The following is a 144,179-nucleotide window of genomic DNA, read 5'->3' on the forward strand; positions in this document are numbered from 1 at the left end:
CTTTTGTAAACAGTGTGTGGGCCTTGTTCTTTATCAAAGCTTTTGTAAACAGCGTGTGGGCCTTCTTGTTCTTTATCAAAGCTTTTGTAAACAGTGTGGGGGCCTTCTTGTTCTTTATCAAAGCTTTTGTAAACAGCGTGGGGACCTTCTTGTTCTTTATCAAAGCTTTTGTAAAAAGTGTGTGGGCCTTCATGTCCTTTATCAAAGCTTTTGTAAAAAGTGTGTGGGCCTTCTTGTCCTTTATCAAAGCTTTTGTAAACAGTGTCGGAGCCTTCTTGTTCTTTATCAAAGCTTTTGTAAACAGTGTGTGGGCCTTGCTCTTTATCAAAGCTTTTGTAAACAGTGTGTGGGCCTTCTTGTTCTTTAATCGATTTGATAAAACAATCGTCAACACATTAATGATAAATGTCCAAAGACACTATGTTTACATGGGTATTGGGATCTACCCTCATTGATCTGTCAGTAAGCTATGTTTACATGGGTATTGGGATCTGACCTCATTGATTTGTCAGTAAGCTTAGTTTACATGGGTATTGGGATCTGACCTCATTTATCTGTCAGTAAGCTATGTTTACATGGGTATTGGGATCTGACCTCATTGATCTGTCAGTAAGCTATGTTTACATGGGTATTGGGATCTGACCTCATTGATTTGTCAGTAAGCTTAGTTTACATGGGTATTGGGATCTGACCTCATTTATCTGTCAGTAAGCTATGTTTACATGGGTATTGGGATCTGACCTCAATGATCTGTCAGTAAGCTATGTTTACATGGGTATTGGGATCTGACCTCATTGATCTGTCAGTAAGCTATGTTTACATGGGTATTGGGATCTAACCTCATTGATCTGTCAGTAAGCTATGTCTACATGGGTATTGGGATCTACCCTCGTTGATCTGTCAGTAAGCTATGTTTACATGGGTATTGGGATCTGACCTCATTGATCTGTCATTAAGCTATGTTTACATGGGATCTAACCTCATTGATCTGTCAGTAAGCTATGTTTACATGGGTATTGGGATCTAACCTCATTGATCTGTCACTAAGCTATGTCTACATGGGTATTGGGAACTTACCTCATTGATCTGTCAGTAAGCTATATTTACATTGGTATTGGGATCTGACCTCATTGATCTGTCAGTAAGCTATGTCTACAAGCCAAATGTGCTGAGATGGAGCAGCTGAACTCAGCCAACTGTGCTGCGATGGAGCAGCTTAACTCAGCCAATTGTGCTGAGATGGAGCAGCTGAACTCAGCCAACTGTGCTGAGATGGAGCAGCTGAACTCAGCCAACTGTGCTGAGATGGAGCAGCTGAACTCAGCCAACTGTGCTGAGATGGAGCAGCTGTGACTCAGCCAACTGTGCTGAGATGGAGCAGCTGAACTCAGCCGTTTTCAAGTTAAATTGTGTTGTGAGGGAGTAATTTCCTTCTTTGATCACTTTGAGGATGTGAGCTAGCCTAGCTTCTTCCTGAGATGTCATGTTGCCATCTTGCGTTTCCAAGGAGGCCATGGTCAGAGGTTCTTTCTTCGTCGTTTCTTGACCTGCTTCTTGGCCTCCCTTGCCTTGTTTTTGTCTCGTAGGCATATCACCACACTTGGCTACAGTGTAGTAATCAGTATGTTGTTTTTGTCTCATAGACATATCCCCACACTTGGCTACAGTGTAGTAATCAGTATGTTGTTTTTGTCACGTAGACATATCCCCTCACTTGGTTACAGTGTAGTAATCAGTATGTTGTTTTTGTCTGGTAGGCATATCACCACACTTGGCTACAGTGTAGTAATCAGTATGTTGTTGTTGTCTCGTAGACATATCCCCACACTTGGTAGTGTACTACAGTGTAGTAATCTGTATGGGTGAAGTTAAAGTTTTAGGATAAGTTTGTTAAAGATTTATCGGGAGCTCTCGGTCACGCTTCTTCCTTCGCTGCATGACAGCCAGAGAGGTGAGAGGTCACATGGTTTAGATGGTAAATATTTGTGTTCCCTTAGCGGTTCATCACGTAAGCAAAAGGGAATATGTTTGATCATCTATGTTTATTTATTTAATATCCACTGATAATGGTGTAATTTCTCACCCCTTTTGACTGTATGAGTTATTTTCCCCTCAGACACACACATTTGATATTATGGTCATTTGTGTCAAATGTACTTTTCCCCACTCATTCACCTGATCTCTTTACATTGCTTATGCATATTTGGAGGCCTGACTGCGTCCAGACTGTCAAAGGCCCATCCTGGTAGATCTGAACCTAATATAGCTTGGAATGATCGGATGACAGAAGTCACATTTAGGTGCCAGGTGTAAGTGAGGCCATAGATGCTCCATATCCATTACTTTGAGTGTTTTATATAATATAACTAAATGTGTTTCTGGGTTGCAGGGGCAGTCAAAAAAGGACATCAGCAGAGCTGTGGGAGACCACCGCAAGCCCCTGGTAGAGCCAGGGGTGTTTACCACTCCTTCAGCAGGCTTGAAAAGTGGGATTGATACTGTTTTTCATACTAAGAGGGACCAAGAGTCTGTTGATTGGTCAGTCATTGGGTTCATTTGTTTTACAATATGATCAAATCAAGCTTTATTTATACAGCATATTTCAGACATGGATGAAACAATGGTTTCACAGGAAAAATGAAAAAAAATGAAAATAAACAAATATTTAGTACACAAACATGAGGATAAAAAACAATAACTGAAAGACTAATGAGCATTCTAAAGATATGCCATTGATTAAAATATTAAGAATTGGATGAAATATCCAACCCAAAATATAAGCTTGTTTTACTACATTGTTTGTTGTTACGTTCCCCATCAAGAAAACCAGAAATGTCACTTAAATAGAAGAGGGAATTAACAAAGAGTCACTGACAACAGCCACAACTAAACAGGAGGGGTTTGAGGAGGGGTTCTGAAAGACACTATGGGGGTGTCCACTGAAAGTTGACTAGTAACAACAACTGGGACATAAAAGACACCCACCATGATCGACACTATATCTGCCCAAGAAGAGGCAAACAAAATGAACACCCACACCAAACTTAAAGACAGGAGGGAAAACAAAAAGGTGGAGCAACTAAAGCTGTTGACTCGCAACATCCATCAAGACAACTGGAGCACTGGGCCAGACACTCTTAAATAGAACCTGGACCAGCTCAGGTGAAACACCTTCCCACTAACGAGATGGACAAGCCAGCACAGGTGTAACACATACCTACTAACGAGGTGACACCAATCAGTGTACCGAAGACACATTTCAGTTGAATGCATTCAGTTGTACAACTGACTAGGTTTCCCCCCCCCAAAAAAAAAAATCAGAACTCTAGAACCTAAACAAAACTCATCTCCAATACGGAAAAATGTGCAATCAAAATAAATTGTGATCCATGGTAACGCACTGGCAAACACAAAACACAAATATTTTTGACTGCCCACCCTTGAGACAATCAGCAACCAAGTTGTCCTTACCACGGACATGTCTGATTTCAAGAGGGAAATCCTGCAATATCCTTAGTAACTTTACACCTCACTGCGGAGCTTCTCTCTCTTTTCAGGGTTCACTTGATAGGCAAGTTGTTGGATCGGGGCCCAGTCCATAATGTCATTCTCTAGTACATTTGGGCTGGCACATCTGAGAATAAACCCCAATATTCTAAAAGCAGGGCAACAAAGTCAATATAATTGCAACCAAAAATTGTCAGTTGGTTGCATAAATAATCACAATGACTAAATATTACATGAATTGTAAATATAAAATATCAACACCAAATGTACATCCCTTTTTTATATGTATTGGCAATAATTCACTTACACGTCCTGTTAAAATTAACAGCTCAAAAAACACACGGAATCTGGGAATAATGTGTACATCACTGGTTAGAAGACAATTTGTAGAAAACAGCTAGCTACATATCGATTCAAGTGGGTCACCAACACTGTAAGTGCAACACAACTACTTTTTTGTTAGTCACTTTTTGTTAGACCACATAAATAGTACTCTTTTCAATTCAGAGCCTGGATTTCCCCCTGAGGCTAATATCCTTATGCTGAAATCAATAGAACAGGGGACAAATATTTAGGGTTCTACATTATGACCACATTAAAATACTCCTACTACAACGTTAAAACATTCTAAATAGTGAGATTCTATTTCATTGATATCGTGAAACAACTCCTTCCTGTATGTATTTTCTGATGTTTGATCAGAGATCTTTTACTAGAGTATCTCTTGTCACATTGATCACAGCTATAAGGTTTCTCTCCTGTGTGTGTTCTCTGGTGTATAGTCAGACTGCTAGAAGTAACAAAACTCTTCCCACATTGATCACAGCTATAAGGTTTCTCTCCTGTGTGTGTTCTCTGGTGTGATATCAGGCTGAATGACTGACTAAAAGTCTTCCCACATTGTTTACAGTTATACGGTTTCTCTCCTGTGTGTGTTCTCTGATGTTTAGTCAGACTGCTAGATGTAACATATCTATTCCCACATTGATCACATCGATAAGGTTTCTCTCCTGTGTGTGTTCTCTGGTGTGATTCTAAACATCCTGAAGAAACAAAACTCTTTCCACAGTCAGAGCAGCTAAAAAGTTTCTCTCCTGTGTGTGTTCTCTGGTGTTTAGTTAGACTGCTACATGTAAGATATCTCTTCCCACATTGATCACAGCAATAAGGTTTCTCTCCTGTGTGGATTCTCTGATGAATTGTAATGCCTGCTGAGGAGGTGAATCTCTTCCCACAGTCAGAGCAGCAATGAGATTTTTTCCCTGTGGGTCTCTGCTGGTGTTTCTTGAGGAATTCTGATCTGGAGAGACTCTTCTCTGCCTCGTCAGCATCATGATGTTGTTGTTGAGGCTCCCCAGAGGATCCATGATAGCCATGTCTCTCTCCTGTGTGAACAGCAAAGTCAGACAGATGGTTAAAGGCCCACAACAGCAGAAATCCACTCTAAAAAGGTGATGCCAACAGCGTAGCCATGATGTTGTACAACAATTGACTGTAATTGTCTGTAATGAATGTCAAAATTATTTGACAATGGTCTTAAGACAGTCAAGTGAGAAAGTCCTATTTTGTCTTGTTTTCACATCAGTAGAAACATCAATGATTTTAGGCTAGAAGAAAGCTAAAGTCGTCGAAATCCTAAGTACTGTGTCAGACGACTTTTGGTCTCCAATATAGACCCCTGACCGTGTTTGCTAAAACTGCAGCACAACGGCACACAATTTGATTGCATTAACTCCTCCCTGATAATGAGGAAACCAATAGTTATGGATGTAATATATCTACCTGGAGCAAAAATGGTGAGCAAAGATTTTAGTTTTTCACAAAGTATTCTGAATATTACAGTGCAAGATCAGGAGTGCTACCCAAGGAAACTCGCTTAAGCTCTGTGTCTATTCACTAATTCACCACCATGGGGGAAAACTCAGGGGAGTTCTCATAGGCTGACAGCAAAAATAGCCTCCATTTACAGGTTGCTTATGAGTGCATTTCACATTACTTTTGGATTATAATTGTACGTCTTGTTTGAATGTCCTGTGTGTTATTGTTGCAAATCAACTGCTTTATACTTAAACATTTCAACCAGTACGGAGGGTTTGTACACTAATTGGCCCATAACTTCACCTAACAATAACATAGACCTACTGTAGCACCCATAACTTCACCTAACAATAAAATAGACCTACTTTAGGACCCATAACTTCACCTAATATAAACCTACTGTAGGATCTATAACTTCAGCTAACAACAACACAGACCTACTGTAACAATACATCACGTAGATGTATATAATGAACAGACTGGGTCTATACTGCTCCTACATGGTGTAACAATACAGTGCATTCGGAAAGTATTCAGACCCCTTCACTTTTTCCACATTTTTTTACATTACCGCCTTATTCTAAAATGGATTTTCAAAAACTCTATCTACAATACCCATAATGACAAACCAAAAAAACATTCTTAGATTTTTTTTGCTAATTTATTAAAATAAACAGAAAAATCATATTTACGTAAGTATTCAGACTCTTTACTACGTACTTTGTTGAAACACCTTTGGCAGAGATTACAGCCTCCAGCCTTCTTGGGTATGACACTACAAGCTTGGCACACCAGTATTTGGGGAGTTTCTCCAATTATTCTCTGCAGATCCTCTCAAGCACTGTTAGGCTGGATGGGGAGCTTTGCTACACAGCTATTTTCAGGTCTCTCCAGAGACGTTTGATCGAGTTCAAGTCCGGGCTCTGGCTGGACCACTCAAGGATATTCAGAGACTTGTCCCGAAGTCACTCCTGAGCTGTCTTGGCTGTGGGCTTTGGGTCATTGTCCTTTTGGTAGGTGAACCTTCGCCCCAGTCTGAGGTCCTGAGCTCTCTGTAGCAGGTTTTCATAAAGTATCTCTCTGCACTCTGTTCATCTTTCCCTCGATCCTGACTAGTCTCACAGTCCCTGCAGCTGAAAAACTTCTCCACAGCATGATGCTGCCGCCACCACCACACTTTACGCCAGGCTAGCCGCTTGGCAGTCAGGGCAGCCGATTGGCAGTCAGGCCAAAAAGTTCAATCTTGGTTTAATCAGACCACAGAATCTTGTTTCTCATGGTCTGAGAGTCCTTTAGGTGCCTTTTGTCAAACTCCAAGCAGGCTGTCATGTGCCTTTTACTGAGGAGTGGCCTCCGTCTGGCCACTCAACCATAAAGGCCTGATTGGTTGAGTGCTGCATGAGATGATTGTCCTTCTGGAAGGTTCTCCCATCTCCACAGAGAAACTCTGGAACTCTGTCAGTGAACATCGGGTCCTTCTCCCCTTACTGCTCAGTTTGGCCGGGCGGCCAGCTCTAGGAAGAGTCTTGGTGGTTCCAAACTTCTTCCATTTAAGAATGTGCTCTTGGGGACCTTCAATGCTGCAGATATTTTTTGGTACCCTTCCCCTATCTGTGCCTCAACACAATCCTGTCTCGGAGCTCTATGGACAATTTCTTCGACCTCATGTCTTGGAATTTGCTCTGACATGCATTGTCAACTGTGGCACCATATATGGACAGGTATAATCATAAACAATATGTTTTCATGTGGCATAAACAAAACCACAAATTCTCAGTCAAAAATATTAGTCAGAATACAGCCTTTCTATTTTCTCATGTAATTTCAGGTTCTCTGACTGGGAAAATGTCCTTCCACACAGAGAGAGAGCAGTGGTTGGACTTTTATCGTGTGTTTCCTCTTATGCTCCTTCCGGTTCCCTAGCTGAATAGAACTCATTCCACAGTGGGAACAGTGAGAAGTCTGGTCCCTCTCCTACCAAAGACAGAGTATTTAGTTAAATACTAAAAAGAGAACGGAATTAAACCTCCATAAAATAAAACTGTCTTCCTGTGAGGCTAGATTCCTCAAAAACCTGAAGTCAGTTTTCAGAACATACCATAATTTTCACAACTTGGTGGCCGCCCCTAATAATAATAATGTAGAACATTAAATCTAACCTTACTTTCATGTTTATAGGCTGAGCAGAGCTCTATAAAAGGGAACGGGGGATACCTAGTCAGTTGTACAACTGAATGCATTCAACTGAAATGTGTCTTCTGCATTTAACCCAACCACTCTGAATCAGAGAGGTGCGGGGGGCTGCCTTATTCGACACTTCAGTGCCCGGATTTTCTTCTGTGTGTATTCTCTCATGCCTTTTCAGGGTAGCTAACACGGTAAAACTCTTTCTACACTGGAAGCAGTGGTAAGGCTCTTCTCCTGTTTCTATTCTCTCATGCCTTTTCAGGTTAGCTAACAGGGTAAAACTCTTTCCACACTGGGAACATTGTAAAGGCTTTTCTCCTGTGTGTCCTCTCATGCAGTTTTAGGTTCCCTAACCAGCGAAAACTCTTTTCACAGTGGGAGCAGTGGTGTTATCTCGCTGGTTTGGGCGTCTCTGGGTCTGGTTCCCCTGAAGGACTCTTCCTGCTGTCATAGTGAGAGTCTGGTCTCTCTCCTGCCAAAGACAAACAGTATCTAGTTAAACAGAGACCTGAATGAAACCTCCACATGATAAAGCTGTCTTCCTATGAGGTTTAACCTAGAATAGATACCTCAATAAAAGAGCAGAACTAGTCATCACAGAGTGGCTGTAGTGCTTTGTAGGCTGGGTAAATCAATTTGAATTCAAAACATTTTGACAGCGTCCCTTTTGATTAAGAAAAAAAGCAAAGTTTTTGTTTTTTAAATAAAAGTGATTTTTTTCTAAAAACTCATTTTCGCTTTTTCATTATGGGGTATTATGTGTAGAATGAGTCTGATTTGTATTTATTGTAGAATAAGGCTGTAACGTAACAAAATGTGGAAAGACTTTAGTGACATAAATAAGGGGTTAAAGACATTTTGTTTTATATATCTCATAAAGGACAGACACTTCCGAACAAACTTCCTTTAGATTTTTGGGGGAAACAATGTTACTATGGTTACTGTTGTTCCATGTTGTGAATGTTATCCAATGTGTTACTATGGTTACTGTTGTTCCATGTTGTGAATGTTATCCAATGTGTTACTATGGGTTACAGCAGTACGGCCAAATCATGTTTTGACATGAATTAACTTTTTAATATTTTTTGTTGATACTTCAAGGGGTCTTACAATTCAAAATCAGAACGCAAAATCATCCTTGGTATAACCTTCTTAAAACAGTCCTACACTGGGGAAGCCCTTCATGTTGGAGGGTGTTTCTACAGTACTACACTGGGGAAGCCCTTCATGTTGGAGGGTGTTTCTACAGTACTACACTGGGGAAGCCCTTCATGTTGGAGGGTGTTTCTAGAGTACTATACTGGGGAAGCCCTTCATGTTGGAGGGTGTTTCTACAGCACTATACTGGGGAAGCCCTTCATGTTGGAGGGTGTTTTATCTTTTGACACTTCAGCAACTGGTTACAGTGTGTTAGTACAAGGCGTGGAGATGGGTTGCATGGAAGTTCCTTTATATAATGTGGAACTGGAATCTGATCTTATGTCTCATTCCGTTGTCGTTGGAGTGAGTCCTAGCCTACCGATGAAGGGGGTCTCATTCATATTGGGAAATGATTTGGCTGGAGGGAAGGTTGTGCCAAATCCTGTCGTTTGTAAGGAACCCAGAATTGAGGAACCTGATGGGTTATCAGAAAAGTATCCTACAGTGTTCTCAGCATGTGCCATTACACGTGCTCGGTCTAGGAAATTCACCGGGAGCAAGTCTAGTGTTGAGGATGTCAGCGATCCCACCATGGTCGATCTGTCAAACATTTATGGGTGATCCTGATTTCGGTAAACCTCCAGAGTTGACCTCTCCTTTGAAAACCCCAAAGGTGAGAGTTTGTAGAACCTCAATGAAGAGAGGATCCCTATAGTTGACACTTGGATGTCTAGGAAGCAGCTGATTGCTGAACAGAGAAGAGATGTTTCTAGGAAGCAGCTGATTGATGAACAAAGTAAAGATGTTTCACCCTCTCCTCTTTTTGCTGAGATACATCCAGAAGAGGAGTTTAATGAAGTTTCCATTGGTAATTTTGCCAGAAATTATGTTCTAATGAGGAAACGGCGTTCTAACGAGGAAACGGCGGTCTAACGACTAAATGGTGTTCTCGCTCCACTTCTGGACAAGACGATTGGCCCAATTTATCTAAAATTGTTGTTCCAGTTGCGCTTCAGCAAGAGATACTGAGGTTGGTTCACGATGGTAGTATGGCAGGCCATCTTGGGGTCAACAAGAAGGCTGAAACAGGATGTTGTGGCTCACTGTAAATCCTGTGGCGTTTGCCGAACCAAGCCGAACCAGTTGCACCTTTGCAGCCTATTCCTGCTTCTGACAAACCTTTCAGCAGGTTTCTGGTGGACTGTGTTGGTCCTTTGCCTAAAGCCAAGATTGGTAAGTATTTCAGTTAACTAGTGATAGACTATTTATATTTATTTGTAATGGGGAATTGATATAATAAACTCAATCTAAGGGAAATCAATACAAAGCCAGCGGAGGAAATGATGAAGAGAGACTCACCAATATCTTCACCACACAACCCTCCCCTTCTTCTTGACTCAACATTTTAAATTATACTCAAGAGACATTATCTTCACACATATTTGAGCTGCTTTTCACTGACAGCCACAACTCAATAATCAGTGAGGCATATTGCCACACGCATTGCCCAAATAGGCATAAGCCTACAAGCTTGTGATTTGAAACCAAACACAGGCATTTTTTTAAAGAAGCTAATGATCCCTGATTCCTCTGTGGCAACATCATGCTTTCTGGTCAATAATTGTATTGATTTCTGTGTAGACAGGAGTAATTTGGGACAATTTATTTACCTGTTGGAACCACCGCTATGCCAATTCTCTCCTGTTCTATTAGACCCACCACTGTGTCATTTCTCTCCTGTTCTATTAGACCCACCACTATGTCATTTCTCTCCTGTTCTATTGGACACACCACTATGTCATTTCTCTCCTATTCTATTGGACACACCGCTATGTCATTTCTCTCCTGTTCTATTGGACACACCACTATGTCATTTCTCTCCTGTTCTATTGGACACACCACTATGTCATTTTCTCTCCTGTTTTATTGGTTTTCATATCAACTTTATTCAATTGTCCAGAAGCCAAAATTCTTGTTGTTGTAGCTTTAGACTACCCCTCTTTCTAAGTTCCTAAAAGAGATTTTCATCTGTCAGATATGAACCTCTACCAGGTGGACTGTATAGAACGGTGTGTTCATCTCTGTCAGATATGAACCTCTATCAGGTGGACTGTATAGAATGGTGTGTTCTAATAAAACACTGTAGGAGCTAGTAGCTTAGCATCTCTCTCCATTGAATACAGGCGGTTGACTTCAACAACTCTCATAGAATATATATTTTTTAAATGATTACAATAATTATTAGTATCCACCAATCCAAAGAAAGGTGTGAGCTAGAGAACCAGCAGTGCCGCTTTGTGGACAACGACTCCCCTTGTTAGGGCGAAGAGACATCTTGTCAGTATATCCATAATCTTTGGTGTAGACAACTCAACTCTCGCATGGCACTATTGGGCAGCAACGTGTGTAGTAAAAAATCACTACGTGAAAACCACTACAAGCCATGCCCCCCAGTCTGCGGTCAGCAGATAACATATATATTTGAGAATAGTCTAAGTCAAACAAGGGGTAGCTTGCTCTCTACATAGTCTGATTCTAGACATAACAGTCATAATTCTAGGGCCCTCCGTTGAAGAGGTATTGACGAGCCAACTCCGAATATCCAAAGTTAAAAACTCATTTAAGGCGATACTTACTGGTGTTACTCAGATCTCTGATTTCCACCTCTTCATCTTTCAATGTGACAGTAATCTCTCCTTCCTTCTTCACTCCAAAAACTGCATCCTCCTCTTCTTTTACTGTGACATCCTCCTCCTCTTTCACTCTGAACGAGTCTTCCTCTTCTTCTTTCACGGTAACAGCCTCACCCTCTACTTCTTGTTTTACTGTGACATCCTCCTCTTCCTTCTCTTCTTTCACGATAATGTTCAGCCCCAGAGCTTCTTTCTCCGTCCAGCAGACCTCCTCTTCTTTAACAGGAGGGGAGTAGTTTAGAGAGCTCATGTTCGGGGATGTTAGCTAGCTAGCTATCATGAGCGACTAGGCTAGTGCTAACTTAACCAGCCAGCTACTATAGCTGACTAATAAAAACGTAATATTAAATAGGTTAACAAGTAAATAAGACAGACGCGTGTCTAAAACACAGAAGCTAATATACACCGAAAGCGTCTAAATAGCTTGAATCTTCCGGCTATGTTGGCTAGCAAGCTACCGAGGTGGTTGACGAGCTGTTTATGAAGAACCGTCCACTAGATTATACGTCACGCTAGCAGCATCGCCTGAAAGACTCATATCGCCGTCTGCTGACTGGAGTGGGAAACGCAGTCAACTGGATCGTATTTTATTTTCAGACAAAGATTATTTTAAATTGATGTAATTAAATAATACTATTATATTTAGACATACAAAATGTGTTGATTGATTAGTGCGAAGATTTTTTTTTTACTACAGCACATTTAAGACAGTTTCATTAAGTCATACTAAATCTAAATAAGTAGCTAGCTACTGGTGTAACAATACATCATGTGGAGGTACACTACCGTACAAATGTTTGGGGTGACATAGAAAATCTCCTTGTTTTTGAAAGAAAATCACTTTTATTTGTCCATTAAAATAACATCATATTGATCGGAAATACAGTGTTGGCATTGTTATTGTTGTAAATGACTATTGTAGCTGGAAACGGCAGATATTTTTCATGGAATATCTACATAGGTGCACAGGGGCCCATTATCAGCAACCATCACTGCTGTGTTCCAATGGCACGTTGTGTTAGCTAATCCAAGTGTATCATTTAAAAGGCTAATTGATCATTAAAAAACTATTTTGCAATTATGTTAGCACAGCTGAAAACTGTAGTGCTGATTGTAACAAAGTTTTTGTTAACAGTGTTTTTGCATAACAATCAGGCAGTAGAACAACAATAATCATCACCCTCTTATCCAATCTTCCCTCCCCTTAACATTGGGTTTGATTCAGACCCTGAGTGTGCCTGGTGGTCATTGGTTTTGATTCAGACCCTGCCAGTGTGCCAAGTGGACATTGGGTTTGATTCAGACCCTGCCAGTGTACCAGGTGGACATTGGGTTTGATTCAGACCCTGCCAGTGTGTCAGGTGGACATTAGGTTTGATTCAGACCCTGCCAGCATGGCCAGAAATGGTCAGTAACTTATAACTACAGAACCACCACAGACCTTTCATGCATGTCTAAAAACACCTAGGTATTAGATTTACTGCCATGGTCTAGTTTGTCATTGCATCAGACACCATTCACAATGCTGGTTGAGGTACGAGTAAAACATGACATATTATTTCCTAACCATTCACAATGCTGGCTGAGGTACGAGTAAAACATGACATATTATTTCCTAACCATTCACAATTCTGGCTGAGGTACGAGTAAAACATGACATATTATTTTCTAACCATTCACAATGCTGGCTGAGGTACGCGTAAAACATGAAATATTATTTCCTAATTGTAAAAAATGGCAAGGCTCTATCTCAGTGGAATTTTCCATTTTTGAGGAAAGCAGGTAGTGTTGTGAGTAACAGAACTGCCTGAGATGTGGGGGAAGGGAAGCAGCTCATTGATTGGCTGTAGTGACAAGGGTCCCTCCAAAAATGTATCACTATTCCAACTGACATGTCAAATTCTCCCCCAAATCTACCAAGCCTCCACAGACCCTGTCTTGTATTGACAAACAGAACAAATCATTTGACATTCAAATATGTCATTTTAAATAGCTCAATTCAATCCAGCTGGGCCTTTTAAAACACAGACTGTTGTTCCTGCTGTAGATGTTATGCCTTTGTACAGTTCAAGGATCAGTTCTCCTCCACAATGCATATACAATACCGGTTAATTGTTTGGACACACCTCCAAATTCAATGTTTTTTCTTTATTGTAACTAGTGTCTACATTGTAGAATAATAGTGGAGACATCAAAAGTATGAAATAACTCATATGGAATCATGTAGTAACCAAAAAAAGTGTTAAACAAATAAAAATATATTCTATATTTTAAATTCTCCAAGTTTCTCATTTTAAAAGGCTAATTGCTCATTGAAAATAATTTTGCAATTATGTTAGCACAGCTGAAAAATGTTGTTCTGATTAAAGAAGCAATACAACTGGCCTTCTTTAGACTAGTTGAGTATCTGGAGCATCAGCATTTGTTGTTTCGATTACAGGCTCAAAATGGCCAGAAACAAATAATTTTCTTCTGAAAATCATTTGGTCTATTCTATTTCTGAGAAATGAAGGCTATTCCATGTGAGAAATTGCCAAGAAACTGAAGATGCTGTGTACTACTCCCTTCACAGAAAAGCGCAAACTGGCCTAACCAGAATAGAAGGTGTTCCCAGTGCACAACTGAGCAAGAGGACAAGTACATTAGTATCTAATTTGAGAAACAGACCTCAACTGGCTTAAATAGTACCCGCAAAACACCAGTCTCAACGTCAACAGTGAAAAGGCGACTCCAGGATGTTGACCTTCTAGGCAGAGTTGCAAAGAAAAATCCATATCTCAGACCGTTTAAAAAGAAAGAAAAGATTAAAATGGGCAAAATAACACAGACATTGGGCAGAGGAAGATTGGAAAAAAGTTTTATGGACAGACAAATCTAAGTTTGAGGGGTTCGGATCACAAACAAGATCATTCGTGAGATCCAGAAAAAATGAAAAAATGCTGGATAGCTTGACGCCTTCTGTCAAGCATGGTGGCTGGTAATGTGATGGTCTGGGGGTGCTTTGGTGGTGGTAAAGTGGGAGATTATACAGGGTAAAAGGGATCCATTTTGCAACGCCATGCCATACGCTGTGGACGGTGCTTAATTGGAGCCAATTTCCTCCTACAACAGGACAGTGACCCAAAGCACAGCTCCAAACTATACAATAACTATTTAGGGAAGAAGCAGTCAGCTGGTATTATGTCTATAATGAAGTGTCACCGGATCTCAACCCTATTGAACTGTTGTGGGAGCAGCTTGACAGTATGATACGTAAGAAGTGCCCATCAAGCCAATCCAACTTGTGGGAGATGCTTCAGGAAGCATGGGGGGGAAATCTCTTCAGATTACCTCAACAAATTGACAACTAGAATGCCAAAGGTCTGCAAGGCTGTAATTGCTAAAGCAAAGTTTGAAGGACACAATTATTATTCCAATTATAAATAATTATTTATAACCTTGTCTACATCTTGTCTACATTATTATAAATAATAATGTGTAGTTATTTATGATATAAGGCGATTTGTAAATCAGTCAGCTGGCAGTCGCCTGCAGTGTCGAACAAGCCCAATACCACACCAATCAGGTTCGACGAAATGAATCTTCAGAAGTCATTGATGACGTGCTGCTGATAAAGTGATACAGGCATCAGCACACTGCTTTGAAATATACTGCTTAGTGTTTTGGAAGCATTCCTCGTAGATCCGGTATCAAACATAACATCCCTACCGAAAAGTTGACAAAACAAAAAGGAGAAAGCAGGTTGATTTTCTCTTTTGTTTTGAGCCCACGGCAGGAAGGCACCAGAGTCTACCGTGTTAACACAAGTTCCCTCTAGATAACACAACCACACAGTTCATGAAAAGCATTAGGTGTGGCTAACATTTGCAAGCTTGAGCTAGATACCGACCTAGCATACAAACTCGGCAGCACAGAGGAGATCCTCCACATGACGTTGAGAAACAGTGCATTGTGGGTAGTTTCGAAGATATCTGGAAATAAGTGAATAAATATGTAATGATGCAAAAACATAACTGTTTATACTTATAGGTAACCAGATCTTCAATACAACTAACTCACCATCTCTTTAACCACACTGTTTTGTTACACTGGTGAGTAAAAACTCATGCTTCCTACACTTTTTGTCTGAAAATTAAATATACGTTTTACTCAACTGCATTACCCACTCCAGTCAACAGATGGAGGTGTGGGACTTTAAGGCAATGCTGCTAGTGTGACGTATAATCTAGTGGACGGAAAGCTTCTTTCAACAGCAGCAACAGTTTTTCAGCCACCTTGACAGCTTGCTAGACAAAATAGCCGAGCCAATAAAGCTCTTTAGATGCTTTCAGGTTTATTAGCCACTGTGTTTTAAACACACTTCTGTCGTCTAGTTAGTTATCCGATTTAATTTCACATTTACGGTGTAGTTGTTATTGGTCAGCTAGCGGGCTGGTTAAGTTAGCATTAGCCTAGCTAACATCCCCGACCATGCGGTCACTAAGCTACTCTCCAGTTAAAGAAGATGAGGTCTGCTGAACGGAGGAAGAGGAGAATATCACAGTAAAACAAGAAGTAGAGGGTGAGGCCGTTACTGTGAAAGAAGAAAAAGACGCGTTCAGAGTGAAAGAGGAGAAGGATGCAGTTTGTGGAGTGAAAGAGGAGGAAGGGGAGATGACTGTTACATCGAAAAAGCAGGAGGAAGAAGAGGAGGAAACTGGATATCTGGGCCCGGTTTCCCAAACTCATCTTAAGGCATCCAATGGTTCTAACGGTGAACTTAGCAATAAGATGGTTTTGAGAAACCGTTCCCTGATTAAAAACTTGTTATGGCTGCAATCCCGTTAACGGGATAATTGTCATCAACAACCGCTGAATAGCATAGCGCTACATTAAATAAATATTACTAAAAATATTTATATTCATGAAATCACAAGTGCAATATAGGAAAACACATCTTAGCCTTTTGTTAATCCACCTGTCGTGTCAGATTTTGAAATTATGCTTTACAGCGAAAGCAATCCAAGCGTTTGTGTAAGTTTATCGATTGCTCGACAAAACATTAAATACACTTAGCATAAGAATTTTTCATTAATTCATTAATTCTAGGATGTGTTATTTTAGTGTTCCCTTTATTTTTTTGAGCAGTGTATTAGCAACTGAGACTGGGGAGCTGGCCGTTTACAATGGGCACCTTTTCATCCAAGCTACTCAATACTGCCCCTGCAGCCATAGGAAGTTATTAACACTAGTAAGTACTGTCTTAAAAACAGAGGCACAAACTCTGCAGTTGTTGAACTGATGTTTGGTGTTGAAGCAGAAATCTGCACTTGCTACATCCATATTGTGACTTTTAAATTATTTATTTATAGCCATTGATTCTTTAAGAATATAACAGATTTGTTATTGTTTGAACTGCAGATTGCTGGGTTGTGTTTTTTTTTTTAACAGAAACAAAATGGCTGCCCAGAGGTTTGATTTGGTAAACAGCTGAGGGATCGGGGAAGGAGAAATGTAACCACTCTCAAATTCATAGAGAAAGCTATTGTAGCAACCGTAACCCAACACCTAGCGACCTCGTCAAGAAGTTCAGAAATCTTGGCGTAACAGTTATAAGGTGTTGGCTTGACAGTTGTTGGACCCAGGTTTGAGTTCAGCTCAGGGCTACCCCCTGAATTCACTACACTATGAATACAAAGACTGGCCATCCATGAGGTCAAAATTATTGTTTTAAACAGATTTTGAGGCTATATAGTATATTCTATAATTGCCAGTGAAGATTTCCTGTGGGGGCAAATTATTAGAGCTGTTGATAAGTCATTGTATAATGCCATTACATTAAAGGCAAGACATACCTAGATTCAGTTACATTCATGAATTGGTTTGAAACCTTTGTTTTAAACCCTTCTCAAAGTTGGTGCCTTGACGGATTTGTAAAAAATGGTTTGTCATGAAACACCATTTTTTTATTTTATTTAAATGTAACCTTTATTTAACTAGGCAAGTCAGTTAAGAACAAATTCTTATTTACAATGACTGCCTACCCTGGACGACACTGGGCCAATTGTGAGCCGCCCTATGCGACTCCCAATCATGGCCGGTTGTGATACAGCCTGGACTTGAACCAGGGTGTCTGTATTGATGCCTCCAGCACTGAGATGCAGTGTCTGCTGCGCCACTCGGGAGCCCCAAAATCATGTTCTAGTGCTGTCCCCAACTAAAATACATATTGGTCAACCAAAAGTAATCTGTTCTTTCTACCAATCGCCCCATGTGTTTTTTAAAATCTTTATGTTCTGAACTTGTCTGATGCTTTTAGCACTCTGTTTGATTAAATAAATAAGACACACAAATGACTAGAGGGAGCCAGTCATCAACATAACCTTTTTGAATTAAAAATATATATTTTACTAGGCAAGTCAGTTAAGAACAAATTCATATTTTCAATGATGGCCTAGGAACAGTGGGTTAACTGCCTTGTTCAGGGGCAGAACAACAGATTTGTACCTTGTCAGCTCAGGGATTTGATCTTGCAACCTTTTGGTTACTAGTCCAACCCTCTAACCACTAGGCCACGCTGCCGCCCCAACCTAACCTGAAGATCCCTTCCACCTTTTCCATTTGGAGTGCCAATTTATCTGACAATTTCTACCAACCTGCGTGCCAGTTATGATTTTAATATGAACATTTTACTGGAACAGTTTAATTTAATTTATAATAGTATCTCAAAATTATTGTCTGTGATTAATCTACATTCTATCGAAATCAAAATGAAAATTGTACAACTCTAAAAGTAACTTTTATTGCCTTCGCCAATTATGTTTAAAAAAATAGCCTACATAAAGCCAACAAATAAAAACATTGCATTCTGCAGGTAGAGAATATCCTGATAAAAATAAATATTCTATAAATCACATTGGCTGCACATGGCCTGTCTACAACAAACTTGAAACGTATCAACTATCAACTGGGTCCTCTGAAACTTGCAACATTGTATAAAATATTCTAGGCCGTCAGTTTCCCATGCCAGTAAGTTCTGAACAGACACAGCTGTCGGCGATTTGTGCAAAGGATAAGAAGTCATCAGGTATTTTATGACATTTCCACTGGATCAGAGCATTACATTTTTTGCATTAATGCTGAGTGGTTATTGAAAGGGTGAGAGCTGGAAATGTTTTGCGAAAATACTTTGAGGAACTATTTTAATTTGCAATAGATTTTAATAAGACTTTGTTTACTTGTTGTTTGAGGTGAAGAACATTGTATTTGCAAAGCTCCACAACTCATTAGTGGTGGTGCGTTAAGACAAGCAGAAGTACTATCAGACATCCCCAAATTGGCACATTTATAGGCCTACATTTGCGCGCAGGCCAGGTAGACTAGTGTCGTGGTAATTTCCTGTATTACTAAGTGAAAGGAGAGTTTACAAACCACACACAAGTCAGAGTTATACTTTAAACTTCATATTTTAATAATATGAGGAGTGAGCCTCTAGGTCATATACTATGAAAGACAAGTTTCGACATCAGAGGGGACATACACTGGTTCCACACACTGCCATACTCCTCCCCCCAATGGGAAAAGTAGGGAGTGACTGGTGTACAGACAATTGGGACCCTTCACATGGTTTAACAGATACCCTCACATATGAAGACAATCCTGACCTCTCCCCTCTCTGGGCCCCCAGTGACTTTTCCCACATAAGCATATTTATGAAAGTAGATAAAACATCTTATTTATCAATGTTACCTAACTAATTCTGATTCTGCTACGACACTAGTCCTACTTTTATATACTTAATTAGGTAGACTCGTCCTACTTCTATATGCGTAATTAGGTGTGCGTCCTTACTCAACATTGACAGGAGTGTTTCAAACAAAAGACAATAAATTGACATCTGACGCATCTTGCGGGGTCAGGTCTGGATGGTCTGCCAGGGGCCGTTTCATTTAGTATCCGTTTGGGTCGGCATGGGGAATGATTGTATTTTCCCATAGTACCGAAGTTGACCCGACTGAAAGGGAGTGTAACTTTATGACTATTGTTGGATTCGGGCAAAACTTTGAACATTGAGATATTAAAGACATGATAGTTAAGACGCAGAGTATATAAAGGAGTGAGATCTGTAGAAAGACAGAGTCGCTGTGGAATGTGCTGGGTGGACGGGAGGAGATCACAGGATTGCTTTAGGGTAAGCGATGGACATATGTGGATTAGGCGAAAGAGGGGTTGAGGTCAGGTAAGATCCTCTGAAGGGAGTAATAAGGGTAAGGTATCTTGTTACCCTCTTCCTGTTGAACCAGAAGATGTATGGATTGGAGAGAAGGAGGAGTGTCCAAAGTGGGGTATATATACTTGTGATGGTGAGAATGTTTTTGTCTGAATTACAGCTGTAATGACCCTTTGGGAATTATTAAACTTGGTTGAGCTTCTCTAGTGTCCGTTAGTTATTTACTCTGAAAAATTTGAACCTAACACTATAATTAGTGTTCCCTGAAGGAGGGAAATGAGGTTCAACACCTGTTTGTCCCCACCCCTTCCTGGGTCGGTGAAGAGCGGCATTAAATTTAAGGAATAAATCCGAGCCTCACACTCATAACCTGTGGAAGGCAGGGCTTCCAGCGAGGCGTGAATTTAATAGTATGTTGTACCTAGTTTCTCTCCTTCAGGGAACAGTAGTTATAGTCATAATGTTACGCTTGTCATATGATGAATTTCAACTTAAATACGGGATCTTGCTATCGGACTGTTTTTTTATATTCTGAAATGCACTCAAACTACGTATCATTTTTTGGCTCCTTATGTTACGCTGGGAAAACAGTTTTCGTGGGCACAGAAATACTAAATAATTTCAGAGTTTGCTAAATCCAATGGTTTTTAACTGAGAGTCATCATGTAATCCAAGATGGCGTAGCAGTAAGACGTGTTTGTTGTTGTAAATGTTATGTTTTTTCGTCTTTTTTTGTATATATTGCAATATATTTAAATCTCTTTTTCCATTTTTAAATTACATATACCTTCCGGCAACCTGCCTCACCCAATGTGATATGGATCTGCTATTTTTTAGACCTTATAGCTAGAACTTCCATCAGAAGCTAGCCATCGGAAGCTAACCAGCTAATCACATACTAGCTATTTCGTCATTGTTAGCCACTGCTAGCGGCCTTTTCCTTTTTAGCTCAGACACCAGCCGCTTTTAGCCTGTATAATACCTGCTAGTCTGCACAGCGAGAGATCAACCCTGAGCATATCGGACTGTTTTTCTCCACTACATCACAGTATTCCTGCCGTAAGCTCTGGACCAATACACCGGATAATCGCAGCTAGCTAGCTGCTACCGGGGGGCCCAGCCTCGAAGCTAGCCTTGAGCCAGGCCCATCTCCCGGCCTGCTCAGTGGACCATATGATCACTAGGCTACACAGCTGATGCCTCCCAGACTCTTCACTAAGACGACTAGAAGCCACTACATCACCAGATTCCTGCCGTAAGTTCTGGACCTTTGCACCGGAGTGGCTATACTGGCTAATGCCCTTGTCCCGAAGCTAGCACTAGCTAGCACTAGTTAGCCTCGAGCCAGGTGCATCTACCGGCAAGCAAACAAAATTACTCCAGCTACAATACCTCTTTTGCCAATTGGCCTTTCTCAACACGGAGCCCCGCCGATCCATCCGACTGGTCTTCCGACGTAATTCCGTCCGATGTGCCCTCATCCGGCTTTTGAAAGACGTCGGTGACGCCCTTGTCTCGAAGCTAGCACCAGTTAGCCTCGAGCCAGGCGCATATCCCTGCTAGCATAGTAACGACTACCTAACGGCTTCCCTGTTTCATATATTCCTGTTCACTGGACCCTATGATCACTTGGCTACATAGCTGATGCCTGCTGGATTGTTCATTAATCACGGGTCTCCATTTTGTTTATTTTGTTTATCTGTCGGCCACAGCCTCGAACTCAGGCCCTGTGTGTAGTTAACTGACCCTCTCTGCCCATTCATCGCCATTTTACCTGTTGTTGTCTTAGCTGATTAACTGTTGTCTTACCCGTTGTTGTCTTATCTAGCTCTCCCAATCAACACCTGTGATTGCTTTATGCCTCGCTTTATGTCTCTCTCTAAAGTCAATATGCCTTGTAAACTGTTGTTTAGGGTAGTTATCATTGTTTTATTTTACTGAGGAGCCCCTAGTCCCACTCAACATGGCTCAGAGAGCTCTTTTGTCCCACCTCCCACACATGCGGTGACCTCACCTAGCATAACTAGTGCCTCCAGAGATGCAACCTCTCTTATCGTCACTCAATGCCTAGGTTTACCTCCACTGCACCCATACCCCTGTCTGTACATTATGCCTTGAATCTATCCTACCACGCCCAGAAATCTGCTCCTTTTATTCTCTGTTCCCAGCGCACTATTCGACCCGTTCTGATAGCCTTTAGCTGTAGCCTCATCCTACTCCTCTGTTCCTCGGGTGATGTAGAGGTTAACCCAGGCCCTGCGTGTCCCCAGGCACTCTCATTTGCTTACTTCTGTCATCGAAAAAGCCTTGGTTTAATGCATGTTAACATCAGAAGCTTCCTCCCTAAGTTTGCTTTACTCACTGATTTAGCACACTCTGACAACCTTAATGTCCTTGCTGTGTCTGAATCCTGGCTTAGGAAGGCAACCAAAAATTCTGAAATTTCCATCCCCAACTACAACAGTTTCCGTCAAGATGGAACTGTCAAAAAGAGAGGAGTTGCAATCTACTGCAGAGATGGCCTGCAGAGTTCTGTCATACTTTCCAGGTCCATGCCCAAACAGTTCGAGCTTCTAATTTTAAAAATGAATCTCTTCAGAAATAAGTCTCTCACTGTTGCTGACCCCCTCAGGTCCCAGCTGTGCCCTGGACACCATATGGACACCATATGTGAATTGAATTGATAGTTAGTTCTATTAGGTGACCTAAACTGGGATATGCTTAACACCCCAGCCGTCCTACAATGCAAGCTAAATGCTCCCAATCTCACACAAATTATCAAGGAACCCACCAGGTCCAACCCTAAATCCGTAAACATGGGCACCCTCATAGATATTATCCTGACCAACTTGCCCTCCAAATACACCTCTGCTGTTTTCAATCAGGGTCTCAGCGATCATTGCCTGCATCCGTTATGGGTCCGAGGTCAAACAATCACCCCTCATCACTGCCCTCGACCAGCACAAAAACATCCTGTGGCGTACTGCACTAGCATCGAATAGTTCCTGCGATATGAAACTTTTCAGAAAAGTCAGGAACCTATACACACAGTCAGTTAGGAAAGAAAAGGCTAGCTTATTCAAACAGAAATTTGCATCCTGTAACTCCAAAAAGTTTAGGGACACTGTAAAGTCCATGGAGAATAAGAACAGCTTGTCCCAGGAAACACTGTCACCACTGATAACTCCACGATAATCGAGAATTTCAACAAGCATTTCTCTACGGCTGGACATGCTATACTCCTGGCTACCCAAACCCCGGCCAACAGCTCCGCACCCACTGCAGCTACTTGCCCAAGCCTCCTCAGCTTCTCCTTCACCCAAATCCAGATAGCTGATGTTCTGAAAGCGCTGCAAAACCTGGACCCGTACAAATCAGCTGGGCTAGACAATCTGGACCCTCTCTTTCTAAAAATGATCTGCCTCCATTGTGGCAACCCCTATTACTAGTCTGTTCAACCTCTCTCTCGTATCGTCCGAGATTCCTCAACAGGTAATAAGAACAACCGATCAATCAACAACCGATCGCTGTCCGCACCTGCCCGACTAGCATCACTATTCTGGACGGTTCTGACTTAGAATATGTGGGCAACTACTATACCTAGGTGTCTGTTTAGACTGTAAACTCTCCTTCCAGACTAATATTTAGCATCTCCAATCCAAAATTAAATCTAGAACCAGCATCCTATTTCACAACAAAGCCTCCTTCATTCACGCTGCCAACATACTCTCGTAAAACTGACTTTCCTACCGATCCTTGACTTCGGCGATGTCATTTACAAAATAGCCTCCAACACTCTACTCAGCAAATTGGATGCAGTCTATCACACCATCTGTTTTGTCACTAAAGCCCCATATACCACCCACCACCGCGACCTGTATGCTCTAGTCGGCTGACTCTCGCTACATATTTGTCGCCAAACCCATTGGCTCCAGCTCATCTATAAGTCTGCTAGGTAAAGCTCCGCCCTTTACTCAGCTCACTGGTCACCATAACAACACCCACCCATAGCACGAGCTCCAGCAGGTATCACCCCCTAAGCCAACACCCCCTTTGGCCGCCTTTCCTTCCAGTTCTCTGCTGCCAATGACTGGAACGAATCGCTGAAGTTGGAGACTTATATCTCCCTCACTAACTTTAAGCATCAGCTATCTGAGCAGCTTACCGATTGTTGCAGCTGTACACAGCTCATCTATAAATAGCCCATCCAACTGCCTACCTCATCCCCATGTTTTTTACTTTTTTTGCTCTTTTGAACACCAGTATTTCTACTTGCATATCATCATCTGCACATCTATCTCTCCAGTGTTAATTTGCTAAATTGTAATTACTTTGCTACTATGGCCTATTTATTGCCTTACCTCCGTACTCCATTTGCACACACTATATAGATTTTTATATTGTGTTAATGACTGTTTGTTTGTTTATCCCACGTGTAACTGCTTTGCTTTATCTTGGCCAGGTCACAGTTGTAAATGAGAACTTGTTCTCAACTGGCCTACCTGGTTAAATAAGGTTGAAATAAAATTAAAAATAAATAAAAATATTGTAACTTTATTGACAACACCCAAATGGATTCTGTCATTAACGCGGTTCTTCAATAATTACACATCATTCTTAATACTGTAGCTGTTTTGTTAGTCACATGTTCAACTATCATCAGCTGATCCAGGAAATCAGTTTCTGAATGCCAGTCAAATGACAAACATCACGACATGCAACAACAACCAAAGTGCTTCTTCATTCATTACGCTGGTAAAGACAGTTATGCCGTGCTCCACGTTGGATCCAACATCCCTACTTTGGTCATAATGTTTAGAGAACTGTTTCTTGATGGATAGGCTATTGTACAACACACAGAGCTATTTTCCTATATTTGTTGTTAGGTGAAGTTATGGGCCAATTTGGCAAACCGTGTAGAAACCCTCATTGTCAGGCTGATGGAAAAGCTAGCCAAAGAGTATTTTACTGGTTGAAGTGTTTTTTAAGTACAAAGCGGTTGATTTGCGATGATGACACAAACATTATATTAAACAGGACGTTCAAATGAGCCTTACAATTATAATCCAAAGTAGTGTGAAATGTACTCATAAGCAACCTGGAAATAGAGGTTATTCCCCTGAGTTTCCCCCCGTTCACATTCAGAATACATTGTGAAAAACCTAAATCTTTGCTCAACATTTTTGCTCCAGGCAGATACAGTATATTACATCCATAACTATCGGTTTCCTCATTTGCGGGGAGGAGTTTCTACAACCAAATTGCATGTGCATCGCCCTCATGCCTCAATTTTAGCAAACACAGAATTGGGACTATATTGGAGACCAAAAGTCGTCTGGCACACTTCTTAGAGATAACACACACAGGAGAGAAATCATGTAGCTGTGATCCATGTGGAAGAGTTTTTATACATCTAGTTAACTTATTGTACACTAAAGAACACACACAGGAGAGACAACTTATAGCTGTAATCAATATTTGAAGAGTTTTGTTTCATCTGGCGGCCTGACAGCACACCAGAGAACACACACAGGAGAGAAATCTTATAGCTGTAATCAATGTAGGAAGAGATACTATATCTGATTAAACATCAGAAAATACATGGAGTTGTTTCATGATATCAATGAATTAATGTCACAATGTAGAATATTAACACATTGAGGTAGGAGTATTTTAATAATGTCACAATGTAGAAGCCTAAACATTTGCCCCCTTATTAATTGATTTCAGCAAAATATGGATATTAGCCTCACGGGAAAAATCCAGGCTCTGAATTGAAAGAGTACTATTTATGTGATTTAACAAAAAGTGACTAACAAGAAAATAGTTGTGTTACACTTACCACGTTGGTGACCCACTTGAATCAAAATGCAACACTTCAAAATGTAGCGATCTGTTTTCTACAAATTGTCCTCTAACCAGGGATGTACACATTATTCCCAGATTCCGTGTGGTTTTTGAGCTGTTAGTTTTAACAGGACGTGCAACCTCATCTCCCTCCACTCGCACAAATGTGTTGCTTTCCTTTGTTTAGCGACCCCTTAATTTAAATGCATCACTCCAAAATGTAGCTGACTGTCTTCTGCAGGTTGTCCTCTAAACAGTGAGGTGAAAGATATCTCCCATTTCCGTTTATTTTTTTAGTTGTGTTCGTTTCAACATCACATACAACCTGATTTCCTCCCTAATCGATATCAGTGATTTTTTGCTACTTGTCAAAACAACAGTGTTTCTGGTGCTTGTGCAGTTTATACGGTGCTTGTTTAATAAATACAAGTAATATGATTATTGTGGCAGATGTTTGTGAACATAGCAAATTTTATGTTTAGGTTTTCAATATTTCCCAAACTGTTTCTGCATATTGGTTATTGATTTGGACACGTTAAAACTGTGTTTTTACATTGGGGCTATTCCACCGAGCAAAATGTAATTGAAAAGAAGACTATGCCAACATCCAATATTTGTTCGGTTGTAGTGGAAAATATGTATTTCGGGTAATTTTTTTAATTACTTTAAAACAATGTAATTTCAATGCACTTTCAGTAGCCGAGTGGTTAGAGTGTTGGACTAGTAACCGAAAGGTTCCTGGATCGAGTCCCTGAGCTGACAAGGTAAAAATATGTTCTGCCCCTGAACAGGACACTTAACCCACTGATTCCAGGCAGTCATTGTCAATAAGAATTTGTTCTTACTAGTTAAATAAAAAGTGATTGAGTAAGCTAGTGAGTTTTCGCACTCTAAAGAAAAATTTGAAAGAAATACGTCTTCTAAATTGTTGACAGCCAGTAGACGCCATGTTTATATTCGTGAAGGTGAAGCATTGTAGTTGTTTATAATGTGAAATGGAAGTTGTTTTCTGTTGGTGGTGAGCAAACTCGTCCATCAAAAATATAGGATATATTTGTTGTCTTAAAGGGGAAGGTTTTACAGGCTTTGGTTTTTCCATTTATGTTTTCAGGTTGGACTTTAGCACGTATAGCTCGTTAGCACGTATAGCTCGTTAGCACGTATAGCTCGTTAGCACGTATAGCGCGTTAGCACGTATAGCTCGTTAGCACGTAGGATGCACTTATTGGTGTCACCTCGTTAGTCAGTATGTGTTACACCTGTGCTGGCTTGTCAATCTCATTAGTGGGAAGGTGTTTCACCTGACCTGGTCCAGGTTCTATTTAAGAGTGTCTGGTCCAGTGCTCCAGTTGTCTTGATAGATGTGGAGAGTCAACACCTTTAGTTGCTCCACCTTTTTGGTTTAAGATGTTTTCATTTCAGGTTGAAGCTTCTTTCTGAAGAGAGCTTTTTTTTTTGAAGAAAAATGAATATAAACAAGCAAACCTGGTCGGTTCCGGGGATTGGTATAGCAAATACCGTAAGATTTTCATGGACTGAAAAGGAGATGGAACCTTGGGGCAGGGAAACTTTTGGAAGGACCATATTGATGGGATGCCTCAGGATAGAGGTGAAGGAAGTACTCTGCCTTCAAGGCAACCCAAATGAAAAGGGTTTTGATGTGACGTTTCACAAGCAAGAGAAACATGATGATGTATTGAAGATGGCAAAGGAAGCGGAAAGAAAAGGACCCCTGTGCCATTATGCGGTGACCAGCCTGGCAAAGAACAACTTCAGGGTGGTCACCGTAAACATGTACAATCCGCACGTGAAGGATGAAGAAGTGAGGGCCTTTCTGGGGAGATACATGGACAATGTCTCCTCAGCGAGGTACCTCAGGGACTCCCTGGGTTTCTGGAACGGGAGGAGAGGGTTCAGGGAGTCCGCCGGAGGATGGAGGTAGCCATCCACACTCTTCGGGATGTTCTCCCTGGGGGCTGACAGGGGAACACTCTACTATGCACGTCAGCCCCCGTTCTGCAGGCGTTGTATGGCCTACGGCCATATCCTGGCCTCGTGCAGCGCCAAGAAATGTCGTTTTTGTGGGTCGGAAGAGCACGAGGCCAAGGAGTGTGACGAGCCCAAGGCTTGACACGGGTGTGGCTCAAGAGCACACCTGTGGCGTGATTGCCCGGCTCGTCACAGGTCATACGCATCTGCAGCTGGGGGGGGGCGGGGGATGGGTGGAGGAAAGAAAGGACACGTGTGGATTGCATGGATGGCACAGGGGAAAAGACGGCGCAGGAAGAAGATGGGAAGAAGGATGAGGTGGGAAGAAAGAGGCGAGGAGAAGAAAAGAATGGAACAGAAGGAGAGAAGAAAAAGGGGACGGAAGAAGGTGGAGGAGCTGAGAAGAGGGAGAAGGGGACAGTGGTACGAGAAGGAGTGGAAGAGGGAAGGGGGACAGTGACGGAGAAGGAGGGAGGAGTGGATGTGGGAGGGGAGGGGGTGGGAGGGGGGAGATGGGGGGGAAGGAGTGGGGGGACAGCCTGCCAGGCTTCCTCGAGGTCGAAATGAGGGATTTGGTGGAGGGGTTAGCGGGGATGGGACGTTGTGTCTCCCCGCTACCTCCTTCACCAAAGAAGAAAGGGATAAAGAGGGGGAGCTTGGCAGGAAGTGAGAGGGAGGGGGGTGTGGAGGGGGAGGGGGGGAGGGGAGGGTAATTTGTCCTCCCGGTTTGCCTCAGCCCCTTGCATTTTAGTGGATGACTCTAGTGAGGGGTCGGTGGGTTGTTTGCTAGAGGGATCCCAACTCCTGTTTGGGGAGATGGGGTCCCCTATATGCAGCCCCGAGGCAAACAGGGAGGGGGGGATGGTAGGTGGGGAGGGAGGACCCAACACACTGCCTGGATCATGGGTTGGGATGGAGGACGGGGGGGCGTCAGGAGAGGAGAGGACGTCCCCGCCGGTGGAGATGGACCAGGGGAGCATCGGGTGAGTCTCCTGGTTTTTCTTTGGGTTTTGGGGTTTTTATCTGTTGTAAATAATTAAATGAATATTTCTGTTTCTTTTTTTAGTCTAAATGTTAGGGGGTTAAGGGATAATGTTAAAAGGAGGGCGGTTTTTTGTTATTTAGAGGGTGTGGGGTTTGATTTCTGTTTTTTACAGGAGGCTCACCTGAGGGATGGTGGGGATGTGTGTAGATTTAAGAGGGAGTGGGATAAGGGGGAATCTTTTTGGGGCATAGGAGGGGTGCACTCAACAGGAGTAGGGATTTTGTGTGGGCATAGAGAGGTTAAAATAGAGAACACTTTTGTAATAATGCAGGGTAGAGTTTTGGGGATAGATGTTAAGTTTAGAGAAGCTAGATATAGGTTAATTGGGGTGTATGGGCCACAGGTGGCGGCAGACAGAAGGGAGATGGTGGACTGTCTGGCGCCCCTGTGTGTTACAAACAGGCACTTGGTGATAGGAGGAGACTTTAATATAGATTTAGGGGTAGGCGGTGATAGCAGTGCAGGTGCCATCTCTGGGCTAATGGCTTGCCATGGTCTAGTTGATGGTGGCCTGCACACTACTCCGGCAATGGTCGGTCCTACATGGCGCAACTCCAGGGGGGTTGCGCGGAGGCTCGACTACATTTTTGTATCCAGGTCTTTGGGTCAGTTGTCTGGGCGGCTGTTGCCTGTTTTCTTCACGGATCACGACGGGGTGTTCCTGCAGGTGGGGTCGCCAGTCTGCCTCTTCGGTAGGGGGTACTGGAAGTTAGATCGGGATATACTGGAGGAGCAGGCTTTCGTTGACGCATTTTTTTGTTTCTTTCGGAGGCTTGACGGCCTCCGGTCCATGTGCGAGGGGGTGTTAGAGTGGTGGGATTTAGTCAAGGGGAGGATAAGGGCTTTTATAATAGGATATTGTAGAAGGAAAAAAAGGGAGGAAAGGAGGGAGGTGGATCGTATCCAAAGGTTAATTGAACTCGAGTACGAGGCAGGCAACCTCGGCGGGTCGATTGACTGGGAGAGATTCGCAGCCCTAAAGGCGCAGCTCAGGGAGCTGCAGGAGCAGAAGGCTCGAGCTTTCCTGGAACGTGCGCATAGTGGCTTTCTAGAACATAATGAGACTTGTTCCGCTATGTTCTTTAAGTCGGTTAGGGCCAGACAGAGTAGGAAGGTAATGAAGGGAGTTAGGGAAGAAAATGGTAGTATAGTAAGTAAACCAGAGGAAATGGTCAGGGTGACAACTGATCATTTCCAAGGTTTATTTAAGGAAAGGGAAATAGATGTAGAGCAGGGAAACGTGTTTTTAGAACACTTGTCCCGGCGGTTGCCAGAGGACATTAGAGACGTGATGGAGGCCCAGATCTCACTAGAAGAGGTTGAGAGCGCTCTTAGGAGGATGGGAAAAGGGAAGGTGCCTGGGATGGATGGGCTGCCGGCTGAGTTTTACCTCAAGTTTTGGGGTATACTTGGACCAGTGGTTCTCGAAGTCTTGAAGGCCATCCTTGAGACGGGGGTCCCGGGGGGATCAATGGCTGTTGGTGTGCTGTCACTTCTTTATAAGAAGGTGGAAGCAACTGACCTTGGCAACTGGCGGCCATTGACCATGCTGTGCGTAGATTACAAGATTCTTGCAAAGGTTTTAGCAGACCGGTTGCGCACAGCCCTTCCCTACGTCGTCCACGAGGATCAGACGTGCGGGGTAGAGGGCCGCTCTATAAGATGGAACCTACAGTTGATCAGGGATTCCATTGCTTGGGTTGAAGATAGAGGGCTGCCTTTAATGGTAGCAGCGCTAGATCAGGCGAAAGCTTTTGATCGCGTGAATAGATCTTTTCTATTCAGGGTGTTAGGTAGATTAGGATTTGGGGAGAAGTTTATAGGATGGATCCGTACTTTATATGTCGGAGCGGGGTGTCGAGTTAGTGTAAATAGTCACTTAGGTGATGTTTTTGACCTCTCATCTGGGGTCAGGCAGGGATGCCCACTCTCGGCTCTCCTCTTCGTTCTGTACATGGAGCCTCTGGGGGCTGCCATTAGGGCAGACACAGGGGTGGAAGGCTTGTTGATCCCTGGAAGCGGTGGGCTGCGTGTTAAGATGACGCAGTACGCCGACGACACTTCCTTGCTGTTGTGCAAGGACTCGTGCCTGACAAGGTCCCTTGCCATCTTTGGGGATTTCACCCGAGCGTCGGGAGCAGTTCTGAACCATGCAAAGTCTTCCGTCAAGTTTTTCGGAAGATGGCGCGGTAGAACGGATGTGCCTGGGGGGTTATCTCTCTGTGAAGGGGCCCTGAGGATTCTCGGGGTTAATTTTGAGACCTCCGGCTCAGCGACGCTAAACTGGAACATGCGTATCGCAGTGGTACAGAGGAAGCTAGCAATGTGGAAGGCTAGGTATTTGTCTTTTATGGGCAAAGTCCTGGTCCTAAAGGTGGATGTGTTGCCGTCTCTTTTGTATGTGGCATACATCTATCCATTGCCGGCTTGTCTGAGGAGGCCTCTAGTGAGGCTTGTGTTTCAGTTTATGTGGAGTGGCAGGTGCGAGTGGGTCGCCAGGGCACGCATGATCTGTCCCATCGGGGAGGGAGGTAGGGGGGTACCACATTTCCCCCTCAAGCTGGACGCCATTTTTGTTTCTTTCTTGTTGACGGAGCTTGCTCGTCCGGTTATACACCCGTCCGGTTACCTCCTGCGGGTGTTCTTCTCGTATAAGGCGAGAAGCGTAATGGTGTGGTCTAACGCGGGTCCTCGGGTGGCTGCCTTGGCATTTTGGCCATGCGGCCAAGTGCACCCCGAGGTTGAAGTTGCCCGAGTAGGTTTAGACCACAGGCACCTGTACGAGGAGGTCAGGCAGGCAGGGAGTCCTGCGCCTGTAGCGGGCATCTCGTCAGTGGTCTGGGAGGGAGTGCAGGCGCGGGGCCTGGACAATAGGTTCAAGGACCTGAATTGGTTGGGCCTCCATAAGTGCTTGCCGGTACGTGCCATCTTGTACCGGTATAGTTTGGTGCAATCCCCCACCTGTCCAAGATCCTCTTGTGGCAGGGAGGAGACTTTGCGCCATGCCTTTTGGGACTGTGCCTTTGCCGGACTAGTCTGGGCTAGGGCACGGGTAATGCTAGGTGTGGTTAGGAGTGATTTTGTTTTGACATGGGCTAGGCTAGAGAGAGGCGTAGGGAGAGCAAAGGGAACGGATAGGGACAGGTTTCTGCTGTGGCTTCTCATGAGTCTCTTTAAAAAGGGACTGTGGGAAGCCAGGCAGAATTTAGTCAAGACAGGGAGAGATTGGGGGGTGGAAGGGATAGTGAGAAGGGTGGAAGGTGATTTGAGGGGGAAGATGAAGAGGGAGGAGAGGAAGTGGGGGAAGCATGCGGCACGGGAGAGGTGGAAAGGGGGTTTAGGGCTGGGAGTGTTAGAGTGAGTTTGGTAAGGGGATAGATTAGGGAAGGGGAGATAGGGAAAGGGTTAGGTATTGGTTAGGTATGACGGGGAGGGACGATGCTCCCCTGAGGTTTGTTTTTGTTTGATGTTTTTGTAAATACAATTAATTAAGAATGAATGAGAATTATGATTTTGTAATAGTATGAATGGTATTGATTGTAATACATTATTTTAACCACCTTTCTGGTTTACTTCCTGTCTTTAAGTTTGGTGTGGGTTTTTCTTTTGTTTTCCTCTTCTTGGGCAGATTTAGTGGGTCTCATGGTGGGTGTCCTTTAGGTCCCAGTTGTTGTTACTAGTCAATTTTCAGTGGACACCCTCATAGTGTCTTTCAGAACCCCTCCTAAAAAACAAGCTTATTATTTTGGGTTGGATTTTACATCCGATTAATATTTTAATCAATGGAATTTCCTTAGGGTGCTCATTAGTCTTTCAGTTGTTAGTCTTCTGTTTGTTGTGTACTAAATATTTGTTTATTACATTGTTTTTTATTTGTTGTTTTTTCTGTGAAGCCATTGTTTTAAATCCATGTCTGAAATGTGCTGAATAAATAAAGCTTGATTTTATTTCACCTTCATTTAACCAGGTAGGCCAGTTGACAACAAGTTCTAATTTACACCTGCGACCTGGCCAAGATAAAGCAAAGCAGTGCGACAAAAACAACAAATAGTTACACATGGGATAAAGAAAAGTACAGACAATAACACAACAGAAAAACCTATATACAGTGTGTACAAATGGAGTAAGGTGTCACGGCTGATTTCCTCCTCTTCGTCTGAACTAGATTCTCATATCTGTCCAGAGCTGCTAGAGTCTCCCGCCTGTCCAGAGCTGCTAGAGTCTCCAGCCTGTCCAGAGCTGCTAGAGTCTCCCGCCTGTCCAGAGCTGCTAGAGTCAGAGCCACCAGTCTGCAAGGAGCCGCCAGCGCCGCCAGTCAGACAGGATCCGCCAGAGCCGCCAGTCAGCCAGGATCCGCTAGCCAGCCAGGATCCGGCAGATCCGCCAGGATCCGCCAGAGTCGTCAGTCAGCCAGGATCTTCCAGAGCCGCCAGTCAGCCAGGATCTGCCAGAGCCGCCAGTCAACCAGGATCTGCCAGAGCCGCCAGTCAGCCAGGATCTTCCAGAGTCGTCAGCCAGGCCGGAGCTGCCCTTCAGTCCGGAGCTGCCCTTCAGTCCTGAGCTACCTCTCAGTCCTGAGCTGCCCCTCAGTCCTGAGCTGCCCCTCAGTCCTGAGCTGCCCCTCAGTCCGGAGCTGCCCCTCAGTCCGGAGCTGCCCCTCAGTCCGGAGCTGCCCCTCAGTCCGGAGCTGCCCCTCAGTCCGGAGTTGCCCCTCAGTCGGGAGCTGCCCCTCAGTCCCGAGCTGCCCTTCAGTTCCGAGCTGCCCCTCAGTTCGGAGTTGCCCCTGAGTCCCGAGCTGCCCCTCAGTCCAGTGGGGCCATTTAGTAGGGTAGCCAAGCCTAGGTTGACGGCGAGGGTCGCCGTTCCTACTAAGAGACTAAAGGGGACAAAGACTATGGTGTGGTTGGTCCACGTCCTGCGCCAAAGCCTCCACCATGGACAGACATCCACCAGACCCTCCCCTATAGGTTTAGGTGTGCGGCCGGGAGTCCACACCTTTGGGGGGGGGGGGGGGGGGGGGAGACGAAGAGGAGGAAATCAGCCGTGACAGTGTGAAAAGAGTTTCACCGGGTTAACTAACCTGAAAAAGCATGAGAGGATACACACAGGAGATAAGCCTTTCCAATGTTCCCAGTGTGAAAAGACTTACCATTTTAGTTAACCTGAAAAAACGTGAGAGAATACACACTGGAGAAAATCGCTGTTCCCACTGTGGAATGAGTTTTATTCAGTTATGGGATCTACAAGCTCATGAGAGGATACACACAGGAGAAAAGCCTTTCCAATGCTTCCAGTGTTGATTTTCCTTTACCTGGTTAAGGAGCCTGAAGGTGCATAAGAAGACACACACCGAAAAAGTCCTACCACTGCTCTCTCTCTGTATGGAAGGACATTTTCCGTCAGAACTTGAAACCACATGAGAGAATAGAAAGGCTGTATTATGACTTATATTTTTGACTGAGAATTTGTGTTTTTGTTTCGTGCCACATGAAATCATATTGTTTATGATTATACCTGTCTATAAAGGTCCCACAGTTGACAATGCACGTCAGAGCAAACGCCAAGGAATGAGGTCGAATAAATTGTCCATAGATTTATGAGATAGGATTGTGTCGAAGCACAGATCGGGGAATGGTACCAAAAAATGTCTGTAGCATTGAAGGTCCCCAAGAACACAGTGGTCACCATCATTCTTTAATGGAAGAAGTTTGGAACCACCAAGACTCTTCCCAGAGCTGGCCACCCGGCCAAACTGAGCAATCGGCGGAGAAGGGCATTGGTCAGGGAGGTAACCAAAAACCCAATGGTCACTCTGACAGAGCTCTAGAGTTCCTCTGTGATGGGAGAACCTTCCAGGACAACCCTCTCTGCAGCACTCCACCAATCAGGGCTTTATGGTAGAGTGGCCAGACGGAAGCCACTCCTAGGTGAAAAGCACATGACAGCCTGCTTGGAGTTTGCCAAAAGGCACCTAAAGGACTCTGACCATGAAAAACAAGTTTCCCTGGTCTGATGAATCCAAGATTGAACTCTGGCCTGAATGCCAAGCGTCACATCTGGCGTAAACCTGGCACAGCATCAGGCTGTGGGGATGATTTTCAGCGGCAGGGACTGGGATACTAGTCAGGGTCGAGGCAAAGATGAACAAGCTCTGGCTTGGCCACTCAAGGCCATTCAGAGAGATCCTTGACATTCAGAGAGATCCTTGATGAAAACCTGCTCCAGAGCGGTCAGGACCTCAGACTGGGGCAAAAGCTCACCTTCCAACAGGACAACGACCCTAAGCACACAGCCAAGACAACGCAGGAGTTGCTACGGGACAAGTCTTTGAATGTCCTTGAGTGGCCAAGCCAGAGCCTGGACTTGAACCTGATCGAAGAACTGAAAATAAATGTGCAGCGACGCTCCCCATCCAACCTGACAAATATTGAACAATGGGAGAAACTCCCCAAATACAGCTGTGCCAAGCTTGTAGGGTCATACTCCAGAAGATTCGAGGATGTAATCGCTGCCAAAGGTGTTTCAACAAAGTACGTAGTAAATGGTCTGAATACTTATGTAGATTTTTTAGCTTATTTGAATAAATTAGCAAAAAAATCTAAAAATGTGTTTTTGGTTTGCCATTATGTGGTATTGTGTATAGATTGAGTATTTAATTATTTTAATTTTTTAGAATAAGGCTGTAACGTAACAAAATGTGGGAGAAGTGAAGGGGTTTGAATACTTTCCGAATGCACTGTGTTGTTACATCATGTAGGAGCAGTATAGACCCAGTCTGTTCATTATTTAGATCTACATGATGTATTGTTACACCAAAATAAAGGGAAATTATATTATTTTATACTAATACAATTGCTCAGAGAAAGATATATAGCTTAACATGTAATTCTCAAAAGCTAGGGGTCTGGATTATTGCCACCCATGTTTTCAAATAACAATTTCTTTGTTTATGTTGATGTGTCTTGCTGGAAGATTTTTTATTTTTTATTTCATACAGTAATTTTAGCTAACCTTTATCAAGGGTATCAATAACTAGGTGCTTATTTTGATATCTTGTTATTTGACTGAATCAGAAATACAGATGTGGAGTAGAGGTTAAGTTTGTTTTAAATTATCATAAAAAATCTGAACTAATCAAACAACACTTGTTGCTCTTTGTACGTGTTGATATAATATTCATATTTAATTGAGAGAAAATAACGTTTCCCGAAACTGCTTTATAATATTATAATTCAATGAAGAAGAAAGAAAGTTTTCCCTCCTCAACTGCGTTAACTCCCTCCAGGCAGTGTCTTTCAGGCGATGTTTGTAGTGTGACGTATTATTTAGTGGACGGAACGCTTCTTCAACAACTGCAGCCACCTTGGTAGCTCGCTAGCCAACAAATTCGGAACATTCGAGTTCTTTAGACAATTTCGTGGTTTATTTGCCACTATGATTTAAACATACTTATGTGGAAACAACTAGCTACCCCATTTAATTTAATATTTACGTTGTAAGTAGCTAGCTGGCTGGTTAAATTAGCACTAGTCTAGTTGCTAATGCTAACTAGCTAACATCCCCGACCATGAGCTTACTAAGCTACTCTCCTCCTGCTAAAGAAGACGAGGCCTGCTGGACAGAGAAAGAAACTCTCGTGGAAGAGGAGGATGTTACAAAACAAAAACAAGTAGAGGATGAGACTGTTACAGTGAAAGAAGAAGAAGAAGAGAAAGATGTTTCAGTGAAAGAAGAGGAAGATGCGTTCAGAGTGAAAGAGGAGGAAGAGGATGTTACAGTAAAAGAAGAGGCGGCCGAGAAAGAGGAGGATGCAGTTTATGGAGTGAAAGAGGAGGATGGGGAGATGACCTTCACATCCATAAAGGAGGAGGAGGAAACTGGATATCTGGGCCCGGTTTCCCAAAGGCATCTTAAGGCCAGTGGTTCTAACGATGAATTTAACCATAAGATGGTTTTTGGAAACCGGGGCCTGGTTAATACTAGTAAGTACAGTCTTAAATACAGAGGCACAAACTCTGCAGTTGTTGAACTGATGTGTGGTGTTAAAGCGGAAATCTGCAATTGTTACATCCATATTTGGACTTTTAAATGATTTATTTCTAGCCATTGATTCTTGAAGAATATAACACATGCCTCATGAGCTTAGTTCACCTGTTGTACCCCATCAGAACCCCAAATAAGCTTTTTTTTACTCCAATGTTTAGAAACAATGTAAATCAACACTGTATAGCCTCAACATGGTCAAATCTATAATATTGATATCATGGATAGTCAGTCCTTGCATCCATAGGTCTGTCTATGAATTTGAGAGTAGTTACATTTCTCCAACCCCATCATCTTTTTACCAAAACAGTGGTGGAATGACAGCTTTGTTATGTTTCAACTGCAGATAGATTTTTGTGGCTTTTTTAAGGGGACAACTTAAGGTTTAAACAGCAACAAAATGGCTCCCAATAGACTTTATTTAACTAGGCAAGTCAGTTAAGAACAAATTCTTATTTTCAATGACAGTGGGTTAAATGCCTGTTCAGGGGCAGAATGACAGATTTGTACCTTGTCAGCTCGGGGGTAACCTTCCGGTTACTAGTCCAACGCTCTAACCACTAGGCTACCCTGCCGCCCCGAGAAGTGTAGCTATTGTAGCAACCATAACCCAAAACCTAGCGACCTCATCAAGAAGTTCAGACATCTTGGCGTAACAGTTATAAGGTGTTGGCTTGACAGTCACTGGACCCAGGTTTGAGTTCAGCTCAGGGCTACCCCCTGAATTCACTACACTATGAATACAAGGACTGGCCATCCATAAGGTCAAAATGATAGTTTTGAGCAAGATTTCAAGGCTATACATTTTATTTATTTATTTACAGTTTGGAGGGTTGGGGGTCTGACATCCAGGCTACACATTTTATTTATTTATTTACAGTTTTGAGGGTTGGAGATACAAACTTATGTTTTGGTTTCTGGTCGGGGCACATTTATAGGCCTACATTTGTGCGCAGGACAGGTAGACTAGTCCTACTTCTATATGGGTAATCAGGTGTGCGTCCTTACTCAACATTGACAGGAGTGTTTCAAACAAAAGACAATGAATAAATTGACAAAACTGACGTATCTTGCGGGATCAGGTCTGGGTGGTCTGCCATAGGCCACTTCATTTAGTATCCGTTTGGGTCGGCATGAGGAGTGATTGTATTTCCCAATACAATGTTGTACCGAAGTTGACCGACTGAAAGGGAGCGTGACTTTATGACTATAATTACTGTTCCCTGAAGGAGGGAAAGAGCGGTATTAAATTGAAGGAATAAATCCGAGCCTCACGCTCATCACCTGTGGAAGGCGGGGCTTCCAGCGAGGGGCGTATTTAATAGTAGGTTGCACTTCCTTCAGGGAACATTAGTTATAGTCATAACGTTACGTTTGTCATATGATTAACTTAAATACTGGATCTTGCTGTCGGACAGTTTTCTTGTATTCAGATCTCTTAAATGCACTCTACCTACGTAACATTTATTGTCTCTTTATGTTACGCTGGGAAAACAGTCTTCATGGGCACAGAAATCCTACATTTCAGAGTTTGCTAAATCCAATGATTCAAACCGAGAGTCACCTTAACTTTATTGACAACACCCACATGGATACCGTCATTAACGTCGTTCTTCAATAATTAGACATTCTTAATACTGTAGCTATTTAGTTGTCACATGTTCAACTATCATCAGCTGATCCAGGAAATCATTTTCTGAATGCCAGTCGCATGACAAACATCACGACATGCAACAACAACCAAAGTTGTTCTTCATTCATTACTCTGGTAAATACAGTTATGCCGTGCTCCACGTTGGTTCCAACATCCCTAACAAATTGATGTTTATAGTTGGTGGGCAGGTTCTAGTTGGTGGGTGGGTTCTACAGTAGGTCTATGTTATTGTTAGGTGAAGTTATGGGTCCAACAGTAGGTCTATGTTGTTAGGTGAAGTTTTGGGTCCTTACAGTAGGTCTATGTTGTTGTTAGGTGAAGTTATGGGTAGGACCCCATGACTTTACCGAACAACATAGACCTACTGTAGGACCCATAACTTCACCTAACAACAGCATAGACCTAGTGTAGGACCCCATAACTTCACCTAACAACATAGACCTACTGTAGAACCCCTAACTTCATCTAACAACAACATAGGTGACGTTATGGGTCCTACATTAGGTCTATGTTATTGTTAGGTGGAGTTATGGGTTCTACATTAGGACTAACAACAACATAGACCTACTGTAGGACCCATAACTTCACCTAGCAATAACATACACCTACTGTAGAACCCATAACTTCACCTAACAATAACATAGACCTAGGTATATGTTGTTAGGTGAAGTTTTGGGTCCTACAGTAGGTCTATGTTGTTGTTAGGTGAAGTTATGGGTAGGACCCCATGACTTCACCTAACAACATAGACCTACTGTAGGAGCCATAACTTCACCTAACAACAACAGACATTACTGTAGGACCCATAACTTCACCTAACAACAACATAGACCTACTGTAGGAGCCATAACTTCACCTAACAACAACAGACATTACTGTAGGACCCATAACTTCACCTAACAACAACATAGACCTACTGTAGGAGCCCATAACTTCACCTAACAACAACGTAGACCTACTGTAGGACCCCATAACTTCACCTAACAACATATACCTAGGTCTATGTTGTTGTTAGGTGAAGTTATGGGTCCTAAAGTAGGTCTATGTTGTTGTTAGTTGAAGCTATTTATTTATTTATTTCACCTTTATTTAACCAGGTAGGCAAGTTGAGAACAAGTTCTCATTTACAATTGCGACCTGGCCAAGATAAAGCAAAGCAGTTCGACACATACAACGACACAGAGTTACACATGGAGTAAAACAAACATACAGTCAATAATACAGTATAAACAAGTCTATATATGAGAAACCAAGGCTGCCGAGTCTGCCGATGAGGATGTGGTGATTGACAGAGTCGAAAGCCTTGGCCAGATCAATGAATATGGCTGCACAGTAATGTTTCTTATCGATGGCGGTTAAGATATCGTTTAGGACCTTGAGCGTGGCTGAGGTGCACCCATGACCAGCTCTGAAACCAGATTGCATAGCAGAGAAGGTATGGTGAGATTCGAAATGGTCGGTAATCTGTTTGTTGACTTGGCTTTCGAAGACCTTAGAAAGGCATGGTAGGATAGATATAGGTCTGTAGCAGTTTGGGTCAAGAGTGTCCTACAGTAGGTTTATGTTGTTAGATGAAGTTGTGGGTTCTACAGTAGGTCTTTGTTATTGTGAGGTGAAGTCATGGGTCCTACAGTAGGTCTATGTTATTGTTATGGGTCCTACAGTAGGTCTATGTTGTTTTTAGCTGAAGTTATGGGTCCTACAGTAGGTCTGTTGTTCTTAGTTGAAGTTTTGAGTCCTACAGTAGGTCTTTGTTATTGTGAGGTGAAGTCATGGGTCCTACAGTAGATCTATGTTGTTGTTAGATGATGTTATGGCTCCTACAGTAGGTCTATGTTATTGTTAGGTGAAGTTATGGGGTCCTACAGTAGGTCTATGTTAGTTGAAGTTATGGGTCCTACAGTAGGTCTGTGTTGTTAGTTGAAGCTATGAGTCCTACAGTCGATCTATGTTGTTGTTAGGTGAAGTTCTGGGTCCTATATTAGCTCTATGTTATGTGAGCGGACCAAGTAATTGGGCATCACTCTAAAGCGGGAAGGTGGAATAAACGAGTCAAGAGTAGGTTTTCTTGAACACAGTTCTCTATTGAGGGCATTTGGTCAACACAAACACTCCAACATAATCAATGGAAATCTTCCAAGGAAAAACATACATCTTCTTCTCCAGATGAAACAGGAACACAATAGGATTATCTTTAAACTACAACAAAAGTCACGGGATTGTCACCGTCTTAGTGGTTCTTCCTGGATAGCTCCTCTGTCTCGGTGGCCATCTTCCAAAGATAGTTTTCCCCTCTTCTCTCTGCTGGTTCCATTCTCTCTCTTATAGGGGAAGGAGAATATGTCATTAGTACCGTCAGCTGTGCTTAATTGCCTCTGGTTACCTTGTCTCCCATGCCTTGTTGGGCTACTATCCGTGAGCCCAGCCTGCCCTCTGGTGGTCCTTCCACAGTTATTGTTAGGTGAAGTTATGGCTCCTACAGTAGATCTATGTTGTTGTCAGGTGACGTTATGGGTCCTACAGTTGTTCTTTGTTGTTGTTAGGTGAAGTTATGGCTCCTACAGAAGGTCTATGTTGTTGTTAGTTAAAGCTATGAGTCCTACAGCAGATCTATGTTATTGTTAGGTGAATTTATGGGTTCTACAGTAGGTCTATGTTATTGTTAGGTAAAGTTATGGGGTCCTACAGTAGGTCTATTTGTTGTTCGGTGAAGTTATGGGTCCTACAGTAGGTCTATGTTGTTGTTAGGTGACGTTATGGGTCCTACAGTAGGTCTATGTTGTTCTTAGTTGAAGTTATGGTCCTTACAGTAGGTCTATGTTATTGTCAGGTAAAGTTATGGGTTCTACAGTAGGTTTTTGTTGTTAGGTGAAGTTGTGGGTCCTACAGTAGGTCTTTGTTATTGTGAGGTGAAGTCATGGGTTATACAGTAGGTCTATGTTGTTGTTAGGTGAAGTTATGGGGTCCTACAGTAGGTCTATGTTAGGTGAAGTTATGGGTCCTACAGTTGTGCTATATTGTTGTTAGGTGAAGTTATGGTTCCTACATTAGGTCTATGTTGTTAGTTGAAGCTATGAGTCCTACAGTCGATCTATGTTGTTCTTAGTTGAAATGATGAGTCCTACAGTAGGTATATGTTATTGTTAGGTGAAGTTATGGGTTCTACAGTTGGTCTATGTTATTGTTAGGTGAAGTTATGGGTTCTACAGTAGGTCTATGTTATTGTTAGGTGAAGTTATGGGTCCTACAATAGGTTTATGTTGTTAGGTGAAGTTAGGGGGTCCTACAGTAGGTTTATGTTGTTAGGTGAAGTTAGGGGTCCTACAGTAGGTTTATGTTGTTAGGTGAAGTTGTGGGTCCTACAGTAGGTCTTTGTTAATGTGAGGTGAAGTCATGGGTCCTACAGTAGGTCTATGTTGTTGTTATGTTAAGTTATGGGTCCTACAGTAGGTCTATGTTGTTGTTAGGTTAAGTTATGGGTCCTACAGTAGGTCTGTTGTTGTTAGTTGAAGTTATGGGTCCTACAGTAGGTCTATGTTAATATTAGGTGAAGTTATGGCTCCTACAGTAGGTCTGTGTTGTTGTTAGATGAAGTTATGGGTCCAATTCGGTTAACACTTAGTAGACAAACACTCATTGTCAGGCTGATGGCAAAGCTAGCCAAATAGCATTTTATGTGTTTTTTTAAGTATTAAAACCTGTCAAGGACTGGGAACCCCGTTCCCCTAGCGAAACCCCCCCCCCCCCCCCCCCCCCCGCAACAGCCAGTGAAAGTGCAGGGCACCAAATTCAAAACAACAAAAATCTCATAATTACAATTCCTCAAGCATACTAGTATTTTACACCATTTTAAAGATACAATTCTCATTAATCCAGCCACAGTGTCTGATTTCAAAAAGGATTTACCAGCGAAAGCACCACAAACGATTGTTAGGTCTCCACCAAGCCACTGAAAAACACAGCCATTTTTCCAGCCAAAGAGAGGAATCACAAAAAGCAGAAATAGAGATAAAATGAATCACTAACCTCTGATGATCTTCATCAGATGACACTCATAGGACTTCATGTTACACAATACATGTATGTTTTGTTTAATAAAGTTAATATTTATATAAAAAAATCTGAGTTTACAGTCTGTACAAATGAAGTGGAACGTAGCTACCTTTCACGTGAGCGCGCCAAACCGAGGCTGTGGCACTCTGCCAGACCACTCACTCAAAGAGCCCTTATGAGCCCCTCCTTTACTGTAGAATCCTCAAAACTGTTTCTAAATCCTGTTGATATCTAGTGGAAGCCTTGGGAAGTGAAACATAACTAATATCCCATGGTATCTTCAATAGGGGCTGAGTTGAAAAACTTCAAACTTCAGATTTCCCACTTCCTGGTTGGATTTTTTTCTCAGGTTTTTGCCTGCCATATGAGTTCTGTTATACTCACATACATCATTCAAACAGTTTTAGAAACTTCAGAGAGTTTTCTATCCAAATGTACTAATTATATGCATATTCTAGCTTTTACGGCTGAGTAGCAGGCAGCTTAATTTGGGCACGTTTTTCATCCAAGCTACCCAATACTGCCCCCTACCCCAGTTGATTTGCAACAATAACATAAACATTATATTCAGCAGGACATTCAAACGAGCCTCACAATTATAATCCAACAGTAATGTGAAATGCACTCATAAGCAACCTGCAAATGGAGGCTATTTTTTGCTGTCAGCCTATGAGAACTCCCCTGAGTTTTCCCCCACAGTGGTGAATTAGTGAATAGGCACAGATCTTAATGTGAATTTCCTTGAGTAGCACTCCTGAGACATTGTGAAAACTAAAATCTTCGCTCACCAATTTTGCTCAATAACAGGGAGGCGTTTCTGCAATCAAATTGTGTGCGCATCGCCCTCGTGCCGCAATTTTAGCAAACAGAAAGTGGCCAATATTGGAGACCAAAAGTCATCTGGCGCACTGCTTAGGATGTCAACAACTTTACTAACTTAATTCTAGTTACCACTAATGTGAAAACAAGACAAAATGATGCTAACTTGACTGTCTTAATTGTCAAATAATTTAACAGACGTCAATTGTTGTACAACTTCATGGGTATACTCTGGGCATCACCTTTTACCTCAAATAAACAGTGGATTTTTTGTTGTTGTGGGCTTCTAACCATCTGTTTGACTTTGTTGTTCACACAGGAGAGAGACTTAATTATCTCGGGTCCTCTGGGGAGTCTCAACAACATCATGAAGCTGACAAGGCAGATCAGAGTCTCTCCAAATCAGAACACCTCAAGAAACACCAACAGAGACCCACCGGGAAGAAATGTCATTGCTGCTCTGACTGTGGGAAGAGATTCAACTCTTCAGGAGACCTTAAAATACATCAAAGAATTCACACTGGAGAGAAATCTTTTGGCTGTGATCAATGTGGGAAGAGATTTACTGATTCAAGCAGCCTGAAATCACACCAGAAAACACACACAGGAGATAAATCCTATAGCTGTTATCAATGTGGGAAAAGTTGTACTACATCTAGCCATCTAATTGTACACCAGAGAACACACACAGGAGAGAAACCTTTTAGCTGTGATCAATGTGGGAAGAAATTTACTGTGTCAAACTCCTTGATGGTGCACCAGAGAATACACACAGGAAAGAAACCTTATAGCTGTAGTCAATGTGGGAAGAGTTTTACTCAACCAGAAAGCCTGATTGTGCACCAGAGAATACACACAGGAGAGAAACCTTATATATGTTATCAATGTGGGAAGAGTTGTACGACATCTAGCCATCTAATTGTACACCAGAGAACACACACAGGAGAGAAACCTTTTAGCTGTCATCAATGTGGGAAGAGTTTTGGTACATCTAGCCATCTAATTGTACACCAGAGAACACACACAGGAGAGAAACCTTATAGCTGTGGTCAATGTGGGAAGAGTTTTAGTCAATCTAGTGATCTGACAGTGCACCAGAGAACACACACAGGAGAGAAACCTTACAGCTGTGGTCAATGTGGGAAGAGTTTTGTTCAATCTGGCCATCTGACAGTGCACCAGAGAACACACACAGGAGAAAAACCTTATAGCTGTGGTCAATGTGGGAAGAGTTTTAGTACATCTGGGTATCTGACTATACACCAGAGAACACACACAGGGGGGAAATATTGTAGCTGTCATAAATGTGACAAGAAATTCTCAGATAAAAGACTTCTGATCAAACATCAGAAAATACATACATGAAGCAATTGTTTAATGAAATCAATGAAATATCCCACCTAGCAAAATGCAATTGAAAAGAAGACTATGGCCGAAGTCCAAAATACGTTCGGTTTTAGTTGAAAGTTAAAAATATGTATTTTCTTTTTTTTTTTTTTTTTGAATGACTTGAAAACGACTTAATTTCAACGTACTTGCAGCCTATACACATGGACGCAGTATGAAAAATTAGTCTGTAATCAATTTTATTAACAATCTGACATCACACCAGTATTTCTTTACAACTTTCAAATGCTAATTTGAAGAAGCATGTCTCAAATCACCTCATATTTCAAACATTCAGCCTGACAAAAGATACATATTTTATTATTCCATGCCTCACCATTAAGTGAATTATTGCCAATACATATTAACAAAGGGGTAGTACATTTGGTTTTGATATATTTACATTTCTTGTAACAGTTAGTAATCATAATTATTTATGCAACCAACTGACTATTTTGGGTACAATTATATTGACATTGTTGCACTGCTTTTAGAATATGAGGGATAATTCTCAGATGTGCCAACCCAAATGTACTAGAGCATGACATTGGGGACTGGGCCCCCGATCCTATAACATGCCTATCGAGTGAACCCTGAAAAGAGAGAGAAGATCCGCAGTGAGGGGTAAAGTTACTACAGATATTAAGGAGCTAGTTCTAGAAGCTAGTGAGTTTTAGGATTCTATAGAAAGAAAAAGGAGAAAATATATTATTTTATTATGTTATTTAGAAGTGTTTTTTCTTGTTTTTAATTGTTGACAGCCAGTAGACACCATGTTTATATTGGTGAAGCATTGTAGTTGATTATAATGTGAAATGGAAGTTGTTTTTTCTGTATGTGGTGAGCAAACTTGTCCAACAAAAATATAGGATTTATTTGTTGTCTTAAGGGGGAAGGTGTTCCAGGTTTTGGTTTTTCCATTTACGTTTTGAGGCACGAATAGCTCGTTAGCACGTGGGACGCACTGATTGGTGTCACCTCTTTCGTCAGTATGTGTTAAACCTGTGCTGGCTTGTCCATCTTGTTAGTGGGCAGGTGTTTCATCTGAGCTGATCCAGGTTCTATTTAAGAGTGTCTGGCACAGTGTTCCAGTTGTTTTGATAGATGTGGAGAGTCAACACCTTTAGTTGCGCCACTTTTTTGGTTTGTTTCCTGTCTTTAAGTTTGGTGTGGGTTTTTCTTTTGTTTTCTTCTTCTTGGGCAGATTTAGTGGGTCTCATGGTGGGTGTCTTTTAGGTCCCAGTTGTTACTGGTCAACTTTCAGGGGACACCCCCATTGTGTCTTTCAGAACCCCTCGTAAAACCCCACCTGTTTTTAGTTGTGGTTGTTGTCAGTGACTCTTTGTTAGTTCCCTCTTCTGTTTGAGCAACACTTTTTTTATGGGGAACGTAACAAACAATGTAGTAAAACAAATTTATATTTTGGGTTGGCTATTGCATCCAATTGTTAATATTTTAATCAAAGGCATTTCCTTAATGTTCATTAGTCTTTCAGTTATTCTTCTGTTTTTTATCCTCTTATGTTTGTTGTGTACTAAATATTTCTCTTTATTTTCATTGTTTTTTCCTGTGAAGCCATTGTGTTGCATCCATGTCTGAAATGTGCTGTATAAATAAAGCTTGATTTGAACATATTGCAAAACAAATGGACCCAATGACTGACCAATCAACAGACTCTTGGTCCATCTTAGTATGAAATGGTCCTGTATTTGGCTCCATCCATCTTCCCATCAATTTTAACCATCTTCCCTGTCCCTGCTGAAGAAAAGCAGGCCCAAACCATGATGCTGCCACCACCATGTTTGACAGTGGGGATGGTGTGTTCAGCTGTGTTGCTTTTACGCCAAACATAACGTTTTGCATTGTTGCCAAAAAGTTCAATTTTGGTTTCATCTGACCAGAGCACCTTCTTCCACATGTTTGGTGTGTCTCCCAGGTGGCTTGTGGCAAACTTTAAACAACACTTTTTATGGATATCTTTAAGAAATGGCTTTCTTCTTGCCACTCTTCCATAAAGGCCAGATTTGTGTAATATACGACTGATTGTTGTCCTATGGACAGAGTCTCCCACCTCAGCTGTAGATCTCTGCACATCCAGAGTGATCATGGGCCTCTTGGCTGCATCTCTGATCAGTCTTCTCCTTGTATGAGCTGAAAGTTTAGAGGGACGGCCAGGTCTTGGTAGATTTGCAGTGGTCTGATACTCCTTCCATTTCAATATTATCGCTTGCACAGTGCTCCTTGGGATGTTTAAAGCTTGGGAAATATTTTTGTATCCAAATCCGGCTTTAAACTTCTTCACAACAGTATCTCGGACCTGCCTGGTGTGTTCCTTGTTCTTCATGATACTCTCTGCGCTTTTAACGGACCTCTGAGACTATCACAGTGCAGGTGCATTTATACGGAGACTTGATTACACACAGGTGGATTGTATTTATCATCATTAGTCATTTAGGTCAACATTGGATCATTCAGAGATCCTCACTGAACTTCTGGAGAGAGTTTGCTGCACTGAAAGTAAAGGGGCTGAATCATTTTGCACGCCCAATTTTTCAGTTTTTGATTTGTTAAAAAAGTTCGAAATATCCAATAAATGTCGTTCCACTTCATGATTGTGTCCCACTTGTTGTTGATTCTTCACAAAAAAATACAGTTTTATATCTTTATGTTTGAAGCCTGAAATGTGGCAAAAGGTCGCAAAGTGCAAGGGGGCCGAATACTTTCGCAAGGCACTGTATATGAGTTTAGTACTCCAAGCTGCAGTAGGTCTGGATGCACAAAAGTCACAATGTACTGCATTAGGTTTAGATCTGCCAGGAAAGGCATTGTGTTCGGAATTTGAGTCTAGCCACCGGACAATACATAAACAATTTAAAGAGAGAGGGTGAATGAATGGGGAAAAGTACATTTGACACAAATGACCTTCATAATAACAAAGAACAAATGTGTCTGTCTGAGGGGAAATTAACTTTCATACAGCCAAAAGGGGTGAGAAACTACACCAATATCAGTTGACAATTTGCACTAATGTAAATAAACATAGATGATGGAACATATTCCTGTTTGCTTACGTGATGAACCACTAAGGGGACATAAATATTTACCATCTAAACCATGTGTGACCTCTCACCTCTCTGGCTGTAGAAGTGTTCTTCCTAACCAGTCCCTCAACAGCTCTCTGACTGAGCTCCACCATCACTGGGTCTTCAGAGGAGAGGAAGGCTGAGGAGGGATGGAAATATGAATGGATAAGTCAGTCAAAGTGTAGAGCTGCTGTCTGACAAAATCACTATTTTAGTAGTTCATTAAAGTAAATAAGGCTTTATGACTGCTGAATACCAACTATCAAGCCCTTAGATCATGTATTTCCAGGTAGAGATACATCCTTGGGACGTCCCTAGCCCATTGAAGTTGACATTTTAAATGGTTAAGGTGGGTGTTAGGGTAGGGATGTCCCAAGAATCCCAGATAGCATTGACCATTGTGCATTTTTAACCGATCTGAAATGGCTAGCTAGTTAGCGGGGTGCGCGCTAATAGCTATGGTAACAATGTTTCGTGGGAGGCCGTTGTTGATGTGTGCAGAGGGTCCCTGGTTCGAGCTCGGGTAGAGGTGAGGAGAGGGACGGAAGCTATACTGTTACACATTCTTCGGTCTCTTTTACGTAGCAGGTGTAAAACAAACACAGACAAGACAAGTAGGCGCTCAGGTTATTATGGTCATTGTAGTTTTAAAAAATTGCATCTAATTATGCCAATCTGTATGTGAGGATGTTTGAGAAGAACCCTGGCTAACAAGTTGAATCAGCAATGCAAAATTGGGTTTAATTATTTATTTACTAAATACCTAACTAATTACACAGAATTACATATACACAGAATGAATCATACCCTGATTACAAATTACGTCATAAAGGAAAACATCCCTAGTGGACGGAACAGATATGACAGCTGGTTACACAAAGAAAAGGGGGGGTTGGGTTTGAGTGAAAGAGCGGGAAGACTGAAGAACAAAGGAAGAAGCGATGTCTCTGTCGTAAATAAAGTATCTTATGCATTCTAAATTACCGCCCATTTGGAAAAGGAAAATGCAATAAATATTTACTCTGAGCTGCGCTTCGGTAGTTTGGTGATAGATGGAAGGCCGTGTTGCCCAACAGAGTCGTTTGAAGAATGTCTCTGGTGGTAAATTGAATACATTGTAGTAACGTCGTTGTGTGGTAGACGGCATACTCTGTCTGTTCTTTCCTAGCCCACGTTTGCACATGCTGTTGCTAACTCAACGACTAGGAGGTATCACTTCTGTAGTGAATAAGAGTTCAAAGTTCATACCATTCGCAACCAAAGCTCACGCAGAGGTTATCTTCGTTCTGTAGTTATTATCTGAACCATTCTGACATCGGACCTACGTCCTCACATCCTCGGAACAGGAGGTTACATTTTCGTCAAGGCTTTTTATCGTGGAGGGAGAAGGGTGTGTTTGAAAAGTTTTATAACCCATGTCTCTTCACAGGGGCGGGCCACTGATTGAGCAGAGCCCTAACCTTATGAAAACCCAAATCTCTCATTTGGAAGCTAAAATTACATTTAATCTTTTCACCAATAATTTTATATTCAAACATTTAAATTGAACAACAATTCCACGTGAATCCGATAACTACAATGTGCAGACTTTCCACTGTAGATTTTATGTCATCCTATCATTGATGAGAATGTCTCAGATGACAACCGAACTGACATCATATTCATTAAGTACCACCTCATATGTTCAATTGGTCGGATTACCAGAATATAGTTAATTTCCCCCCACCTTCTGATGTTCCCAGAATCTCTATGTTAACCAAAGGATTTTCAAATGTCACATCAGTAGGGTAGAGAGAGGAAAAAGGCCAACGTCATGACACCTCATTAATCTGTCAGTAAGCTATGTTTACATGGGTATTGGGATTTAACCTCATTGATCTGTCAGTAAACTGTGTTTACATGAGTATTGGGATCTGACCTCATTGATCTGTCAGTAAGCTAAGGTTACATGGGATCTAAACCTCATTGATCTGTCAGCAAGCTATGTCTACATGGGTATTGGGATCTGACCTCATTGATCTGTCAGTAAGCTATGTTTACATGGGTATTGGAATCTAACCTCATTGATCTGTCAGTAAACTGTGTTTACATGGGCATTGAGATCTCAGCTGTAGTATAATCCAGCGAAGCAGTCCTACTAGTTTTGAAAGTAATAAGGCAGGCTAGTGGGACACAGCCCAGCTAGCAGTAATAAGGCAGGGTAGTGGGACACAGCCCAGTTAGCAGTGAAATTAACCTCTTGCCAATCAACCGTGTCCCGAGCCTGTCGCCTGCAGTCTGCAGAGAAAAGTTGTGAGTTCTTTGGGCGTTTTGAAGAATCTTCTCTGTCCTTCATGGATGATTCTCATCGTCAGAGGTTGAAGCAGCTCAAAGGGCAAGTACTTTGAAGTAATTTTTTCACCTGGTCAAAATCCTTCCTACATTTAACAATCCCAGGATTCATGCCTGGAAAAAATGTATTTGCCTCCCCATTGTGTCGGATCACTCCTTTCTCCTTGAAATGTTTGGCCGCGGTTCTAAGAACTTTCTCTCTGTCCTGGTACCTCAGGAACCGAATGAGGAAGGGATGTGTGTTCTGATCAGGGGATGGGCGAGGGCCAAGTGACCTGTGTGCCCGTTCGATAACCAGAGGTTCAGCTAAATTTTCTTTGCCAAGTAGGGAGGGGATAATGGCAGCAGATAAATCAATGGGGTGCATCCCCTCGCAGCCCTCGCGGAGGACGATCATTCTAATGTTGCTTCGCCTACTGTAGTTTTCCAAATGGTCGACCTTATTCATTAGGTATTCGCTGTTTTTGCACAGTTTCTTTAGTTCTGTCCCCATTCAGCAGTGCTGATGCGCTCTTCAGCTTCTTTCATTCGTGATCCTAGCATGTTGATAGTCGTTGTAAACCTGAGATGGAGTTTTTGATTTCAGCCAACTGTGCTGAGATGGAGCAGCTGAACTCAGCCGTTTTCAAGTTAAATTGCGTTGTGAGGGAGTCATTTCCTTCTTTGATCACTTTGAGGATGTGAGCTAGCCTAGCTTCTTCCTGAGATGTCATGGTGCGGTCTTGTGTTTCCAAGGAGGCCATGGTCAGAGGTTCATTCTTTGTCGTTTCTGGGTCTGTTTCGGTGCCTCCCTTGCCTTGTTTTTGTCTCGTAGGCATATCACCAAACTTGACTACAGTGTAATAATCAGTATGTTGTTTTTGTCTTGTAGACATATCAATACACTTGGCTACAGTGTAGTAATCAGTATGTTGTTTTTGTCTCCTAGGCATATCCCCACACTTGGCTACAGTGTAGTAATCAGTATGGGGGAAGTTATCAAGTTTTAGAATAAGTTTGTTAACTTCTTATGGCTGCAGGGGCAGTATTGAGTAGCTTGGATGAAAGGTGCCCATATCAAATGACCTGCTCCTCAGTGATAGTTGCTGATATTTGCATATTATTATTAGTATTGGATAGAAAACACTCTGAAGTTTCTAAAACTGTTTGAATGATGTCTGTGAGTATAATAGAACTCATATTGGCAGGCAAAATCATGAGTTGAAATCTAAACAGGAGGTCAGAAATCTGAGCTTGTATGTATTCACCAGAGTCCCCAATGAAATCCCCTTGAGATATGAATGATGTTGCACTGCCTAGGGGTTCCACTAGATGTCAACCATCAATAGAAATTATAATGAGGCTTCTATGTTTTTGTGGGAGTGAATGAGAGCAGAATATTTCAGATGTCCATCAAGCAGCCATTTTGTGATCCCACTTTTTCCTCATGGTATTCACTTGCGTTCCATTGCTCACGAAGACAAGAAAGAATACTCCGGTTGGAACTTTATTGAAGCTTTATGTTAAAAACATCCTAATGATTGATTCTGTACGTAGTTTGAAATGTTTCTTCGACCGGTAATATCACTTTTTGTCCGATATAACGCTGACCAGAATTAGCGTTTGGATATGTATACCAAATGCTCTAACAAAAGAAGGTATTTGGACATAACGGACATTTTCGAACATAACAAACATTTATTGTGGACCTGGGATTCCTGGAGTGCTTTCTGATGTAGATCATCAAAGGTTAAGGGAATATTTATCATGTAATTTATTGTTTATGTTGACGCCATCTTTGCAGCTGTGGTGTTTTTAAATTGAGCTCCGTCTCAGATTATTGCATGCATTTATTTTTCCGTAAAGTTTTTTAAAATGTTTTATCTGACACAGCGGTTGCATTAAAGGAGAGGTATATCTATAATTCCATGTGTGTATTATCATCTACATTTATGATGAGTATTTCTGCTGAATGATGTGGCTATGCAAAATCACTTGATGTTTTTGGAACTAGTGAATCTAACGCGCCAATGTAAACTCAGATTTTTAAAAAATATAAATATTAACTTTATCAAACAAAACATGCATGTATTGTGTAACTCCTATGAGTGTCATCTGATGAAGATAATTCAAGGATAATGATTAATTGTATCTTCAGCTTTTTGTGAATGCTATATTTTGCTGGAAAATGGCTGTGCTTATTGTGGTTTGGTGGAGACCTAACATAATCGTTTGTAGTGCTTTCGCTGAAAAGCCTATTTGAAAACGGACACTTTGGTGGGATTAACAACGAGAAAAGCTTTAAAATTATATAAAACACATGTATGTTTTAGGAATTGTAATTATGAGATTTCTGTGCTTTGAATTTGGCGCCCTCTATTTTCACTGGTAGTTGTCATATCGATCCCGGTATCAGGATTGCAGCCATAACAGGTTAAAGATTTATCGGGAGCTCTCGGTCACAGCCATAACAGGCTAGCTTCGCTGCATCACGTAACCCCCCCCCTGTAGGTCTGTGCTATAAAGCCACCCCCCTCCCTCTTTATCAAAAAGTCCTGATAACTTATTTCATGCACATGAAAGGTGAGGGTGAATTTCAGATGTTCACTGCTTATATTGAAGGAGTGGAATCGATTAAATTCCTCTGCTGTCCCCTGGAATAGATGGAACACGTCATCAATGAAGACTTTTTCAGAGCCTGATGAGCTGCTAGAATGTATTGTTAGGGCTGACAATCATGCTATTTTTTAAACTACAATGACCATAATGACCTGAGCGCCTACTTGTCTTGTCTATGTTTCTTTTACACCTGCTACGTAAAAGAGACCGAAGAATGTGTAACAGTATAGCTTCCGTCCCTCTCCTCGCCCATGGCCCGAACCAGGGACTCTGCACACATCAACTGCCTCCTACGAAAAATCGTTACCATCGCTGTTAGCGCGCACCCCGCTAACTAGCTAGCCATTTCACATTGGTTACAAATCCACAATGGTCAATGCTATCTGGGATTCTTGGCACATCCTTAACCCCTACCTTAACCATTTTAAATGTCAACTTCAATGGGCTAGGGAAGTCCCAAGGATGTATCTCTACCTGAAAATACACAATCTAAGTGATTGATAGTTGGTACTCAGCAGTCATAAAGCCTTATTTACTTTAATGAACTACTAAAATAGTGATTTGGTCAGACAGCAGCTCTACACTTCATTGACTGACTGATCCATTCATCCTTCCATCCCTCCTCAGCCTTCCTCTCCTCTGAAGACCCAGTGAGGGTGGAGCTCAGTCAGAGAGCTGTTGAGGGACTGGTTAGGAAGAACACTTCTACAGCCAGAGAGGTGAGAGGTCACAGATGGTAAATATTTATGTCCCCTTGGTGGTTCATCACGTCAACAAAAGGGAATATGTTCCATCATCTATGTTTATTTACATTAGTGCAAATTGTCCACTGATATTGGTGTAATTTCTCACCCGTTTTGGCTGTATGAAAGTTAATTTCCCCTCAGGCACACACATTTGTTCTTTGATATTATGAAGGTCATTTGTGTATAATGTACTTTTCCCCCACATCTTTACATTGCTTATGCATATTTGGAGGCCTGACTGCGTCCAAACTATGTCAAAGGCCCATCCTGGTAGATCTGAACCTCATACAGCTTGGAGTGATCAGATGACAGAATTCACATTTAGGTGCCAGGTGTAACTGAGGCCGTAGATACTCCATATCCATTACTTTGAGTGTTTTATATAATATGACTAAATGTGTTTATTTCTGTGTTGCAGGGGCAGTCAAGAAATGGAACAGCAAGGCCACAGAACATGACATAAGCAGAGCTGTGGGAGACCACCTCAAGCCCCTGGTATAGCCGGGGGTGGTGTTCACCACTCCAGCAGGCTGGAAAATTGAGATTGATACTTTTTGGACCAAGAGTCTGTCGATTGGCCGGTCATTGGGTTCATTTGACTTACAATATGTTCAAATCAAGGTTTATTAATACAGCACATTTCAGACATGGATGCAACCCAATGGAAACAGGAAAAGCAAAAGAAAAACCCACACCAAACTTTAAGACAGGAAGCAAACCAAAATGGTGGTTAAAATAATTTATTACAATCAATACCATTCATACTATTACAAAATCATAATTCTCATTCATTCTTAATTAATTCTATTTACAAAAACATCAAACAAAAACAAACCTCAGGGGAGCATCGTCCCTCCCCGTCATACCTAACCAATACCTAACCCTTTCCCTATCTCCCCTTCCCTAATCTATCCCCTTACCAAACTCACTCTAACACTCCCAGCCCTAAACCCCCTTTCCACCTCTCCGCATGCTTCCCCCACTTCCTCTCCTCCCTCTTCATCTTCCCCCTCAAATCACCTTCCACCCTTCTCACTATCCCTTCCACCCCCCAATCTCTCCCTGTCTTGACTAAATTCTGCCTGGCTTCCCACAGTCCCTTTTTAAAGAGACTCATGAGAAGCCACAGCAGAAACCTGTCCCTACCCATTCCCTTTGCTCTCCCTACAAGCCTATTGTCCAGGCCCCGCGCCTGCACTCCCTCCCAGACCACTGACGAGATGCCCGCTACAGGCGCAAGACTCCCTGCCTGCCTGACCTCCTCGTACAGGTGCCTGTGGTCTAAACCTACTCGGGCAACTTCAACCTCGGGGTGCGCACGCAGCCACTTGGCCGCATGGCCAAAATGCCACGGCAGCTGTTCCGCCCGAGGACCCGCATTAGACCACACCATTACGCTTCTCGCCTTATACGAGAAGAACACGCGCAGGAGGTAACCGGACGGGTGTATAACCGGGCGAGCAAGCTCCGTCAACAAGAAAGAAACAAAAATGGCGTCCAGCTTGAGGGGGAAATGTGGTACCCCCCTACCTCCCTCCCCAATGGGACAGATCATGCGTGCCCTGGCGACCCACTCGCACCTGCCACTCCACATAAACTGAAACACAAGCCTCACTAGAGGCCTCCTCAGACAAGCCGGCAATGGATAGATGTATGCCACATACAAAAGAGACGGCAACACATCCACCTTTAGGACCAGGACTTTGCCCATAAAAGACAAATACCTAGCCTTCCACATTGCTAGCTTCCTCTATACCACTGCGATACGCATGTTCCAGTTTAGCGTCGCTGAGCCGGAGGTCTCAAAATGAACCCCGAGAATCCTCAGGGCCCCTTCACAGAGAGATAACCCCCAAGGCACATCCGTTCTACCGCGCCATCTTCCGAAAAACTTGACGGAAGACTTTGCATGGTTCAGAACCGCTCCCGACGCTCGGGTGAAATCCCCAAAGATGGCAAGGGACCTTGTCAGGCACGAGTCCTTGCACAACAGCAAGGAAGTGTCGTCGGCGTACTGCGTCATCTTAACACGCAGCCCACCGCTTCCAGGGATCAACAAGCCTTCCACCCCTGTGTCTGCCCTAATGGCAGCCCCCAGAGGCTCCATGTACAGAACGAAGAGGAGAGCCGAGAGTGGGCATCCCTGCCTGACCCCAGACGAGAGGTCAAAAACGTCACCTAAGTGACTATTTACACTAACTCGACACCCCGCTCCGACATATAAAGTACGGATCCATCCTATAAACTTCTCCCCAAATCCTAATCTACCTAACACCCTGAATAGAAAATATCTATTCACGCGATGAAAAGCTTTCGCCTGATCTAGCGCTGCTACCATTAAAGGCAGCCCTCTATCTTCAACCCAAGCGATGGAATCCCTGATCAACTGTAGGTTCCATCTTATAGAGCGGCCCTCTACCCCGCACGTCTGATCCTTGTGGACGACGTAGGGAAGGGCTGTGCGCAACCGGTCTGCTAAAACCTTTGCAAGAATCTTGTAATCTACGCACAGCATGGTCAATGGCCGCCAGTTGCCAAGGTCAGTTGCTTCCCCCTTCTTATAAAGAAGTGACAGCACACCAACAGCCATTGATCCCCCCGGGACCCCCGTCTCAAGGATGGCCTTCAAGACTTTGAGAACCACTGGTCCAAGTATACCCCAAAACTTGAGGTAAAAATAAGCCGGCAGCCCATCCATCCCAGGCACCTTCCCTTTTCCCATCCTCCTAAGAGCGCTCTCAACCTCTTCTAGTGAGATCTGGGCCTCCATCACGTCTCTAATGTCCTCTGGCAACCGCCGGGACAAGTGTTCTAAAAACACGTTTCCCTGCTCTACATCTATTTCCCTTTCCTTAAATAAACCTTGGAAATGATCAGTTGTCACCCTGACCATTTCCTCTGGTTTACTTACTATACTACCATTTTCTTCCCTAACTCCCTGCATTACCTTCCTACTCTGTCTGGCCCTAACCGACTTAAAGAACATAGCGGAACAAGTATCCTTATGTTCTAGAAAGCCACTATGCGCACGCTCCAGGAAAGCTCGAGCCTTCTGCTCCTGCAGCTCCCTGAGCTGCGCCTTTAGGGCTGCGAATCTCTCCCAGTCAATCGACCCGCCGAGGTTGCCTGCCTCGTACTCGAGTTCAATTAACCTTTGGATACGATCCACCTCCCTCCTTTCCTCCCTTTTTTTCCTTCTACAATATCCTATTATAAAAGCCCTTATCCTCCCCTTGACTAAATCCCACCACTCTAACACCCCCTCGCACATGGACCGGAGGCCGTCAAGCCTCCGAAAGAAACAAAAAAATGCATCAACGAAAGCCTGCTCCTCCAGTATATCCCGATCTAACTTCCAGTACCCCCTACCGAAGAGGCAGACTGGCGACCCCACCTGCAGGAACACCCCGTCGTGATCCGTGAAGAAAACAGGCAACAGCCGCCCAGACAACTGACCCAAAGACCTGGATACAAAAATGTAGTCGAGCCTCCGCGCAACCCCCCTGGAGTTGCGCCATGTAGGACCGACCATTGCCGGAGTAGTGTGCAGGCCACCATCAACCAGACCATGGCAAGCCATTAGCCCAGAGATGGCACCTGCACTGCTATCACCGCCTACCCCTAAATCTATATTAAAGTCTCCTCCTATCACCAAGTGCCTGTTTGTAACACACAGGGGCGCCAGACAGTCCACCATCTCCCTCCTGTCTGCCGCCACCTGTGGCCCATACACCCCAATTAACCTATATCTAGCTTCTCTAAACTTAACATCTATCCCCAAAACTCTACCCTGCATTATTACAAAAGTGTTCTCTATTTTAACCTCTCTATGCCCACACAAAATCCCTACTCCTGTTGAGTGCACCCCTCCTATGCCCCAAAAAGATTCCCCCTTATCCCACTCCCTCTTAAATCTACACACATCCCCACCATCCCTCAGGTGAACCTCCTGTAAAAAACAGAAATCAAACCCCACACCCTCTAAATAACAAAAAACCACCCTCCTTTTAAAATGATCCCTTAACCCCCTAACATTTAGACTAAAAAAAGAAACAGAACTATTCATTTAATTATTTACAACAAATAAAATAAAAAAAAACCAAAGAAAAACCAGGAGACTCACCCGATGCTCCCCTGGTCCATCTCCACCGGCGGGGACGTCCTCTCCTCTCCTGACGCCCCCCCGTCCTCCATCCCAACCCATGATCCAGGCAGTGTGTTGGGTCCTCCCTCCCCACCCACCATACCCCCCTCCCTGTTTGCCTCGGGGCTGCATATAGGGGACCCCATCTCCCCAAACAGGAGTTGGGATCCCTCTAGCAAACAACCCACCGACCCCTCACTGGAGTCATCCACTAAAATGCAAGGGGCTGAGGCAAACCGGGAGGACAAATTACCCCCCCCCCCCCCGCCACTCTCTTAACCCCCCCTCCCCCTCCACACCCCCCTCCCTCTCACTTCCTGCCAAGCTCCCCCTCTTTATCCCCTTCTTCTTTGGTGAAGGAGGTAGCGGGGAGACACAACGTCCCATCCCCGCTAACTCCTCCACCAAATCCCTCATTTCGACCTCGAGGAAGCCTGGCAGGCTGTCCCCCCACTCCTTCCCCCCATCCCCTCCCACCTCCACTCCCTCCTTCTCCGTCACTGTCCCCCTTCCCTCTGTCCCCCTTCCCTCTTCCACTCCTTCTCGTACCACTGTCCCCTTCTCCCTCTTCTCTGCTCCTCCACGTTCTTCCACCTTTTTAATCTCTCCTTTTTCCTTCTTTCCATCTTCTCTCCGCCTCTTCCTTCTTCCCTTCTTCATCCTTCTCCGTCCTTTCCACTGTGCCATCCGTACAATCCGCATGCGTCCTCTCTTTCCTCCCCCCATCCCCCGCTCCCCCCCCAGCTGCAGACGCGTATGACCTGTGACGAGCCGGGCAATCACGCCACAGGTGTGCTCTTGAGCCACACCCGTGGCAAGCCTTGGGCTCGTCACATTCCTTGGCCTCGTGCTCTTCCGACCCACAAAATCGACACCTCTTGGCACTGCACGAGGCCAGGATATGGCCGTAGGCCATACAACGCCTGCAGAACGGGGGCTGACGTGCATAGTAGAGTGTTCCCCTGTCAGCCCCAGGGAGAACATCGCCGGAGGATGGAGGTAGCCATCCACACTCTTCGGGGACTCCCTGAGTAACGCCTGGAACCCTCTCCTCCCATTCCAGAAACCCAGGGAGTCCCTGAGGCACCTCGCTGAGGAGACATTGTCCATGTACCTCCCCAGAAAGGCCCTCACCTCTTCATCTTTCACATGCGGATTGTACATGGTTACGGTGACCACCCTGAAGTTGTTCTTCGCCAGGCTGGTCACCGCATAATGGCACAGGGGTCCCGTTTTTTCCGCTTCCTTTGCCATCTTCATTACTTCGTCATGTTTTTCTTCTTTGTGAAACGTCACATCGAAAGCCTTCTCATTCGGGTTCCCTTGAAGGCAGAGCACTTCCTTCACCTCTATCCTGAGGCATCCCATCAAAATGGTCCTTCCAAATGTCTCTCTACTCCACGGCTCCATCTCCTTTTCAGTCCAGGCAAATCGTAAGGTATTTGCCATACCAATCCCCGGAACCGATCTTGTTTGCTTGTATTGATTCATTTAAAAAAATAAGCTCTCTTCAGAAAGAAGCTTCAACCTGAAATGAAAACATCTTTAACCAAAAAGGTGGAGCAACTAAAGGTGTTGACTCTCCACATCTATCAAGACAACTGGAGCACTGGGCCAGACACTCTTAAATAGAACCTGGACCAGCTCAGGTGAAACACCTTCCCACTAACAAGATGGACAAGCCAGCACAGGTGTAACACATACTGACTAACGGTGACACCAATCAGTGCGGCCTAAGTGCTAACGAGCTAAAGTCCAACCTCAAAACATAAATGGAAAAACCAAAACCTGTAACACCTTCCCCCTTAAGACAACAAATATATCCTATATTTTTGTTGGACATGTTTGCTCACCACCAACAGAAAACAACTTCCATTTCACATTATAATCAACTACAATGCTTCACCTTCACCAATATAAACATGGTGTCTACTGGCTGTCAATGAGAAAAAATACGTATTTCTAAATAATAATATACAATCGTATCTTTTCTCCTTTTTCTTTCTATAGAATCCTAAAACTCACAAGCTTCTAGAACTCTCATCCCCTTGGAACAAGCACAAAACATCTCCAATACGGAAAATCAAAACTCAAATCAAATTGTATTAGTCACATGCGCCGAATACAACAGTGAAATGCTTACTTACGAGCCCCTAACCAACAATGCAGTTTCAATACGGAAAAGAATAAGAGATCAAACTCATCTCCAACACGGAAAAACGTGTCAAAATAAATTGTGATCCATGGTAACACACTGATTAAATGCAAAACAAACATATTTTTGACTGCCAACCCTTGAGACAATCAGAAACCAAGTTGTCCTTACCACAGACATGTCTGATTTCAAGAGGAAACTCCTGCGATATCCGTAGTAACTTTCCACCTCACCGCAGAGCTTCTCTCTCTTTTCAGGGTTCACTAGATAGGCATGTTGTTGGATCGAGACCCCAGTCCCCAATGTTATGCTCTAGTACATTTGGGTTGGCACATCTATGAATGATCCCTGATATTCTAAAAGCAGGGCAACAACATCAATATAAGTGTACCCCAAAATTGTCAGTTGGTTACATAAAAAATTATGATATCAAAACCAAATGTACACCCCTTTGTTAATATGTATTGGCAATAATTCACTTAATGGTGAGGCGTGGAATTATAAAACATGTATCTTTGAAATATGAGGTGATTTGAGACATGCTTCTTCAGTAGTGGAATAAAGACAATTAGCACTTGAATGTTGTAAAGAAATACTGGAGTGAAGTAGGATTGTTAATAAAAATGATTACACATTTATTATACTGCGTCCGTGTGTATAGGCTGCAAGTAAGTTGAAATGAAGTTGTTTTCAAGTCATTGAAAAAACGACCCGAAAATACATGTTTTCAACTTTCAACCGAACATATATTGGATGTCGGGCATAGTCTTATTTTCAATGTCTTTTCAATTACATTTTGCTAAATGGGAAAAGCGCAATGTAAAAACACAGTTTTATCATGTCCAAATCAACCAATATGCAGAAACCGTTTGGGAAATATTGAAAACCTAAATATTTTATAGTGTTGCATTTTGATTCAAGTGGGTCACCAACGTGGTAAGTGTAGTAACACAACTATTTTTTTGTTAGTCACTTTCTGTTAAATCTCAGAAGTACTCTTTCAATTCAGAGCCTGGATTTTTCCCCTGAGGCTAATATCAATTGAACAGGGGGCAAACGTTTAGGGTTCTACATTCTAACATTCATTCAAATACTGGACCTACAATGTTAAAACATTCAATATTGTGACATTATTTCATTATCATGAAACAACTCCTTCATGTATTTTCTGATGTTTAATCAGAGATCTTTTATCATAGTATCTCTTCCCACATTGATCACAGCCAAAAGGTTTTTCTCCAGTGTGTATTCTCTGGTGTGATTTCAGGGATTGTAGCCGAATAAAACTCTTCCCACAGTGATCACAGCCAAAAGGTTTCTCTCCTGTGTGTGTTCTCTGGTGTATAGTTAGATAGTTAGATGTAGTAAAACTCTTCCCACATTGATCACAGGTAAAAGGTTTCTCTCCTGTGTGTCCCCGCTGGTGTACTATCATGCTGTTTAGATGAGTAAAACTCTTCCCACATTGATCACAGCCATAAGGTTTCTCTCCAGTGTGTGTTCTCTGGTGTGTAGTTCGAGAGCTAGATGTAGTAAAACTCTTCCCACATTGATCACAGGTAAAAGGTTTCTCTCCTGTGTGTCCCCGCTGGTGTACTATCAGGCTGCCTAGCTGAGTAAAACTATTCCCACATTGATCACAGCTGTAAGGTTTCTCGCCAGTGTGAATTCTTTGATGTATTTTAAGGTCTGATGAACTGTTGAATCTTTTCCCACAGTCAGAGCAGCAGTGAGATTTCTTCCCTGTGGGTCTCTGCTGGTGTTTCTTGAGGTGTTCTGATCTGGAGAGACTCTTCTCTCCCTCTTGAGCATCATGATGTTGAGGCTCCCCAGAGGATCCACAGTAGTCCCGTCTCTCTCCTGTGTGTACGACAAAGTCAGACAGACGGTTAAAGGCCCACAACAGCAGAAATCCACTGTTTATTTGAGGTAAAAGGTGATGCCCAGAACATACCCGTGAAGTTGCACAACAATTGTCGTCTTAAATTGTACAATTAAGACAGTCAAGCTTGCAACAATAGTCATATTTTGTCTTGTTCTCACATTAGTAGTAACATCGATGATTGTAGATTAGAAATAAGTTGTTGAGATAACCTTTGGTCTCCAATATAGGCTACTTTCTGTGTTTGCTAAAATTGCGGGACGAGGGCGATGCACACGCAATCTGGTTGTAGAAACTCCTCCCTGCTAACGAGGAAACCACTAGTTATGGATGTAGTATATCTGCCTGGAGCAAAAATGGTGAGCTTAGATTTTAGTTTTTCACAATGTATTCTGAATATTACAGTGCAATATCAGGAGTGCTACCCAAGGAAACTCGCTTAAGCTCTGTGTCTATTCACTAATTCACCACCATGGGGGAAAACTCATGGGAGTTCTCATAGGCTGACAGCAAAAATAGCCTCCATTTACAGGTTGCTTATGAGTGCATTTCACATTACTTTTGGATTATAATTGCAAGGCTCGTTTAAATGTCATGCTTAATATAATGTTTGTGTTACTGTTGCAAATCAACTGCTTTATACTTTAAAAAAAAAAACACTTAAAATGCAATTTGGCTAGCTTTGCCCACCACAACTTCCCCTAACAACAGACTATATATCAATTTATATTTCAGGTGAAACATGGAAACTAAAATGTCTTTGTCATGACATTTCATAACCTGATCACCAGATAATTTTGTGAATAATCCCACTAGGCTACTCTGTAATGTGTTGTCATTCTAAATGTCCTGAATAAAGGAAAATAGCTCTGTGTGTTGTACAATAGCCTATCCATCAAGGAACAGTTCTCTACACATTATGAGCTAAGTATCTCTGTGTGCAAATAGACTAACGAAACCCTACAGTAAATCAAGCAGATAATAACACATTATAAACATCAATTTGTTTGAGATATTGGATCCAACGTGGAGCACGGCATAACTTGCTTTACTATGTAATGAATGAAGAAGCACTTTGGTTGTTGTTGCATGTCGTGATGTTTGTCATTTGACTGGCACGCAGAAAATGATTACAGATCAGCTGATGATAGCTGAACATGTAACAAACTAAACAGCTACAGTATTATGTGTAATTACTGAAGAACCGCATTAATGACCGTATCCTTTTGGGTGTTGTGAATCAACTTTAAGTGACTCTCGGTTAGAACCACTGGATTTAGCAAACTCTGAAATGTTATGACTACAACTAATGTTCCCTGAAGGAGGGAAACCAGGTACAACATACTAATAAATCCACACTTTATGACTACAACTACTGTTCCCTGAAGGAGGGAAACGAGGCACAACATACTATTAAATCCACACACGTTATGACTACAACTACTGTTCCCTGAAGCAGGGAAATGAGGTACAACATACTATTAAATCCACGCCTCTCTGGAAGCCCCACCTTTCACAGGTGGATGAGCGTGAGCCTCGGATTTCCTTAAATTTAATACCTCAATTCACCGACCCAGGAAGTGGCGGGGCCAAACAGGTGTTGTAACTCTTTCATAACTGGCACGAAGATCGGTAGAAATTGTAAGATAAATGGAAAAGTTTGCCAATTTTATCGGAAACTTCAGCAGCAGAACGTCAGAATTTAGGAAGGCCAGCAGCAGGTCGGGAATTTGTTATTTTCTTCTGGTTATATTGATCTCTGGCTTCCTCAAGTCATTTGTGTTATTTATTTAATCAAACGCTTGAAGCATCAGTTCAGTTCAAGTTCCGCACATACAGTTGATTTGATTAAACACATACAGTTGATTTGATTAAACACATGGAGTGTGTCTATATGGAAAAATACACGTCATAACATTTAAACCAATCAATTGGTAGAAATAAAACACTTTAAAAAAATATATATATCTGGGACATACAACATGCATGCATTCAGACCCCTTCCCTTTTTCTACATTTTGTTACGTTAGAGCCTTATTACAAAATTGATATTTAAAAAAAAAAATGTCATCCATCTTCAGACAATACCTCGTAATGACATCACAATACCCCATAAAAGTGATTTTTGTTTTGTTGAATACCAGTGGTTGTAACACGGTAGGTCATGCCAGTAGGCAGTAGGCTGTAACTCTCTAGGTAATGCCAGTAGGTTACAGTAGGTTGTATCTCTCTAGGGCATGCCAGTAGGCTATTGTAGGTTGTAACTCTCTTGGTCATGCCAGTAGGCTGTAACTCTCTAGTTCATGCCAGTAGGTTGTAACTATCTAGGTCAGGCCAGTAGGCTACAGTAGGCTGTAACTCTCTAGGTCATGCCAGTAGGCTGTAACTCTCTAGGTCATGCCAGTAGGCTGTAACTATCCAGGTCATGCCAGTAGGCTACAGTAGGCTACAGTGTCATCCATCTTCAGACAATACCTCGTAATGACATCACAATACCCCATAAAAGTGATTTTTTTTTTTAGAATACCAGTGGTTGTAACACTGTAGGTCATGCCAGTAGGCAACAGTAGGTTGTATCTCTCTAGGGCATGCCAGTAGCCTATAGTAGGTTGTATCTCTCTAGGGCATGCCAGTAGGCTATTGTAGGTTGTAACTCTCTTGGTCATGCCAGTAGGATGTAACTTTCTAGTTCATGCCAGTAGGTTGTAACTATCTAGGTCAGGCCAGTAGGCTACAGTAGGCTGTAACTCCCTAGGTCATGCCAGTAGGCTGTAACTATCCAGGTCATGCCAGTAGGCTACAGTAGGTTGTAACTCTCTAGGTCATGCCAGTAGTCTACAGTAGGTTTTATCTCTCTAGGTCATGCCAGTAGGTTAGAGTAGGTTGTATCTCTCTCGGTCATGCCAGTAGGCTACAGTAGGTTGTAACTCTAGGTCATGCCAGTAGTCTACAGTAGGTTGTAACTCTCTAGGTCATGCCAGTAGGTTACAGTAGATTGTATCTCTCTAGATCATGCCAGTAGGCTACAGTAGGTTTTATCTCTCTAGATCATGCCAGTAGGTTACAGTAGGTTGTATCTCTCTCGGTCATGCCAGTAGGTTACAGTAGGTTGTAACTCTCTAGGTCATGCCAGTAGGTTACAGTAGGTTGTATCTCTCTAGGTCATGCCAGTAGGTTACAGTAGGTTGTATCCAAGTGGAAACAATGATCAACCTAATGTAATAAGTGTCGAATTTGGTAAACAACCAAATTAATGGCTTATTTGTTACGTGAGATTTACTTGATCCACCAGAAGTTTGGTAATGCTTAAGTTATGTGGACACGAGACATACAGACAACTTTGATAACACTATAGGAGTTGTCTCCAGATCCCTATGCATATTCATGCTAGTAGCATAGCATCTCTCTCCATTGAATACAGTCGGTTGACGTCAACAACCCTCATAGAATATAAAATACAGATTACAATAATAAGACCTATCCACCAATCCGGCACTGCGGGAGCTAGACAACCCGCAGTGCCGCTTTGTGGACAACGACTCCCCTTGTCAGGGTAGCCTAGTGGTTAGAGCGTTGGACTAGTAACCGGAAGGTTGCGAGCTGACAAGGTACGAATATGTCGTTCTGCCCCTGAACAGGCAGTTACCAACTGTTCCTAGGCCGTCATTGAATATAAGAATTTGTTCTTAACTGACTTGCCTAGTTAAATAAAGGTAAAATAAATGTAAAAAATATCCATAATCTTCGGTGTAGCCAACCCAACTCTCGCATGGCACTATTGGGGGGCACGGTGTGTAGTAAATCATCACTACATGAAAATCACTATAGGCCGTGCCCCACAGTCTGCAGTAAGGAGATAGACCCTTCTCAAATAAGGGTCTAGTCACGTTTTGGAAACGGAACGGAGAAAACAAAAAATAAAACAAAAACGTCTGATTCTAGACATATCAGTCATCATCCTAGGGCCCTCCGTTGATGTATTGACGAGCGAACTCCGAATATCCAAAGTTAAAAACCAATTGAAGGCGGTACTTACTGGTGTTTATCAGATCTATCTCCACCTCTTCATCTTTCAATGTGACAGTAATCTCCCCTTCCTTCTTTACTTCAAAAACTTCATCCTCCTTTTTCTCTTCTTTCACAGTTACATCCATCTCCTCTTTCACTCTGAATGCGTATTTCTCTTCTTTCACAGTAACATCGTCATCCTCTTCTTTCACTCTGAACGTGTCTTCCTCATCTTTCACTGTGACAGCCTCACCCTCTACTTCTTGTTTTACTGTGACATCTTCCTCTTCCTTCTCCTCTTTCACGACAATGTTCAGCCCCAGAGCTTCTTTCTCCGTCCAGCAGACCTCTTCTTTAACAGGAGGGGAGAAGTTTAGTGAGCTCATGGTCGGGGATATTAGCTAGCTAGCTAGCTATCATTAGCGACTAGGCTTGTGCTAACTTAACCAGCCAGCTACTCTAGCTGACTTAGAAAAAATAACGTAAGGTTAACAAGTAGATACGACAGAGGTGTCTAAAACACAGTAGCTAATATATACCGAAAGCATAAAATAGCTTGAATCTTTCCGCTATGTTGGCTAGCAAGGTACCGAGGTTGACTAGCTGTTTATGAAGAACCGTCCACTAGATAATACGTCACGCTAGCAGCATCGCCTGAAAGACGCACATCGCCGTCTGCTGACTGGAGTGAGAAACGCAGTTGAGGATCATATTTTATTTTCAGACAGAGATTCTTTAAAATGGATTTAATTAAATAATACTATTATATTGAGACATACAAAGACAGTAATGTGTTGATTGATTAGTGCAAACAAAAATGGTTTACTACAGCACATTTAAGGCAGTTTCATTCAGTCAAAGTACATTTAAATAAGTAGCCAGCTACTGTCGGTTTATACTGCTCCTACATGGTGTAACAATACATCATATTCATCGTATTACATGATGACTAGGTCTATACTGCTCCTGCATGGTGTAACAATACATCATGTAGATGTATATAATGAACAGACTAGGTCCATATTGGTCCTACATGGTGTAACAATACATCACGTATATAATGAACAGACTAGGTCTATACTGCTCCTACATGGTGTAACAATACATCATGTAGATGTATATAATGAATAGACTAGGTCTATACTGATCCTACATGGTGTAACAATACATAATGTAGATGTATATAATGAATAGACTAGGTCTATACTGATCCTACATTTCTTTTAATTATTTTATATTTTTTATATTTTTTTATTTAACCAGGTAGGCCAGTTGAGAACAAGTTCTCATTTACAACTGCCACCTGGCCAAGATAAAGCAAAGCAGTGCGACAAAAACAACAACACAGAGTTACACATAAACAAGCAACACAGAGCTACACATCAACAAATGTTCAGTCAATAACACAATAGAAGATTGAGATTTTTTTTTTGTTTAGGAATATTGTGAAACACTCATTCAAGAAAAAACGGGGGCAATAAACAGCAGGCAAAGTGACAGTGTCAGGACAAAATTAACTCAAACGTTTTACCATTGGAACACTTGATGTAATTAAATCAAACAATTTACCATTGGAACACTTGATGTAATTAAATCAAACGTTTTACCATTGTCGTAGCTGAATCAGAATTAGTTGGGTAACATTGATAAATAAGATGTTTTATCTACTTTCATAATATGCTTATGTGGGAAAATGCACTCTCCCCAGAGAGGGGAGAGGTCAGGATTGTCTTCATATGTGAGGGTATCTGTTAAACCATGTGAAGGGCTCCACAATGTCTGTACACCAGTCACTCCCTACTTTTCCCATTGGGGGGAGGAGTATGGCAGTGTCTGGAACCATTGTATGTCCCCTCTGATGTTGCCCTTATCTTGATCTTGTATATATATCCTAGAGGCTCACTACTCTCCGGGAGTTTGTCCAGGAGGGGGTGTATTTGAGATGGGAGTCTCTAGAATTGACAATTTATATATGCCATTGGATGAGGTAATGTTTTGGTACTATGTGGTGCCAAGAACGAGATTAGAACCTCGTTTAGGAGACCAAACTGAACGATAATTTATAGCTAATGCTGTCTGGCTATGGGATACTCCTCTCTCAAGTAAAAGTCTTTCTTTGTGAAGTTACTATTATCTGTGGTTTGTCATGTCAACTAGGGGGTGGATCTTTGCTATAAAAAATCTCAGTTGCCATTATTTTGACACTCTCAAAGAATTAATTTATAGACACTGAATTGATCTGAGAGTCACAGGGCTATGGTGAAGCTGATATTATTAAAATATGAAGTTTAAGTATAACTCTGACTGGTGTGTGATTTGTAACTCTCCTTATTTAGTAATATAGGAAATTACCACGACACCATTGGAACACTTGATGTACCCTGCATTCACATTTACCATGGTTGTCTCCAGCATGCTAAAGCGTTCACAGCTGGCAATCCCTCATCGTGATTGGTTATTCCCCACCATTTGCAACAACGTCACTGACCTTCATTATCTTTCCTTCATCTTTCCTTAATTCCTGCATGTTTACATATCTGGCATTACTCATCTCATATGTATATACTGTATTCTATCCTATTCTACTGTATCTTATCTCTATCCCGCTCTGACATCATTCGTCCAACTATTTATATATTCTTAATTCCCTTCCTTTAGATTGTGTGTATTGTTAGATATTACTTGTTAGATATTACTGGACTGTTGGAGCTAAAAACACAAACATTTCGCTACACCCGCAATAACATCTGCTAAACAAGTGTATGTGACAAATTAAATGTGATTTGATGTATAGCGTTCTGGTGTTGGAGATGATTCCACATTCTGTGTTTTACTACCCAGGTCCAACTTCCAACACTGATTACAGCTATAAGATTTCTATTGTGTGTGTTCTCTGGTGTCTATTCAGGCTGTTTGACTGAGTAAAACTCTTCTCACACTGATTACTGCTATACGATTTCTCTCCTGTGTGTGTTCTCTGGTGTCCTTTAAAGGATATAGGGGGCGCTCTTTTAATTTTTGGATAAAAAAACGTTCCCGTTTTAAACAAGATATTTTGTCACGAAAAGATGCTCGACTATGCATATAATTGACAGCTTTGGAAAGAAAACACTCTGACGTTTCCAAAACTGCAAAGATATTGTCTGTGAGTGCCCCAGAACTGATGCTACAGGCGAAACCAAGATGACATTTCAAACAGGAAGTGCCCCAGATTTTGAAGGCGCTGTGTTCCAATGAGTCCTTATATGACTGTGTATGGGTCACGAATGAGCTTAGACTTTCTGTCGTTTCCCCATAGTGTCGACAGCATTGTGACGTATTTGTAGGCATATCATTGGAAGATTGACCATTTTACACTACATGGTCGCTTGGTGTCCTCCGTCGCAATTATTGCGTAATCTCCAGCTGCGTGTATTTTTCCATTTGCTTCCGAGGAGAAACACAACTGCCACTAATGATTTATCATCGAATAGATATGTGAAAAACACCTTGAGGGTTGATTCTAAACAACGTTTGCCATGTTTCTGTCGATATTATGGAGTTAATATGGAAAAAAGTTCGGAGTTGTAGAGACTGCATTTTCAGATTTTTTTCTTAGTCAAACGTGATGAACAAAACGGAGCGATTTCTCCTACACAAATAATATTTTTGGAAAAAATGAACATTTGCTATCTAACTGAGAGTCTCCTCATTGAAAACATCCGAAGTTCTTCAAAGGTAAATTATTTTGTTTGAATGCTTTTCTTGTTTTTGTGAAAATGTTGCCTGCTGAATGCTAGGCTTAATGCTATGCTAGGCTATCAATACTTACACAAATGCTTGTATAGCTATGGTTGAAAAGCATATTTTGAAAATCTGAGATGACAGTATTGTTAACAAAAGGCTAAGCTTGTGAGTGAATATATTTCTTTCATTTCATTTGCAATTTTCATGAATAGTTAACGTTGCGTTATGGTAATGACCTGGAGGCTATGATTACGCTCCCGGGTACGGGTTTGCTCGACGCAACAAGTTATTAAGGTGTTCTATCCGAGAAAAGCTTTTCCTACATTGCTCACAGCTATATGGCTGCTCCCCTGTGTGTGTTCTCTGGTGTGATGCCAGGTTGCTTGACTGAGTAAAACTCTTGCCACACTGATCACAGCTATATGGCTGCTCTCCTGTGTGTGGTCTCTGGTGTGGTACCAGGTTGCTTGACTGAGTAAAACTCTTGCCACACTGATCACAGTTGTAAGGCTTTTCTCTCTTGTGTGTGTTCTCTGGTGTGTTTTCAGATTACTTACGAATGAGTAAAACTCTTCCCACATTAATTACAGCTATAAGGCTTCACTCGTGTGTACTCGCTGGTGTTTTTTAAGTTCTGATGAAGATTTGAAACGTTTCCCACAGTCAGAGCAGCAGTGAGGTTTCTTTCCTGTGGGTCTCTGATGGTGTTTCTTGAGGTGTCCTGATGTGGAAAGACTCTTCTCTGCCTCGTCAGCTCATAATTATGTTGAGGCTCCCCAGAGGATCCATGATAGTCCCGTCTCTCTCCTGTGTGAACGTCAAAGTCATACAGTCAATGAAGTGAATGTTTAAATGTTTTTACAAACTTTGACAAATGTCTTCTAAGTCTTGGGTGGGTGGGCCTATGGCAGCCACCTGCCCAGTCGTGAAATCCATAGATTAGGGCCTCATTTATTTATTTCAATTGACTTCTATGAACTGTAACTCAGTAAAATCTTTTAAATTGTTGCATGTTGCGTTTATATTTTTGTTCAGTATAGTTAGGACCTGGGAAATTTCACAGTAACGGATTTACACCAGTTCTAAGCTAATTTAGCAAACCAAGCTAGCCGACAATCAACGTAAATATATAATTGAATGGGCCAACAAGTACATACGACAGAAGTGTGTTTAATACACATCGACTAATATACACCATAACAGTTTAAAGAACGTGAATGTTGTAGCTATGTTTGCCTGAAAGCTACCGAGGTGTCTGACTGTTGTTGTTGTTGTTGAAGGAGCATCCCGTCCACTAGATTATACGTCACACTGGCAGCATCGCCTGAACCTAAAAGACGCACATCGCCATCTGCTGACTGGAGTGGGCAACGCAGTGGAGGAACCAAAATTATATTTTGAATATATTTCATAAAAGTTGATTATTATATTATTATATATACGTCGTTCAAAGAGAAGCATGTGTTGATTGATTCGTGTTTAATGAGTGAGATTTTTTTTTGCAAAAATATTTACTTAGCCATTCAGACCCTTTGCTATGAGATTCGAAATTGAGCTCAGATGCATCCTGATTCCATTGATCATCTATTGAGATGTTTCTACAACTTGATTGGAGTCCACTTGTGGTAAATTCAATTGATGGGACATGATTTGGAAAGGCACACATCTGTCTATATAAGGTCCCACAGTTCACAGTGCATGTCAGAGCAAAACCAATCCATGTGGTCTAATTAATTTTCCGTAGAGCTCTGAGACAGGATTGTGTCGAGGCACAGATCTGGAGAAAGGTACCAAAAAAATGTCTGCAGCATTGAAGGTCCCCAAGAACACAGTGGCCTCCATCATTCCTCAATGGAAGAAGTTTGGAACCACCAAGACTCTTCCTAGAGCTGGCCGCCCAGCCGAACAAAAATCAGGGGAGAAGGGCCATGGTCAGGGAGGTGACCAAGAACCCAATGTTCACTCTGACAGAGCCTCAGATTTCCTCTGTGGAGATGGGAGAACCTTCCAGAAGGACAACCATCTCTGCAGCACTCCACCAATCAGGCCTTTTTGTAGCAATGATTCAATTGGAAAAATGTATTTCAATGGACAATTACAGTGCCTTGCGAAAGTATTCGGCCCCCTTGAACCTTGCGACCTTTTGCCACATTTCAGGCTTCAAACATAAAGATATAAAACTGTATTTTTTTGTGAAGAATCAACAACAAGTGGGACACAATCATGAAGTGGAACGACATTTATTGGATATTTAAAACTTTTTTAACAAATCAAAAACTGAAAAATTGGGCGTGCAAAATTATTCAGCCCCCTTAAGTTAATACTTTGTAGCGCCACCTTTTGCTGCGATTACAGCTGTAAGTCGCTTGGAGTATGTCTCTATGAGTTTTGCACATCGAGAGACTGACATTTTTTCCCATTCCTCCTTGCAAAACAGCTCGAGCTCAGTGAGGTTGGATGGAGAGCATTTGAACAAACAATTTTCAGTTCTTTCCACAGATTCTCGATTGGATTCAGGCCATTCTAACACCTGGATGTGTTTATTTTTGAACCATTCCATTGTAGGTTTTGCTTTATGTTTTGGATCATTGTCTTGTTGGAAGACAAATCTCCGTCCCAGTCTCAGGTATTTTGCAGAATCCATCAGGTTTTCTTCCAGAATGGTCCTGTATTTGGTTCCATCCATCTTCCCATCAATTTTAACCATCTTCCCTGTCCCTGCTGAAGAAAAGCAGGCCCAAACTATGATGCTGCCACCACCATGTTTGACAGTGGGGATGGTGTGGTCAGGGTGATGAGCTGTGTTGCTTTTACGCCAAACATAACGTTTTCCATTGTTGCCAAAAAGTTCCATTTTGGTTTCATCTGACCAGAGCACCTTCTTCCACATGTTTGGTGTGTCTCCCAGGTGGCTTGTGGCAAACTTTAAACGACACTTTTTATGGATATCTTTAAGAAATGGCTTTCTTCTTGCCACTCTTCCATAAAGGCCAGATTTGTGCAATATACGAATGATTGTTGTCCTATGGACAGAGTCTCCCACCTCAGCTGTAGATCTCTGCAGTTCATCCAGAGTGATCATGGGCTTCTTGGCTGCATCTCTGATCAGTCTTCTCCTTGTATGAGCTGAAAGTTTAGAGGGACGGCCAGGTCTTGGTAGATTTGCAGTGGTCTGATACTCCTTCCATTTCAATATTATCGCTTGCACAGTGCTCCTTGGGATGTTTAAAGCTTGGGAAATATTTTTGTATCCAAATCCGGCTTTAAACTTCTTCACAACAGTATCTCGGACCTGCCTGGTGTGTTCCTTGTTCTTCATGATGCTCTCTGCGCTTTTAACGGACCTCTGAGACTATCACAGTGCAGGTGCATTTATACGGAGACTTGATTACACACAGGTGGATTGTATTTATCATCATTAGTCATTTAGGTCAACATTGGATCATTCAGAGATCCTCACTGAACTTCTGGAGAGAGTTTGCTGCACTGAAAGTAAAGGGGCTGAATAATTTTGCACGCCCAATTTTTCAGTTTTTGATTTGTTAAAAAAGTTTGAAATATCCAATAAATGTCGTTCCACTTCATGATTGTGTCCCACTTGTTGTTGATTCTTCACAAAAAAATACAGTTTTATATCTTTATATTTGAAGCCTGAAATGTGGCAAAAGGTCGCAAAGTTCAAGGGGGCCGAATACTTTCGCAAGGCACTGTATGTGAACTGTTCCGTGAAAGGTGTCGGCTATAGATGACATGCAGGAGCTTGCAGAGTAAAGAGACACAACTATGTTGATACACTTATTTATATTAATTATGGATCCCCATTAGTTCCTGCCAAGGCAACAGCTACTCTTCCTGGGGTTTATTATGGATCCCCATTAGTTCCTGTCAAGTAAGGTCAGACAGCGTGCCAGCCTGCATGAACCACCCCTTTCAAGCAAAAGGTATAAATGATGGGTTATGAGCTGACAGGTATAAATGATGGGTTATGAACTAACAGGTATAAATGATGGGTTATGAACTAACAGGTATAAATGATGGATTATGAACTAATAGGTATAAATGATGGGTTATGAACTAACAGGTATAAATGATGGGTTATGAACTAACAGGTATAAATGATGGGTTATGAACTAACAGGTATACATGATGGGTTATGAACTGACAGGTATAAATGATGGGTTATGAACTAACAGGTATTGTAACGACGTTCGTCTGTAGGAGGAGAAGCGGACCAAAAAGCAGCGTGGTGGTTATTCATGTTCTTTAATGGAAAACTGAACGATACATGAAATAACTCAAATCTACAAAACAACAAACGGAACGTGAAAACCTATACAGCCTATCCTGTGACAACAAACACAGTGACAGGAACAATCACCCACAAACAGTGAAACCCAGGCTACCTAAGTATGATTCTCAATCAGAGACAACTAATGACACCTGCCTCTGATTGAGAACCATACTAGGCCGAAAACATAGAAATGCCCCAAACATAGAAAAACAAACATAGACTGCCCACCCAACTCACGCCCTGACCATACTAAATAAATACAAAACAACGGAAATAGAGGTCAGAACGTGACAGTACCCCCCCCCCCAAAGGTGCGGACTCCGGCCGCAAAACCTTGACCTATAGGGGAGGGTCTGGGTGGGCGTCTGTCCGCGGTGGCGGCTCTGGCGCGGGACGCGGACCCCACTTCACCATTGTCTTAGTCCGCCTTATTGTCCGCCTCCGTGGCTTTCTCACCATGACCACCCCTCTCAATGACCCCACTGGACCGAGGGGCTGCTTGGGACAGAGGGGCAGCTCGAGACAGAGGTGAAGCAGCAGCTCGGGACAGAGGGACAACTGCTCGGGACAGAGGGACGATAGCAGCTCGGGGCAGAGGGGCGGCTGCTCGGGACAGAGGGGCGGCTGCTCGGGACAGAGGGGCGGCTGCTCGGGACAGAGGGGCGGCTGCTCGGGAGGCCCCTGGCTGACTGGCGGCCCCTGGCTTACTGGCGGCCCCTGGCTTACTGGCGGCCCCTGGCTTACTGGCGGCACTGGCGGCCCCTGGCTGACTGGCGGCACTGGCGGCCCCTGGCTGACTGGCGGCACTGGCGGCCCCTGGCTGACTGGCGGCACCTGGCTGACTGGCGGCACCTGGCTGACTGGCGGCACTGGCGGCCCCTGGCTGACTGGCGGCACTGGCGGCCCCTGGCAGACGGGCGGCACTGGCGGCTCCTGGCAGACGGGCGGCACTGGCGGCTCCTGGCAGACGGGCGGCACTGGCGGTGCTGGGCAGACGGGCGGCGCTGGGCAGACGGGCGGCGCTGGGCAGACGGGCGGCGCTGGCGGCGCTGGGCAGACGGGCGGCGCTGGCGGCGCTGGGCAGACGGGCGGCGCTGGCGGCGCTGGGCAGACGGGCGGCGCTGGCGGCGTTGGGCAGACGGGCGGCGCTGGCGGCGCTGGGCAGACGGGCGGCGCTGGCGGCGCTGGGCAGACGGGAGGCTCAGCTGGCGCTGGGCAGACGGGAAGCTCAGCTGGCGCTGGGCAGACGGGAAGCTCCGGCAGCGCTGGACTGAGTAGCTCTCGTAGCGCCGAACAGGCGGGAGACTCCGGCAGCGCCGGAGAAGAGGAAGGCCCTGGTAGCGCCGGAGAGGCCGGAGACTCTGACAGCGCTGGAGAGGAGGAAGGCTCCGGCAGCGCCGGAGAGGCGGGAGACTCCGACAGCGCTGGAGAGGAGGGAGCCCCTGTAAGGATGGGCCGGAGAGACAGCCTGGTACGGGGGGCTGCCACCGGAGGGCTGGTGCGTGGAGGTGGTGACGGATAGACCGGGCCGTGAAGGCGTACTGGAGATCTTGAGAGCAGGGCTGGCACCAACCGCCCTGGCTGGATCTTCACCCTAGCCCGGCAGATGTGGGGAGCTGGGATGTAGCGCACTGGGCTAAGCACGCGTACTGGGGACACCGTGCGAACAACTGCATAACACGGTGCCTGACCAGCACCACGCCCGCCACAGTTAGCACTGCTAGGAGCACTGTAGTGCTGAGATGGCACAGGACGTGCAAGGCTAGGGAGATGCACAGGAGGCCTGACAGTCTTCACCAGACCCCTCGCACGCACCTCAGGATGAGTATGGAGAGCTGACCCCGGTGCCATTAAATCCCTGACACGCTCCGTCGGGCGAATGTCGTGCCTCATGCACCAAACCAGCAAGTCCCTCATATCACTCTCCTCCAATTTCCCCATTAACTCCTTCACAGTCTCTGCTTCGCTCACCTCCAACACCAGCTCTGGTTCTGAACTCTCCTCACGATAAACGGGGGGAGTTGGCTCAGGTCTGACTCCTGACTCTGCCACACTCCCCCTGTGCCCCCCCCCCCCCCCCCAAGAAATTTTTGGGGCTGACTCTCGGGCCTCCATCCGCTCTGCCGTGCTAGTTCCTCATAATGCCGCCTCTCTGCTTTTGCTGCCTCCAGCTCGGCCTTGGGGCGGCAATATTCTCCTGGCTCTGCCCAGGGTCCTTTCCCGTCTAGAATCTCCTCCCAAGTCCATCTCTCCAAGTAGTGCAGCCTCTCCCACTGCTGATTTTGCTGCTGCTGCTGTTGCTCCTCCTGCTGCTGCTTTTGCTGCTGCTGCTTTTGCTGCTGCTGCTGTTGCTCCTGCTGCACCAGTCGCTTCTCCTGCTGCTGCTGTTGCTGCTGCCTCTGTTTACCACGCCGCTTGGTCATTGGTGGGTGGGTGATTCTGTAACGACGTTCGTCTGTAGGAGGAGAAGCGGACCAAAAAGCAGCGTGGTGGTTATTCATGTTCTTTAATGGAAAACTGAATGATACATGAAATAACTCAAATCTACAAAACAACAAACGGACCGTGAAAATCTATACAGCCTATCCTGTGACAACAAACACAGTGACAGGAACAATCACCCACAAACACACAGTGAAACCCAGGCTACCTAAGTATGATTCTCAATCAAAGACAACTAATGACACCTGCCTCTGATTGAGAACCATACTAGGCCGAAAACATAGAAATGCCCCAAACATAGAAAAACAAACATAGACTGCCCACCCAACTCACGCCCTGACCATACTAAATAAATACAAAACAACGGAAATAGAGGTCAGAACGTGACAGGTATAAATGATGGGTTATGAACTAACAGGTATAAATGATGGGTTATGAACTAACAGGTATACATGATGGGTTATGAACTAACAGGTATAAATTATGGATTATGAACTAATAGGTATAAATTATGGGTTATGAACTAACAGGTATACATGATGAGCTTGCAGGGATTTGAAGTCTTCCATGTCATCTACTTTGATGCTAATTAGCATTTTCGAATCCGAGAGTAAAGAGAGACAAATATAGGCAACAGCTACTCTACCTGGGGTTTATTATGGATCCCCATTAGTTCCTGCCAAGAGAGCAGCTACTCTTCCTGGGGTCCAGCAAAATAAAGGCAGTTATACAATATTAAAAATGTTACAATACATTCACAACACACTGTGTGCCCTCAGCCACCTTGTCCTGGTTATCAAAACATGGGTGAGCCTAAACAAAACACAGCCCTATGGGAAAAATGAATGGTGGAAAAACGATTGGAACCATTTACCTGTTTGAACTCTAGTCGGACAGCCCAAACAAAAACACATTCTCAGTCAAAAACACAAGTCAGAACACAGCCTCTCAGTTCTCTCATGTGTTTTCAGGTACTCTGACTGGGAAAATGTCTTTCCAGAATGAGAGCAGTGGTATGTCTTCTCCTCCTGTGTATTTGTAAATATTCTTTCATGCTCTTTCAGGAACCTTAACCGGGTAAATCTCTTTCCACAGTGGAAGCAGTGGTGCGTTTTTTTTCCTGTGTGTATCCTCTCATGCTGGTTCAGGTTTCTTAACTGGGCGAAATGCTTTCCACAATGGGAACATTGGAAAGGCTTTTCTCCTGTGTGTGTCCTCTCATGCCTTTCCACGCTCCCTAACCACCTAAAACTCTTTCCACATAGGGAACAGTGGTAAGGCTTCTCTTCTGTGTGTATTCTTTATGTGTTTTCAGGCTCCCTAACTGAGTAAAACACTTTCCACACTGGGAGCAGTGATGTCGTCCTGCTGGTTTGGACGTCTCAGCGTCTGGTTCCCCTGAAGGACTCTTCCTGCTGTCAACAGGAGAGTCTGGTCTCTCTCCTGTCAAAGACAAACAGATTATTTCATTAAACAGAGACCTGAATGAAACCTCCACATGATAAAACTTCCTATGACGTTTAATCTAGTCTAGATCCCTCAATCACCCGAAGTCAGTTTTCACAAGTATTATTAAACCGACTACAAAATGCAGGTCTCTGTGTGGTTCATAGTCAGAGAGGCCTTCAGTCAGTATGGTCAGGAGGAGTTGAGGAGTCTAGTTGCCTTTTACAAGGAGCTCTTGACTAAGGCATGATTATACCAGAGAATGTCATGTCAGAGTACTTCCAGTACAAGAGATTAGCCCAGTGCCCATCAGCTGGCCCAATGAGACATTTTCCTCAATGTCCTGCTGTCAGGTGTGTACTAGGATAATGTTCAATGCCCGTCGCCCTCACAGATCATGCTATAGTAGAGTTCCATGTTGAAATAAAGTCTGAAAGTGTGAGGAAGGGTAGATTTAGACTCAACACCATGCTATTTATTGCAAGATGAGATATTTAGCCAGTCACTAGCAGAGGAAGGGTAGATTTAGACTCAACACCATGCTATTACAAGATGTGATATTTAGCCAGTCACTAGCAGATGTGGGAACCTCTAAAGCATGTATTATGGTGGACTCTGGTGTATTAGATGGGAAATAACACAGTGTGGGAACCTCTATAACATGTGTTATGGCAGGCTCTGGTGTATTAGAGGGGAAATAACACAGCGTGGTAACCTCTATAACATGTATTATGGTAGGCTCTGGTGTATTAGAGGGGAAATTACACAGCGTGGGAACCTCTATAACATGTATTATGGTAGGCTCTGGTGTATTAGAGGGGAAATAACACAGCGTGGGAACCTCTATAACATGTATTACGGCTCTGGTGTATCAGAGGGGAAATAACACAGCGTGGGAACCTCTATAACATGTATTACGGCTCTGGTGTATCAGAGGGGAAATAACATGCGTCCAGAAAGAAGAGAGAAGGTCTGAAGCAGTGAAAAGATTAGAAACAGAGATGTGGCCTGGAAAGGGATTTCACAGATCACACATTTCAAAACTGCCTGCAAATTCAAATTTCAGATACACAAAATGTATAACAAAAAGGCTAAATATTATCTGTTTAGACCTAAAACCAGTTTAATGAGGGAGGTGAGAAGACAGGCAGGCTACTGGCAAGACAACTAAAAATGCAGAACATTTGGAAAGTAATTCCATCCATTAAAAAGGACACTAAAATGGTGACCTCATCCAAAGAGATTAACAGTGTGTTTTAATGTTATTATGAAATGTATATATATGAAATGTATATACATTACTCCTGTTCAGCCCCATAGATATGGATACTTCTGTGTCTGGTATAGAATTACCTAGATTATCACATAGCCAGGTAGAGGACCTGGACTGGACTATAACAGAAGAGGATGTTAGAGACGCCATTTTATCTATGAAAGCAGGGAAATCACCCGGTCTGGACGGCCTTCCTGTAGAATATTATAAAAGTATATTGTCATTCTTGTACCTGTGTTATGACAGTTCAAAGATGGAATTCTGGTTTGCCCAGCAGAGATGGCCCCTGTCCCTTGTAGAATCTGTCTGGTCATAGTGCCATATAACGGATACGTTGTACCCTGTCGTTCTCAGGAGATTGTCTGTCATTTCCCAGGCCACGTAAGTTTACAGCTGCAACTGATAACTCGACGTCTACAATGCATTACTTCTTCTTTAGTGAATAAGAGTTCAAAGTTCATACCAAGTTGCCATACTCAGCTCGTACTGTATTCTGGCTGGTCTAGTCGAAATTCATCCTTCCAGCGTGGTGATCGTCACCTCTACGTTGAAATTAGCCCTTTTAAACGTATGGACACCTCATCTGGAACATGAGGTTGACTTCCATCAACAGGCTTTTGTAGTGGGGGAGAGAAGGGCGTGTTTCATAGTTCTCAACCAATGTCTGTTCACTTGGGAGTGGCCCAGTTTACTTATTGAAAACAATTCTCTCATTTAGAAGCTAAAATTACATTTCATATTTAAACATTTAAATTGCACAACTAAGCGATAACTAGAATGTGAAGACCTTCCAAGACGCACATCGCCATCTGTTGACTGGAGTGGGTAACGCAGATAAATGTTATTTTATTTCCAGACAAAAAGTGCATTTGTTTAATTAATTAAATAATAATATAATAGTCAGACAACTGCAGATTTGTAATAAGCATAAATTTAAAACCTACTTTCTACCAACCCAACAGATGCTTCCACTACAGGGAATATTAACCAATGAGGTGGGTCTTTCCACATTCTACCAACCCAACAGATGTTTCTACTACAGGGAATATTAACCAATGAGGTGGGTCTTTCCACATTCTACCAACCCAGCAGATGTTTCTACTACTGAAGCAATGCTTTCAGGTTAATTAAAGTTTAATTCCCAAATAGCCTATACAGGTTTGGTCATTATCAGGTATTGGAGCATTGATAGATGATGCACAACAGCAGTTTTTTCCAGGAAACCACGACTCCAATAATCATAAATAACTGTAAAGTACAACACCATTGAAATGACTACATCTACAATCGACCTGTTCGCAATAATATTGTATTAATAATAGTATTGGGACCATAGAATTTTTTGTTTTTTCATGAAATTACACTGGGTTCATGGGCCATATAAATAATTACCGTCCAGCACATTGTCTAGGAAGGTACTGTTCCTAGGTCGTCATTGTAAATAAGAATTTGTTCCTAACTGACTTGTCAATTTAAACAAAGGAAGAAAAAAAAGGGAATATGTTCCATCATCCACTGCGTGCCTACTGGTCTTGTCTGTTTACTTTACACCTTCTATGTAAAAGAGGCAGAAGAATGCACAATGGTCAATGATATCTGGGATCCTTGGGACATCCCTACCCTAAACCCTAACCTTAACCCCAACCTTAACCCTTTTAAATGTCAACTTCAATGGGTTAGGGACGTATCTCTACTTGAAAAAACATTATCTAAGTGATTGATAGTTGGTATTCAGCAGTCATGAAGCCTTATTTACTTACTTACTTAATGAAAAACTAAAGTAGTGATTTTGTCAGACGACATAGACAGCAGCTCTACACTTTATTGACTGACTGATCCATTCATCCTTCCATCCCTCCTCAGCCTTCCTCTCCCCTGAAGACCCAGTGAGGGTGGAGCTCAGTCAGAGAACAGTTGATGGACTGGTTAGGAAGAACTCTTCTACAGCCAGAGAGGTGAGAGGTTACACATGGTTTAGGTGGTAAATGTTTATGTCCCCTTAGCGGTTCATCGCATAAGCAAAAGGTAATATGTTCCATCATCTATGTTTATTTACATTAGTGCAAATTGTCCACTAAACCTAATGCAGCACATTGTGACTTTGTGCATTCAGACCTAATGCAGCTTGGAGTGATCAGATGACAGAAGTCACATTTAGGTGCCAGGTGTAACTGAGGCCATAGATTCTTGATATCAATTACTTTTAGTGTTTTATATAACATGACTAAATGCGTTTCTGTGTTACAAGGGCAGTCAAGAAATGGAACATGACGTAAGCAGAGCTGTGGGAGACCACCTCAAGCCCCTGGTAGAGCCGGGGGTGGTGTTTACCACTCCACCACGCCTTCAGCAGGCTTGAAAAATGGGATTGATACTGTTTTTCATACTAAGCTGGACCAAGAGTCTGTTGGTAGGTCATTGAGTTAATTTGTTTTGCAATATGTTCAAATAAAACTTTATTTATATAGCACATGTCAGACATGGATGCAACACAATGGCTTCACAGGAAAAAACAATGACAATAAAGATAGATGTTTAGTACACAAACATAAGAGGATAAAAACAGAAGAATAACAACTGAAGGACTAATGAGCATTCTAAGGAAATGCCATTGATTAAAATATGAATTAGCTTCTAGAATTCTTGTCTTCCTAAAACTCAGGAGCTTCTAGAACTCTCGTCCCCTTGGAACGAGCCCAAACAAAACTCTTCTCCAATACGGAAAGTCAAAATAAATTGTGATCCATGGCAACGCGCTGGCTAAACGCAAAACACAAATCTTTTTGATTGCCCACCCTTGAGACAATCAGCAACCAAGTTGTCCTTACCACAGACATGTCTGATTTCAAGAGGAAACTCCTGCAATATCCGTAGTAACTTTCCACCTCACTGCAGAGCTTCTCTCTCTTTTCACGGTTCAATCGATAGGCATGTTGTTGGATCTGGGCCCAGTCCCCAATGTCATGCTCTAGTACATTTGGGTTGGTAAATCTGAGAATAAACCCTGATATTCTAAAAGCAGGGCAACAATGTCAATATAATTGTACCCAAAAATTGTCAGTTGGCTGCATAAATCACACAAAAAATCGCAGATACATCCATTAGTGGGGAAATCACGCTGTATGTGCTGTTTAAAATAGCACAACTTAAAAAAACACATGGAAATGGGAAATATATTTTAACTCACTGATTAGAGGACAACCTGCAGAAGACAGTCACCTACATTTTAGAGTGATGCATTTAAATTGATATTCTACATTGTGACATTAATTCATTGATATCATGAAACAACTCCTTCATGTATTTTCTGATGTTTGATCAGAGATCTTTTATCAGAGTATCTCTTCTCACATTGATCACAGCTATAAGGTTTATCTCCTGTGTGTACTCTCTGGTGTATAGTCAGATTGCCAGATGTAATAAAACCCTTCCCACATTGACCACAGCTGTAAGATTTATCTCCTGTGTGTGTTTTCTGGTGCAGCTTCAAAGTCTGATGTTGAAAAGCTTTTTCCATAATTAGAACAGTGGTGAAGCTTCTCTCCTGTGTGTACTCGCTGGTGTGTAGTCAGCTGGCTAGATGTAATAAAACTCTTCCCACATTGAGTACAGCTACAAGGTTTCTCTCCTGTGTGTGTCCGCTGGTGCATAGTCAGATTTCTAGATGTAATGAAAGTCTTCCCACATTGATCACAGCTAAAAGGTTTCTCTCCTGTGTGTGTTCTCTGGTGTACTGTCAGATCACTAGATTGAACAAAACTCTTCCCACATTGATCACAGCTATAAGGTTTCTCTCCAGTGTGAATTCTCATGTGTACTTGTAGTGATTTTAATCTTAAGTAACTCTTCCCACATTGATTACAACTAAATGATCTCTCTCCTGTGTGTGTTCTCTGGTGTATAGTCAGATTGCTAGATGTAGTAAAACCCTTCCCACATTGATCACAGCTATGAGGTGTCTCTCCTGTGTGTGTTCTCTGGTGCAGCTTCAAAATCTGTGATGTTGAAAAGCTTTTCCACAATCTGAACAGTGGTAAGAATTCTCTCCTGTGTATACTCGCTGTTGTATTTTAAGGTCTGATGAATATTTGCAACGTTTCCCACAGTCAGAGCAGCAGTGAGGTTTCTTTCTTGTGTGTCTCCGCTGGTGTTTCTTGAGGTGTTCTGATGTGGAGAGACTCTTCTCTGCCTTATCAGCATCATGATGTGGTTGAAGCTCCCCAAAGGATCCACGATAGTCACATCTCTCTCCTGTGTGAACAGCAAAGTCAGACAGATGGTTAAAGGCCCACAACAGCAGAAATCCACAGTTTATTTGAGGTAAAAGGTGATTCCCAGAGCAGGGCCATGAAGTTGCACAACAATTGACGTCTGTTAAAATATTTGACAATTATTTGCCGCCGTATTAAAATCAACCCAGAGGACCCCCGGGTGACTATACACAGATCTACCCTCTCGTACCACTGACAGAAGAAAATGGAGATGCTACCACAATTATCCTCAAGGGGACTCCGATGAAGGAGGTGGAAGACACAATAGCAGCAACAAGCGGCATGAGAACAATAGAATTTGATGAAAAAAGGAGGCACAGTTCCTGGAGGGAGTTTCCCTCGTCACTCCAACTCACTCCACAAAAAGGAACAGACTGGAAAATCCTAGACATATGGCCGCCTGTAGAAAACACAAACTGCTATAGAAGCAAAAGAAAAGTGAAATGTGCCCCCATCCATGGGTGACCTATTCAGAGAGCAAGAAAAGGAGGACACGACACTGCACTGAAGAAGGCCCAGGTCGCACAGATGGAGACAGGAAGTGGTGGTTTTACTTACAATATGATGGCTGCTCAAAGTTGTTTCTACAGGCTCACCACAACCACAGCCTGCAGCTCCCACACAGTCACATCAGTCACACCTGTGAACATGGTGCCTGCAGGGTATGTGCTTTTCACCACTCAACCTTATGGTGACCCTTAACCATGGACTGGAAGAGGAGGTGGGCCTGCATGACTGGAACAACACTGAATGCTGGACCTGTGGGCATTTGGGGCATGCGAGTTCACAGTGTGGGGGAAATGAAAGCAGAAGAGGTTACAATAGGGGCTTTGGGTCTGGCAGAGGAAGAGGAAACTCAGCCACAGTACCACTCGCTCGGAGCTGATATATGCTCCCTGGGGCCACTTATGCCCTATGGACAAGGAGGACAAGTTAATGACAGAACAGCCATGGCCAATGGAAAATCAGAACACCAACAGTTGTTATTTCCTCAGAATCAACAATGAAGGAACAATAACAGGGACATCAGGACAGCCCAAGAATGTGTACTGGACAAAGACTTATTTGATGAACCTCTGCTTGAATCTGACATGATGCTGTTCGTTGATGGTTCTGCGTATATAGATCAAAGCACAGGGAATACACACGTAGGATTAGCTGTAGTAGGTGTGGGAGGTGATATTGAGGTTATACGGCCCCTACCAGAACATATCAGCAACAGGCAGATTTATTAGTTCTGAACACAGTTGGTAAATTGGGGGAAGGGAAGGCCTTACTGTCTACTCAGACTCAGCATAGTGGAGTGTAGAGAGCAAAATAGTTTACTAATACCACAGGCACACCTATTAAAAACAGACCTAATGTTGAACAGTTGATTGAAGCTATGTGAAAACCTAACACATTGGCTATTGTTAAGGTTGAGGCAAACACGGGTTGGTGTGATTATATTAGTATTGGTAACAGCATAGCTGATGAGGTGACCAAATTGGCTGCTTCCTGTTGTCACACACATGCATTCTATTTTTAGTCATTTTTGTCCTACTGAAACTACTGATCTTGAGAAACAGCAGCAGGCTGATATTCTCAATCACCAGGTGTGGAGGGAGAGAGGGTGTGCTCTCTGTCCTACTTCTGGCTTATGGCTACATCTTTTGTCTGGCATGTCCTGTTTACCATCAACCAGGATCTCTACTATTTGCCTATTGGCTCATGGATTGAGACATTCAAAGGGGGATTTAGGAGGAGGAGAAGATTTCAGCCCAATGGTTTTGCCAAAATCTGAATCAGCACGTTAAAAAAACCTGTTCATTTACTGTTGCATGACATGTTTGTTATATAATATAGACAATAGAACTCCACTGCAACCAGGGAAGTTCCCCACTCCAAAAGGACCTTTTGTCCACCTTGCTATGGATTTCATAGACATGGTAGAGCAAAAAGAAAGAAAGAGATACTGCCAGGTGATAATTGACAGGTTCACCAGGTGGTTGGAACCATCCCACTACCAACTGTGTTGCGTGTACAGTTGCAAAATTGCTAGTTAGGGAAATTATACTCGGATTTGGAGTAGAGGTCGACCGATTAATCTTAGCGATTTCAAGTTTTCATAACAATCGGTAATCGGCATTTTTGGACACCGATTGTGGCAGATTTTTTTTTAAACCTTTATTTAACTAGGCAAGTCAGTTAAGAAAACATTATTATTTTCAATGACGGCCTAGGAATGGTGGGTTAACTGCCTTGTTCAGGGGCAGAACGACAGATGTTTACCTTGTCAGCTCAGGGATTCAATCTTGCAACCTTCCGGTTACTAGTCCAATGCTCTAACCACCTGGCTTACATTGCGCTCCACGAGGAGACTGCGTGGCAGGCTGACTACCTGTTATGCGAGTGCAGCAAGAAGCCAAGGTAAGGTCCTAGTTAGCATTAAACTTATCTTATAAAAAACACTCAATCTTAACATAATCACTAGTTAACTAAACATGGTTGATGATATTACTAGTTTATCTAGCGTGTCCTGCGTTGCATATAATCGACGCGGTGCCTGTTAATTTCTCATCGAATCACAGCCTACTTGGCCAAACGGGTGATGATTTAACAAGCGCAATTGAGAAAAAAGCACTGTCGTGGAACCAATGTGTACCTAACCATAAACATCAATGCCTTTCTTTAAAATCAATACACAAGTACATATTTTTAAACCTGCATATTTAGTTAATATTGCCTGCTAACATTAATTTATTTTAACTAGGGAAATTGTGTCACTTCTCTTGCAAGCAGTCAGGGTATATGCAGCAGTTTGGGCGGTTGCGAAATGTGTAAAGACCATTGGCACTATTAAAGTGCCTATAAGAACATCCAATAGTTAAAGGTATAGGAAATACAAATGGTATAGAGAGAAATAGTTCTACTAACTACAACCTAAAACTTCTTACCTGATAATATTGAAGACTCATGTTAAAAGAAACCACCAGCTTTCATATGTTCTCATGTTCTAAGCAAGGAACTTAAACATTAGCTTTTTCACATGGCACATATTGCACTTTTACTTTCTTCTCCAACACCGTGTTTTTGAATTATTTAAACCAAATTGAACATGTTTCATTATTTATTTGAGGCTAAATTGATTGTATTGATGTATTATATTAAGTTAAAATAAGTGTTCATTCAGTATTGTTGTAATTGTCATTATTACAAATAAATAGGCAGATTAATCGGTATCGGCTTTTGTTGGTCCTCCAATAATCGTATCGGCGTTGAAAAATCATAATCGGTAGACCTCTAGTTCGGAGTGCCTGAGGTTTGTCTGCAGACAATGGGACCCATCTCATAGGAAATATGGTTGCCATGTGGCCAAAATGATGGGTGTTGACCAGAAGTTTGTGTCCATCTATCACCCGTGGAGTAACGGGATTACAGAGAGGGTTAATTAAATTATCAAAGGGGGGCATAAGCCTGCCATTCCACAAAAATGAGCTGGGTGGAATGCTTGCCCCTTGTCCTCATGAAAATGTGCAACAGCCTTAACAAAGGTATTGGGTGTACACCTTATGAGATGTTAACAAGATGACCAATGAACATACCCTCCTGGGGTGTGGCTGTCCTGGGAAAGTGGGTGAATAATTTAACCTATTCTTTACAGGCCCATATGAATTTAACAATCTGAGGATTTAGCCAACTCTCATTAGATGTCCAAAATCTGAAAGCTGTCGTCGGCCACCAAGAGTTGGCTTTAGATTATCTTTTGGCGAAGGAAGGAGGACACTAACGTACTAGGTGTTATTGATCCTGATAATTGTGTTATGCTCCTCCCTGACTTCTCTGAGAATATGACTGCGATAATTGATAAGATTGCTGATCTTAGAAAACTCTCTCTCTCACCCCACCACCATTCAAGGAACCTCAGGAGTTGTTTCTCCCTTTAGCAGGCCATCCCTGGGATCAAATGGATCCTGGGGTTTTGCCAACTCTGTTTGATTTCAGAGGAGAATATAATGATTGAACCTGTGAGACGTATTAGTCTCAGAGGGGGGAATGTAGGGGTGGGTGCCAAAGACCCTCCCCATTATTGATTAAGGGGACTTTAAGATCCATATGTTTTGCTGCAGGCCTTATAATAAGATACTGTTGCTATGTGTCTAAAAACTGCCACTATACGTTGCACAAGCAGCTATATTAGTCTTTGTGGTTAAGCCCTGGCTGTTGTGAGAGTGTGCTTGCAGGCTGGGTCTGAGTCAGACTGAAACTAGATGAAGAGAAGTAACCACTGTCTGGTTTTGACATTTTGATATTGTGTGACAGTGGACAATCCTAAGAAATTCAGAGAAGCTACTGTACTAGGTTGTCTTATAAGGTAACCTCAGCTTATTGATACTGTCATGCGTAGGTGTAATAGGTGGCAGGGAAGTCAGGCGCAGGAGAGTCAAATGGAGTGAAAAATTTAGTATTTTAATAAAGTCCACGGAGTATGCTCCATAACACTAAATGTACATAAACATACAAACATGGGTACGAGGACCCGACGCGCACCTATACAACAATCACACTACACTGACAATAAAACAATCTCTGACAAAGACATGAGGGGAAACAGAGGGTTAAATACACAACAGGTAATGAATGGGATTGAAAACAGGTGTGTGGGAAGACAAGACAAAACCAATGGAAAATGAAAAAAGGATCAATGATGGCTAGAAGACCGGTGACGTCGAACGCCGAGCACCGCCCGAACAAGGAGAGGCAACGACTTCGGCAGAAGTCGTGACAGATACACACATACATTGAAGTAGGTGATCAGACCACCAGGGAGTGATCACATGTATAAAATCAGCTGTGCCCTTAGGTGGGATGCAGAACTTACTGGGAAACATACGTTATGTTCCTGTTGTCAACTTCTGTCTGCAATTGCATTAAATATAGGTTTGATTGGTTCATTTTTGGAAGAATAACGTTCCCAAAGTAAATGGGCTATTTTTCAGGAACAGATAATAGAATATGCATATAATTGACAGCGTAGGATAGAAAACACTCTAAAGTTTCCAAAACTGTAAAAATATTGTCTGTGAGTATAACATAACTGATATTGCAGGCGAAAGCCTGAGAAAAATCCAATCAGGAAGTGACTCTTATTTAGAAACATCTGCGTTCCTATGTGTCCCTATTGAGCAGTGAAAGGGATATCAACCAGATTCCTTTTTCTATGGCTTCCCTAATGTGTCTAGTGTCACAAGACATAGTTTCAGGCTTTTATTTTGAGAAATGAGCGTGAGCGACAACATTGCGTCAGGGGTCAGCTGGTGGCTCTCAGTGATATGTGCGTAATAGACAAATGCGGCCATTGTTTCTCTCGCTCCTACTAAGAAGCCAACTGACCCGGTTGATATATTATCGAATAGATATTTGAAAAACACCTTGAGGATTGATTATAAAAAACGTTTGCCATGTTCCTGTCGATATTATGGATCTAATTTGGAATATTTTTCGGCGTTGTCGTGACTGCAATTTCCGGTCGATTTCTCAGCCAAACGTGAATAACAAACGGAGCTATTTCGGCTACAAAAATAATCTTTATGGAAAAAAAGGAACATTTGCTATCTAACTGGGAGTCTCGTGAGTGAAAACATCTGAAGCTCATCAAAGGTAAACGATTTAAATTGATTGCTTTTCTGATTTTCGTGACCAGGTTGCCTGCTGCTAGCTAGGCTTAATGCTATGCGATCGATAAACTTACACAAATGCTTGTCTTGCTTTGGCTGTAAAGCATAATTTCTAAATCTGAGATGACAGGGTGATTAACAAAAGGCGAAGCTGTGTTTTAATATATTTCACGTGTGATTTCATGAATATGAATATTTTCTAGTAATATTTTTTTGTCCGTTGCGTTACGCTAATTAGTGTCAGTTGATGACAATTCTCCCGGATCCGGGAGCGGTAGTTCCAAGAGGTTTTAAAGAAGATATTGTCTGACTGCTGATTTCACCAATAAGCCAAAGAGGGACAAGGAACCTACCTCGACAACACTAATACGGAAACCGCTAGTTTTGGACGAAGGTTTTGGTTTTTCCACAATGTGTTCTGAATATTACAACTTTGGATTATAATTGTAAGGCTCGTTTGAATCTCCTGCTTAATATAATGTTTGTGTTATTGCCGCAAATCAACTGCTTTATACTTCAACAAGTAAAATGCTCTTTGGCTAGCTTTTCCATCAGCCTGACAATGAGTGTTTGTACACTTTGTGTATGCCAAATTGACACATAACTTCACGTAACAACAACATAGACTTACTGTAGGACCCATAACTTCAACTAACTACAGACCTATAGTAGGTACCACAACTTCCCCTAACAATAACATAAACCTACTGTAAGACCCATAACTTTACCATAACTTTACCTAACAATAACATGACACATAACTTAATCTAACAACAACATAGACCTGTCCTGATGACTCCTTGCTGTCCCCAGTCCACCTGGTCGTGCTGCTGCTCCAGTTTCAACTGTTTTACCTGCGGCTATGGAACCCTGACATGTTCACCGGACCTTGTCACGGATCTGCTGTTTTCAACTCTCTCTCTACCGCACCTGCTGTCTCTAACTCTGAATGCTTGGCTATGAAAAGCCAACTGACATTTACTAATGAGGTGCTGACCTGTTGCACCCTCTACAACCACTGTGATATTATTATTATTTGACCCTGCTGGTCATCTATGAACGTTTGAACATCTTGGCCATGTACTGTTATAATCTCAACCTGGCAAAGCAAGAATAGGACTGGCCACACCTCAAAGCCTGGTTCCTTCCGAGGTTCCTGCCTTTATAGGGAGTTTTTAGGCTGGATTTCTGTATAGCACTTCGTGACATCAGCTGATGTAAAATAAATACATTTGATTGATTACAATGAGCCAATGAGTGTTTGTACACTTTGTCTATGCCAAATTGACCCATAACTTCACCTAGCAATATAGACCTACTGTAGGACCCATAACTTCACCTAACAGCAGGACTATAAATCATTTAATATTTCAGGTGCAACATGGAAACCAAAATGTCTTTGTCATGACATTTCATAACCTGATCACCAGATAATTTTGTGAATAATCCCACTAGGCTACTCTGTAATGTGTTGTCATTCTAAATGTCCTGATTAAGGGAAAATAGCTCTGTGTGTTTTACAATAGCTTATCCATCAAGGAACAGTTCTCTACACTCTATGAGCTAAGTATCTCTGTGTCCAATCAGACTAACGAGACCCTACTGTAAATCAAGCAGACAATAACACATTATAAACATCAATTTGTAAGGGATGTTGGGTCCAACGTGGAGCACGGCATAACTGTCTTTACCAGAGTAATGATTGAAGAAGCACTTTGGTTGTTGTTGCATGTCATGATGGTTGTCATTTGACTGTCACTCAGAAAATTATTTCCTGGATCAGCTGATGATAGTTGAACATGTGACTAACTAAACAGCTAAAGTATCAAGAATAATGTGTAATTATTGAAGGACCGTGTTAATGACAGTATCAATTTGGGTGTTGTCAATAAAGTTAATGTGACTCTCGGTTAGAACTAGGGTTGCAAAGGGTCAGAAACGTCCCGGTAAATTTCCAGAATGTTTTCGGAAATTTTCCATGGGAAATTAAGCCCGGGAATTTTGATTACATTCATTTAAAAAGTTAGCTTAGAACCTTTTTTGTGGGATACACATAAAGCAATTCAAGATTCTGTCTGAAGCCCAGACACGCCGCAGCATGTTGGACCCCAAGTATGCTAGCAAGAGCTATGGTGTCATCACTACCATGGCCACCGTGGCCTGGATGAGGGTAAGGTTCTGGGCAGTCTGGCCAAGTACACTTCCAAGCAAGGGCTTTGGGATGGAGATGCAATATGGCAGTTGTGCCAACATATCTCATCAGCCACCTGGTGGAAGGGACTTTGTGCATCTGAGGCTCTTTCCCCTGTTGCCTCCATCATCCTCCAAATCCCACCAACATCAGCCGCCTCAGAGCACAACTGGTCCTTGTTTGGGAACACACACACCAAAGCACGCAACAGACTGACCAATACAAGGGTTGAAAAATTGGTGGCCATCCAGGCATATTTGAGCCTTTTTGAGCCTGACAATGAGACATCCTCAACAAGGTTGGAAAGTGACAGTGAAGATGAGGCCTCAGAGTCTGATGTTCAAGAGGTGGACATTGAGGAGGTCCTGGGAGAAGACTCGGAAGACAACCAAAGCTTGAGTTTCTAGACCATCATTTTACAGATGTATGTTGAAAACGTTTTTGGGAGATGCGACGGATCATTGGGGTTCATTTAATATTCCCTTTCCTTTGTTGTTCAGTGTAATCATCTCATGTGAAGAGTCAACTAATTTAAAGTTCAATTCGTAACTAAATTGTTTTTTAAAAATGTATATTGGAAGGATTTAATCATTTGCAATTATGTCTGCTTATGATAAGGTAAAATGTTCATGTTTCTGTCTCCGTATGATATGGTATATATATCCAAAGCAAAAAACATCTACATTTAAATGGTATTAATATCCATATATTCCTGTTAATTCCCATATATTCCCGTCAATTACCACGGAAAGTTTTCAGCTCTGAATATTCCCCAAAATGTGCAGCCCTAGTTACATCCATCTGACAAAGTAGACTGCTCTCTTCTTGAGTGACAGAGGGCAGGGCTTGGTGTGGTTAGTGACATGCAGGACTAAACTCTAAAAACGGACATTATAAGATTCACATTTAACAAACCAAACATTGAAATACCCGTATAGAAGGTAAAGTAAAAACCCAAACCGGTCCATGCATCAATAAAATACGGTTTACCGCCCATCCCCAAGGCTAGGTTGAGCGTGGGCAGGCACCGTACACACCACACTCAGGCAGACAAGACATTTGATCTGACCAAAGACCCAATCCATCTCCGTGTCCCTCAACAAAGACTTTTCCGAGGTACGGCACCCAGGAGAGGAAGTAACTATAGGAAACACTAAGCCTCCTAAATAATGCTACATGATTTTCAAGAGAACCCGAGGGTGGACTAGATTCAAGCGAGGGCAGCCTAATTATGCAGCCTAATTATGCCGAGACGTACTCACATCTGTTGTCTTGTATCTCTTTATTCACTTGGGAATCGTTGCTAACCTGAACCAGGCTTAACCTTCATCGTCTAGGTCACATTTTTAGCCATCTTACTCATTGCTCATTGCTCATTGCATAGTAGCCAGGACATTGTTTGTTATTAGGAAACTATGAGAACCACACAAAGTCCAGGTGTTGATCACGCTCTACCACTAAGGGTCAGTTTAGTTGGTGCAACATAAGACAGTCTCGTGTTTCAATTGTTTGTTTTAGTAGCATGAATTGTTCCTGTTCACACCGAGGTGAAGAGCGGAATAATTGAAGGAATGAATCCGAGCCTAACGCTCATTACCTGTGGAAGGCGGGGCTTCCAGCCAGGAGAGGATTTCATTGGCCTTTTCAGGTGTGATAATAGATCCTTCAACGAAGTCACAACTCCCCATAGTATGTTGTACCAAAGTTGACTGACCCTTAAGGGAACTACACTGCCATAAATACAAGGAAAGTCAAGAAGTGTTTTATGATAAACAATTTTTAACAAATCCATCAAGGCACCAACTTTGAGAAGGGTTTAAAACAAAGGTTTCAAACCAATTCATAAATGTTATTTAATCTAGGTATGTTTCGCTTTTAATGTAATGGCTGTAATTATCCTCATCTTGTTGGCCTCCAGGACAGCCTAGACCGGAGGTTCGGAGGTGAAAGTAGATCCTCTTTGTCCCTCTCCCTTCTCTTATTATTATCTCTATTATTGCAGGTCAAAACAGACTTGAGGAACAGACTGTAGGGAGAGCATCTAGCCCCCTGCATGCGGCTCTCCATCAACAGTCCCCACATCAAGGAGCTCAAATACAGGAGGGTGTTGGAAATCTTTTTCCCGAAAGCCAAGAAGAATAAAGTGCTCTGACAACGGCTGTAAACTATGTCAGAACTTGGTTTTTGTCATAATCTGGAAAGAGATTTCCAATGGCCTTTTTTGTGATGAACATGAATTAGTGAGCTCTAATTCATGTTCGGTCAAATGTTAAATTTGTCAAGATAAAGTTTTTATTTCAGAAAGAAGGTCTCTGTTGTGTTTCTTTAGATAACTGCAGCACTCAACCTTAAATTGCATCCTGTATAATAATTTTACCAATTTGTTGTTGAGCTCATTTCTGGGGGTGGAAATTATATTTTAGGTGGTTTATTTGAGTTTTATCCTTTTAAAAAGTCACCAGAACCAAACTTTTCAGTACTTATACATATTTTGTTTTGAGGGGGAGGACCCCGGAACCCCCCCCAAAAATTTGAACATTTCCCCCGACAATTAAACACTGCTGTAAAGCCATTGATTCTTTAAGAATATAACATATATCAGTCAAATGTTTCAACTGTATTTCCCATCAGAAACTGTGAGGTTTGTGTTATGCACTATAGGCCGTTACCATATCATATGTGATTGAATATTATCTGCTGTTGGCTTGTGTAGGTGTATGTGTTATGCAACATAGCTGACTTGAGACATTGTCAACAGTTTCAGGGCCATGGGCCTTTCTCGTGATTGAAAAATACAGAATAACTTAAAAACAGGAACTGTGCAATGAGTTGCGGGGGACACATACAGAACGTAGTGTAGAGAACAAACAGTCTTTTGTTAGATAACAGGAGCCAGGTATGTGATAAAAGTATCGAGAGTATGAGCGCATAGATATTCTACGCAGATACAACGCCTGACCGCTGAAGCGCGTAGGGGCTGGGACCAGTTCGTGCGCCAACAATCAACGATAGGCTGAGTGAGTTTAAACCATGCCCAGTCTCTACTCTGACAGGCCGGCTCGGAAGCAGGAACTACTTCTGTCAGAGTATATTAAAATAACTTTGTCAGGAACAAGTTAGTTCTCTGTTCTGCCCTGCGTGGTATTACAGCGAACCTGTATATACGAAAATTGCATTTACCATTTATTGCTTAGCTAATAAAAATACATAGTATACAATCGGTGACTCAGTGTCATACTTGTTCTGATAGCAGATTCGAATTAACGCAACCCTTAACATGGTGGCCCCGAAGTGATCTGGTGAAGGACTTCGCTGGACGTTGGTGTGCCAGCCGATTGGCCAGTTCTGTCATCGGACGGTGTGCCTCATGGTCAACTAAAAAAGGTAAGCAGACACCTATTGTAATAACTAAACCTCTGGATGGTACGCCGGACGATGACCGACCTCTGGATGGTACGCCGGACGATGACCGACCTCTGGATGGTACACCGGACGATGACCGACCTCTGGATGGTATGCCGGATGATGACCGACATCTGAATGGTACTCCGGATGATGACCGACCTCTGGATGGTATGCCGAGACGATGACCGTTTGGACAGTTCAACTGAGCACAAATGGTACATATACCAAAGAAAATAAATTGGTTACTTCCTTTGATAAATATATTCCACTGTCTGAGTCAATCTTTATTCTCCTTCATTCTAAGAACCATGAGTTTATTTGTGCTTCTAAATGTTGTTTTTCCAGAGGAAGGGAATGTGAACAGGTTGGAAGAGCCAGTACACAGTGAGGGTGGAATGTGAACAGGTTGGAAGAGCCAGTACACAGTGAGGGTGTAATGTGAACAGGATGGAAGAGCCAGTACACAGTGAGGGTGGAATGTGAACAGGTTGGAAGAGCCAGTAGAGAGTGAGTGTGTAATGTGAACAGGTTATAAGAGCAAGTACACAGTGAGTGTGTTCCCTCCACATCTGCTATAACATCCCTGAGAGAAGATGCTGCCACCACCTTTCAGCAGAGAACAAGGAAGATGACCATGCATGAAAAGTTAAACAGAGAATTTAATGAGCATAAAATGAAATATCTGAAGGAAGAACATGAGAATTCTACAGGTTGAATTGGATATGAAGTTGGAAGAGAGAGGTATGATCCAACAAAGAGACAGTAATGAGACAATAGTGATTACCAGCCATGGTGAACAATATGATATGTTAAAAAATAAATGTTTTGTCATTTGGATATTCATGAGAGAGAGTATTTTAATCACCACAAATTACATTTTAAACCAGCCTTGGTTTAGTCACTTGTTTAATTTTGCTACACACTATTGGAATTTTGTACCGAACAAACATTATCAAAGCAAAAATAAGCCATCATGAATACATTCCATATTTAAATGCATCTCATCTAGCTGAAGTGCTGCAATGTGAAGCAACTCCATGGGCAAGTCCTCGTTGGTCCTCGCCTGCCTCAGTCATGGACACATCTGCCTCAGTCATGAGCACATCTGCCTCAGCCACAGATACATCTGACTCAGTCATGGGTACATCTGCCTCAGCCACAGCCACATCTACCTCAGTCATGGGTACATCTGCCTCAGCCATGGACACATCTGTCTCAGTCATGGGTACATCTGCCCCAGTCATGGACACATCTGCCTCAGTCATGGGTACATCTGCCTCAGTCATGGGCACATCTATTTTTCCATACTCCAAACATACGCTCGACCATCCCTCTCGTGTGGATATGAGCTCTGTTGTATCTTTGCTGCTCAGCTGTTGTGGGATTTATGTCTAGAGTGAATAAAAAGTTACTCTGACCAGATTACTATGTAGTAACTATTAGTAGACCATGTTGCTATGTAGTAACTATTAGTAGACCATATTAATATATAGTAACTATTAGTAGACCATGTTACTATGTAGTAACTATTAGTAGACCATGTTACTATGTAGTAACTATTAGTAGACCATGTTACTATATAGTAACTATTAGTAGACCATGTTTCTATGTAGTAACTATTAGTAGACCATATTAATATATAGTAACTATTAGTAGACCATGTTGCTATGTAGTAACTATTAGTAGACCATATTAATATATAGTAACTATTAGTAGACCATGTTGCTATGTAGTAACTATTAGCAGACCATGTTACTATATAGTAACTATTAGTAGACCATGTTACTATGTAGTAACTATTAGTAGACCATGTTTCTCACCCTAATATCCACTGTCACCAAGTAGTAGTCCACTATGTTGTCCTCTCTGAAACTGAGACCAAAGAAGAGTTGAGGGAAATGCTTCCATCCTGAGTTGCACCTTTCCAACGGGCAACAATGTTTGACAACTCTAAATGAGGAGTGCATCCACCCTGAACATTGATGGAAAACCAGTTGTTATGGTTACGGTACTCCTCAGCATCAGGAGTTGATGGAAAACCAGTTATTATGGTTACGGTACTCCTCAGCATCAGGAGTTGATGGAAAACCAGTTGTTATGGTTACGGTACTCATCAGCATCAGCAGTTGATGGAAAACCAGTTGTTATGGTTACGGTACTCCTCAGCATCAGGAGTTGATGGAAAACCAGTTATTATGGTTACGGTACTCCTCAGCATCAGGAGTTGATGGAAAACCTGTTGTTATGGTTACGGTACTCATCAGCATCAGGAGTTGATGGAAAACCAGTTGTTATGGTTACGGTACTCATCAGCATCAGCAGTTGATGGAAAACCAGTTGTTATGGTTACGGTACTCCTCAGCATCAGGAGTTGATGGAAAACCAGTTATTATGGTTACGGTACTCCTCAGCATCAGGAGTTGATGGAAAACCAGTTGTTATGGTTACGGTACTCATCAGCATCAGCAGTTGATGGAAAACCAGTTGTTATGGTTACGGTACTCCTCAGCATCAGGAGTTGATGGAAAACCAGTTATTATGGTTACGGTACTCCTCAGCATCAGGAGTTGATGGAAAACCTGTTGTTATGGTTACGGTACTCATCAGCATCAGGAGTTGATGGAAAACCAGTTGTTATGGTTACGGTACTCATCAGCATCAGCAGTTGATGGAAAACCAGTTGTTATGGTTACGGTACTCCTCAGCATCAGGAGTTGATGGAAAACCAGTTATTATGGTTACGGTACTCCTCAGCATCAGGAGTTGATGGAAAACCAGTTGTTATGGTTACGGTACTCCTCAGCATCAGGAGTTGATGGAAAACCAGTTGTTATGGTTACGTTACTCGCTAGCGTCAGGAGTTGATGGAAAACCAGTTGTTATGGTTACGGTACTCCTCGGCATCAGGAGTTGATGGTAAACCAGTTGTTATGTTTACGGTACTCCTCAGCATCAGTTGACGGAAAACCAGTTGTTATGGTTGCGGTGTTCCTCAGCATCAGGAGTTGATGGACACTTGATGGGAACATGACATCCATCTAACCAGCCAATCACTCCTGGGAACTGCCCATATTCATAGAATTGCACTTATAGTTGGCTTGGCCAGCAGCATCAGGAAACTTGATGTAAATACTCCTCAGATCACAAATGGCCCTGCAGACTTTGTGAACGATTAAACACACAGTTGCTTCACTGGCACCACACAAATAGCCAGTTTCACGATAAAAGATTCCAGATGCCAAAAACCTCAAAGTGATCAGAACTTTGAGAGAATTGGGTAAAGGCCTTCCTCTTTGAGACAGAGAGGAAAGTCTAGGCTCAAGCAGAGATATCTCCAATGCATTTTCTTTGTACATACGAAAGTGGTCTCAAAGTAATTTAATGGATTACTCCTATCCACAAGTACTGGTCTGGCTGGACTCTGTAGTGCATGTTGGCCTTCATTTAGATATTCCAAATAGTCCTTGCTCCCTCACAAACAGAGCGAAGCAGAAGTTAAACCTGCCTCTTTGAAAGATTAATTTAAACTTCCATTTAGACCTAAAGTAGCTCTAATCTGCCCACTTGCAATCGGCTATGTTTAGTCCAGAACAGGCAACATATACCACTATTTTAAGGTAAGTCTGTGCAAGTTGCTTTGAGTTAAGACAGCTCAAACGAGCATTTTGGCCTGGGACTAAGCTTAAGCCTTGTATGTGAAACCGGCCCTAAATGATTTATATAATATGACTAAATGTGTTTCTGTGTTTCAGGGGCAGTCAAGAAATGGAACAGCAAGACCACAGAACATGACATAAGCAGAGCTGTGGGAGACCACCTCAAGCCCCTGGTAGAGCCGGGGGTGGTGTTTACCACTCCACCACGCCTTCAGCAGGCTTGAAAAGTGATCGTTTTTCATATTAAGATGGACCAAGAAATGTGTTGCTTTTACACATATTTGTTCATTGGTCAGTCATTGGGTTCATTTGTTTGTTCAAATCAAGCTTTATTTATACAGCACATTTCAGACATGGATGGAACGCGATGACTTCACAGGAGAAAAACAATGAAAATAAACAATATTTAGTACACATGAGGATAAAAAAACAGAAGACTAACAACTGAAAGACTAATGAACATTCGAAGGAAATGCCATTGATTCAAAAAAACTAAAAAAATGATGCAATATCCAACCCAAAATATAAGCTTGTTTTACTACATTGTTTGTTTTTACGTTCCCCATAAAACGTTGCTCAAACAGAAAAGGGAACTAACAAAGAGTCACTAACAACCACAACTAAACAGGTGGGGTTTTTCGAGGGGTTCTGAAAGACACTATGGGGGTGTCCACTGAAAGTTGACTAGTAACAACAACTGGGACCTAAAAGACACCCACCACGACACCAGCTAAATCTGCCCAAGAAGAGGGATACAAAAGAAAAACCCACACCACACTTAAAGACAGGATGCAAACCAAAAAGGTAGCGCAACTAAAGATGTTGCCTCTCCACTTCTATCAAGACAACTGGAGCACTGGGCCAGACACTCTTACATAGAACCTGGACCAGCACAGGTGTAACACATACTGACTAACTAGGTGACACCAATCAGTGCACCGAAGACACATTTCAGTTGAATGCATTTAGTTGTACAACTGACTAGGTATACCCCTTTCCTATGTGCTAAAGTCCAACCTCAAAACATAAATGGAAAAACCAAAGCCTGTAACACCTTCGCCCCCTTAAGACAACAAATATATCCTATATTTTTGTTGGACATGTTTGCTCACCACCACCAGAAAACAACTTCCATTTCACATTATAATCAACTACAATGCTTCACCAATATAAACATGGTGTCTACTGGAAGGCAACAATTAAAAACAAGCAAAAACACATTTTAAATATATTTTTATTATATTATATTTTTTCTCCTTTTTCTTTCTAAAACTCACAAGTTTTGAAAAACTCACTAGCTTCTAGAACTCTCGTGTTCCTAAAACTCACTAGCTTCTAGAACTCTCGTCTTCCTAAAACTCACTAGCTTCTAGAACTCTCGTGTTCCTAAAACTCACTAGCTTCTAGAACTCTCATCTTCCTAAAACTCACTAGCTTCTAGAACTCTCATCTTCCTAAAACTCACTAGCTTCTAGAACTCTGTCAAAATAACGTGCAGTCAAAATCAATTGGGATCCATGGCAACGCAATGGCTAAACGCAAAACACAAACCTTTTTGACTGCCCACCCTTTAGACAATCAGCAACCACATGTGAGAATGAACCCCGATATTATAAAAGTAGGGCAACAATGTCAATATAATTGTACCCAAAAATGGTCAGTTGATTGCATAAATGATTGATTATTAAATTGTAAATATGAAATATCAAAACTGAATGTACACCCCTTTGTTAATATGTATTGGCAATAATTAACTTAATGGTGAGGCATGGAATAATAAAACGTATCTTTTGTCAGGCTGAATGTTTGAAATATGAGGTGATTTGAGTCATGCTTCTTCAGATGTGGAATGAAGTCAATTAGCACTTGAATATTGTTAAGAAATACTGGAGTGACGTAAGATAGTTAATACAATTGATTATAGACGTATTATACTGCGTCCATGTGTATAGACTGCAAGTACGTTGAATTTAAGTTGTTTTCAAGTAATTGAAAAAACAACCAGAAAATACATCTTTCAACCGATTGGTCTTCTTTCAACATCTTTTCAATTATATTTTGCTAGGTGGGACAGCCCCAATGACAAAACACAGTTTTAACATGTCCAAATCAATAACCAATATGTAGAAACAGTTTGTGATATATTGAAAACATAACATGTGCTATATACACAAACATCTGCCACAATAATCATCTTACTTTTTTTGTTTAACTGCACAAGCACCAGAAACACTGTTGTTTTGACAAGTAGCAATAAATCACTGATATCAATTAGGGGGGAAATCAGGTTGTACCTAATGTTGAAATTAACACAACTAAAAAAACTAATGGAAGGAGAAATCTTTCACCTCACTGGTTAAAGGACAACCTGCATAAGACAGTCAGCTACATTTTGGAGTGATGCATCAGTCATAATTGATTTCAACATGATATCGATGAGTTAAGAGCTAAAAAAACACATGGAATCTGAGAATAATGTGTACATCCCTGGTTAGAGGACAATTTGTAGAAAACAGCTCGCTACATTTTGAAGTGTTGCATTTTAATTCAAGTGGGTCACCAAAATGGTAAGTGTAACACAACTAATTTTTTGTTAGTCAGTTTTTGTTAAAGCTTATAAATAGTACTTTATCAATTCAGAGCCTGGATTTGTCCCGAGGCTAATATCCATATCATGCTGAAATCAATAGAACAGGGGGCAAACGTTTAGGTTCTACATTGAGACATAATTTCATTGATATCATGAAACAACTCCATGTATTTTCTGATGTTTAATCAGAGATCTTTTATCAGAGTATCTCTTCCCACATTGATTACAGCTAAGAGATTTCTCTCCTGTGTGTGTTCTCTGGTGTGTCGCCAGACAGCTAGATGTAGCAAAACTCTTCCCACATTGATCACAGTTAAAAGGTTTCTCTCCAGTGTGTGTCCGCTGGTGTACTATCAGGCTGTTTAGCTGAGTAAAACTCTTCCCACATTGATTACAGCTATAAGGTTTCTCTCCGGTGTGTGTTCTCTGGTGTATAGTTACATAGCTAGATGTGGAAAAACTCTTCCCACATTGATTACAGCTATAAGGTTTCTCTCCTGTGTGTGTCCGCTGGTGTACTATCAGGCTTTTGATGTGAGTAAAACACTTCCCACATTGACTACAGCTATATGGTTTCTCTCCTGTGTGTGTTCTCTGGTGTATAATTTGATAGCTAGATGTAGAAAAACTCTTCTCACAGTGATCACAGCCAAAAGGTTTTTCTCCAGTATGTATTCTATGGTGTGCTTTCAGGGTTTGTAGCCGTATAAAACTCTTCCCACATTGACTACATACATATGGTTTCTCTCCTGTGTGTGTTCTCTGGTGTATAGTTACATAGCTAGACGTAGTAAAACTCTTCCCACAGTGATCACAGCCATAAGGTTTTTCTCCAGTGTGAATTCGTTGATGTATTTTAAGGTCTGATGAAGAGTTGAATCTTTTCCCACAGTCAGAGCAGCAGTGAGATTTCTTCCCTATAAATCTCTGCTGGTGTTTCTTGCGGAGTTCTGATCTGGAGAGACTCTCTGCCTCATCAGCATCATGATATTGTTGAGGATCTCCAGAGGATCCATGATAGTCCCGACTCTCTCCTGTGTGAATGACAAAGTCAGACAGATGGATAAAGTCCCACAACAGCAGAAATCCATTGTTTATTTGAGGTAAAAGATGATGCCCAGAGCATACCCATGAAGCTGTACAACAATTGACGTCTGTTAAATTATTTGACAAGACTGTCAAGATAGCAACAATAGTTATATTTAGTCTTGTTTTCACATTAGCAGTAACCAGAAATAAGATAAAGTTTTTTAAATCCTAAGCAGTGTGCCAGATTACTTTTGGTCTCCAATACAGGCCCCTTTCTGTGTTGGGTAAAATTGCGGCACAGGGGCGATGCGCACACAATTTGATTGCAGAAACTCGTCCATGGTAATGAGGAAACCACTAGTTATGGATGTAGTATATCTGGTAATGAGGAAACCACTAGTTATAGATGTAGTATATCTAGTAATGAGGAAACCACTAGTTATGGATGTAGTATGTCTGGTGATGAGGAAACCACTAGTTACGGATGTAGTATATCTGCATGGAGCAAAAATGTTGAGCAAAGACTTTTTTTTTTTGTTTCCACAATGTATTCTGAATACTACAGCTCACTATCATCGCAAGATCAGGAGTGCTACTCAAGTAAGCTCACATTAAGCTCTGTGTCTATTCACTAATTCACCACCGTGGGGGAAAACTCACTGGAGTTAACATAGGCAGACAGCAAAATAGGCCTCCATTTCCAGGTTGCTTATGAGAGCATTTCACATTACTTTTGGATTAGAATTGTAAGGCTCGTTTGAATGTCCTGCTTAATATAATGTTTGTGTTATTGTTGCAAATCAACTGCTTTATACTTCTTCTTTTTTAAACACTTAAAATGCAATTTGGCTAGCTTTGCCAAAAGCCTGACCATAAGGGTTTGTCCACTAAGTGTTTGCCAAATTGGACCATAACTTCACCTAACAACAGAACTATAAATCATTTAATATTTCAGGTGAAACATGGAAACTAAAATGTCTTGTCATGACATTTCATAACCTGATCACCAGATACTTTTGTGAATAATCCCACTAGGCTACTCTGTAATGTGTTGTCATTCTAAATGTCCTGAATTAAGGAAAATAGCTGTGTGTGGTTCTATAGTCCTGGAGACTTACATTTCCCTCACTAACTTTAAACATCCGCTATCTGAGAAGCTAACCGATCACTGCAGCTGTACATAGTCCATCTGTAAATAGCCCACCCAATCTACCTACCTCATCCCCATATTGTTTTTATTTACTTTGCTGCTCTTTTGCACACGAGTAGCACTACTTACACACCATCATCTGCTCATCATCATCTGCTCATGTATCACTCCAGTGGTAATCTGCTAAATTGTAATTACTTTGCTACTATGGCCTATTTATTGCCATACATCCTCATGCAATTTGCACACACTGTATTTAGACTTTCTTTCTTTTATATTGTGTTATTGACTGTACACTTGTTAATTCCATGTGTAACTCTGTGTTGTTGTTTCTGTTGCACTGCTTTCCTTTATCTTGGCCAGGTCGCAGTTGTAAATGAGAACTTGTTCTCAACTAGCTTACCTGGTTAAATAAAGGTCAAATAAAAATTAAATAAATATAGCCTATACATCAAGGAACAGTTCTCTACACATTATGAGCTAAGTATCTCCGTGTCCAAACAGACTAACGAGACCCTACTGTAAATCAAGCAGACAATAACACGTTATAAACATCAATTTGTTAGGGATGTTGGATCCAACATGGAGCACGGCATAACTGTCTTTACCAGAGTAATGAATGAAGAAGCACTTTGGTTGTTGTTCCGTGTCATGATGTTTGTCATTCAACTGGCATTCAGAAAATGATTTCCTGGATCAGCTGATTATAGTTGAACATGTGATAGCTAAATACAGTGGGGCGAACAAGTATTTGATACACTGCCAATTGTGCAGATTTTCCTACTTACAAAGCATGTAGAGGTCTGTAATTTTCATCATAGGTACACTTCAACTGTGAGAGACGGAATCTAAAACAAAAATCCAGAAAATCACATTGCATAATTTTTAAGTAATTAATTTGCATTTTATTGCATGACATAAGTATTTGGTACATCAGAAAAGCAGAACTTAATAATTGGTACAGTTTGCAATTACAGAGATCATACGTTTCCTGTAGTTCTTGACCAGGTTCGCACACACTGCAGCAGGGATTTTGGCCCACTCCTCCATACAGACCTTCTCCAGATCCTTCAGGTTCTAGGCTGTCAATGGACAATACGGACTTTCAGCTCTCTCCAAAGATGTTCTATTGGGTTCAGGTCTGGAGACTGGCTAGGCCACTCTAGGACCTTGAGATGCTTCTTACGGAGCTATTCCGTAGTTGCCCGAGCTGTGTGTTTTGGGTCGTTGTCATGCTGGAAGACCCAGCCACGACCCATCTTCAATGCTCTTACTGAGGGAAGGAGGTTGTAGGCCAAGATCTCACGATACATGGCCCCATCCATCCTCCCCTCAATACAGTGCAGTCGTCCTGTACCCTTTGCAGAAAAGCATCCACAAAGAATGATATTTCCACCTCCATGCTTCACGGTTGGGATGGTGTTCTTGGGGTTGTACTCATCCTTCTTCTTCCTCCAAACACGGCGAGTGGAGTTTAGACCAAAAAGCTCAATTTTTGTCTCATCAGACCACATGACCTTCTCCCATTCATCCAGATAGTCATTGGCAAACTACAGACGGGCCTGGACATGCGCTGGCTTGAGCAGGGGGACCTTGCTTGTGCTGCAGGATTTTAATCCATGACGGCGTAGTGTGTTACTAATGGATTTCTTTGAGACTGTGGTCCCAGCTCTCTTCAGGTCAATGACCAGGTCCTGTCGTGTAGTTCTGGGCTGATCCCTCACCTTCCTCATGATCATTGATGCCCCACGAGGTGAGATCTTGCATGGAGCCTCAGACCGTGGGTGATTGACCGCCATCTTGAACTTCTTCCATTTTCTAATAATTGCGCCAACAGTTGTTGCCTTCTCACCAAGCTGCTTGCCTATTGTCCCGTAGCCCATCCCATCCTTGTGTAGGTCTACAATTTTAACCCTGATGTCCTTACACAGCTCTCTGGTCTTGGCCATTGTGGAGAGGTTGGAGTCTGTTTGATTGAGTGTGTGGACAGGTGTCTTTTATACAGGTAAAGAGTTCAAACAGGTGCAGTTAATACAGGTAATGAGTGGAGAACAGGAGGGCTTCTTAAAGAAAGACTAACAGGTCTGTGAGAGCCGGAATTCCTACTGGTTCGTAGGTGATCAAATACTTATGTCATGCAATAAAATGCAAATTAATTACTTAAAAATCATACCATGTGATTTTCTGGATTTTTGTTTTAGATTCTGTCTCTCACAGCTGAAGTGTGCCTATGATAACAATTACAGACCTCTACATGCTTTGTAAGTAGGAAAACCTGCAAAATCGGCAGTGTATCAAATACTCCCCACTGTAGCTACAGTATTAAGAATGTCTAATTATTGAAGACCCGCGTTGATGACAGTATCCATTTGGGTGTTGTGAATACAGTTACGGTGACTCTCGGTTAGAACCATTTAATTTTGCGAACTCTGAAATTATTTAGGATTTCTGTGGCCATGAAAACTGTTTTACCAGCTTAACATAAGGAGACACTAAATGTTACGTAGGTAGAGTGCTTTTCAGAGATCTGCATACAAATAAAACTGTACTAACAGGACAATAAGCTAAACCAGTTACAGTTTGGACATAAATCGTCTTGAAAGTCTATGGCAAGACTTGAAAATAGCTTTCTAGTAACGATCAACAACCAACTTGACAGAACAGCTAGGATTTTAAAAAGAATAATAAATATTCACATTAAGATCTGTCGCCTATTGGATGACATCACGATTTCCCATTAAGCCAACTCCTTGAAGGCCTTAATATGACATCACTCACTCCTTCAAGTTTGCAGTTGTCTAAAAAAAACACTATTTTGCTCAAAACATTTATTTGTTTCCCTTTAGTGTGTTTATACTTTACTGTTTATTTTACTTTATATATCACTTTTCAACAGGAAAAGTTAAAAATCACTGGACGACGTCATGAACAATTTCGACAGTACAAAAACATATTCAAGTGTGGAATGCCCCTTTAAAAATCACACATTAGTTCAACAACTGCAGAGTTTGTGTCCCTGTTTTATAAGATAGTACTCACTGTATTTACTGGTGTAAATCAGATCTCCAGTCTTCTCTTCTTCGTCCTCCTCTAATGTGACAGTAATCTCCCCCTCTTCATCCTTCATTCCAAAAACGTCTTCATCTTCTTTCACTTCATCCTCCATTCCAAAAACTGTATCTTCCTCCTTTTCTTTCAAAGCAACATCCTCCTCCTCCTCTTTCACTCTGAAGGCGTCTTTCTCTGTAACGTCTTTCTCTTCTTCTTTCACTGTAACAGCCTCACCCTCTACTTGTTTTTGTATTGTAACAGCCTCTTCTTCTTCCTCCTCTTTCACGAGAACTTCTTTCTCCGTCCAGCAGATCCTCTTTTCTTTAGCAGGAGGAGAGTAGTTTAGTGAACTCATGTTCGGGGATGTTAGCTAGTTAGCATTAGCGACTAGACTAGTGCTACCTTAACCAGCCAGCTAGTTGACTTACAACTTAAATATTAAATTAAATGGGGTAGCTAGTTGTTTCCACATAAGTATGTTTAAATCATTGTGGCAAGTGAACCACGAAATTGTCTAAAGAACTTGACTGTTCCGACTTTGTTGACTAGCGAGCTACCGAGGTGGCTGCAGTTGTTGAAGAAGCGTTCCGTCCACTAGATTATACGTCACACTAGAAACATCTCCTGAAAGAAACATATCGCCATCTGCTGTCTGGAAGGAACACTTTTTTTTTCTTCATTGAATTATAATATTATAAAGCAGTTTAGGGTAACGTTATTTTTCTCTCTATTAAATATGAATATTATATCTACACGTACAAAGAGCAACAAGTATTGTTTGATTAGTTATGAGAAATTAAAACAAACTCTACATCTACTCCACATCTGTATTTGTGATTCAGTCAAATAACTAGATATCAAAATAAGCACCTAGTTATTGATACCCTTGATAAAGATGAGCAAAAATGTATGTATAAAATAGATAAATGAACTTTACCCACTACCAGGTTACCAAAATCTGGTTAACTCTCTGCTAGGAGGCTGAAACTTGGCCATAAGTGGATCTTCCAGCAAGACACATCAACATTCACAAAGAAATTGTTAATTGGGCACAAAATCAACATTTTCAATGGCAATCTCAGTCTTCAGACTTGAACCCCATTGAAAACCTGTGGTTTGAAATGAACAGGGCAGTCCACAAGTGCAGACAAAATAAACCAGAGATTCTGTATGGAGGAATGGTCTAAGATCCCACCCAATGTGTTCTCTAATCTCATAAAACATGTCAGTATAGTTATCCTCTCAAGGGGAGGGTGCTGGAGTATTGAAAACAAGGGTGCCAATAATTCAGACCCCTAACTTTTGAGAATTACATGTTAAACTAAATCTCTTTCTCTGAGCAATTGTATCAGTATAAAATAATATAATTTCCCTTTTTTTGTTGGTGTAACAATACATCATGTAGATGTATATAATGAACAGACTAGGTCTATGCTGCTCCTACATGGTGTAACAATACATCATATAGATGTATATAATGGTCAGACTAGGTCTATACTGCTCCTACATGGTGTAACAATACATCATGTAGATGTACAGTTGTGGCCAAAAGTCTTGAGAATGACACAAATATTAATTTCCACAAAGTTTGCTGCTTTAGTGTCTTTAGATATTTTTGTCAGATGTTACTATGGAATACTGAAGTATAATTACAACCATTTCATAAGTGTCAAAGGCTTTTATTGACAATTACATGAAGTTGATGCAAAGAGTCAATATTTGCAGTGTTGACCCTTCTTTTTCAAGACTTCTGCAATCCGCCAAGGCATGCTGTCAATTAACTTCTGGGCCACGACCTGACTGATGGCAGCCCATTCTTGCATAATCAATGCTTGGAGTTTGTCAGAATTTGTGGGGTTTTGTTTGTCCATGCGCCTCTTGAGGATTGACCACAAGTACTCAATGGGATTAAGGTCTGGGGAGTTTCTGGCCATGGGCCCAAAACATTGATGTTTTGTTCACCAAGCCAATTAGTTATCACTTTTGCTTTATGGCAAGGTGCTCCATCATGCCGGAAAAGGCATTGTTCGTCCCCAAACTGTTCCTGGATGGTTGGGAGAAGTTGCTCTAGGAGGATGTGTTGGTACCATTCTTTATTCATGGCTGTGCTCTTAGGAAAAATTGTGAGTGGGCCCACTCCCTTGGCTGAGAAGCAACCCCACACATGAATGGTCTCAGGATGCTTTACTGTTGGCATGACACAGGACTGACGGTAGCGCTCACCTTATCTTCTCCAGACAAGATTTTTTCTGGATGCCCCAAACAATCGGAAAGGGGATTCATCAGAGAAAATGACTTTACCCCAGTCCTTAGCAGTCCAATTGATAAGGGAATTTATGTTTAAGGCAATGACTAAAGAATTCCACCCTGAAATGTAATTATTAGATTATGTAACATGAATAATTAGACAAACATATCTATTAGTCATTATTAGATTATGTAACATGTATAATGAATAATTAGAGTGATAAACTTAAGTCCAATAAGGTTTGGTCGAGACAAGTAAGGGAGAGAAATGTGTGTGTGTGTGACTAAGAAAATACAGAGGACAATTAAACTATGCATGACCTGACCTGGTTGGATCTTTGAAAAACTTACGACAGGAAAGAGACCTTGTCAAGGTCCCTCTAATCTAGGGAGGGAGGGAATGGCATGGAACTGCCAGCTTGGTAGTGATAAATGAGGAATGTGGACGTGGGGGAAAGATACATCCCACCTACTGTTTGTGTGTGTGTATGTGCGTGTAAGTAGTTGGGGCCGGGAGTTATAAAATGACATGTCTTTACATTTTTGACTTATTCAGAACGTTAATAAATAAACCTTACGGACCTTTTGCAGAGTCTTTGCCTAATTATTATTAAACCCAGGGTCTTACAAATCTCGGGGATTGGTCAAAGCTTAAATAATTGTTTAGTTATCCTCATTGGGATTGAAGATTCTCGTGACTGTACCGGTGCCCCCTGTATATAGTCTCCACACTGACTCGGTACCGGTGCCCTCGTTATTGTTTTTCTCATTGTGTTACTTTTTATAATTTTTTTATTTTTATAATTTTTTATTTTAGTCTACTTTGTAAACGTTTTCTTCTTCTTGAACTGCACGGTTGGTTAAGGGCGTGTAAGTAAAGCATTTCACAGTAAAGTCTAAATTGGTGTCTTGACGGATATGTCACGCGAGACTAGGTGGGTGAAGGAATCAGGCGCAGAGAGTTCCACTGGGGAAAAGTGCTCTTTAATACGGCACACAAAAATGACAAGCCCAACAACACAGGGCGCTACCCAAAAACACAGGGTGCCAAGTCCAGAAAATATAATCACCTCTACCTAAAACGCACACACGTAACATGAAGACAATCCCGCACAAAACAAGGGCGGGTACACGTGCTTAAAATAGGGAAGCTCATTAAGCCATACAACAGAACACAGGTGAAACTAATAAGACAAAACAAACAGACAAATGAAAAAGGGATCGGTGGCGGCTAGAAGGACGGTGACGACGACCGCAGAGCACCGCCCAAACAGGCAGGGGAGCCAACTTCGGCGGGAGTCGTGACAGTACCCCGCCTGACGCGTGGCTCCCGCAGTGCGCCACCACCGGCCTCGAGGACGACCCGGTGGGCGAGGCGCAGGGCGATCCGGGTGGAGGCGGTGGAAGTCTCTCAGCAGAGAAGGGTCCAAAATGTCCCCCACCGGAACCCAGCATCTCTCCTCCAGACCGTACCCCTCCCAGTCCACGAGGTACTGTAGGCCCCTCACCTGGCATCTCGAGTCCAGAATGCCACGTACTGTGTACACCGGGGGCCCCTCGATGTCCAGAGGGGGCGGAGGGACCTCAGGCACCTCACCTTCCTGCAGGGGACCAGGAGAGCCTCATGAAACGAGGGGTTAATCCTGAAACCTAGGAAGTTGTAACCTGTAACACACCTCATTTATTCTCCTCAGGACTTTAAATGGCCCCACACACTGCGGCCCCAGCTTCCGACAGGGCAGGCGGAGGGGCAGGTTTCGGGTCGAGAGCCAGACCCGGTCCCCCGGTGCGAACTTGGGGGCCTCACTGTGGTGCTGGTCAGCGCTCCTCTTCTGCCTTTCTCCCGCTAGTCTTAGCGACTCCTGGATGGCTTTCCAGGTGTCCTTGGAGCGCTGTACCCATTCCTCTACCGCAGGAGCCTCGGTCTGGCTCTGATGCCATGGGGCCAGGACCAGCTGGTAACCCAACACACACTCAAAAAGGGACATGTTCGTTGAGGAGTGGCGGAGGGAGTTCTGAGCGAGCTCAGCCCAAGGAACATACCTCGCCCACTCACCAGGCCGGTCCCGGGAAACATGACTGCAGAAACCTGCCCACATCCTGGTTTACGCGCTCCACCTGCCCATTACTCTCGGGGTGAAAACCCTGAGGTCAAGCTGACCGAGACCCCCAGTCTCTCCACAAACGCCGATCAGAAACGATGTCCTCAGGCACCCCATAGTGCCGGAAGACATGGATAAACAAGGCCTCCGCAGTCTGCAGGGCCGTAGGGAGACCGGGCAACGGGATGAGACGGCAGGACTTAGAAAACAGATCCACAATGACCAGGATCGTAGTACTTCCCTGGGATGGGGGAAGGTCGGTCCACCGATAAATGTGTCCACGGCCGTTGTGGAACAAGTGTCGAGGAGCCTTGCTCTGAGCGCACACCGAGCAGGAGGAGACATAAAATCTCACGTCCTTAGCCAACGTGGGCCACCAGTATCTCCCTCTAAGACTCCGCACTGTCCTCTCGATGCCAGGATGACCCGAGGAGGGTAGAGTATGAGCCCAACGGATTAGCTTATCCCGGACACCCCTCGACACGTACTGAGCCCCCGCTGGACAGTTAGGGGGGGACGGCTCTAACCGTGAGGCCCTCTCTATCTCTGCGTCCACCTCCCATACTACCGGTGCCACGAGACATGAAGGTGGAATGATGGGAGTTGGCTCAACGGACCACTCCTCGGTATCATAGAGGCGGGACAGGGCGTCGGCTTTGGTGTTTTGGGAGCCTGGTCGGTACGAGATGGTGAACCGAAACCGGGTAAAAAACATGGCCCATCTAGCTTAACGCGGATTTAGTCTCCTCGCTGCCCGGATATACTTGAGAATACGATGGTCAGTCCAGATGAGAAAAGGGTGTTTTGCCCCCTCAAGCCAATGTCTCCACACCTTCAGAGCCTTGACTACAGCTAACAACTCCTGGTCCCCTACGTCATAGTTCCGCTCCGCCGGACCGAGCTTCCTCGAAAAGAAGGCACAAGGGCGGAGCTTGGGTGACACGCCCGAGCGCTGGGACAGCACAGCCCCGACCCCCGCCTCGGACGCGTCCACCTCCACTATGAACGCTAAAGAGGGGTCCGGCTGCGCCAACACGGGCGCATTGGTGAACAGCTCCTTCAGACGACTGAAAGCTCTGCCCACCTCTGCTGACCAACGCAAGCGCACCGGTCCTCCCTTCAGCAGTGAGGTAATGGGAGCAGCCACCTGACCAAAACCCCGGATAAACCTCTGGTAGTAATTGGCAAACCCTAACAACCGCTGCACCTCTTTGACCGTGGTCGGAGTCGGCCAATTACGCACGTAACGCTGTAACGCAGTCACACTCCATCACCACCCCGGAGGTGGAAATATGATAACCCAGGAAGGAAACGGACTGTTTGAAGAACACACATTTCTCCGCCTTGCAATATAGGTCATGCTCCAGCAGTCGCCCAAGTACCTTACACACCAGAGACACGTGCGCCGCGCGTGTGGCAGAATAGATCAAGATGTCATCGATGTACACTACCACTCCCTGCCCGAGCAGGTCTCGGAGAATCTCATCTACGAAGGATTGGAAGATGGCTGGAGCATTTTTCAACCCATATGGCATGACGCGGTACTCATAATGGCCAGATGTAGTACTAAATGCGGTTTTCCACTCATCTCCTCCCCGGATACGCACCAGATTATACGCACTCCTCAGGTCCTGTTTTGTGAAGAAGTGCACCCGGTGAAATGATTCCACCGCGTAGCGATGAGAGGTAGTGGGTAACTAAACCCCACTGTGATGGAATTTAGACCTCGATAATCAATGCACGGACGCAGACCTCCATCCTTCTTCTTCACAAAAAAAGTAGCTTGAGGAGACAGGTGATGCGAAGGGCCGAATGTACCCCTGTCCCAGCGATTCAGCAACATATGTCTCCATAGCTACTGTCTCCTCCTGGGACAAGGGGTACACGTGACTCCTAGGAAGTGCAGCGTTCTCCAGGAGGTCTATCGCGCAGTCCCCTCAACGATGGGGTGGTAATTGGGTCGCCTTCCTTTTACTGAAGGCGATAGCCAAATCGGCATATTCAGAGGGAATGCGCACGGTGGAAACCTGGTCTGGACTCTCCACCGTAGTCGCACCAACGGCAACCCCTATACACCTGCCTTAACACTCCTCTGACCACCCCTTAAGAGCCCCCTGTCGCCAGGAAATCACTGGGTTGTGCTGAGCTAGCTAGGGAATTCCCAACACCACTGGAAACGCAGGTGAATCGATAAGGAAAAGACTCCTGCTCCTTATTACTCACCTGTGTTACCATGTCCAGCGGCACCGTGGCCTCCCTGACCACTCCTGACCCTAATTGTCGGCTAACTAAGTAGTGCACGGGGAAAGGTAGGTCTAACGACACAAGGAGAATCCCTAGCCTTAACGCGAGCCCCCGATCCATGAAATTCCCAGCTGCGCCTGAATCGACTAGCGCCTTATGCTGAAGAGAGGGAGAAAACCCAGGGAAAGAGGGTAACACATACATATGACCAACAGGAAGCTCTGGGTGAGTCTGGTGCTGACTCACCTGGGGTGATTGAGTAGTGCTCCGCCTGCCCTCCCGACTCCCAGACGAGTTCCTCCAGCACCGGTCGGTCGTGTGTCCTCGCCGACCACAACTGGTGCAGGAGGAAACTCCTCCTCCGGTCCCCCTCGAAGCCGTCCCCCCTAACTCCATAGGGATAGGAGCAGGAGGGCCGGGAGGTGGAAACGACAGGACCTGTTCCGAATGCCCGCGGTCAGCCAGCAGGTTGTCAAGATGGATGGACATGTTGATGAGCTCATCCAGTGTGAGGGTGGTGTCCCGACACGCTAGCTCCCTGCGGACGTCCTCCCTGAGGCTACATCGGAAATGGTCTATCAAGGCCCTGTCGTTCCACCCCGCTCCTGCGGCCAAGGTCCTGAACTCCAGGGCAAAGTCCTGCGCGCTCCTCGTCTCCTGACGCAGGTGGAACAGCCGTTCACCCACCGCACGACCCTCTGGTGGGTGATCAAATACAGCTCGGAATCGGCGGGTGAACTCGGGGTAGTGATCCCTCGCCGAGTCTGGGCCATTCCACACTGTGTTTGCCCACTCTAGGGCTCGTCCAGTCAGACAGGAGACGAGGGCGCTCACGCTCTCCTCTCCGGAGGGAGTAGGACGAACGGTCGCCATCTCCACAAAGGAACTTTGGAGCTCTGTCAGAGTGACCATCAGGTTTTTGGTCACCTCCCTGACCAAGGCCCTTCTCCCCCAATCACTCAGTTTGGCCAGGTGACCAGCTCTAGGAAGAGTATTCCATTTAAGAATGATGGAGGCCACTGTGTTCTTGGGGACCTTCAATGCTGCAGAATTTGTTTTGGTACCCTTCCCCAGATCTGTGCCTCAACACAATCCTGTCTTGGAGCTCTACGTACAGTTCCTTCGACCTCATGGCTTGGTTTTTGCTTTGACATGCTCTTTCAACTCTAAATAAGGTTTCTCTGTTTTTTGCTGTTTCTCTGTTTTCACTTTTTCATTATTGTGTGTAGATTAAACAATTGTAATATAAATCTGTAACGTAACAAAATGTGGAAAAACGGAAGGGGTCTGAACTTCCTGAATGAACTGTTTTATTTCATTTAAAAAAATGTAACCTTGATTTAACTCCAAATCACGTCCGGTTGTGGACTCAAACCGGGGTGTCTGTAGTGACGCCGCAAGCACTAAGATGCAGTGTCTTAGACCGCTGCGCCACTCAGGAGCCCCAAAATAATGCTCTAGTGCTGTCCCCACCTAAAATAAATATTGTTCAACCAAGAGTCGTCTGTTCATTCTACCAATCGATTGGTTGAAATATTATGTGTAGTTTTCCATGTATAAACACACCCCATGTGTTTTAATAAATCAACTACATGTACTGAACTGGTCTGATGCTTTAAGCACGCTGTTTGATTAAATAATTAAGACACACAAATGACTCAAGGGAGCCAGAGATCAAGATAACTTAACCAGAAGGAGAAAAATTCTGCCGTTTTGCTCCTGAAGTTTCCGGTAATGGGCTACATCAGCGGTCGGCAACCTTTTCCATTTGGAGTACCAAGTTATCTGACCATTTCTACCAATCTGTGTGCCAGTTATGATTTTCATATGCACATTTTTGTGGAACAGTTTCATTTAATTTATAATAGTATCTCAAAATTATTGTCTGTGACTAAGCTACATTCTATCTAAATCTAAAGGAAAATTATACAACTTTAAAAGTAACTTTTATTGCCATTGCCAACTATGTAAAAATAGCCTACATAAAGCCAACAAATAAGAACATTGCAGCTTGCAGGTAGTAAATATCCTATGAATCACATTTTCTGCACATGGCCTGTCTACAACAACATGAAACACCCACAAGGGTGTCACTCAGAATACAAAGTTTAAAAGAAACACACATTTATTGTATAAAGAATAAAACAACTATTTTCCAGCAGTAGACTAAATCTTATACATCCAATCACACCTTTATTTTTTATTAGAATATTAAAAAGCACATCTATTTTTATTAGAAATATTTATTGTTATTCAAATACAACCTAATAGAAACCAATACATGCATTTACATTGGCTGCTGTAGGCCTACATCAGAATCATAACTCTTCTTATCAGGATTTTCGTTACCATCTTCATCAAAGAAACATTCTAGCATCAAAACAAGATACAACCTAGAATCTCTAAACATCAAAATGGTCTCATCAAACATAGGCTTCTCTATGTGAAGGATACGGATTCACTCATCTACTAGGTCTGAGGCATGTATTCATCATTCCATTGGTCAGAGCTTGGAATCGGTCCATATCTCACCATCTGTTGTGTCATTGATTTCTCCAGAGTCTTGGAAATAAGAACCTTTCACACCGGAATCATCCGCACAAAACTAACACAGTCACACAGGTGAAGGTAGCCCACAATACAGTGATCATTACATTTTTCCATTTTCCAAACATACTGTCAATCCAATTAGTCAGAGAAGTAACCACCCCAGAGTTTTCTGCCAGCCCGTGAGCTAGTGTGGTTAAACCAGCCAGGGCCTTGGTCACTGATCCGTCCGGAGCCGTGTTATCGGGGATGAAATTACAACATTCTTCATACACCCCCCCCCCCCCACCCTTTTCAGCCAGTGACATATCCAAGACTATTCTATTCTGTCATCCCATCAACCTAGTTGCAGCAGTTATCACCATAAATGCTTGATTCCAATCCAGAACTCATCAGGTACTCCAATGCTATCAATGTAAACTCTATTGTCAAAAGACAATCACTATTCTACCTGACTCTGGGTAAGAGTAAAGACTCTTTCCTATGGCAAGTTCTATGTTCTTACTTCCCCTACGTCCCATCCGTGTGTGGTGTAGCGAGCCATACAATAATAATATCCTCCTGTAACTGTGAAAGGGGGAAGTCTGGATGTAATCGGCACCTGGGGACTGATATCACAGATCAATGCAACTGTCATTGTTCAGCTCCCTGACCTCAGGAACAGCTTTACCATACAGGCCATTCCCCTAGGTGAACAATTCCATCAAATGGAAAGGGAATGGTTATGAACTGAGGTTTTGCTGAGGCGCAGGCCTAACATTCTTCTTTCACTACTGATCTGGCTTTATACTGAATCCATTCTAACCATAGGTTAGAATCCCAATAACCAGTTTCCACCTCAATCACTTCCTTAAAAATTGTTATGGCTAGGGGTTCCGCATACAAATGTGTGCAAATGCTATTTTCAGATCTTCTCAGAAATAAATCAAGTCCATGGAATGGATATAGACAAAAAGATAATTCAAGGACTATCAGAGGTAGAGAGGCGAGGCGGGGGTGAGGACATCATCCTGCTATTTTGACAGTCCCTGAAGGACAATACAGAAGAGGTATTCCTTCCCTTTCTCTAATGTATTTTGTAATAAAATTAGCAAGTGTAGTAAGATCATTGCTTTACTTTACAAGGACTGGAGACCACAGCAGCGATCCTGCTCTTGCCCTACCTCTTCAATGAGGACCCGCGTGGCCTTTATGTCCGTGACAAGGTATGCCTATGCACCAATCATCCGTTTCTTCATCAACATAGGTGTGCATGCTTATATAAAACTACAGCTGAACATTTGTTATGTTCTTTGTTGATTGTATGTGTATTAATCTTACATTTGTTGATTTCACTGCTCTTCACTCTTTACTGCACATTGGCGGAAATCCATTTCACCATGAGAGTGAAATCCCGCTGGCCTTTGATGGGGAGGACGTCCCCATGGGACTTGGGGCTCTGTATTTTTTATTTTCCATAAAATTTCCCCAAAACACTTATGTTCTTAAGTTACTGTGTTCTGGGGATAAGAGACGTTGGGGTGAAGTACCAGGGCCGGTCATAAAGATGGCAAACCTCCGAACATAACTAAGTGGATACGATATACACACTAAAGCTGAAAAATCTGTATTTAGCATATTGTTAGTTTACCTATGATTAATTTTTAATGTATGTTGTTTTTATTGTACATTATTTTATTTATTTTAAAATGTCATGAAAAGCACTATACAAAGTAAATGTATTATTAATTATGGTCTGACATGTCTGCAGAAATGTTGCAATTTGGTAATGTGTTTTGTAAATATTAATTCACATTTGTGGTGCCACTAAATAAACAATGAGTTATTTAAATCGATATTATTATTAAAATATTTGTTTTTAATGGAGGGTGGGAAGGGAGTTTAAAAAAATTAACCCCCAAAATTATTTGAGGAACCATGATAACGGGTTCCAAAAAAAGGTTCTTCGGATAACTTTTAGGGGTTCCCCCCCAGTTTCAATTTGAAGAACCCCTAAAGGATACTCCAGGAACCTTTACTTTTTACAGTGTATATTGATAAAAGTCACCTTGTCTGAGAGACATTTACATAGTTATACACATTATAACAATCTTGCAGATTCGCTGTGTCCACTGAAAGTTGACTAGTAACAACAACTGGGACATAAGTTACCCACCATGAGTCACACTAAATCTGCCCAAGAAGAGGCAAGCAAAAGAAAAACCCACACCAAACTTAAAAACAGGAGGCAAACCAAAAAGGTGGTTAAAATAATTTATTACAATCAATACCATTCATACTATTACAAAATCATTCTTAATTAATTCTATTTACAAAAACATCAAACAAAAACAAACCTCAGGGGAGCATCGTCCCTCCCCGTCATACCTAACCAATACCTAACCCTTTCCCTATCTCCCCTTCCCTAATCTATCCCCTTACCAAACTCACTCTAACACTCCCAGCCCTAAACCCCCTTTCCACCTCTCCCGTGCCGCATGCTTCCCCCACTTCCTCTCCTCCCTCTTCATCTTCCCCCTCAAATCACCTTCCACCCTTCTCACTATCCCTTCCACCCCCCAATCTCTCCCTGTCTTGACTAAATTCTGCCTGGCTTCCCACAGTCCCTTTTTAAAGAGACTCATGAGAAGCCACAGCAGAAACCTGTCCCTATCCGTTCCCTTTGCTCTCCCTACGCCTCTCTCTAGCCTAGCCCATGTCAAAACAAAATCACTCCTAACCACACCTAGCATTACCCGTGCCCTAGCCCAGACTAGTCCGGCAAAGGCACAGTCCCAGAAGGCATGGCGCACAGTCTCCTCCCTGCCACAAGAGGATCTTGGACAGGTGGGGGATTGCACCAAACTATACCGGTACAAGATGGCACGTACCGGCAAGCACTTATGGAGGCCCAACCAATTCAGGTCCTTGAGCCTGTTGTCCAGGCCCCGCGCCTGCACTCCCTCCCAGACCACTGACGAGATGCCCGCTACAGGCGCAGGACTCCCTGCCTGCCTGACCTCCTCGTACAGGTGCCTGTGGTCTAAACCTACTCGGGCAACTTCAACCTCGGGGTGCGCACGCAGCCACTTGGCCGCATGGCCAAAATGCCACGGCAGCTGTTCCGCCCGAGGACCCGCGTTAGACCACACCATTACGCTTCTCGCCTTATACGAGAAGAACACCCGCAGGAGGTAACCGGACGGGTGTATAACCGGACGAGCAAGCTCCGTCAACAAGAAAAAAACAAAAATGGCGTCCAGCTTGAGGGGGAAATGTGGTACCCCCCTACCTCCCTCCCCGATGGGACAGATCATGCGTGCCCTGGCGACCCACTCGCACCTGCCACTCCACATAAACTGAAACACAAGCCTCACTAGAGGCCTCCTCAGACAAGCCGGCAATGGATAGATGTACGCCACATACAAAAGAGACGGCAACACATCCACCTTTAGGACCAGGACTTTGCCCATAAAAGACAAATACCTAGCCTTCCACATTGCTAGCTTCCTCTGTACCACTGCGATACGCATGTTCCAGTTTAGCGTCGCTGAGCCGGAGGTCTCAAAATGAACCCCGAGAATCCTCAGGGCCCCTTCACAGAGAGATAACCCCCCAGGCACATCCGTTCTACCGCGCCATCTTCCGAAAAACTTGACGGAAGACTTTGCATGGTTCAGAACTGCTCCCGACGCTCGGGTGAAATCCCCAAAGATGGCAAGGGACCTTGTCAGGCACGAGTCCTTGCACAACAGCAAGGAAGTGTCGTCGGCGTACTGCGTCATCTTAACACGCAGCCCACCGCTTCCAGGGATCAACAAGCCTTCCACCCCTGTGTCTGCCCTAATGGCAGCCCCCAGAGGCTCCATGTACAGAACGAAGAGGAGAGCCGAGAGTGGGCATCCCTGCCTGACCCCAGACGAGAGGTCAAAAACGTCACCTAAGTGACTATTTACACTAACTCGACACCCCGCTCCGACATATAAAGTACGGATCCATCCTATAAACTTCTCCCCAAATCCTAATCTACCTAACACCCTGAATAGAAAAGATCTATTCACGCGATCAAAAGCTTTCGCCTGATCTAGCGCTGCTACCATTAAAGGCAGCCCTCTATCTTCAACCCAAGCGATGGAATCCCTGATCAACTGTAGGTTCCATCTTATAGAGCGGCCCTCTACCCCGCACGTCTGATCCTCGTGGACGACGTAGGGAAGGGCTGTGCGCAACCGGTCTGCTAAAACCTTTGCAAGAATCTTGTAATCTACGCACAGCATGGTCAATGGCCGCCAGTTGCCAAGGTCAGTTGCTTCCCCCTTCTTATAAAGAAGTGACAGCACACCAACAGCCATTGATCCCCCCGGGACCCCCGTCTCAAGGATGGCCTTCAAGACTTCGAGAACCACTGGTCCAAGTATACCCCAAAACTTGAGGTAAAACTCAGCCGGCAGCCCATCCATCCCAGGCACCTTCCCTTTTCCCATCCTCCTAAGAGCGCTCTCAACCTCTTCTAGTGAGATCTGGGCCTCCATCACGTCTCTAATGTCCTCTGGCAACCGCCGGGACAAGTGTTCTAAAAACACGTTTCCCTGCTCTACATCTATTTCCCTTTCCTTAAATAAACCTTGGAAATGATCAGTTGTCACCCTGACCATTTCCTCTGGTTTCTTACTATACTACCATTTTCTTCCCTAACTCCCTTCATTACCTTCCTACTCTGTCTGGCCCTAACCGACTTAAAGAACATAGCGGAACAAGTCTCATTATGTTCTAGAAAGCCACTATGCGCACGCTCCAGGAAAGCTCGAGCCTTCTGCTCCTGCAGCTCCCTGAGCTGCGCCTTTAGGGCTGCGAATCTCTCCCAGTCAATCGACCCGCCGAGGTTGCCTGCCTCGTACTCGAGTTCAATTAACCTTTGGATACGATCCACCTCCCTCCTTTCCTCCCTTTTTTTCCTTCTACAATATCCTATTATAAAAGCCTTTATCCTCCCCTTGACTAAATCCCACCACTCTAACACCCCCTCGCACATGGACCGGAGGCCGTCAAGCCTCCGAAAGAAACAAAAAAATGCATCAACGAAAGCCTGCTCCTCCAGTATATCCCGATCTAACTTCCAGTACCCCCTACCGAAGAGGCAGACTGGCGACCCCACCTGCAGGAACACCCCGTCGTAATCCGTGAAGAAAACAGGCAACAGCCGCCCAGACAACTGACCCAAAGACCTGGATACAAAAATGTAGTCGAGCCTCCGCGCAACCCCCCTGGAGTTGCGCCATGTAGGACCGACCATTGCCGGAGTAGTGTGCAGGCCACCATCAACCAGACCATGGCAAGCCATTAGCCCAGAGATGGCACCTGCACTGCTATCACCGCCTAACCCTAAATCTATATTAAAGTCTCCTCCTATCACCAAGTGCCTGTTTGTAACACACAGGGGCGCCAGACAGTCCACCATCTCCCTCCTGTCTGCCGCCACCTGTGGCCCATACACCCCAATTAACCTATATCTAGCTTCTCTAAACTTAACATCTATCCCCAAAACTCTACCCTGCATTATTACAAAAGTGTTCTCTATTTTAACCTCTCTATGCCCACACAAAATCCCTACTCCTGTTGAGTGCACCCCTCCTATGCCCCAAAAATATTCCCCCTTATCCCACTCCCTCTTAAATCTACACACATCCCCACCATCCCTCAGGTGAACCTCCTGTAAAAAACAGAAATCAAACCCCACACCCTCTAAATAACAAAAAACCACCCTCCTTTTAACATTATCCCTTAACCCCCTAACATTTAGACTAAAAAAAGAAACAGAACTATTCATTTAATTATTTACAACAAATAAAAAACCCAAAACCCAAAGAGAAACCAGGAGACTCACCCGATGCTCCCCTGGTCCATCTCCACCGGCGGGGACGTCCTCTCCTCTCCTGACGCCCCCCCGTCCTCCATCCCAACCCATGATCCAGGCAGTGTGTTGGGTCCTCCCTCCCCACCCACCATCCCCCCTCCCTGTTTGCCTCGGGGCTGTATATAAGGGACCCCATCTCCCCAAACAGGAGTTGGGATCCCTCTAGCAAACAACCCACCGACCCCTCACTGGAGTCATCCACTAAAATGCAAGGGGCTGAGGCAAACCGGGAGGACAAATTACCCCCCCCCCCCCCCCCCGCCACTCTCTTAACCCCCCCCCCTCCCCTTCCACACCCCCCTCCCTCTCACTTCCTGCCAAGCTCCCCCTCTTTATCCCTTTCTTCTTTGGTGAAGGAGGTAGCGGGGAGACACAACGTCCCATCCCCACTAACCCCTCCACCAAATCCCTCATTTCAACCTCGAGGAAGCCTGGCAGGCTGTCCCCCCACTCCTTCCCCCCATCTCCCCCCCCTCCCACATCCACTCCTCCCTCCTTCTCCGTCACTGTCCCCCTTCCCTCTTCCACTCCTTCCACTCCTTCTCGTCCCACTGTCCCCTTCTCCCTCTTCTCTGCTCCTCCACGTTCTTCCACCTTCTTTTTAATCTCTCCTTCTTTTTCCTTCTTTCCATCTTCTCTCCTCTTTCTTTTCGCCTCTTCCTTCTTCCCTTCTTCGTCCTTCTCCGTCCTCTCCCCTGTGCCATCCGTACAATCCGCATGCGTCCTCTCTTTCCTCCCCCCATCCCCCGCTCCCCCCCCAGCTGCAGACGCGTATGACCTGTGACGAGCCGGGCAATCACGCCACAGGTGTGCTCTTGAGCCACACCCGTGGCAAGCCTTGGGCTCGTCACACTCCTTTGCCTCGTGCTCTTCCGACCCACAAAAACAACATTTCTTGGCGCTGCACGAGGCCAGGATATGGCCGTAGGCCATACAACGCCTGCAGAACGGGGGCTGACATGCATAGTAGAGTGTTCCCCTGTCAGCCCCCAGGGAGAACATCGCCGGAGGATGGAGGTAGCCATCCACACTCTTCGGGGACTCCCTGAGTAACGCCTGGAAACCTCTCCTCCCGTTCCAGAAACCCAGGGAGTCCCTGAGGTACCTCGCTGAGGAGACATTGTCCATGTATCTCCCCAGAAAGGCCCTCACCTCTTCATCTTTCACATGCGGATTGTACATGGTTACGGTGACCACCCTGAAGTTGTTCTTCGCCAGGCTGGTCACCGCATAATGGCACAGGGGTCCCGTTTTCTCCGCTTCCTTTGCCATCTTCATTACTTCGTCATGTTTTTCTTCTTTGTGAAACGTCACATCGAAAGCCTTCTCATTCGGGTTCCCTTGAAGGCAGAGTACTTCCTTCACCTCTATCCTGAGGCATCCCATCAATATGGTCCTTCCAAAAGTTTCCCTGCCCCAAGGTTCCATCTCCTTTTCAGTCCATGAAAATCTTACGGTATTTGCTATACCAATCCCCGGAACCGACCAGGTTTGCTTGTTTGTATTCATTTTTTTTTTTTTTTTTTTTTTTAAGAAAAAAAGCTCTCTTCAGAAAGAAGCTACAACCTGAAGTGAAAACATCTTTAAACCAAAAAGGTGGAGCAACTAAAGGTGTTGACTCTCCACATCTATCAAGACAACTGACGTACTGGGCCAGACACTCTTAAATATAACCTGGACCAGCTCAGGTGAAACACCTTCCCACTAACGAGATGGACAAGCCAGCACAGGTGTAACATACTGACTAACGAGGTGACACCAATCAGTGCTTCCTACGTGCTAACGAGCTAGACGTGCTTGAACTCTCGTCTTCCGAAAACTCACTAGCTTCTAGAACTCTCGTCCCCTTGAACGAGCCCAACAAAACTCATCTCCAATACAGAAAAACATGCAGTCAAAAATCCATTGGGATCCATGGTAACGCACTGGCTAAACGCAAAACAAATATTTTTGACTGCCCACCCTTGAGACAATCAGAAACCAAATTGCCCTTACCACAGACATGTCTGATTTAGAGAGGAAACTCCTGCAATATCCGTAGTAACTTTCCACCTCACTGCGGAGCTTCTCTCTTTTCAGGGTTCACTAGATAGGCATGTTGTTGGATCGGGGACCAGTCCCCAATGTCATGCTCTAGTACATTTGGGTTGGCACGTGATAATTAAACCTGATATTCTAAAAGGAGGGCAACAACGTCAATATAATTATACCCGAAAATTGTCAGTGTATTGCATAAATAATTTTGGTTACTAAATGTTACATGAATCACTTTTTTGTTAAATCACAAATAATACTCTTTCAATTCAGAAACTGGATTTTTCCCAAGGCTAATATCCAAATCATGCTGAAATCAATTGAACGGGCAAACGTTTAGGGTTCTGCATTGAGAAATTCCTTAAAATATTCCTACTACAATGTTAAAACATTCTACATTGTGACATTTTCATTGATATCACAAAATAACTCCTTCATGTATGTATTTTCTGATGTTTGATCAGAGATCTTTTATCAGAGTATCTCTTGTCACACTGATCACAGTTATAAGATTTCTCTCCTGTGTGTGTTCTCTGGTGCAGCTTCAAAGTCTGATGTTGAAAAGCTTTTCCCACAATCTGAACGATGGTGAAGCTTCTCTCCTGTGTGTATTCGCTGGTTGGTGTCTGGTCAGATGGCTAGATGCAGTATAACTCTTCTCACATTCATCACAGCTATGAGATTTGTCTCCTGTGTGTACTCTCTGGTGTGTACTCTCTGGTGTGTAGTCAGATTGCCAGATGTAATACAACTCTTCCCACATTGATCACAGCTGTAAGAGTTCTCTCCTGTGTGTGTTTTCTGGTGCAGCTTCAAAGTCTGATGTTGAAAAGCTTTTCCCACAATTAGAACAGTGGTGAAGCTTCTCTCCTGTGTGTACTAGCTGGTGTGTAGTCAGCTGGCTAGATGTAATAAAACTCTTCCCACATTGATTACAGCTATAAGATTTCTCCCCTGTGTGTGTCCGCTGGTGAATAGTTAGATTGCTAGATGTAATAAAAGTCTTCCCACATTGATCACAGCTAAAAGGTTTCTCTCCTGTGTATGTTCTCTGGTGTACTGTCAGTTCGCTAGATTGAACAAAACTCTTCCCACATTGATCACAGATATAAGTATTCTTGTGTGAATTCACATGTGTACTTTTAGTGATTTTAATCTTAAGTAACTCTTCCCACATTGAATACAACTAAATGATTCTTGTGTGAATTCACATGTGTACTTTTAGTGATTTTAATCTTAAGTAACTCTTCCCACATTGAATACAACTAAATGATCTCTCTCCTGTGTGTGTTCTCTGGTGCAGCTTCAAAATCTGTGTTGTTTAAAAGCTTTTCCCACAGGTCAGAGCAGCAATGAGATTTCTTTCCTGTGGGTCTCCGCTGGTGTTTCTTGAGTTGTTCTGATGTGGAGAGACTCTTCTCTGCCTTATCAGTATCATGATGTTGTTGAGGCTCCCCAGAGGATCCACGATAGTCACATCTCTCTCCTGTGTGAACAGCAAAGTCAGACAGATGGTTAAAGGTCCAAAACAGCAGAAATCCGCTGTTTATTTGAGGTAAAAGGTGATGCCCAGAGCAACAATTGACACTTAAATTATTTGACAATTATTTGCCGTCGTATGAAAATCAGATCTACCCTCTCGTACCACTGACAGAAGAAAATGGAGATGCTACCACAATTATCCTCAAGGAGACTCCGATGAAGGAGGTGGAAGACACAACAGCAGCAACAAGCGGCATGAGAACAATAGAACTGGATGAAAAAAAAGAAGGCACAGTTCCTGGAGGGAGTTTCCCTCGCCACCCCAACTCACTCCACAAAAAGGAACAGACTGGTAGATCTTAGACATATGGCCGCCTGTAGAAAACACAAACTACTACAGAAGCAAAAGTACAATGTGCCACCATCCATGGGTGACCTTTCAGGGAGCAGGAAAAGGAGGACTAGACACTGCACTGAAGAAGGCACTTGGAGACAGGAAGTGGTGGTTTTACTCACAATATGATGGCTGCACAAAGTTGTTTCTACAGGTTCACCACAACCACAGCCTGCAGCTCCCCCACATCAGTCACACCTGTGAACCTGGTGCCTGCAGCGTATGTGCTTTTCACCACTCAACCTTATGGTGACCTTGAACCATGGACTGGAAGAGGAGGTGGGCTCGCCAGAGTCCTGCATGACTGGAACAACACTCAATGCTGGACCTGTGGGCATTTGGGGCATGCGAGTTCACAGTGTGGGGGAAATTAAAGTGGAAGAGGTTACAATAGGGGCAGAGGAAAAGATGGGTCTGGCAGAGGAAGAGGAAACTCAGCCACAGTATCACTCACCACTTATGCCCCAAGGACAAGGAGGACAAGTTAATGACAGAGAACAGCCATGGCCAATGGGAAATCAGAACACCAACAGTTGTATTTCCTCAGAATCAACAATGAAGGAACAATAACAGACACATCAGGACAGCCCAGGAATGTGTACTGGACAAAGACTTAATTGATTAACCTCTGACATGGTGCTGTTCGTTGATGGTTCTGCTTATATAGATCAAAGCACAGGGAAGACACATGTAGGATTAGCTGGAGAAGATGTGGGAGGTGATATTGAGGTTATACGGCCCCTACCAGAACATTTATCAGCAACAGGCAGATTTATTAGTTCTGAACACAGCTGGTGAATTGGGAGAAAGGAAGGCCTTACTGTCTACTCAGACTCGGCATAGTGGGGTGTAGAGAGCAAAAGAGTTTACTAATACCACAGGCACACTTATTAAAAACAGACCTTATGTTGAACAGTTGATTGAAGCTATGTGAAAACCTAACACATCGGCTATTGTTAAGGTTGAGGCACACACGGGTTGGTGTGATTATGCTAGAATTGGTAACAGCATAGCTGATGAGATGACCAAATTGTCTGCTTCCTGTTGTCACACAGATACATCCTATTTTTAGTTGTTTGTGTCCATCTGAAACTACTGATCTTGAGAAACAGCAGCAGGCTGATATTCTCAATCACCAGGTGTGGAGGGAGAGAGGGTGTGCTCTCTATGTCTGGCTTATGGCTACATCTTTTTCTGGCATGCCCTGTTTACCATCAACCAGGATCTCTACTATTTGCCTATTTCTTGCGTTTGCCAGCAGATCTTCGCTGTGCTTCAAGCATTGAGCTGTTTATGTCTGTTTATGACTGTTTGTTCCTATCAACTACCGAGATTAGGCTGGTGTAACTGATGTGAAATGGCTAGCTAGTTAGTGGGGTGCGCGCTAATAGAATTTCAATCGGTGACATCACTCGCTCTGAGACCTTGAAGAAGTTGTTCCCCTTGCTCTGCAAGGGCCGGGGCTTTTGTGGAGTGATGGGTAATGATGCTTCGAGGGTGGCTGTTGTCGATGTATGCAGAGGGTCCCTGCTTCTTTCAACAGCAGCAACAGTTAGTTAGCCACCTCCGTAGCTTGCTAGACAAAATAGCCGAACCAATGAAGCTCTTTAGATGCTTTAGTGTATATTAGCCTCTGTGTTTTAAACCCACTTCTGTCGTCTAGTTAGTTATCCGTTTTAATTTCATATTTACGGTGTTGTTGTTATTATTCAGCTAGCGGGCTGGTTAAGTTAGCATTAGCCTAGCTAAGATCCCCGACCATGCGGTTACTAAGCTACTCTCCTCCTGCTAAAGAAGATGAGGTCTGCTGGACGAGAAAGAGGGTCTGTGGCTAAACGTTGTTGTGAAAGAGGAAGAGGAGGCTGTTACAATACAAAAACAAGTAGAGGGTGAGGCTGTTACAGTGAATGAAGAAGAGAAAGACGTTTCAGTTAAAAAAAGAGGCAGATGCGTTCAGAGTGAAAGAGGAGGAGGACGTTACAGTAAAAGAAGAGGAGGAAGAGAAAGAGGATGATGCTGTTTTTGGGGTGAAAGAGGAGGAGGGGGAGATTACTGTCAAATTGGAAGAAGAGGAGGATGAAGAGGATGAAACTGGATATCTGGGCTCGGTTTCCCAAAGGCATGTTAAGGCATCCAATGGTTCTAACGATGAATTTAGCCATAAAGTGCTTTTGAGAAACCGTGCCGTGATTAGTAAGTAAGTACTGTCTTAAATACAGAGGCACAAACTCTGCAGTTGTTGAACGGATGTGTGGTGTTAAAGTGGAAATATGCAATTGTTACATCCATATTTAGACTTTTAAAATGGTTTATTTCTAGCCATTGATTCTTGAAGAATATAACACATGCCTCATGAGCTTAGTTCAACTGTTGTACCCCATCAGAACCCCAAATAAGCTTTTTTTACTCCAATGTTTAGAAACAATGTAAAGCAACACTGTTTGCCTCAACATGGTTAAAACTATAATGTTGATATCATGGATGGTCAGTCCTTGCATCCGTAGGTCTGTCTATTAATTTCTTATTACCAAACTAGTGGTGGAATGACAGCGTTATTATTGTATGAACTGCAGATTGGTTGATAGATGTGTGGCAATTTCATAGGGGTAACCTAGGATTATAACAGCAACAACATCAGCCCTGAGACTTGGTTTGGCTATTAGCTGAGGAATGGGGGCTGGAGAAATGTAACCACTCTCAAATTCATAGAGAAAGCTATTGTAGCAAACGTAACCCAACACCTAGCGACCTCGTCAAGAGTTTCAGACATCTTGGCGTAACAGTTATAAGGTATTGGCTTGACAGTCACTGGACCCAGGTTTGAGTTCAGCTCAGGGCTACCCCTTGAATTGACTTCACTATAAATACAAGGGCTGGCCATCCATAAGGTCAAAATTATAGTTTTAAACAAGATTTCAAGGCTATACAGTACTTGTTTACAAACAGTGGTGTTATACATGCATATGTTTTGGTTTCTGGTGGGGTAATACAGTTGAAACATTTGAGGCATTTATAAGTTATACTTTTCTTTTTATACTTTTCTTTCTATAACTGCCAGTGTAGATTTCCCGTGGGGGTCAAATTGTTAGAGCTGTTGATAAGTTATTAGCTGTGTTAGAATACTCATACTATTTGTGACGGGAATTTAGTATATAGTATGCTTATTGGTCATAGTATGATATTGTTAGTATGCCAAAAGTTCCCGGATGTCGTACTAAATTCGCCAAAATATGACTTATGCACACAATACTTTAGGGCCCATAATGCGATTCTTCAGGAAATGGGCGTGGCATCACATCTTTTTCAGATTTGAAGAAAATGGCGGAAAATATGCGGCCGAAGTCCGACGAGAGCCGATACAAATTCATTGCTTTAACTGATTATGACAAATGTTAAGAAAATGTTGAACAATCTAATAATGTAATGCTTTTTCAAATAAGTTACCTTACTCGTTATTTTGGCTGACAATTTGTTAGCATGTTATTACAGCAGTATGTACCGGAATTTTAACTAGCTACCTAACGTTAGTTGGCTACTTATACATCAAACTTGCCAGTATATGAACTATATTCTATCGAACTAACTACCCAACTTTTATTGACTTGATTATTCCCGTCATTCTTAGGAATGGATATTCGGGGGCTCTGGCTATCTACTCCGATTTCAGAGCATTCTCGTCTGAGTGTACCAGAGCGCAGAATAATCAATTTACTAGCTCTCATCACCCGTTGAATATGTGCAGGTGTCAGTAAACGTGGGCTGTGTGTAACAAATCAAATCTAATTTTATTGGTCACATGAACATGGGTAGCAGATGTTAATGCAAGCGTAGCAAAATGTTTGTGCTTCTAGTTCCGACCATGCAGTAATATCTAACAAATAATCTAACAATTTCACAACAACTACCTTATACAAGTTTAAAGTGTAAAGGAATGAATAAGAATATGTACATATAAATATATGAATGAGAGATGGCCGAACGGCATAGGCAAGATGGTATAGAGTACAGTATATATATATATATGAGATGAGTAATGTAGGGAATGTAAACATTATATAAAGTGGCATTGTTTAAAATGATTAGTGATAAATTTATCACATCCAATGCTTTATTATTAAAGTGGCTAGAGATTTGAGTCAGAATGTTGGTAGCAGCCACTCAATGTTAGTGATGGCTGTTTAACAGTCTGATGGCCTTGAGATAGAAGCTGTTTTTCAGTCTCTCGGTCCCAGCTTTGATGCACCTGTACTGCGCTGTTGCGCCTTCTTCAACACGCTGTCTGTGTGAGTGGACCATTTCAGTTTGTCTGTGAGTGTATGCCGAGGAACTTAACACTTTCCACCTTCTCCACTACTGTCCCGTCGATGTGGATAGGGGGGTGCTCCCTCTGCTGTTTCCACTATCATCTCATTTGTTTTGTTGACGTTGAGTGTGATGTTATTTTCCTGACACCACACTCCGAGGGCCCTCGCCTCCTCCCTGTAGGCCGTCTCGTCGTTGTTTGTAATCAAGCCTACCACTGTAGTGTCGTCTGCAAAGTTGATGATTGAGTTGGAGGCGTGCATGGCCACGCAGTCATAGGTGAACAGGCAAGTACAGGAGAGGGCTGAGAACGCACCCTTGTGGGGACCCAGTGTTGAGGATCAGCTGGGTGGAGATGTTGTTTCCTACCCTCACCAGCTGGGGGCGGCCCGTCAGAAAGTCCAGGACCCAGTTGCAAAGGGCGGGGTCGAGACCCAGGGTCTCGAGCTTAATTACGAGTTTGGAGGGTACTATAGTGTTAAATGCTGAGCTGTAGTCGATGAACAGCATTCTAACATAGGTATTCCTCTTGTCCAGATGGGTTAGGGCTGTGTGATTGCGATTGCTTCATCTGTGGACCTATTGGGGCGGTAAGCAAATTGGAGTGGGTCTAGGGTGTCAGGTAGGGTGGAGGAGATATGATCCTTGACTCGTCTCAAAGCACTTCATGATAACGGAAGTGAGTCATTTAGCTCAGTTACCCTAGCTTTCTTGGGAACAAGAACAATGGTGGCCCTCTTGAAGCATGTGGGAACAGCAGACTGGGATAGGGATGGATTGAATATGTCCGTAAACACACCAGCCAGCTAGGGATGCTGTCTGGGCCGGCAGCCTTGCGAGGGTTAACACGTTTAAATGTTTTACTCACGTTGGCTGTGTTAAAGGAAAGTCCGCAGGTTTTGGTAGCGGGCCGTGTTGGTGGCACTGTACTGTCCTCAAAGCGAGCAAAGGAGCTGTTTAGTTTGTCTGGGAGCAGGACATCAGGGTCCGCGACGGGGCTGGTTTTCTTTTTGTAATCCGTGATCCGTGAGACCCTGCCACATACCTCTGGTGTCTGAGCCTTGAATTGCGACTCCACTTTGTCTCTATACTGATGCTTAGCTTGTTGGATTGCCTTGCGGAGGGAATTGCTACACTGTTTGTATTCGGTCATGTTTCCGGTCGTCTTGCCCTGATTAAAAGCAGTGGTTCGCGCTTTCAGTTTTGTGCGAATGCTGCCATCAATCCACGGTTTCTGGTTGGGGAAGGTTTTAATAGTCACCGAGGGTACAACATCACTGATGCACTTGCAATTGTTTATTTTTATTTCACCTTTCTTTAACCAGGTAGGCCAGTTGAGAACAAGTTATCATTTACAACTGTGACCTGGCTAAGATGAAGCAAAGCTGTGTGACACAAACAACAACACAGAGTAACACATGGAATAAAGTCAATAATTCAGTTGAAAAAGTCTATATACAGTGTGTGCAAATGAGGTAGGATAAGGGAGGTAAGGCAATAAATAGGCTATGATGGCGAAGGAATTACATTATAGCAATTAAACACTGGAATGGTAGATGTGCAGAAGATGAATGTGCAAGGAGAGATACTGGGGTGAAACGGAGCAAGATAAATAAATAAATACAGTAGGGTATGAGGTAGTTGGATGGGCAATTTACAGAAAGCCTATGTACAGGTGCAGTGATCTGTGAGAAGCTCTGACAGTTGGTGCTTAAAGCTTATGAGGGAGATATGAGTCTCCAGCTTCAGTGATTTTTGCAGTTCGTTCCAGTCATTGGCAGCAGAGAACTGGAAGGAAAGGCGGCCAAAGGAAGAATTGCCTTTGGGGGTGACCATTGAGATATACCTGCTGGAGCGCGTGCTACGGGTGGGTGCTGCTATGGTGACCATTAAGCTGAGATAAGGCAGGGCTTTACCTAGCAGAGACCAGTCTGGCACACTGCTTAGAGTTTCAACAACATGAATAAATTATTTCTAACCTACAATCATTGATGTTACTACTAATGTGAAAACAAGACTAAATATGACTCTTCTTGCTCATTTTAAGACAATTGTCAAATAATTTTAACATTCATTACAGACGTCAATTGTTGTACAACATCATGGCTACGCTGTTGGCATTGCCTTTTACAGTGGATTTCCTTTGTTGTGGGCCTTTAACCATCTGTCTGACTTTGTTGTTCACAGGAGAGAGAAGTGACTACCGTGAGTCCTCTAAGGAGCCTCAACAACATCATGGTGCTGACAAGGCAGAGAAGAGTCTCTTCACATTAGAACACCTCGAGAAACACCCACGGAGACCCACAGGGAAGAGAACTCACTGCTGCTCTGACTGTGGGAAGAGATTCACCTTCTCAGCAGGCATTAAAATTCATCAGAGAATCCACACAGGAGAGAAATCTTATAGCTGTACTCAATGTGGGAAGAGTTTTACTCGGTCAACCAGCCTGATATCACAGCAGAGAACACACACAGGAGAGAAATCTTTAAGCTTCTCTGACTGTGGAAAAAGTTGAGTTCTCAGGACAATTAAAATCACACCAGAGAACACACACAGGAGAGAAACCATATATAGCTGTGATCAATGTGGGAAGAGTTTTGTTCAATCTGGCAATCTGACAGTACACCAGAGAACACACACAGGAGAGAAATCTTAAAGCTGTGATCAATGTGGGAAGAGTTTTGTTCAATCTGGCAATCTGACAGTACACCAGACAACACACACAGGAGAGAAACCTCATAGCTGTGACCAGAGATAACCTGATAAAAGATCTCTGATCAAATATTAGAAAATACATACATGAAGGAGTTGTTTCATGATATCATTGAATTAATGTCACAATGTAGAATGTTTTAACATTGTTGTAGGAGTATTTTAATGATGTCACAATGTAGAATGTTTTAACATTGTTGTTGGAGTATTTTAATAATTTTAATGATAATATTGCAGGAGTATCCTCTTGAAATCAGATGTGGTGAGGACAACTTGGTTGCTGATTGTCTCAAGGGTGGCCAGTCAAAAATATTTGTGTTTTGCGTTTAGCCATTGCGTTGATATGGATCACAATCTATTTTGACTGCACATTTTTCCGTATTGGAGATGAGTTTTGTTTGGGCTCGTTCCAAGGGGACGAGAGTTCTAGAAGCTAGTGGGTTTTAGGAAGACGAGAGTTCTAGAAACTAGTGGGGAAGGTGTTTTTTTTCTTGTTTTTAATTGTTGACAGCCAGTAGACGCCATGTTTATATTGGTAAAGGTGAAGCATTGTAGTTGATTATAATGTGAAATGGAAGTTGTTTTCTGTTGGTGGTAAGCATTCTCTTAAGGGGGAAGGTGTTACAGTCTTTGGTTCTTCCATTTATGTTTTGAGGTTGGACTTTAGCACGTATATCTCGTTAGCATGTAGGGCGCACTGATTGGTGTGACCTCATTAGTGTTACACCTGTGCTGGCTTGTCCATCTCGTTAGTGGGAAGGTGTTTCACCTGAGCTGGTCCAGGTTCTATTTAAGAGTGTCTGGCCCAGTGCTCAAGTTGTCTTTATAGATGTGGAGAGTCAACACCTTTTGTTGCTCCACCTTTTTGGTTAAAGATGTTTTCATTTCAGGTTGAAGCTTCTTTCTGAAGAGAGCTTATTTTTTTAAATGAATCAATACAAGTAAACAAGATTGGTTCTGGGGATTGGTTTGGCAAATACCTTACGATTTGCTTGGACTGAAAAGGAGATGGAGCCGTGGAGTAGAGAGACATTTGGAAGGACCATTTTGATGGGATACCTCAGGATAGAGGTGAAGGAAGTGCTCTGCCTTCAAGGGAACCCGAATGAGAAGGCTTTCGATGTGACGTTTCACAAAGAAGAAAAACATGACGAAGTAATGAAGATGGCAAAGGAAGCGGAGAAAACGGGACCCCTGTGCCATTATGCGGTGACCAGCCTGGCGAAGAACATCTTCAGGGTGGTCACCGTAACCATGTACAATCCGCATGTGAAAGATGAAGAGGTGAGGGCCTTTCTGGGGAGGTACATGGACAATGTCTCCTCAGCGAGGTACCTCGGGGACTCCCTGGGTTTCTGGAACGGGAGGAGAGGGTTCCAGGCGTTACTCAGGGAGTCCCCGAAGAGTGTGGATGGCTACCTCCATCCTCCGGCGATGTTCTCCCTGGGGGCTGACAGGGGAACACTCTACTATGCACGTCAGCCCCCGTTCTGCAGGCGTTGTATGGCCTACGGCCATATCCTGGCCTCGTGCAGTGCCAAGAGGTGTCGATTTTGTGGGTCGGAAGAGCACGAGGCCAAGGAATGTGACGAGCCCAAGGCTTGCCACGGGTGTGGCTCAAGAGCACACCTGTGGCGTGATTGCCCGGCTCGTCACAGGTCATACGCGTCTGCAGCTGGGGGGGGAGCGGGGGATGGGGGGAGGAAAGAGAGGACGCATGCGGATTGTACGGATGGCACAGGGGAGAGGACGGAGAAGGACGAAGAAGGGAAGAAGGAAGAGGCGAAAAGAAAGAGGAGAGAAGATGGAAAGAAGGAAAAAGAAGGAGAGATTAAAAAGAAGGTGGAAGAACGTGGAGGAGCAGAGAAGAGGGAGAAGGGGACAGTGGTACGAGAAGGAGTGGAAGAGGGAAGGGGGACAGTGACGGAGAAGGAGGGAGGAGTGGATGTGGGAGGGGGGGGAGATGGGGGGAAGGAGTGGGAGGACAGTCTGCCAGGCTTCCTCGAGGTCGAAATGAGGGATTTGGTGGAGGGGTTAGCGGGGATGGGACGTTGTGTCTCCCCGCTACCTCCTTCACCAAAGAAGAAAGGGATAAAGAGGGGGAGCTTGGCAGGAAGTGAGAGGGAGGGGGGTGTGGAGGGGGAGGGGGGGGTTAAGAGAGTGGCGGGGAGGGGAGGGTAATTTGTCCTCCCGGTTTGCCTCAGCCCCTTGCATTTTAGTGGATGACTCCAGTGAGGGGTCGGTGGGTTGTTTGCTAGCGGGATCCTTTTGCTAGAAGGAGATGGGGTCCCCTATATGCAGCCCCGAGGCAAACAGGGAGGGGGGGATGGTGGGTGGGGAGGGAGGACCCAACACACTGCCTGGATCATGGGTTGGGATGGAGGACGGGGGGGCGTCAGGAGAGGAGAGGACGTCCCCGCCGGTGGAGATGGACCAGGGGAGCATCGGGTGAGTCTCCTGGTTTCTCTTTGGGTTTTGGGTTTTTTATTTGTTGTAAATAATTAAATTAATAGTTCTGTTTCTTTTTTTAGTCTAAATGTTAGGGGGTTAAGGGATAATGTTAAAAGGAGGGTGGTTTTTTGTAATTTAGAGGGTGTGGGGTTTGATTTCTGTTTTTTACAGGAGGTTCACCTGAGGGATGGTGGGGATGTGTGTAGATTTAAGAGGGAGTGGGATAAGGGGGAATATTTTTGGGGCATAGGAGGGGTGCACTCAACAGGAGTAGGGATTTTGTGTGGGCATAGAGAGGTTAAAATAGAGAACACTTTTGTAATAATGCAGGGTAGAGTTTTGGGGATAGATGTTAAGTTTAGAGAAGCTAGATATAGGTTAATTGGGGTGTATGGGCCACAGGTGGCGGCAGACAGGAGGGAGATGGTGGACTGTCTGGCGCCCCTGTGTGTTACAAACAGGCACTTGGTGATAGGAGGAGACTTTAATATAGATTTAGGGTTAGGCGGTGATAGCAGTGCAGGTGCCATCTCTGGGCTAATGGCTTGCCATGGTCTGGTTGATGGTGGCCTGCACACTACTCCGGCAATGGTCGGTCCTACATGGCGCAACTCCAGGGGGGTTGCGCGGAGGCTCGACTACATTTTTGTATCCAGGTCTTTGGGTCAGTTGTCTGGGCGGCTGTTGCCTGTTTTCTTCACGGATCACGACGGGGTGTTCCTGCAGGTGGGGTCGCCAGTCTGCCTCTTCGGTAGGGGGTACTGGAAGTTAGATCGGGATATACTGGAGGAGCAGGCTTTCGTTGATGCATTTTTTTGTTTCTTTCGGAGGCTTGACGGCCTCCGGTCCATGTGCGAGGGGGTGTTAGAGTGGAGGGATTTAGTCAAGGGGAGGATAAGGGCTTTTATAATAGGATATTGTAGAAGGAAAAAAAGGGAGGAAAGGAGGGAGGTGGATCGTATCCAAAGGTTAATTGAACTCGAGTACGAGGCAGGCAACCTCGGCGGGTCGATTGACTGGGAGAGATTCGCAGCCCTAAAGGCGCAGCTCAGGGAGCTGCAGGAGCAGAAGGCTCGAGCTTTCCTGGAGCGTGCGCATAGTGGCTTTCTAGAACATAATGAGACTTGTTCCGCTATGTTCTTTAAGTCGGTTAGGGCCAGACAGAGTAGGAAGGTAATGAAGGGAGTTAGGGAAGAAAATGGTAGTATAGTAAGTAAACCAGAGGAAATGGTCAGGGTGACAACTGATCATTTCCAAGGTTTATTTAAGGAAAGGGAAATAGATGTAGAGCAGGGAAACGTGTTTTTAGAACACTTGTCCCGGCGGTTGCCAGAGGACATTAGAGACGTGATGGAGGCCCAGATCTCACTAGAAGAGGTTGAGAGCGCTCTTAGGAGGATGGGAAAAGGGAAGGTGCCTGGGATGGATGGGCTGCCGGCTGAGTTTTACCTCAAGTTTTGGGGTATACTTGGACCAGTGGTTCTCGAAGTCTTGAAGGCCATCCTTGAGACGGGGGTCCCGGGGGGATCAATGGCTGTTGGTGTGCTGTCACTTCTTTATAAGAAGGGGGAAGCAACTGACCTTGGCAACTGGCGGCCATTGACCATGCTGTGCGTAGATTACAAGATTCTTGCAAAGGTTTTAGCAGACCGGTTGCGCACAGCCCTTCCCTACGTCGTCCACGAGGATCAGACGTGCGGGGTAGAGGGCCGCTCTATAAGATGGAACCTACAGTTGATCAGGGATTCCATCGCTTGGGTTGAAGATAGAGGGCTGCCTTTAATGGTAGCAGCGCTAGATCAGGCGAAAGCTTTTGATCGCGTGAATAGATCTTTTCTATTCAGGGTGTTAGGTAGATTAGGATTTGGGGAGAAGTTTATAGGATGGATCCGTACTTTATATGTCGGAGCGGGGTGTCGAGTTAGTGTAAATAGTCACTTAGGTGACGTTTTTGACCTCTCGTCTGGGGTCAGGCAGGGATGCCCACTCTCGGCTCTCCTCTTCGTTCTGTACATGGAGCCTCTGGGGGCTGCCATTAGGGCAGACACAGGGGTGGAAGGCTTGTTGATCCCTGGAAGCGGTGGGCTGCGTGTTAAGATGACGCAGTACGCCGACGACACTTCCTTGCTGTTGTGCAAGGACTCGTGCCTGACAAGGTCCCTTGCCATCTTTGGGGATTTCACCCGAGCGTCGGGAGCAGTTCTGAACCATGCAAAGTCTTCCGTCAAGTTTTTCGGAAGATGGCGCGGTAGAACGGATGTGCCTGGGGGGTTATCTCTCTGTGAAGGGGCCCTGAGGATTCTCGGGGTTCATTTTGAGACCTCCGGCTCAGCGACGCTAAACTGGAACATGCGTATCGCAGTGGTACAGAGGAAGCTAGCAATGTGGAAGGCTAGGTATTTGTCTTTTATGGGCAAAGTCCTGGTCCTAAAGGTGGATGTGTTGCCGTCTCTTTTGTATGTGGCGTACATCTATCCATTGCCGGCTTGTCTGAGGAGGCCTCTAGTGAGGCTTGTGTTTCAGTTTATGTGGAGTGGCAGGTGCGAGTGGGTCGCCAGGGCACGCATGATCTGTCCCATCGGGGAGGGAGGTAGGGGGGTACCACATTTCCCCCTCAAGCTGGACGCCATTTTTGTTTCTTTCTTGTTGACGGAGCTTGCTCGTCCGGTTATACACCCGTCCGGTTACCTCCTGCGGGTGTTCTTCTCGTATAAGGCGAGAAGCGTAATGGTGTGGTCTAACGCGGGTCCTCGGGCGGAACAGCTGCCGTGGCATTTTGGCCATGCGGCCAAGTGGCTGCGTGCGCACCCCGAGGTTGAAGTTGCCCGAGTAGGTTTAGACCACAGGCACCTGTACGAGGAGGTCAGGCAGGCAGGGAGTCCTGCGCCTGTAGCGGGCATCTCGTCAGTGGTCTGGGAGGGAGTGCAGGCGCGGGGCCTGGACAATAGGCTCAAGGACCTGAATTGGTTGGGCCTCCATAAGTGCTTGCCGGTACGTGCCATCTTGTACCGGTATAGTTTGGTGCAATCCCCCACCTGTCCAAGATCCTCTTGTGGCAGGGAGGAGACTGTGCGCCATGCCTTTTGGGACTGTGCCTTTGCCGGACTAGTCTGGGCTAGGGCACGGGTAATGCTAGGTGTGGTTAGGAGTGATTTTGTTGTGACATGGGCTAGGCTAGAGAGAGGCGTAGGGAGAGCAAAGGGAACGGATAGGGACAGGTTTCTGCTCTGGCTTCTCATGAGTCTCTTTAAAAAGGGACTGTGGGAAGCCAGGCAGAATGTAGTCAAGACAGGGAGAGATTGGGGGGTGGAAGGGATAGTGAGAAGGGTGGAAGGTGATTTGAGGGGGAAGATGAAGAGGGAGGAGAGGAAGTGGGGGAAGCATGCGGCACGGGAGAGGTGGAAAGGGGGTTTAGGGCTGGGAGTGTTAGAGTGAGTTTGGTAAGGGGATAGATTAGGGAAGGGGAGATAGGGAAAGGGTTAGGTATTGGTTAGGTATGATGGGGAGGGACGATGCTCCCCTGAGGTTTGTTTTTGTTTGATGTTTTTGTAAATACAATTAATTAAGAATGAATGAGAATCATGATTTTTTAATAGTATGAATGGTATTGATTGTAATAAATTATTTTAACCACCATTTTGGTTTGCTTCCTGTCTGTATGGTGTTGGTTTTTCTTTTGTTTTGCTCTTCTTGGGCAGATTTAGTGGGTCTCATGGTGGGTGCCTTTTAGGTCCCAGTTGTTGTTACTAGTCAATTTTCAGTTGATGACCCCATAGTGTTTTTAAGAGACCCTCCTAAAAAAACAAGTTATATTTTGGGTTGGATATAGCATCATATTGTTAATATTTTCATCAATTGCATTTCCTTAAAATGCTCATTAGTCTTTAATTTGTTATTCTGTTTTTTATCCTCATGTTTGTGTACTAAATATTTCTCTTTATTTTCATAGTTTTTTCCTGTGAAGCCATTGTGTTGCCTCCATGTCTGAAATGTGCTGTATAAATAAAGCTTTATTTGATTTGAACATATTGCAAAACAAATGAACCCTGGATGCAGTCAGGTCACTGAATATGCATCAGCAATGTCAAAAGATGAGTGGGGAAAAGTACATTTTACACAAGTGACCATAAATAAAATGTTGTTTGTCACATATGTTATTGTGGGTGTAGCGAAATGCTTGTGTTCCTAGCTCCAACAGTGCAGTATTATCTAATAATTTCACAACAAATACCTAATACATACAAATCTAAGTAATGGAATAAGAATATATGGACGAGCAATGTCAGAGCGGCATAGACAGATACAGTAGAATAGGATAGAATAGTATATACATATGAGATGAGTAATACATAGACTAAGATACAGTAGAATATGATAGAATACAGTATATACATATGAGATGAGTAATGCCAGATATGTAAACATGATTAAAAGTGACTAGTGTTCCATTCCTTAAAGTTGCCAATGATTTCAAGTGTGTTTATGAAGGCAGCAGCCACTGTGTTAGTGATGGCTATTTAACAGTCTGATGGCCTTGAGATTGAAAAACAGATTCTGTCTCTCGGTCCCAGCTTTGATGCACCTGTCCTGACCTCGACTTCTGGATGATAGCGGGGTGAACATGCAGTGGCTCAGGTAATAACAAAGAACAAATGTGTGTGTGATTGAGGGGAATTTGCACTAATGTAAATAAACATAGATGGAACATATTCCCTTTTGCTTACGTGATGAACTGCTAAGGGGGCATAAATATTTACCATCTAAACCATGTGTGACCTCTCAACTCTCTGGCTGTAGAAGTGTTCTTCCTAACCAGTCCCTCAACAGCTCTCTGACGGAGCTCCACCCTCACTGGGTCTTCAGAAGAGAGGAAGGCTGAGGAGGGATGGATCAGTCAATAAAGTGTAGAGTTGCTGTCTGACAAAATCACAACTTTAATAGTTCATTAAAGTAAATAAGGCTTTATGACTGCTGAATACAAACTATCCATCACTTAGATAATGTATTTTCAGGTAGAGATACATCCTTGGGACATCCCTAGCCCATTGAAGTTGACATTTAAAATGGTTAAGGTAGGGGTTAAGGTTAGGGGTTAGCTACAGTGGGGCAAAAAAGTATTTAGTCAGCCACCAATTGTGCAAGTTCTCGCACACTTCAACTACGACAGACAAAATTAGGGAAAAAAATCCAGAAAATCACATTGTAGGATTTTTTATGAATTTATTTACAAATGGTGGAAAATAAGTATTTGGTCAATAACAAAAGTTTATCTCAATACTTTGTTATATACCCTTTGTTGGCAATGACAGAGGTCAAACGTTTTCTGTAAGTCTTCACAAGGTTTTCACACACTGTTGCTGGTATTTTGGCCCATTCCTCCATGCAGATCTCCTCTAGAGTAGTGATGTTTTGGGGCTGTTGCTGGGCAACACAGACTTTCAACTCCCTCCAAAGATTTTCTATGGGGTTGAGATCTGGAGACTGGCTAAGCCACTCCAGGACTTTGAAATGCTTCTTACGAAGCCACTCCTTCGTTGCCCGGGCGGTGTGTTTGGGATCATTGTCATGCTGAAAGACCCAGTCACATTTCATCTTCAATGCCCTTGCTGATGGAAGGAGGTTTTCACTCAAAATCTCACGATACATGGCCCCATTCATTCTTTCCTTTACACGGATAAGTCGTCCTGGTCCCTTTGCAGAAAAACAGCCCCAAAGAATGATGTTTCCACCCCCATGCTTCACAGTATGTATGGTGTTCTTTGGATGCAACTCAGCATTCTTTGTCCTCCAAACACGACGAGTTGAGTTTTTACCAAAAAATTATATTTTGGTTTGATCTGACCATATGACATTCTCCCAATCTTCTTCTGGATCATCCAAATGCTCTCTAGCAAACTTCAGACGGGCCTGGACATGTACTGGCTTAAGCAGGGGGACACGTCTGGCACTGCAGAATTTGAGTCCCTGGCGGCGTAGTGTGTTACTGATGGTAGGCTTTGTTACTTTGGTCCCAGCTCTCTGCAGGTCATTCACTAGGTCCCCCCGTGTGGTTCTGGGACTTTTGCTCACCGTTCTTGTGATCATTTTGACCACACGGGGTGAGATCTTGCGTGGAGCCCCAGATCGAGGGAGATTATCAGTGGTCTTGTATGTCTTCCATTTCCTAATAATTGCTCCCACAGTTGATTTCTTCAAACCAAGCTGCTTACCTATTGCAGATTCAGTCTTCCCAGCCTGGTGCAGGTCTACAATTTTGTTTCTGGTGTCCTTTGACAGCTCTTTGGTCTTGGCCATAGTGGAGTTTGGAGTGTGACTGTTTGATGTTGTGGACAGGTGTCTTTTATACTGATAACAAGTTCAAACAGGTGCCATTAATACAGGTAACGAGTGGAGGACAGAGGAGCCTCTTAAAGAAGAAGTTACAGGTCTGTGAGAGCCAGAAATGTTGCTTGTTTGTAGGTGACCAAATACTTATTTTCCACCAAAATTTGCAAATAAATTCATTAAAAATCCTACAATGTGATTTTCTGGATTTTTTTTCTAATTTTGTCTGTCATAGTTGAAGTGTACCTATGATGAAAATTACAGGCCTCTCTCAAGTGGGAGAACTTGCACAATTGGTGGCTGACTAAATACTTTTTTGCCCCACTGTATATGCAGTTATCTTAGCCAGCCAGCTAACATTAGCTATATAGCCAACTAGCTATGGTCAGCGAGCTGGAGCCCAACTACCGGAGACCAGTTAGAACCCGATTAACAAAACCAAACTAAAACATGACTGCAGATCAAAAGAGCAGACACAGATTGATGGCCGGGAAAATCCCCCAAATCCAAAATAGATTCCAGATGTCAGTCAGCTAGTGCGCTAGCAGTAAGCCACGGTTGTAAAAGTTACAAAACTCCCATAGTCTACTTCACAGAGAATTTGCTGAAAAGTAGTGATGAGGAAACAAAGATTCCTGAAGCATTGACGCTTTCCCGGCAATTGTGTCAAAAATAGGTTCATTACTCAAGGCTTTGAGAAACATAGAATTTATAACAGCCACATAGATGACATCCCACACCTTAGCAGCATAGCCTTTATGTCATTATTATGGATGACATCCCACACCGTAGCACCATAGCCTTTATGTCATTATTATAGATTACATCACACACCGTAGCACATAGCAGCATAGCTTTCATGTCATTATTATAGATGACATTCCACACCTTAGCACGTAGAAGCATAGCCTTTATGTCCTTATTATAGATGACTTCCCACACCGTAGCACGTAGCACCATGTAGCACCATGGCTTTCATGTCATTATTATAGATGACATTCCACACCTTAGCACGTAGAAGCATAGCCTTTATGTCATTATTATAGATGACGTCCCACACCGTAGCACGTGCGCAGCATCGCCTTTATGTCATCTACTAAACCACTGGCCATGTTCGAGAGCATCAAATCCATGCTGCATTGTGGGTAAATGGTCACTGGCTGACTGATTTATAATTAATAATGAGTAGATATTTATGATGTAAGATGATTTTCAGTCAGTTGGCAGTCGCTTGCAGTGTCGAACAAGTCCAATACCAAACCAATCTGGTGGTTGATCAACGAAATGAAGCTTCAGACGTCATTGATCACGTGCTGCTGATAAAGTGATACAGGCATCAGCACACTGCTTTGAAGTATACTGCTTAGCGACGCATGCCTCGTTGCTCCGGTATCAAAAGTAACATCCCTACCGGCAAGAAGGCACCGGCGCCTACCGTTCTAATGCGTTCCCACTAGATATCACAACCACTCAGTATATGAAAGCATGGGGTGTGGCTAACTTTTGCAAGCTTGAGCTAGCTACCGAGCTAGCATACAAACTCCGTAGCACAGAGTAGATCCTCCAAATTACGTTGAGAACTAGTGCATTAGTAGTTTAGCAGATATCTGGAAATAAGTGAATAAGGTATAGGTAACCATATCGTAACCATATCGTTACTACAACTCAGTTACTAAGTCTTTAACCACACGATATTGTTACTCTGGTGAGAAAAAACTCATGCTTCCTACACTTTAACTTGTCTGAAGATAAAATAAACATGTTACTCAACTGCGTTACCCACTCCAGTCAGTAGATTACCATGTGCGACTTTAAGGCAATGATGTTAGTGTGACGTATATTCTAGTGGACGGAACGCTTCTTTCAACAGCAGCAACACTTAGTCAGCCACCTCGGTAGCTTGCTAGACAAAATAGCCGAACCAATAAAGCTCTTTAGACACTTTCGTGTATATTAGCAACTGTGTTTTAAACCCAATTCTGTCGTCTAGTTAGTTATCCGATTTCATTTAATATTTACGGTGTTGCTGCTGTTAGTCAACTAGCGGGCTGGTTAAGTTAGCATTAGCCTAGCTAGCTAACATTCCTTACCATGAGCTCACTAAGGTTCTCTCCTCCTGCTACAGAAGATGAGGTCTGCTGGAATGAGAAAGGTCTTTGGTTGAACGTTGTTGTGAAAGAAGAAGAGGATGTCGCAGTAAAACAAGTAGAGGGTGAGGCTGTTACAGTGAAAGAAGAAGAGAAAGAAGTTTCAGTGAAAGAAGAGGAGGACGCGTTCAGAGTGAAAGAGGAGGAGGACGAGAAAGAGGAGGATGGGGAGATGACTGTCACATGCAAAAAGGAGGAAACTAGATTTCTGGTCCCTGTTTCTCAAACGCATCTTAAGGCATCCAATGGTTCTAATGATGAACTTAGCCGTAAGATGGTTTTGAGAAACCGGGCCCTGATTAACACTAGTAAGTACTGTCTTAATTAAATACAGAGGCACAAACTCTGCAGTTGTTTAACTGATGTGTGGTTGGTTGATTGATGTGTGGGTTTTTAAAGGGGAACCTAGTTTTTAAACATCAACAAAATGGCTTCCCAGTCTTGGTTTGGTAAACAGCTGAAGGATGGGGGCTGGAGAAATGTAATGTAACAGTTATAAGGTGTTGGCTTGACAGTCGCTGGACCCAGGTTTGAGTTCAGCTCAGGGCTACCCCCTGAATTCACTACACTGTGAATACAAGGACTGGCCATCCATGATGTCATAATGATAATTTAACCAGGTTTCTAGGTCATATAGTATATTCTAGAATTCAGCCATGATGTCACAATGATAGTTTAACCAGTTTCTAAGGATATATAGTATATTGTAGAATTCAGCCATGATGTCACAATGATAGTTTAACCAGGTTTCTAGGATATATAGTATATTGTAGAATTCATCCATGATGTCATAATGATAGTTTAACCAGGTTTCTAGGATATATATATAATATATATTTTTTCATGCCCTTACATTAAAGGCAAGACATACCTAGATTCAATTACATTCATGAATTGGTTTGAAACCTTTGTTTTAAACCCTTCTCAAAGTTGGTGCCTTGACGGATTTGTAAAAAATGGTTTGTCATAAAACAATATTTTTTATTTATTTAAATGTAACCTTTATTTAACTGGGCGAGTCAGTTAAGAACAAATTCTTATTTACAATGACTGCCTACCCTGGACAACGCTGGGCCAATTGTTTCGCCGCCCTATGGAACTCTCAATCACGGCCGGTTGTGATACAGCCTGGATTTGAACCAGGGTGTCTGTAATGACGCCTCAAGCCCTGAGATGCAGTGTCTGCTGTGCCACTTGGGAGCCCCAAAATCATGTTCTAGTGCTGTCCCCAAAAAACATCTTGGTCAACCAAGAGTCATCTGTTCTTTCTACCAATCGCCCCATGTGTTTTTATAAAATCAACTATATGTACTCAACTTGCTATGAAAAGCCAACTGGCATTTACTCCTGAGGTGCTGACCTGTTCCTACCTCGACATCCACTGTGATTATTATTATTTGACCCTGCTGGTCACCTATGAACATTTGAGCACCATGTTCTATTATAATCTCCACCCGGCACAGCCAGATGAGGACTGGCCACCCCTCACAAGCTGGTTTCTTCCTAGGTCTGGCCTTTCTAGGGAGTTTTTCCTAGCCACCATGCTTCTACTCCTGCATTGCTTGCTGTTGGGGTTTTAGGCTGGGTTTCTGTACAGCACTTTGAGATATCAGCTGATGTAAGAAGGGCTTTATAAATACATTTTATTTGATACATTAAGCATGCTGTTTGATTAAATAATTAAGACACACAAATGACTCGAAGTCATAATTAGGGGGTTCCAGTCATCAATATAACCTAACTAGAAGGAAACCCCACCCCCCTCTTCCCGCTGCCTGACTTCC

The 144,179-nt window shown here is 43.2% G+C and overlaps 5 protein-coding genes across 7 annotated transcripts in view; 2 read left to right on the top strand and 3 right to left on the bottom strand.

Annotated features, from left to right (window-relative positions):
* Window positions 1-2,555: 2,555 nt before the first annotated feature.
* LOC110521940 (gastrula zinc finger protein XlCGF17.1) lies at window positions 2,556-11,841 on the bottom strand. 2 transcript variants are annotated; one of them, XM_021599914.2, is made up of 2 exons: window positions 11,289-11,840; window positions 2,556-4,892 (listed from the first exon to the last, which is right to left on the bottom strand). In XM_021599914.2, exons 1-2 carry the CDS (start codon window positions 11,593-11,595, stop codon window positions 4,150-4,152), a joined length of 1,050 nt encoding a protein of 349 aa, XP_021455589.2. In that variant the 5' UTR covers window positions 11,596-11,840; the 3' UTR covers window positions 2,556-4,149. The 2 variants fall into 2 exon arrangements, with proteins under 2 accessions (XP_021455589.2, XP_021455591.2); XM_021599916.2 differs by lacking the exon at window positions 2,556-4,892 and adding an exon at window positions 6,375-7,984 and having other exon boundaries at window positions 11,289-11,841.
* Window positions 11,842-35,756: 23,915 nt separating this feature from the next.
* Window positions 35,757-46,028, top strand: LOC110521977 (zinc finger protein OZF-like). Its single transcript, XM_036975489.1, has 2 exons — window positions 35,757-36,417; window positions 43,324-46,028. The coding sequence occupies exons 1-2, from the start codon at window positions 36,003-36,005 to the stop codon at window positions 44,367-44,369; spliced, it is 1,461 nt and encodes a 486-aa protein (XP_036831384.1). The 5' UTR covers window positions 35,757-36,002; the 3' UTR covers window positions 44,370-46,028.
* Window positions 46,029-59,046: 13,018 nt separating this feature from the next.
* LOC110521976 (zinc finger protein 239) lies at window positions 59,047-65,996 on the bottom strand. The gene is made up of 2 exons (XM_021599997.2): window positions 65,366-65,996; window positions 59,047-61,307 (listed from the first exon to the last, which is right to left on the bottom strand). Exons 1-2 carry the CDS (start codon window positions 65,721-65,723, stop codon window positions 60,589-60,591), a joined length of 1,077 nt encoding a protein of 358 aa, XP_021455672.1. The 5' UTR covers window positions 65,724-65,996; the 3' UTR covers window positions 59,047-60,588.
* Window positions 65,997-82,378: 16,382 nt separating this feature from the next.
* LOC110521974 (zinc finger protein 664-like) lies at window positions 82,379-106,104 on the bottom strand. Of its 2 annotated transcripts, none has more exons than XM_036975490.1 (2): window positions 105,504-106,104; window positions 82,379-82,766 (listed from the first exon to the last, which is right to left on the bottom strand). In XM_036975490.1, exons 1-2 carry the CDS (start codon window positions 105,868-105,870, stop codon window positions 82,504-82,506), a joined length of 630 nt encoding a protein of 209 aa, XP_036831385.1. In that variant the 5' UTR covers window positions 105,871-106,104; the 3' UTR covers window positions 82,379-82,503. The 2 variants fall into 2 exon arrangements, with proteins under 2 accessions (XP_036831385.1, XP_021455671.1); XM_021599996.2 differs by lacking the exon at window positions 82,379-82,766 and adding an exon at window positions 98,008-101,319.
* Window positions 106,105-142,099: 35,995 nt separating this feature from the next.
* The window catches only part of LOC118964420 (zinc finger protein 664-like), a 12,201-nt gene continuing 10,121 nt past the window's right edge, over window positions 142,100-144,179 (top strand). The window contains exon 1 of the mRNA XM_036975491.1: window positions 142,100-142,703. Coding sequence (XP_036831386.1) covers window positions 142,340-142,703 — 364 coding nt within the window. The 5' untranslated portion in view covers window positions 142,100-142,339. The remainder of the gene's footprint in view (window positions 142,704-144,179) is intronic.

Source organism: Oncorhynchus mykiss, chromosome 4 (genome assembly GCF_013265735.2).
Source record: "Oncorhynchus mykiss isolate Arlee chromosome 4, USDA_OmykA_1.1, whole genome shotgun sequence".
Lineage (NCBI taxonomy): Eukaryota > Metazoa > Chordata > Actinopteri > Salmoniformes > Salmonidae > Oncorhynchus > Oncorhynchus mykiss.

Bases quoted from the DNA above. Each gene is read 5' to 3' on its own strand.
- LOC110521940 (XM_021599914.2), bottom strand. From the start codon at position 11,595: ATGAGCTCTCTAAACTACTCCCCTCCTGTTAAAGAAGAGGAGGTCTGC. The intron at 4,893-11,288 runs GTAAGTATCGCC...CTGTTCACACAG, and splicing joins CAGAGATCTGAGTAACACCA to GAGAGAGACATGGCTATCAT.
- LOC110521977 (XM_036975489.1), top strand. From the start codon at position 36,003: ATGAGCTTACTAAGCTACTCTCCTCCTGCTAAAGAAGACGAGGCCTGC. The intron at 36,418-43,323 runs GTAAGTACAGTC...TTGTTCACACAG, and splicing joins CCGGGGCCTGGTTAATACTA to GAGAGAGACTTAATTATCTC.
- LOC110521976 (XM_021599997.2), bottom strand. From the start codon at position 65,723: ATGAGCTCACTAAACTTCTCCCCTCCTGTTAAAGAAGAGGTCTGCTGG. The intron at 61,308-65,365 runs GTAAGTACCGCC...TCGTACACACAG, and splicing joins GATAGATCTGATAAACACCA to GAGAGAGACGGGACTACTGT.
- LOC110521974 (XM_021599996.2), bottom strand. From the start codon at position 105,870: ATGAGTTCACTAAACTACTCTCCTCCTGCTAAAGAAAAGAGGATCTGC. The intron at 101,320-105,503 runs GTGAGTACTATC...TCATTCACACAG, and splicing joins GATTTACACCAGTAAATACA to GAGAGAGTCGGGACTATCAT.